The 144179-nt window shown below is 36.2% G+C and overlaps 1 long non-coding RNA gene across 2 annotated transcripts; it reads right to left on the bottom strand.

Annotated features, from left to right (window-relative positions):
* Positions 1-70868: 70868 nt before the first annotated feature.
* LOC147915263 (uncharacterized) lies at positions 70869-139001 on the bottom strand. 2 transcript variants are annotated; one of them, XR_015554268.1, is made up of 4 exons: positions 138915-139001; positions 75291-75360; positions 74558-74804; positions 70869-70947 (listed from the first exon to the last, which is right to left on the bottom strand). It is a non-coding gene; the product is annotated as an uncharacterized LOC147915263 (long non-coding RNA). The 2 variants fall into 2 exon arrangements; XR_015554267.1 differs by lacking the exon at positions 138915-139001 and adding an exon at positions 128706-129850.
* Between the last annotated feature and the right edge of the window lie 5178 nt (positions 139002-144179).

Genomic DNA, 144179 nt, shown 5'->3' with positions numbered 1-144179 from the left:
ACAATGGCAGATACAATGAGATGAACTAGAAGGAACTATTGTGATTAGAAAGAGCTATACAATAAATCATGGATGATAGGTACTATAACTGAGTTTTAAACAAATTCTGTGATAGTCTCAAAGAATGAAGATTAATGAATTAGTTCAATTATTAATCTAGAAAAAATAATTAAAAATCAAGACTGAGCAGAATATCTTCCCTAACAAACGCTCTTGCTTCTGCTGTCTCATACACTGCTGTTCTCATTATCCACCCAGTTACGCAGATCTGAACCTGGGAGTTGCTTTGTGCAATGTCCAAGTCCAGGGCTTACAAGAGAAGACTTGGGCTCAAACTATGCCTTCCCAAATTACTAGCTGTGTGACTTCAGGGAAGTTGTTTAATCTGTCTAGATATCAATTTCTTCATAAAAATGGGGAACAATTGTTCCTACTTCTCTCACTGGCTTCTGTTGAAGATCGTATAAGATAACATGAATGGATGTTTATGTACTCACATAACTCTTAACAAATGTGAGGTGTTCCTTTTTATCTTTCATTATTTCCTCAACATGTATACTTAGAGCATACAATCATTATTATTTTAATTCAGCAAATTTTTATAATTGAATACCACAAAGAATAGAGACGAATAAGGAGCAGAGTTAGAATTAGTCCCTGAATCATCCATGGACAAAGAAGCCAGAGAACTAGATTTTTCTGTCAAAATAGGAACAGAATGTGGGGAGAAGAGACAAGAGATCTTAGTCGCTATTAAGACAGCGTTACTTAGCGGATGGTAATGAGCATTGGTACTTAGGAAAGAGGGAGTATGTGGCTTCTCTGCTGATTTTTCAAGAATTCAGACAGGATTCTGTTTGATAAAACCTCTGAAAAGTTAGATTATTAACGTAACTCTTACTTGAGAACTCAGTTATGTCAAATGTCTCAATAATATTTTTATACAAGACTTGTCCCCTTAGTAAAGGATTCAGTCCAAGATCACTCAACGCCTCTAGTTGTCTTGTCTCTTGAATCTCCTTTAATTTAGAATCATTTCTCAGCTTTTATCTTTTATGACATTAAAATTTTTAAGGAGTATAAGCTTGTTGCTTATAAAATGCTCCTTATTTAGAGTTTGTCTGATATTTCTGTTGAAGTTAGGTCACGTTGTGTCATAAACGCCACAATTCCCAACTCCACAGCTGGGTTGAATGAAGGATTTAAGAGAAGAAAGAATCAAGGAGAAATTCTCAAACTTTGCCTAGTGAGCTTTTTCCTTAATAGTCTCAAACTGGAAACAACAAAAATGCCTATTGATAGGAGCAAGGATAAATAAATTGGGGCATTTCCATATAATGGAATACTACACAGAAATAAAAAAAACAATGAACTATGATGCAAGCTACAAATATAAAAATATAACTTTGAGTGAAAGAAGCCAAAAATAAAAGAGTACATAGTGTATTTCTCTATTCAAGAACAGGTCAAACTAATCTACGGTGACAACGAAAATAGTGGCTAACTGTTGACCAGAAAAAAAGGGCAAGGGAACTTTCTAGGGAGCTGGAAATGTTCTCTATCTTTATCTGTGGGGTATGGTCACACTATAAAATTATAAAAAGTCATCAAACTGTCCACTTACACTTTGTGCATTTTTCTGTCTTAATTATAACTCAATCACACACATACTCACAGTGTATATATGTATATATAACATTTTTACACATATAATTTACTTAATAACTTCTCTTGCAATTGCCCTCAATAACATCGAGAAATTGTGGGAGGGCACAGGGAGAAAAAATTCACAAATCAATATAATCTACTGTGCTCGTTTTTTTAAACTCTTGTCCTCTTCTACCCAGTAGTGTACACAATGGATATTTAAAAAAATGTAATACACACACACATATATACACATACACACAGGTTTATTATGTTTGATATAAAAAATGAGTAGCACATAATTTACAAATAATAATAAAATATACAATATTGTGTATTGCAAATTCCATATAGCCGCTTGATTTTCCCAGAATGTTTTCAATGATTTTTGTTGAAATATCATATCTGTAGCTAACCTATAGTTGCAAGTGATGAATTAACATTGTTGCAACGTGAATATCAGTTGAGAATTTTGTTTACATTAAAGAGTAAGATAAACGTGAAACAACAAAGATGTATGTCAAAACTCCTTCCAAATATTGAAAGAATATTTCCTTAATTTCTGTGCCATGTCAGGGTAACAGCTATAGATACAATATATTTTTAAAGTTTAATCTGTTTTAGTAACATTTCTCCATCATTTTATTAAGCTTAGACAATAAAATTGACAAATAATAAAATAACAAAATAAAGAAGTATAGACAATAGAAATAAAATAAAAAATATATGTCAAGCACTCGTTTGTAGTGTCTGCCAGTTTTCAATGTTCAAATTCTCCTAACAAGGCCAAATTCAGGCTACCACCGTGACATCACTGAACAAGCAGCTGAGAAGAGATGAGTGGCAGCAACACTATCATGTAGTGTAGTATTTCCACTGCACAGGTACAGTGGATATGTACAGGTACTTATGATATTGTGTACCAGCACTTTTTGCGGCAGGATATATATTAATACACTATTTCCTGCACTAGTCTGCAAGCTCCTTGAAGACAGCTACTCTGTCTCAGGAACTTGTATACCCTCAGAACATAGAATAGCTGTGGGCACAAGTAGACATTCAATAAGTATAGAAATACGTTTCCTCTAAACACATGAATGTTGCACTCTTAACTGATCTGTTTGACCAATACCAAAATTATTAGTCTTGATTACAGTCATTGTAAAGAATAGAAATCCAATTCAAAAAGCTAAAGCAAAAATGATCATTTTTGGCACACATAATTGGGAAGGACACTGGGTGGCTGAACTCAAAATCAAAGACAGAAAAGTAGGAAAACCATGAACTCATGACCAATGTTTCCCAAATTTTCCTGGTCCTTCTATGATTTCTGGTTGTCTCATTATTACCAATGCATCTTTAGAAAAAGATGATCTCTGGCATTGTACATAGCAGATTTATTGAATCATTCAACAAATATTTGTTGAATATCTGCTATATGTCTGGTATTGTGCTTAATGTTGTGAATAGCATTAAAGAAGACAGACACAGTTCCTATTCTAATAGTTCACTCTTAAGTAATAAAGAGACCCATAAATAATTACAATACAGTGGGAAACGCTTTATCCCAAGGGAAGTCTCAAGATCTGAGGAGGACATAGGAAAAGCATCAAAATTAGGCTTAGGAAGTCAGAAAAGGATTCCAGGAGAAATATTGTCCAACCTGAGATCAGAAATATGATTAAGAGTTAGCCAGATCAATTTAGTTAAAGACTAATTTCTTTATTGAATCCGATTTTTATCTTCTTCATTCTGGAAATATATTGCCCATATTTGTAATGTATCCTGTGAAACTTCAAACAGGAGAGATTTAAGCTATAAATGTGACTAAATCTAAAAATTTTTAGACTCATATTAACAGAAGGTCAAAGAACTGAATTCACCATTCTTGTCTAAGAAAAGGAAAAAATCTTTCAACTTATTTACCATGATTAGTAGACATAATAACAAGCATAGTGAAAAGGTCCGATCAAGCACTGGATATTTCTCCTCCTCCTGAACATAAAATCAATTTAAAAGAGATTAAGTTGGTAATGATGAAACATAAATTAATTTAACAGGCTCATCCCATAAACCATGCTGTTGGGGAAAGCCTGATCAGCATTAAACTACTTCCCCCAAAATAAAATATCTTATATTTTTATTGAAAAACACAATTGAAGGAAAGAACATTTCTGAGAATCTTAACCTGTGGGAAAACATCTTTTATTTCCTTAAGAACTATATCCATAGATTTTTTTACTCTACTAAGTTAAGTAATTCTTTATTCTCTTTTCACAGCGTTCCCATCTTTTAGGTCAGAAAGAGGTTGAAATGTGAGAGAAGACAATTCTCAGAGAGAGCCTTGGAATTTAATAAACACCAGCTTATTCACTCCAGCTAAGGGAAGATTAGACATTTGACAGAGTTCGTTCATGACGAGAATGAAAACCCCATTCAGAGGATTAACTTGATATACCCGCAGTTTCATCAAACCAAGTGTATGATACTTGTATGAAAAAAGCAAAAACCCAACTACAATTTAACAATCTGAGCAAAGGAGATGGCTGTTGTATATTGACGATCTGAAAACCAGCCATATTTCCTCCTAATTAATGACATTGGATCAACCCCAAGTGCATTCATTGCATGATACAGTTTGCTAGATTTGTGAACTGATAACAGAAATTGGCTACTATATGTCAGGTATGGTGCTAGCTTAGTCATTAAAATAACTATGTGAGAAATATTATCACATTTTTACAATTAAGGTAATAGTGATACAGAAATAAGTTGCTCTGTTTTAAAAGAGTTAGTGTCTCTGATAGGATTCAATCCTATTTCTAAATCCAAAGCTTTTTTCATTTTCCCTGCCATCTGCCATATATGCAATAAAAGAATGGAAGAGATTAATGAATACATAATAATGTTTTAAATAATAATATTTGCAATGAACCACCTCTTCCTAAAAGTGTTTTTTGAGAATTACCTAAAGTAACACATATCATGGTATTTTGGAAGGTGAATGAGAGCTTTTTTGCTAACACTCCTAGGAATGGCTAAATTATATGACTCACCATCACATTAGGTACATATAATTGATATAAATCACTATATGACATATATACATATTACTAGCTAGTTCTATTGTATAAAATGATAATTCCTGAGTCATCTCACTTTGAATGAGCTGCTCACCCTATCACACTTATTAGCTAATGTCCTATCCATATAAGGAAGTGTCACTCTTCAGACATTTATAGATTCCCAACTGGCCTGAAATTCTACTAGTTGCACTAGTGTCCTTCCTCCCTCTACAAACCCACAAATGATGCACATTCATCAGGCTGTCACAAACCCCTTTCTCAGAGACACAGCCTTTGCTCTAGAAAAACTCACATGTAATTTTGGACCTTGGCAGAAAACTCCCTTCAACCGACCCCTAAAGGACTTTTACATCTCTGACAACTTCCAAGAACCACAGAAGATTCACTTGTTGCTGGCTGCCCAGCCTTATATCTCAACCTAGAAACCACATCACCAAAATGTTGGTGACAGGAGAAAGCAGCTCCTTTTATTTCCCTAAAGCACTGTCTCCACATTTTATATTTGCTTCTACTCCTCCCAGATGTGTCCACTCTCACGCATTTCTTCTCCCCCATAGTGTCATTTTAATTTCTTTGGAGGCTCATTTCATTTCTCAACCAGCCCTTCAGTGTCTTTCTTCTTGCTCCTCTTCAGGTTGATATATTTTTTGAAAAGAAAGGAGGAACCAAAGCAGTCTTTTCACACAGACACATCTATGCACACAATACACACAAAATTTGATAGATGAACTTAACAGCAGAATAGAGATGCCAAGAAAGATGCTGTGAACTTGAAGATAGAATACTAGAAATTATTCCATCTGAAGGACACAAAATAAAAAAAATTTTTTCAATAAAAAGAGCTTTGGGAATGTGTGTGACAATATCAAGCTGTTTAATGTATGTGCTATTTAAGTCCCTGAAGGATATGAGAGAGAGAATGGTGCAGAAAAAATACTTAAAATAGAGTGGTGAAAATATTTTCCCCAAGTATGAGGAAAAATATTAATTTTTAGAATGAAGAAACTCAGTGAATTACAAGAAAATAAATATGGGAAACAATTATGCATAGGCACATGGTAGTAAAACTACTGGAAAACAAAGATGAATAGAAAAGCTTGAAAGCAACCAGAGAAAAACAGCGTGTTATTATTGGGAAAGAATGATTCAAATGTACAATTCTAATCAGAGACTGTGAAGTCCAGACGACAATGGAAAAATATCCATAAAGTACAAAAAGGATAAAACAAAAAACACTTTAAATCCCAAACTGTATATAGTGTAAAAATATTATTTAAGAATGAAATCAAAATAAAGACGTTTTCAAATGGAAATTTGTACCAGGAGATCTGGATTAGTTCTTCAAGTTGAAGGAAAATTTCTTACGAAATTTATAGGAAATGCTAAATTTCTTCAAAATACATAGGTCTGTTTAAAGCAAATATTATAAAGTTGCCTCATGAGACTTATAATATGTATAAATGTAACTCACATGATAACAATAATATAGTGGATAGGGCCAGTAAATGGACCAATATATTGCAAGGTTACCTCATTTTATGTGAAGACGTACAATAATAAGCATAACTAGACTGTGAAAAGTTGTGGCATATATTTTATATCCCCATTGAAACCACTAAATATCATGCACAGGGATATAGTTAAAAATCCAATAGATAAATTAAAATGTACATCTTTAAATAGTTCAAATCATCCACAAGATGTTAGAAAAGAAGATTCAGAGGAGCAAAAAACAGGGAAAAACAGAAAGCAAAAAATAAAACGGTAGACCTAAATCCCAGCATTTCAATAGGTATATTGAGTGGTAATGTACTAAACAGTCAAAATAAAAGGCAGAGACTTTTCGCAATGAAAAAAAAAGGGACAAACTCTATGCTGCCTGCCAGAGACACAGTTTATTTAGATATTTATTTATTTATATAATTTTGGAGATACATTTCACACAGTTTGAAAGTAAATGGGTTAAATAAAAGATACAGCATGTGAACAGTAAAATAAGTAGCATTGACTATATTAATATCAAATAAAGTGGACTTCGAAACAAAAAGTATTAGAGACAAATGAGGACGTTTCGTAATGAAAAATGGTCAATTTATCAGTAAAATAAAAAATCATAAATGTATGTTCAAGAAAGGAACTATGAAGGTATAAGATTTTATTCTATTTGAAAACTAGTAGATTAACCTGTCACAGTTTCATAGACAATAGCAGAAAGCACAAGATTTTTGGTTCAGAGATAAATGACAGTTTATTACAATAGTAACAGTAGCCAGAGTAACATCTTGTGCCATTTTCCCGATCTCCAATTCCCACAAAGTGATGTGGTAAGAGCCAAGTGTTGCCCATGCAATGGGATGAATTACAGAGAGAAACCCCCAGATTAGGCAGCCCAGATATCTCATGCCCCTTCTCTTCTCCAGAGAATGACCTTATCTTTATTTCCATATAATGTAAGTAAATCTGGTCCAGGGAAGAGAGAGAGACAACCTTATCTTTACTATTCTTTAATGTAAATAAACCTGCTCTAGGAAGAGAGACATATATATCTTTATTCCCTGGAATGTAAGAGACATCACTATTTTTCCAATGCTGTCTGCTTACATAAGCATTCTTGTAAAGACAGTCGGGAGCAAATTGGCTGTTAATGCCTAAATGTGCAGGAATGAGAGAGACCCAGGAAGAATTCTCTCCCAACAATTCCATTCTTGGCTTCTACACTCTTGGCTTCTAGCAAATATTCCCTGTGCATAGTTCTCTGTTGGCCACTCTGATTAATCTGACTGACAAAGGCTGAGATTATATCCATTCGATTTGTTTCATGCAGCATTTAATTAAATCTTCTGTCAATAGGATTCCTGGCAGCAGGATGTGGCCAACCTGCAGTACTGACTACAGCCAGGGACCCCAGGGTCCCAGTTCTAGACAGCTGAAGAGATCCAGTAAACAATCAGGGTGTATCTTAGAAAGCAAGTGGCTTTCTCCTTACATTTCTCTAAAGATCCTTTCATTAGGCCAACAGCATTGACCCAGTTATAGTAGGATATATTACCAACCGCACAGACTCCGCATTGGCCTGCAAAGAGGAAGTGTGGGGCAATTCTGTCATCAATAACAACTCTAGCCAGGGAGTTGAGGCTGACCTGAATGCCTTCCAGGGACAAGATGCTGTCATTGGTCACTTCAGTTAAAGTCAGGGACAAATTCTATACCACCTTTTCTAATTAAATGACTCTCTTTGTAGGTAAAACCAACCACAGGGTGCCACGAACAACCAATCTATTATCTCTCTGGAAATCACCCAAGTGACCCAGGATTACCTCATTTGTAGAGATCTCTGCAGTCATCTGAGGGCTACGTGACTTCCTGGTGATGTTTCCCTAAACATTTGAAAGTCTCTTATGACCATCCCTAAGGTACAAGTCATCATGTTTTCAGAATAATGATGAGTTAATGCATGGCTTCCACACAAGAAAAAAAAACCCCAGGGGTACACATGCTGCCCTTAGAAATAAAGTGTACTGTACAATATTTGGGGCTCCCAAGGGAGGTTTCCATTCATTGAGAGCCACAGGTTGACCGTGCCTCCCACATAGCCCTCAACATAGCCTTCCACATGTTCATTCAAGCACAAAGAGGTAAATCCAAAGCAAAACTTAAATTCAAGCATGGTGATGTTAGAGAAGAAATGCCTGGAGATAAGTATCAAGTACTACTTTGAAAAAATGTGAGAGAAGTAAATAGAATGATATATTCCAAAGAGTAAAAAAACAATGTGATGCCTATAAGCCAAAACAATTACTTTAAATATTTTCAAAATTGAAGGTAAAATGAAAGGGCAAAAAAGCACCTTAGGTTTAATATTAGTATTGGAATTACTGACCTTAAATACTGTTAAATTTGTGGAAATCTAGAGAGTGAGAGAAAAGAAAGCTGGGAATAGGAAGAACTATATTAATTTTTTACATAAGTTAACATTAAAAGTTAATATTTTAATTTTTATGTAACATATGACTATTGACTTAAAATATAACAAAAAAATCCCACTGAAATTAGAGAGTTGGACATGGATTAATTTTGGAACATTCTAAGCATGACAAAAAAATTAAAATATTTAACGGTGGAATAAAAAAGAAAAACAATCTGCATATCCTCCAAATCATGCAGAAGATAAAACCTAATCTATACTACAGAAGAAAAAATAGAGAGAACTGAGATGAATATAAATGGAAAAAAGAAAAAACCCACAAACACACTGTCAGAAGCCATAATAAGCACAATGCTTTGAAAAATAAACACAATATTTTTTAAATTTAAAGAGTTTTAGCTTGAATTCAAATATAATAAACAAAATAGCAAAGAGAGTAAAATAAAATTAGGAAAAAATAAAGAAAAACAAAATAAAAACTGTATTGGCAACGTTAAGACCAGAGCATAGAATTTAAGAAAAAAAAATCAGTAGAACAAGAATAGCTATATTAACATTAAAAATGTAAAAATTTGAAAACATAAGTTAATGGTGTAGAGTAAGTAGGTTTGTGTTGAATTTTGAATATTTTCTTCTTAAATGTCCTGAGAATATTTACTAAAATTGATAATATAATACAGCACAAAACATATTTTAATAACACTCAAGAAATTGTTTATTGCTCAAGCTACATTTTCCTAAAAAAAAAGAGATTTAAAAATTCATAGTTTTAAATCCCTATTATATTTAATGTTAAATAGTTTCTTTTTAATTTTTTAGGTCAAGGAAGATTTTAAGAATTCATTAAAAGACCAATTATATCAGATCAAATTTCGGGATTAAGGAATTCACATCTGAAATTCTAGAAGGAAACCAAAAGGAAGATTTTAGATAATATCAAAATGAGAAAAGCATCTCTCTCTCTCTTTTTTTTTTTTCTTTTGGTGTGGAAAATTAGCCCTAACATCCATTGCTAATCCTCTTTTTGCTGAGGAAGATTGGCCCTGAGCTAACATCTGTGCCCATCTTCCTCTATTTCATATGTGGGACACCTGCTACAGACGGCTTGAAAAGCGGTGCCTAGGTCCACGCCCAGGATCCGAACGTGCAAACCCCGGACTGCTAAAGCAGAGCCCGTGAACTTGACTACGCCACCTGGCTGGCCTCAAAGCATCTCTTTTTCTAACGCCCTTTAAAAAATCTATCTTAAGTGCAGAGTACACAAAAGTGCACAAATCAAAAACGTACAAGTCAATGATTTTTCACAAAGCGAACACAACTCAGCATCTACCAAACCAGATGATGAAATACAGCGTTACCAGTAGCTCAGACGCCCACATCACACTCCACTGTCACTACTTATAAAAGGTAACAACTACCTCAAATATCCATTGCTACCCACCTTTTTCACTCAGCATTATGTTTGCATGATTTCAGGTAACATCTATGATGTAACATGTAACAGTAACCTATTCATTTTCATTGCTATCGAGTATCCCATTGTATGGATATATCAAAAATCATTTTTCTATTCTCTGTTGGTGGTTTGATTTCAGATTTGGCTAACACAAAGAAAAGTACTATGAAAAGTTATAAATGTACACATACACACACATTCTTTACTTCATATATATATTTATTTTGAGGGAGCATACCCCTAGGAGTAGAATGGTTGGTTCATAGGATGTGTGACTATTGAGCTTTACTAGTAACTACCAAGAGCTCTCCAAAGTACTTGTACCAATTGTAATTCCCATCCACAGTGTATGAGAATTCTAGTTGTTCTACATTCTTGCCCACAATGAGTTTTGTCAGATTTCTTAATTTTAGCTACCTAAGAGGATAGCATTATCTAACATTTTAATTTGCAATATTGATGACTAATGAGATTGAGCACGTTTTCATATATTAATTGGCCAAATGGATAACCTCTTTTGTAAAGTGCCTATTCAAATCCTTTTCACATTTTTCTACATGGTTGCCTGCCTTTTTCTTATTAATTTGAAGGAATTCTTTTTATTTTATTTATATATTTATTGAGTAAATGTGTTGAAAATAACTTCTCTTGGTCTAGGGGTTGCTTTTTCACTCTCAATTTTAAATTAAACGAAGTTCCTAATTTTAAAATACTATAACTTCTCAATCCTTTCTTTCATGGTTAACGCTCTTTGTTTAACAGTCTTAGCCTATTTAATAAATTTATGCCTTCTACAAGATTATAAAGATATTTACCTATGTAATAATCCTGGAAAATTTATTATTTTATTTTATATATTTAGATCTATAATCTGCTTTTTTTCCCTTCTTTTTTCCTGGTGTCTGGTATCATGAAGTGGTCAAGACTCCTTTTACTTTTCCTTGTGAATAATTGTCCCTCTCCTTTACCACTGCTCCACAGAGCTAACTTTGTCATAAATCAAGTGTTCATGGCTGTGTAAGTTTCTTGACTTTCTATTTTGTCTCATTGGCCTTTTCTTCTGTAGTTGGATTGATAGCATACTGTCTTAATTATTGTTGCTCTATAATATACGTTGATATTTGGTAGTCTAAGCTGATTTTGTTGTTGTTCTTCAAGGTGATCTGCACTTGTAATTTTGCATTTTCCATATATTTTAGAATTATGTTGACATTTTCCACTAAAATATCCCCTGGAATTATAATTTATAATCATATAATAATTAACAGCTTTAAAATATTGTATCTTCCAAATCAGAAATATGATAGAGTCATTCATTTATTTAGGTCTTTATTAATTTCTCTCAATAGTGCTTTATAGCTTTCTGTGTAGGGATCTTTCATGCCTTTAACTTGGTTAAAGTGCTAGGTATTCAGTGTGTATTATACTATTGTTTCATGTTATTGTAAATGGTATCCTTTCTAAATTTCACTTTCTTGTTAATTGTTGCTGTAATACAGGAGTACAGTAAATTTGTGTATGTTAATGCATCCAGTAATTTTGCTACATTCAAATAGTTTGTACTTTCTTTTGGATTTACTACTTTCAAAATCATGTCATTGGAAAATACTTCCTATTCTTAGACCTTTTATGTGTGTCCCTCTCATTATTCTGGCTGGGGTCTCTGATACAATACAATATTGAATACAAGTGGCACTAGTGAGCATTTTTGTCTTTTTGATGAAGTCAAAGCTTTCAAAATTTCTTTATAAAACAGGTTTGATGTAAGTTTTTGTTAATATTTTTTAACAATTAAAGAAATACTCCTATTCCATTCTGAGTTAGCTAAGAATTAATGAAGGTTGAATTTTAATGAATATTTTTTCTGTAACAATTAATATGGTCAAATAATTTCTTTCCTTTATCATTTAATGAATTGAACTCCGTTGACTTACACTGAATTACACTGATTGTAGCAAGTCAGAAAATATTCTCTTCTTTCCCATTCTCTGCAAGAGTTTATGTAAGATTGCCAACATTTCTTTCTAAAATTTTTGCAAGAACTCACCAGCAAAGTCATTTGTGCCTTTGTGGGAATGATTCTAATTTCAGATTCAATTACTTTAGTAGATAAAAGAATATTTATAGCTTCTGCTTCTTCCTGGGTTAGCTGTGGTAAATTGCTTTTTTCTAGGCAGTTTTCCAGTTTCATTCCAATTGTCAAGTCTATTGGCCTAAAATTAACAATATTTTGTTATTTTAACATCTGTACAATCTATAATTACTTACCTTTTTTCAATCCTGAAATTAGTTTCTTACAATTTCTTTTTTTCTTGATCAAGTGTTGTAGAGATTTATCAATATTGTTAACCTTTTCAAAGAAATACTTCTTCCTGTATTAATCTGTATTTTAAATTTTTATTTTATATCTTTCATTTCTACCTTTGATTATTTCTTCTACTTCTTTTGGGTCAATTTTGCTATCTTTTTCTACCTTCTTGGAATGGATACTTGGATGATTGATCTTCAGTCTTTCTTCTTTTTTCATGTTTATAAATTTCTTTCTAAGCATTACCATATCTATTCCACAACAATTTATTTATTGTATTTTCATTATTAATCTATTCAAAATGTGTCTAATTTATTTTAATGGTATTTTATTGGACTGAGGTAATTTTACATACTGTTTAATTTCAACATTTGAGAGTATTTTTAGTTATCTTTTTGATATTGGATTTCTAGCTTTACTCGCCTGAGGCCAAAGAACGTATCTTGTATAATTTTAATTCTTTGAACTTTGTTGAAAATTGGCCCATTGTATGGCTAATTTTGGTAAATGCTCTGTATGTGTTTGAAATGAATGTGTATTCTGCGCTCATTGGGCCCAGTATTCTATACATGGCAATTAGGTCTATTTTGTTAATCACATTCTGCAAATATTTTCTATCTTTACTTATTTTTTTCTACTTGTTCTATCAGTTTTTGTGAGAAGTGTGTTTAAATCTCCCATTAAGATTATGACTTCCCTATGAATAATTCTGTTGCCAACTTTTTAGGTAACATTTTCACTCTTGTGCTTCAGTTTGCTAATTGAAAGTTTTCACATGTGTCTGTTTAATTTTCTATGAACCCTTTATGACTAGAACTATTTCTTTTCATCTTTCTATACGTAATGCCTATTACTGTACCTCACAAAGAACTGGCATCAATTAAATGATAATTTATGGCAAATGAATAAGATGATGGCCAGATTCTCCACTCCTGCCCCCGTTTTTCCCAGGCAGCTTGCCACACAGTTGCTTTTTGAACAAAGGGCATCTCAGCGGGAAATTTTAAAACTTTCTAGAAGGTTTACAAGAAGAGGTATCTATCTTTTGCAACTCTGTAGAAATTTAATCTACATATAGTCACACAGGCTTCAAGAGTAATTCATATACTGGGGGACTTTGTTTATATTTAAGTTTGGGAAATTGGTATCTCATTTTTTCCTTCACGTCTGATAACGATGATGTTCCACCCATTTCACAGATAGAAACTAAAACTTGAATGTTCCCAGAGCTCACACTCGCTAGTGCATATGAGAGAGCAAAAGCAAGCTTCCTGATTTTGGATAGAGTCCCTAGAAATTATTTTTAATTGATGTTTTAGGGGACTGAAGTGACATTACCTTGCTGTTGGGTTCCTACAGTTAAGAAGAGGATGAGAAAATAAAACAGTCTTCATGCCCAAACATGGTAAGGCTCTGGTATATGCAGGTTTCTGTGATCTTTAGACTACACAGAAATCTCTCTCAGTAACTGTGCTCCTGGAACACAGAAGCCTGGAAAATGTAAGCTTTCATGGTGAGTACTCTGGGGCATGCTTGTTCCATCTTTGCCTTCTTTCCTATAGACTTAGCATTAGTGGGCGATTTAAACTGTTGTTTCAACTGCAAAGCAGTACCCAAATTTTAGTATCTCAGGAGGAGGTTGATTTGGGAGAGGCTAGATTTGGTAGACTTATAAACTCTTTTAAAGCATTAAGCTCTCCCATGGGCTGTACATGATATAAGGACAAAAATGAAATAATTCCTGTTATCACTGGAAATTTGAGTAATAACAATATCAGCTTCAAAAGACAAATCAGGTACTTGAAACTGGAGCCTGGTGTGGCGGATAACCCCTCTAAGACAATCTTGAGTGTGAGGAGAGGTAGGAATCATCTTGGTGTTAATTGCATGAGAACCAGAGAATAAAAGGTAGACGGAGCCAGAGGATGCAAACACAAATAGAGGGGGGAGGGCAAATCCAAGAAGCAAGTATGAGAATTAGAAATGGGAAGCTTTATGTATATTAAGTAAATACAATTCTTAAGAACCAAAGAGAAAATGATGAAAACAACAGAAAGAAGAAGAAAAAATTGTCTTTTAAGGAATTAAGAATACAATGGAGAGTAATTGGGGAGACATACTGGGAAGGGCATGGAACAGCTTTTCCGTGTAAAGGTAGCTGATTGCCTCATTCAGAATAAATATACAAACCTGACCCGTTGCTTGTATGGGACAGCTGAAAGCTTCCTTTCATCTCATGTTTATCAAATTTCTATCTGTAAAACAGTGAGCTAAGATCATTGAGCTGGTGAATTATGCAAAAACTATCATAATACATGGATCTCACGATCAAGGAGGTGAAGTTAATGGTAAAATGGATTGAACAAAAGGTTTATTTTAACAATAGCTTCAAAGACTAGTCTCTGATAAAAATGTCTCTCAAATGTTGTTGACAACTCATTTTTCTAAAACTCATAATTGATTATATCGTTTGTTTTAAAAGTTACCTCTGTGGATCACATTCCTACTAGTTAACCTTTTCTCTTTGCAGAGAGTCTATTGTGCATCACTACGGGCAGCCTTTTTGCCAGCTTCACTAAAATTCAAATACAATTGTGGAAGAATTTATTATCATAAATGATATATGAGATATACAGCTAAAATTCATTGGTAGAAAACAGGAAGAAGAGATTCTTTCCCAGTAAAGGAAGCATAAAAGTCTTCATGGTGACTTAACTCATGCCTTTCAGATTGAGTATGTTCAGGGCAAGCAAAGATGGAGAAGAGGTATTAAGAGCACAGAGATGAGGACTTCGCCCAAGAAATGACACACACGAAGGTCCTGTGGTGGGAGGAGGCATGGCCAGCATGAGGAGCTGATGGAGGCCCATGTGGCTGGAATACAGTCACAGAGCTTAGTCCATGATGAGGCTGAAGGGGTAGACCTGGACTCACAAGATGAAAAATAGCTCCATGTGGCCTAAGACCAACGGAAGACACTCATGTGTTTTAAGGAAGAGTTGGGGGCCTATTCATACTTATGTTTTGATAATATCATGTAATGTAGAAATGTCTTTATAATGTGGAAAACAGGAAGGGATTGAGAGTGAACTACTAGGAAGAGCAAAGCAAATTTTATACACAATTTAATTATTCAAGAATTATTTGAACGTGTACCATGGACAAGTCATATGCCAAATGCTATCAGTTTATAAAAGTTACAAAAGAAAGGATAAAGTGTTATGAAAGGATAAAAGTTATGAGAGGATATACAACCATACTTATATACATATACACACACATATATGTATATTTATATTTGTGTACATACACATATATTACACACTAACACAAAGGAAATAACTTACACAAAGGAAATCTTTAAAATGATATTTTTGAAGAATTAAAATATCTATTTTAAATGTTAATATCAATACTATAAATACTTAAAGATATTAAAATATACATCTTTAAATATTTATATCAGATGTCTATTTGTGATTAAATAACATAAAGAGTAGTTTAGATCATAAAAGCTATAGAATACAGTAAAAGGGAACATCAGAGTGTGCTGAAATATGTGGGCAATGCTTTATCAGAGAGATGGAATTTAAGAGTGAATCTCAAAAGATTTGCAAATGTTCCATTTATCTATTGCTGGATTGCAAGCCACCCCAGAACAACATCAATAATTTCTTTTGCTCACGATTCTGCAATTTGAGCATGGCTCAAGGAAGCTGGTTTATCTCTGCAGCATCAGCGGGGAAGGGTCCACTGGGGCTGGGAAATCAACTTCCGTAATAGCTTAATCACGGGCTGGTACTCACTGTCAGCCGGGAATCTCAGCTGGAATGTTTACCAGTGTCCTTATTTCCTCTCCTTATGGACCTCTACACAAAGTTGCTTGGGCTTCCACACAGTATGTTGGCTTCAGAGTATATGGTTTTCTTACATGGTGGCTCAGGCATTCAAGAGCAAGTGTCCCAAGTATCCTGGTCCCTTACGGCTGACTCAGAAATTGGTGTAGAATCATTTGCGCCATATTCTATTGGTTCAGCAGTCACAGAACCCATCTCTAACAGAAGGGCAAAAACAAATCCCCATCTTTCAATGGTAGGAGTAGCAAAGAGTTTGTAGCCAGCTCTTATCTACCACAGGAAAATACAGATAGATAAGATGGAGCGCAAAATCTATTCAAGGTGAGGGGCACAGCAGTTGATTGCCCTAACTAATAATAATAATAATTGAGATACACTGAGCAATTAATATATGCCAGCCACTGTAAAATTTGCTTTGTAGGAATTATACAATTTATTCCTCACAGCAATCCTATGAGGAGGGAATTATTATCATACTCATTTTACAGATGGAGAAACTCAGCCTAGAGAGAAGAATGGACTTGTCCAATGTCACAGACCCAGTAAGGAGCACAGCCATGGCATGAAATGAGAGTTTGATTCAGAGTTTTGCTGAGTTAACCACTATGACACTCCCAATTGGTTAAAATAGAACAAAAATTTGACATTTCTTGTGAGACAGGCAAAAATTTTTATCTATCAATTACAAAGTTATATTGAAATGATCACATTTGTCAGCATTTTTGGAAATAATAAGACTCTTTTCTAAATGTAGAAATCGTCTCTGACAAATTCCTTTTTTGATATTAAGTAGCTTACTGATTTGAATATACAAGTTCATCAAATTGTAAATATACATATATAACCAGCATTGCCATATGAATAATTTCATTATAAATCTGTAGTTTAATTTTATATTTGAATCAAAACAATGAGTTGTTAAGCTTAACTAGAGTTAGATTTCATATTAATTTTTCATGTAACTCTAGCTCTATTCAAACACAAATTACACATGACATAGAAGAAAAGACTGTCTTCCAACTCTTCCTAACTGATTATTTGAATAACAAATCTGGTAACTTCCTCAGAAATAGTACATTTTTGAAGAGTTTGTCAAATTAATTACAAGTATAAAAATGTAAACAAAAAGAGGAATAATAAAGTATTAGTAAAATACATTTTATAGTGTTTGAATTGTATATTCTTAATATAATGAGCATTATTTAATTGTTGGCCTAGTGTGAGATGGGAGCTAAAAATATTTCTAATGATGACCACAACTCAGTTTTTGTCATCTTTGCCATTTTGACTTATCTGAGGAACTCTAAGAAATTTAATCCACAATAGATTTATATAATTTTAGACTAAGATTTGTATTCTATTAAATTATTAATACTAAAGCATCTTCTGCTTCTGTTCAGAGGATAGTAATATTTTTATGGGAAATTCATACAACATGGTTCTTAGCCTCGCTGTGTACTTGATCTGCCTTGTGATGTTAATATTTTGTAATAAAGCGGCATTTCTAGCACTGAAAGAAATCATATTACCTAGCTAATCCTCAGAACACTCATCAGAGCCAGCTCGCTGAGCAGTATGAGCTTCCAATTTCTAAAAAAAAAAAGAACAGAGAATTGAGCTATTTAACAAAGATGGTGACTCATATGTGTTCTGTTCTTAGGGCACCAAATAAACTATTCTAAGAGTTAGGAAAAGGAAGCTTCAGGATGGTTTAGGGACCACGTTTTGTAAGGCAAATTTGAGGGTCTATTTGAGCCGCTGTTGAGCCTCCTTCAGGCTGCCTGAAATTGAAACGTTCATACAAACTCCATTTTGAGAAGAATTCACTGCCAGATGAGAACCTGGAAGCTTCTAGAGGTAAAGGAAGAATATTCTTGACTAGGAGTGATTCATCTTATGAATATATTTTTCACTGAAAGCCCTTGGCCAAAATGAGGTTGTTTCCATGTACCTACTTCCTCTTTTTAAAGACCCGACATTCAAACTGAAAAAAAAATAACAAAAGAAATTCTCCCCATGTGAAAGCCAGAGAACTTCAATACAGCGAACTCCACGATGGGCTTCCTGTGGGCAGCCATCACTGCAGTGGCCTTGCTGAGACTGAAAGGAGCCACAGACAGATCACAACACAAAGTAATAACTCAGGTGAGAACAGGGACTTAGCCCTGCACCAAGCTAGCAAGTCTTTAGAAGGATTATCAGTGATAATGTCTATACAAATATGAATACAAACACAGCATTGCTGCAACTTAATACATCTTGGGACACAGCAGATCCTCTGGCACCTGTCATGTGAGTTAACTCAATATGAGAGAAAAGCAATGTAGACAGCGGTAGAAACCTCTATATTGTTGTCGGGTATCCCCCTATCTCCCCAAATCACAAAGAATTTGGAGTCACCTTTCACTACCTAGATTCTGTAAAATTCTTCTAGAACCCATTTACTGCTAAAGGCAGCTAATCTAACTGCAAATCAGATGACTTAGAAAGAGAAACAAGAGCCAGGCTACAGCCAGGAGCTGGTGAACAAGAAGATCACAAAAGAGAAACCAAATGATAAGAAAATATATGTATGTTCATGCAAAGCAATGCATAAGAAGAATAAATCAGCCAGCCTTTTATGGTGCCCTAGAAGGTATACAGGCTTTGGATTTAAATTGTATTTATTTATTTATTTATTTTCATGCAAAAACTATGTGGTGCTCTGGATTATACACGCATGACCTTTAGTTTTAGTAGGAGGAAAAACAAGTGAAGGTGCTCCTTTCCCAGGAGAAGCTTGTGTTGTTGTTGTTGGCCTGTTTGTTTTTTTTTTTTTTTGCGAGGAAGATCAGCCCTGAGCTAACATCTATTGCCAATCCTCCTCCTTTTTTTCCCCCAAAGCCCCAGTAGATAGTTGTATGTCATAGTTGCACATTCTTCTAGTTGCTGTACGTGGGACGCGGCCTCAGCATGGCCGGAGAAGCGGTGCATTGGTGCGCGCCTGGGATCCGAACCCGGGCTGCCAGCAGCGGAGCGCACGCACTTAACCACTAAGCCACAGGGCCGGCCCTTGGCCTATGTTTATGTTCATCTCAGAGGCTCCAGGGGGAGAGAGCAGAGCAAGGGAAGAAGGAGGAAGAACATGTGAGGAGGTCTTTGCACTTGGGGAAGATGAGAGTCCAAAGAAACCTGAGCCAAGAGGAGTGACTTTGACCCAAAAATCTCTTTCTTACAAACAACAAAACATCATAGAAGTGGCCTTTCCTGTGTTTTCTTCCTTGTTTTTTTCCCAAGTGGTAGACTTAACTTTCCGTCTATCTCACTGGTTTACCTTCTTTGATCCCCACAGAGCCTAGCACAGTGCCACAGCCCTGCAGGTGGAGGACCTGCAATACACACTGAGAGATGAGTAGGGTGCTCATTTTGTAGATTTCAACTAAAGAATAATAATAACTTTATGTCTCTTATAGTCATCATCATCCAATCATGTCTTATACTTTCCTTTTACGGAGGAAAGTTCTTTTCCCTAATGCTTCCTGGTGTTATGACTTAATGCAACCCATTCCCTTTGCTAAACATAGTAAGTCGAAAACACATCTCTAATGGCATATAATGTATACTCCCGAAGCCCTTGAAATAGGAAAGAGGAGGAAAAAAACAATCCCTCTGCCATGCTATTGAGGAAACTGTATATTTTTTATAAGTCTAGAGGAAAATACAGCATTTATTTGGTGACCTTTGGAAAGTCCCCATTATCGGCTCTATTTTAAGATGGAAAGAATGCATTAATAGCTCAACCTACACCTCTGTTATGATTAGAATTGGCCCGTCCTGAAGCACTGACGGTTCTCTGGACTCAGTGTCCTCACATGTCAAATGGAGACGGACTGCAGGGTTGATTACAAACAAGGTATCTGAAGGACCAGAGGCAATGTAACATGGTGAGCATTCAATAGATGACTGTGGTGTCTTTATTTTCCCTTATACTATTCATCACAATTTTATCAGGGAAATAGAAGAAAGACAAGTCTTCCTAACTGCAGCTCTATGTTTCTTATACTCAATGATTTTGCGTGTATGTGTTTGCGCGTATGTGACAGGTCACTCCACCCTGACCCACCTGCACCCCATACACACCTCTTCAAAAATTAGTATTCAGAGGCAAGTGGACAGACTCATTTAGCGAGAACAACAGTTCACACTTCAAGTAAAAGAAGAGTAAAAGCCATGAGGAGGAAAGGAGAGGGGATTACAATCTATTGACCATGAGCAATAAAACTTCATATATTAAAAAAACCGAAATACTACATCTACTTCACCATGTTGTCAGGAAGATCTAGCTATATTATTTTTCTAAATACATATGTATCTTATCTTTACATTTTTATATAAAATATATCTATACTTTTATGTAAAATAAAAATATCTACATTTTTATATAAAATTTTGTCACTAAAACATACTAAATACGCTGCTATTGGTATTAGTCAAGATCCTTGACCCATTTTTCAGCTACTGGAAAAATTTTTTCAAGTAATATCTAACTACTTTCCAAGATGTCTGCCAAAATGTGTTGTATTGAATTCTCCCAACAAAGAAAATTAGATCCTTATCTTATCCTTGCTGCTTTGTTCTAACTGTATAGGCTGTAAATCTGACTAAACTTATAGTATCAAATAGAATCATTTATTTGATTTTGGAAAAGGCAAATGTAAAATTCACATTTTTTTAAATGCTTCCTCTTATTAATTTACTATATATTTGCTTTCCATGTGTTTGTAGAAAATATTTTTCATTATGTATATTGTTCTCTGGCAAAATTCATTATCATTTTTCTTTCAATTTGGATAGGTTGTATGATTTTTATTCCTCCTTTAGATGGACTGAAGTCCTCTCACTCAGATATTCCATGATTTATTACTGACTGAAGCAGCTTAGTCTGGTAAGTTCACAAGCTGGTTCTCTTTAATACCCTATTGTGCATGCCATCTGGGCCTGCTGTTTTCAGTACATTCCAGTTTTTCAAATATTCCCTCACCTGTTTTGGTTTTTTTTTTTAAAGATATGCTGCTATCTTTATTAACCTCAGATTATTATTTTTCTAGTTTCCTTTTAATAAGATATAGAGTATAAAAATAACAAATGAGTGTAAATCAATATCCTGTACATTTTCAAGAGTTATCATTAATTTCATTGACTCATATGTAGGGAACTAGTTTATTCCTCTCCATGGAACTATATCCTGACAAATACTTTGATAGCGTATACAGAAGTTACCTTCCTACTCTCTTGCTCTAACACAATTAGGAACAACAAATAGATGGTAATTTCTATTCTCTATGTCTAATACAAACTACTTTTTGCTTATAGACCATGAAGCACAGTGCTCAGCTTTGATGAATCAAAAGATAATATTCCATTTCATCTCACGTTTTCTTCATTTGTAACAATGGCTAGTCTATGTTCCTCACAAGAAGGCTGAATGATATTCACACAATGCCCCACAGCTAAGGTAAATTTCCAGGGCAGCAGAATATTTGTATTCCTTCACTGATACTTTACGGTATAATATGAGTATGAAGCCCTGACCCATATGATGTAGTCTGAGGACAGTATCAAATTCAAAGAATCATAGCCTGCAAAATAGAACTCTACCCTTTATTTGCATCTCACTGGGTAGATGTTCCATAGCAACTCATATTAAAAATTGCCTGATTTTTTAAATTATCTAATACCATACAGTCTATAGAAGCATCCCATTCTGCTTTCTTGAGAAGAATTGATTTCCTTAGCCAGACTATTCTGTCCCACCGTCTTGCATTCTTGATCCCCTTTCTCTTCTGGGCTGTACCTTCTTACCTGGTAACACCACCAAAACATCACACTCTCTCACCCTCTGCATCGTAGATCTAGTTCATCTTCAATTCTGATCAGTTACTTCATGAAAATAAAACTGTTCCTTCTACTTTTTGTATCATCAGAGGTAAAGAGAAAGAAGCTAAACAGGCAATTCCAGAACATTCCATGTCAGGATGGCAAATGAAAGAGCTATTAAGGTCCATGCATAAATAATGTGTGTTCTCTTACGTACATAAAATAACTTACGTGTCCTCAAAGGTCTCTGGAAGTATACTCAATTTCCCTCAAGAACAGTCAGAATTGGCTATGATATTTTTTAACACCACAAATGTATTCTTTTCATGCATACATGAAGAGGAAAATCAAAGGGAAACATAATGTTTGATGAGCTATACTACATCCAGAGTTATAATATAATATGACATAATATCTGCTTATATAATAATGTATGTATGTTGTTTTAATTTTATGAAGAAAAATATTGAGGAAAGGGGATTAGAAAGTACCGTGTTGAGAGTGTGGTTTGGAAGACCTCACTGAGAAGGTGACATTTGATCAAAGCAGTGACATAGGTGAAGGAGAAGCCTATGTGGCTTTCTGGGAGAAACGTTTCCAGGTTGCTTCAGCCCATGCAAAGCCACTGAGGCAGGAATGCATCTTGACATATTCACAGAAAGCAAGGAGCCAGTGTGACTGGAGCAGAGTGAAGGAAGGAGAAGGAGGGAGGACGCCTGTTCCTGATGCCCTGGGGCTGGTGAGAGACAACTACGAGGCTGTAGCTTAGATATCAGTGCAGAGTTAGCACAGGCAGGAAGTCTGCTTCAAGGGAGTGCTTACTCAAAGGATAGAAACATTCTCTGCTAATGAGCTTAATGAAGTGAGAGCTATAACTCATTGGGCCCCCATTTAAACTTTATTTTAGAAATTATTCAAAACAAATTAACAGGTTACAAACCAAAACAATGTCAGAGTTTTAGTCTTTCCCACCACCTGTCCTAGAACCCACTGTGTACTAGAAAGTGTCATTGTTAGTTTTTAACTTAGGAAATTTTAAATTAACCAGGAAATTTAAATGACACTATTTAGAGTTCTGCAAGATGGGCCAAGTAGAAGTACTCTACTTCTAAAGTTGAATAATGACAGTATTTTTTTATTTTGTTGAAAAAGAAATTTAAGGAATATAAGTTTTTCAGTTAATCCCATTGATCTTTTATCTCATAAATCTTATTTGAAAAACTTTACCTACAAATGAATATCTGCTCACAAGATCTAGCAGATAAAATATGAATAAATAAGTAACAAATTAATGTTAATATAAATACAGAGGGGCCAGCCTCTGGCATAGCGGTTAAGGTTGTGCACTCCGCTTCGGCGGCCCGGGGTTCGCAGGTTCAGAACCCCGAGCATGGACCTACGCACTGCTTATCAAGCCATGCTTTGGTAGGCGTCCCACGTATAAAGTAAAAGAAGGTGGGGATAGATCTCAGCCCAGGGCCAATCTTCCTCAGCAAAAAGAGGAGGATTGGCAACAGATGTTAGCTCATGGCTAATCTTCCTCACACACGCAAAATATATATATATAAATATAGAAGTAGTTTATCAGACTAAGCTGCTCATTCTTTTTCTAGACATATGTACTTATGAATATGATTTAATGTAATATGCATATAGTACAAATATAGTTATGCCATCAAGTTCACTCTGGTTCATTTGTCAAAATTAAATATATCAATAATGAAAATGAACTTGCAAAAATTCTAACTCCGCAGTTTATCCCTGAGTTTCAGCTCTCCATAGGGTCAAATTTTCACTGAATTAACTTAATCACACATACCTAAGACAGAAAGTAGCACTTACCAGGATAAATAGGAAGAGGCTATCAAAAATCAGAGGTAAGATCCCGAACTGGACTTGGACCCATGGCTGTGTGGAAACCACTCCATATCACAAAAGTAAGAGCAAAACCAGCTCAATGCGACACACTGGGCATTGATGATAATCGGTGAGGACAGTGTGTTGATGCCCAATGGGGCACATGGGGTTAGGTAAGATTTGGTGCTGTAGGAGATCATTTCCCAAAGGGTGCAATAGGTGATCCAGAGGATCTTGATGCAAAAATTAAAGGCTAAATAATAGCCCTTTGAAATTTGCCAGATGAGTTGTTTTGACTTCAGCTTATTCATCAATAAGTTGGGATAATTATATCTTCTGTGCCAACACCAAGAGATTGCCATAAGGATGAAAAGAGCCAATGAACTTGAAAAATTTTATATTAGTTTTTATCAAATTAATAATAATAATAAATATGACTACTTAATACAGAAGGCTAATTAAACTAGAGAAGTGAGGAGGGAATTCTGTGTAATACCATGGCTAACTCATCTTGTATTGACTATTCGTGTTTGTGTCCCTACCCTGAAAGTTTATTCTAGGAATAGCTGTCTCTGGCCTCCTGGGGCATAGCCCAATGAGCAAGAGTATTTAGAAGTAGGAGCATGACATGTTACCTTTACATATAACCTGTAGTATTTGAAGGAAATATGTTAAAGGATTTTGTTTCCCTCTAATAAAAAGTAAAAGGTATTTGATTTTGAAATAAGTCTGTGGGAGTATAAAAGGAGAAATAAAAATCTTTAAGATGAGCAATATTAAAAACCAAAAAAGAAAATAGTACCTAGTGCTGTGTAGGAAGAGAAAAAGAGATGTTAATAGTCAATTTACTTAATTTTGTTTGGTTTAATAACAAAAATATCAAAACATCAAATCAAAGTAGTATTTCTAAAATCCAACTTCACTTTAAGCACTGAAAATAATTAATAGCCCAAAGGAGGGATATTTATGAATTGCATGGATTATTAAAAAAGCACAATATTTCCTATTTGCTCTCCAATTCAAAAACAAGGGCATTTTTCATCTTTGGTAAAGAGGAAAGGGAAAGAGTGGTAGATAATATTATAAAGGAACAAATTAGAAAACAAAACCAAAAGCAAAACGGATTAAACTCAGTTATTAAATGAAATTTATACCAACGAAAGCTCTTAAAGTAATCTAACTTCCCCTTTTGCTATCATAAAAATTATGTAGCCTACCTTTGTCTGACAGCCCATCAAATGAATAAAAATATGTCTTTTGCAAGTACCATTAGTTTTAGCAGGAGAAAATCCTAAAGAAGTGCATAATAGCGTGTCACTGTATACATTCAATAGGATTATAGGGCCTTATACTTTAGGAAAAGCCCTAGAACACATGGAATTTCTTCAATAAACAGAAAAAGTAATTCCAGAGTATATGCATGAAATAGTCTTACTAATCTCAGCTGGCCCTTTCTCAGTGTGCCTACACCTAAAATATTCAAATTTGCCTTTTTTTGCAATTAAGTTTTCGGCTCTGCATCTTCTGGGTCATTTACTCTCAGCTTAGCTGCTATTGTTGTCTTAACCAAATAATACTATTTGTAAAATTTTTAAAAGGAAAACAAGACAACAATTTGTCAGTTTTAGTTGATTTTCTATCTGCCAGGGAGGTTGTATGCTGTAAAGGAAAGAATCCGAATTAAGTTATTGTTATACTCTTTATTATTCACATGAACTTGGGAATTTTCTTAAATTCTCTGAACTTCATTTCCAAGTCTGTAAAGTTGCTATAAGAATTAGAAATAGTATATTCAAATTGCTTTAAGCAATGCCTGGCACATATTATAAGACAAAACACATTATAAAACAAATAGCACCATTATATTTTATTGCATTTCTATAATTAAGTTAAAAACTCATAGTGATTTGGAACTATTAAGTAAGTCTAGGTAAAACTGTGAAATCTTAAAACTTTCTAATGTAACACATTAAAAATTTTTCACATTTCTTATCTCAGTTATTCCTCACAAAAAAACCTACAAGGTCAACAGGACAGACGTTATTTCATCTTAGGGATGAGGAAACGGGTTCAATGAGTTGTTCAAATTGTTGCATATAGTGGATGAAGGAGGCAAACCCATGTCGTGCGGCAGTGAACACACTGCATCCTGTTATTGGGAATAGTAAACAACTGTAGGGTTTTATCATCTTCTCTCCTAAAATCTTCCTCATTTCAGTTGATGGCAATTTTATCCTTCATGTAGCTGATACCAAAAACCTTGGCGTCATTCTTTACTCCCCTCTATCAACTATCACATCTCACATTTACTCAATCAAGAGTTTTCTTTTTATTTACCTTCAAAACATATCTAGATTTCTACTAATTCTCACCACCACCACTGGTCATCTTTCTTCTGAATTTCTCCCAAATTTCTGCTGATACCACCTGGCACCGCCAGACATCGTCAATTCTCAACACAGCAGCCAAAAAGTGACTCTAATAATCTAAGGAAGATGATGTGGCTTTTCTCTCAAAACCTTCCAATGCCTCTTAATTTGCCTCAGAGGAAACACCAAGGTCTTTATGATGGTCTACAAGGCTTTACATTACCTGACCATAGTTAATTCTTTGCTCTCCTTCCAATTTTCTTTACTCCAGTTTCAACCAATTAAACTCCTCCCTGAGGGCCCATGTGAGGCCCTCCTGGAATGCTTTTTCTTCAGATACTCTCATGGTCCATTTCCTCATCTTCTCCCAATCTGCTGAATTGTCATCTTCTCCATGATGCTTATCCCTGACCTCCCAATTTAAAATTAGAACTTATCTCTCAGGCAGTTCTGGTCCCCTTATTTTTCTTTCCTTCTAACATACTATATAATTTATTTATTAAGAGTATTAACTGCAGTCTGACTCCCTCTCCCATTAAAATTTAGGATCCAAGAGGGTAAGGAATTCTTGCCTAACAGGTCCAAAGGCTTAGACAAGAGCCCAGCGTGTAGACATGTATTGCCTAAATGAATACTGCCTTCTGACTGCCATCTCACTTTTAGAAGAAAAACTAGACCAGCTGCTTCCCAGTCATACACACAGACACACTACACATACCCCCCACAAACACACACTTGATCACTTCTGACAGATTTGTTCTTCCTGGGCGTTACATCATAGCTAAATGTTTTTCAAAATATTGTACACATATCAAAATTTTATCAGAATCAAAATTACAAAGGATTGTTGATTAAAAGAATAAATTCCTAGCTCCCCCTCCAGAAATGCTAAATCAGGATTTCCGGGGGTGAGTATACGTGTAGGATATGTGTAGGATCCATTTGCACACTGGAGTTTGAGCACATTGGCTAGCCTTTTCTCTCTTCCCCTTTTGCTTTCCTCCATCTCTGCCATAGGCTTTCTTGCAAAACTCTGTAAAGCAAGCATACCCTACAGTGACAATAATTGAAACATCCACCAGGGAAATTTGCTCCCACCTTCTGTATTCTAGTCTGGAAAATGAAAAGCACTGATATGGGTGAGGGTCAAGGTGCTAAAGTCTAAAAATTTTTAGTTCCTGACAGAAGTAAAAAATGTGGCTTCCCTTTTGAAGTAATCTTTTTGTATTTGTTTTCTATCCTACTTGTTTAGGGCAATTTTTTCTCATGCAACTAATGTAGTAGTATGCCTCCTCCATCCCTCCCTATCCCACAACCACCTTAGGAAAACCTACAAGGGATGCTCAGACCTTGGAAAGAAGCTGCTCTTTCCTCGGCTCTAATTCTCTTTGCCTCACCTCATTAATGTACTGGTGAGATATGATGAAATGAGTAGGAGCTTGACCTAGATGAAAGGAGCTAAGAATTATTTCAGTTCTTAGGCCAGAAGCATATGCATGGCCCAATCCAGCTTCCCAGTACAAGGGGTGCCTCATAGAAAAAGGGGTCTTTAGCTTGGATCAAGGGAAGAGTTTTGGGAGAGACCGAGAACTCCTAAAGTTAATTTGCAAAATGTATTTTTGATCTTTCATACTTTTTATGGAAACAGGGTATACAGCTTTCCTCAAATTCTCAAAACATTCTGAGATCAAAAAGGATTAAAAGCCACTTCCCTTAGGACTCAAGCTTTCATTATAACTAACACCCTCATTGAAAATCTTCTTTGTATAAACAAAGTATATTCTTTGTTCATATTTGCCTTGTAAAAGTATGATAATATCCTTGTCAAGTATCTTTAATTCTGCTCATTGTTAACATCCATCACCACTCCTAGATAACATGCTTGCATTTTAACTTCTCCTTCCTGAGTGTCAATCCTACTGAGTGAACCAGCAGAGAATTCCAGTGTCTTTGGACAGCCCATCTTGAGCAGCGCTTTGGTTTCAAGCCCAGAATCTATCACCAAACTCTCAAACCATATCTATCCTAGAACTTGTCTTTCAAAAATTATTTGGTAATGAGAAAACAGGAAATATTCTTTTTCAAAATTAAAATTTAACTTAAAAATATAAATTTCTTCTTCAATTTTTAAAGTAAATTAATCTGAATATTTTACTTTCTGCTTCCTATTAGCACGTTAAATTTTAAATTAATCTGAGGTTTACATTAGAAGTAAAATATTTTCATTTGAGCAGGAATTTGCATTTAACTTCATTTTGCTCTTTTTTTAATTTAAAATTAAATATGACTTTTTATCATATATAAACATTTAGAATAAATCCAATAATAAATTATCATTTCTCTCTCTTGTATTTATTGATAACTGTTTTCTAAGCTTCTCTGTTGATCAAGATATGATCTGGGTTATTAAGGAAAGTTACAAATTGTAAAGATGGGTATAATCTCAGTCTTGCCTTCCAGAGGCTTGTAATCTTAAAAGATAAATGAGATGCTCATACCAATAGTTACAAAGCAAAGCTTAATGGGTGTGATATATGTTATAGACAGTCAGCCCTATGGGAGTTCACTGAGGGACAGCTCTCATTGTGTTGAGATGTGTTAATGGAATGCACCACCAATTATCTACATGAAGGAGAAAAGTTACCTGATTATAATCACAGTGTTCAACATCCAATTTTATCATTCAGTGTTCATCAGAATCATTTAAAAAATATGGGTAAATTTGATAATATACTTTCAGAATGCAATATGTATAGCATGGCAAACAGATGTGAAAAGTTTTCGTTAAAGATTTAGTCCATTAATCCACTCATAGTGTTGAAACACTTCCCAGCCCTATGCTTATCCAGGAGATAAAGGAGGGAAGAGGGCCAGGTATTTGACAAAAATCAAGTTCAAATGGCTCAATATCCACCTAGAAAAAGAAGCAACTCCAGAAAAAAAGAACATTTTAAAGTGAGTTTCAAACTTCGCACAAAGGAAAGTGGTTATAGCTTATATTCCTAACAAGAACCGGCCGAGATGATAGGAATTGCAAAGTCCTTCGAGTTCCTTGCAAAATTCTGATCATGAACTTTGGGCAAGAGATAACAGTGAATAGCTTCTTCTTCACCATAAATGTTGAATATTAGAAAATTCATATATATATATTCAAAATAATATATACATATATATATATTCTCAATTTCTCCAAAAAAGTAAAACACTGTAACATTCTTGACTGGAAGTTGATTTAATAATATTCAGGGTTTACCCTAAAGCTCCAAAAGGACTATCCCTACTAAGCTCATTGGGCCTGAGAGATAAGCAGTGCCAGTATCATTTTGCTTCATATATATTCAGGGATCTGAATTTCTTCCAGGTGTTTATCGGACACAATATTATCCACTAACTTTTTGAGAGTGGAAATCATAACAAAATACTTCATATTTCCATGAACAATTAAGTAATTATTTTTGTTTTCAGTGATGCTGAAGACTTTGAGAGAGTCAGATCACCTGAGGTATCCCTTCCTTAGCATGATTAAGTTTTGCATTGAGGTATAGATAAAGAATAGGACTCTTGTGCCAATTCTTTTTGCAGAATTTTTAAGTCCCCAAATCTCAAGGGAACATTGTACTTTCAAGCTCAGAGTACAGTAGGTATGAATACTATTAGTCAGAAACACTAGGAACAACATTATTATGCAAATTACTAAATTTTATTCAATTCCATAAAGGTTAATCTCTTGGTTCAGAAATTTAAATTGCATGAGAAATCTACTGATGGACATTGAATAAAAGTATATCTTATTTTTTCTGAGAAATTATTTTTGTTTTCTAGGTCTCCTATTTTGAAGGAAGGAAAGAAATATGTTTTGTTTATTTGGAAATTATGCAACAATATTATGAAAGTTTATTCAACCTTCACATAAAAGTAAGCAAAACTTTAAACCCTAAACAAGTAGAAATGATTCATTTATTCCAGTCCAAAAATGTCTTCACCCAAAAATAGTTATAGAAATTAGTAATTCTGTATAGCAACATTCCATAAGATAACTCATAATCAGCAAAATTCACATTTGAATCTTCAGAAATAATTACAAATCTTTAAGCTATCAATTAAATAAGATAAATTAACAATATTTACATAGATATTTCAAAAATCTAGTAAGTTTTATTGTCTGCTCTATATCTACACTCAGCAATTGTTTTATAACAAGTGAGAAAAGATCATTAAAATCTATAGAACAAAACGAGTACTCCTATAATGATGTAGCTAGTGGTACTTGTCACATTTTGGCTCACTGTAAAATGCTCTTCGGGAGCATTCCATCAATATAAGAGTATTGGTCATCAGGTGACTATCATGTTGTCCTTTTAAATTTCCAGCATTCTGGTGGTGAAGAATAATCAACTATTATTCCATCATAACTCTATCTGTACTACTTGGACTTTACTGAATGTTTTAAGAGAAGTTTTAAAAGACTCAATTTTGCTAGCTCTCCAAACTATAATGGAAATATAATGCTCCCCTGGGTCAGTCTTTCTGGCAGCCTAGTGCCATCTCTTGCTTTGTTCATTCTGATTTCTTCAATATCCTTGATTAATTCCTCTCATGACCCTTACCTACCGTCATACATTAGACTCTTGATGTTCAAGCACATGGAGTAAAATCTTCTATTTTGTGAACTGATGACACAAAACCCCAGAACATTGTTTCTTCAGCATTCCTCAGAAACCCATTGTCCCACAAGATTTTAGCTGAGTTTTATTAAGAGCTTATAACTTGCCAGGAAGTGAATATATGATTTATGTGCACTTAATCCTCCCAAGAAATCCATCATATAAGAGACATTTTTGAGGCAACTGAAGATTAAGAACGCTAAGAACTCTGCCCAAGGTCACTGGTTAATCAGGGGTGAAATTTGAACCCAAGCAGTCAGACATCAGAGTCCACGCATTTAATTACCTACACTTTATTGCCCTCTCATTAACAGAAGGAAAGGTTCTGCGTGTATTGTAATGAATTGGTTAATACTGTGTACCATAGACTTGGCAGGAGATTAACAGTGTTCATTGCTATTTATAATGCATTTTAGTGCTTTCTAGGCTCTGTGAATCCCTATGGTTTGCTTTTCGTGGTGGACTGTATAACATCTACCTCTCTGTAGGAGCATTCATCTTCCCTTCCCTGTTCAAGTCAGGCTGGGCCGTGGACTTGATTTGACTAATAAAATGTGAGCGGAAGTGATATATGTCACTCCTAGACAGAGGCATTAAGAGCCATGAGTGCTGTCCGTGCTCTCTTCCAACTCTGTTGTTCCATACAGTGGCTTCTCTGTCCAATTGGCTCCCAGATTGGGGACAATAACAGGGACACAGACCAGAGGCTGCAGCTGACTCACAATAGATACTTGTGAATGAGAAATAAACCTTAGTGGGTTTTGTGTGTGTGTGTGTGTGAGGAAGATTGGCCCTGGGCTAATAGCCTCTACTGGTCCCTACCCGTCTTCCTCTACTTTATATGGGATGCCTCCACAGCATGGTTTGACAAGTGGTGCGTCGGTGTGCCAGTGCGCACCCAGGATCTGAACCTGTGAACCCCAAGCCGCCGAAGCAGAGCGTGTGCACTTAACCGCTACGCCACTGGGCCTGCCCCTAACTTTAGTTGTTTTAAGCTATCCAGATTTACTGGTTCTTACCTGGCTTATCCTGGTTGGTTTTTACCAAATTTGCTTTACCTTGGAACCTGTTTTTCGCAGAATACCTATTAACATCTAATGAGATACGGTCAGACACAGAAAGTCGCTGGAGAAACTCTTCCCTCATGCAATATGATTAAAAGATAAAAAGGGAAATGTTTTGGAGACAGTGTGAAAGCCTTTTCTTGTCACAGCATGACTGAAGCATGAGGAAAACAATGCTTAAACCTGACAATTCTTTTATTATGTTCTCTCCAGCAACAACTTCACAAAATCACCTATACACAATACAGCTGTCCCCAAGGGGCTGTTTCACTCAAATATATTAATTAGTTCATTCAATAGTCATTTTCTGAATGTTCACTAAATGCTACCAGTATCATGTACCCACTCCCATCCACCATGTGTTTGTGTCCCTAAATTGCCCAGTAATAATGTAGAAACCTCTGGCTTCCCAATCTGACTCATAGAAGCTTTAAGAATTTTATTAATCTCATCGTGATGAATTTTTGAGATGTCAACTTGTCTAGGATATAGTTCCCAGTTCAGTGGAACGCTTGTCTGGGTGTGCCGTGAGCAGATTTTGCAGATGTAATTGGAGTCACTAATCAGTTGATTCTAAGCGAAGGAGATTATCCTGGATAACTGGGTGGGCCTGGCTTGATCAGCTGGAAAGCTTTAAAGGCAGGGCTGAAGTTTCCCAAGAGAAAGAAGAAATTGTGCTTTGGCGTTTGTCCATGGTTCAAATGCCACACGTTGTTCTGCAACTTATTTTACTCAACGTAATATTTTGAAAATTTAGCCATATTAACATAGATAACTCTAGTTTAATTTTCTCCCTTTGATAATCTTCCACTATATGAACATGCCAAAAATAATTTATCAATTTTCCTGTTTATGGACATTTATGTTTTTCAATATTATTGCCTTTACATAAAAAGCTGCAGTAAGCATTCTTATACACATCTCCATATGAACGTGCATAAGAGTTGCTGTAAAGTACATGTCTAGAGGGGGAAAATTTCTTCAGCTTTACCAAATATTGCCAAGTCACTCTACAAAGTTGTTCAGTAAGTTTGTAGATCCACCAGCAGTGTATAAGCAGTGCCCTTATTCCAAACCCTCACCATCACTTAGTATTTTCAGGGTTTATAATCTTGATCGAGTTGATGGATATGAACCAAAATCTCCTTTTAAATTTATTTTCTTTATTTCCAGTGGAGTTGAGCAGCTAATTTTTGTTAGACAGTTGGATGTCTTCCTCTGTGCATTACCTGCTCATTTCTATATACTTTTCTATTGAGAGTTTTGCGCTTTTCATACTGATTTTTAAAGTTCTTAATATAATCTAAATAATTAGTTGTCAGTTATAATCGTTGTCTATATTTGTTTCTGTCTCTGAGTTGTTTTTTTCCTACTCTGTTAAAAGTAACATTTTTATGCAGAAGTTTCTAATTTTAATGTACTCAACATGCTCACTTTCTTTCAAAGTTTGCTTCTTGATGCCTACTCAGCCTTGTCCTCTGGTCTTCTACCAATTCTGTGATCATTAGGTATCTTTTCAATAAATCTCCTTTGCTTAAAATTGGCCAAAGGCAGTCTCTGTTGCCTGCAAAGTAATACAACTCTAAAACCACACTATGACTTTATCTGAATAAGAATTAAATTTTAGGAAGAAAAATCTTTGCATAATAACACAAAAAGCCTGCTTATTTCTTGAACAAATTTCTCATCGCTCTTAAAAATTCAAGATCGGATAGCAGATATAACACGTGGGTGAGGCTCACAGCATGTTTATGTTTCTGTATTATGTAAACTCACATACAATAAAAAAAGACAGCCATATGGTAGATGAGTACTGATGAGTACTGATAAATATTGATTACTGAATATAGTGTGAAGTGGAGACATTTTCACATTACTTCTCATTAACATGGAGCTTTCTGCAGGTTTCTGTGAGTCCTTGCCTTTTGTGAAGCGGACTCTGAGTGAGGAAGATAAGTACGATTAAAAAAGAATAAGAATATAAAGCAAAAGTTCCAGAGTTATAATTCTCAAGTCACTTCTCAAAATTAGACAAACTAAAACTATTTGCAAAACGATGAGAATAACCGCAAAAACATCAGAGGCTTATGAGGACCAGGCTGCTTCATCTACTAGGATTTGCCCTTAGTTATCCAGCCTTAAGGATAATGGTGTTCTTGGAATCGCTCAAGGGTAAAAGATGAAACCGAAATAGTTTTTTTCTTTCTTTCTGAGATGGCTAAAAAACATTAAGGAGACATAACCCACTAATTTAAAGTTCCATCTTACTGTAAAGTTCATCTGGCAAACTAGAGAAAAATTAGGCAAGGTTTTTAAATAGTTGTGCTCACAGTCTTGATATCTAAGTGATACTGAAGATTGTTGTCTTCTTTCCTGTCACAACAAAATCAGTGCTATGACAACTGATTCTTTGAAACTGATCCCTGTGATCTCAACTCTAAGACATGTATATAGCATCTATACACCTAATGATGAATATATTATTCATATGTGTGTGTGCACAAAAGCATATATTTAGCATGACCATAATTCAGGATTTAATATAATATAGAATATAGCAAGTATACAATTCCTTTTTGGCCCTTTCACTGAGTCCCTTTCCAGATTTGTTTCTTCTGATCCATGTGCCAAAAAGTCCTGATAAACATGATCAAGAAGAAATTTTAGAAATCGAGGAGTGGAAGCCAACCACACCTTGGTTTAGGTTTACTTTGTCAAGAATTCCAGGGATTAAGGGTAAACACAAACTTTCTCATTGAAAATTCACCAGCCTTCCTCAGACTCCAATGCACTTTGCTGCAACACCTCTCCTAAGTGGCTCCTAATCTAATTTGGATAAAACACCGCTGGTGTGTTTAATGCTTTAATTGGTTGTCCGAGTGGGGTTTTTTTGTGTATGTTTTGGGCTAATTAATCCATAAGGAAGAACCTTTCTCTTGTTGCTTTCATTTGGTTTTCATTTTCTTGATAGAAGTTCTTTTGCATGAAGAAGGCTCACCTCACAGCAAATGTCACCTTACTCTCACAAATGGTAAGAATTTGTAGCAATACTCAAGAATAGATAAAACTTAATGGATAGTATCTAATATTATTCTTTTGTAGCCAGTGCATTTGCTGTGTATAAATAGCAGAAAAGAAAGAACAATATTGACAAAGATGAAAAATACTCCTCTTGTTAATCCCCCAAATCATTTTATCTGTAATTAATCTGTAGTCAAAACAGGCAGTTAAAGTAAAAAAGATTGTCCTAACAGGACCTCTTAGTTGGGCAAGAGTCGTTTAATTAAAATGAGGAATTTCTGAGTATATGTTGTCTCTAAGTGGTGCGAAATGGTGTTAACACCATTAACTATTGGAGTTCAAAGCCAAACTGGAAAGAAATGGAGAAACTGGCAAATGTGACATCCTTGGTTGCACTCACTCTCATTGGAAATGTTCTATCTTTCCACAATATATACTACAGCAAATTTCGAATCTCCATTGGGGAAAGTAAAGCTATTAAAAAAAATTTTAAAACAATTTAATATCAGGTTTTGGTGCCCATATTTTAGGGTCTTCAAAAGTAATACACAGATTGTTGGTCTAGATATATTAAACAGATTTTTCATTTTTACTTTACAGTCCACATTTCAGAATAGTTTTACAACCTCCCAGTGGTACTTCAGGGCTGAGCACTTGGCAAAGTAGATACTGCTGCCTCATTATAGCAAACAGACTGACATATGTGTAAGTCATTTCTAACAGAGTTAGGGGCACATATATTTAAGAAGAGAAGGATCTGTTCATTATTTGCTTCCTCAGGGTGGAGCATATCAGGCTCTGCAATCAAATAAAACTGTACTGGGACAGCATAAAGTGAAATATTTTTACAATAACTAGGAGAGTAAACATTTGCTTCTTTTTAAAGAAAAGAAACCACCCATCTTCACTGGCAATGTGGAGCTGTGATAGTGACATGCACTATTTGTGCTGTTACTCTCAGCAAGTCTTTCTGCCCATCCTTATGAGCAGGGTAGGCAGTGATGACTGAATCTCTTTGTGATGGCATAATTGCATGCCCCAGGGAGCTCACATAGTCCAAATACTGCTTTGGAATAACTCCAGAACAAATTGGACTTTTGAGAGAAATCTGTCAAAAGAGAAGTGCCGCTTCCCACAACTCCGAAATCTATGACCCTTTAATTTTGCCAAAAAACATATGCCTTGGCCAGAATGTTGTTGTTGGAGAGTGAGTAGCCAGTTCCTTACATTGCCTTCATGGGAAGGGAACTCCTGTTTCACTCTTGCGAGGAAGCAAAGGAGGGCCACTCTCCTCGCCAGCGCCATGCTTGTCCAACTGGTAAATTTAGGTAAAGATTCCTGCTTTTGTGAGTCTTAGGGTGTTGCATCTTGCTCTCTATCATATTGTCAACTTAGATGTCTGAAGGCCAGGGCTTATCTGTGCTTGCAATACCCCATTCACTGTTGATGGAAGTGTAAACTAATTCAAACTTGTTGGAGAATTAAAAATATGCATCTCAGTATTCATGAAGACATTATTTGTAGTGACAAAATTTATATATAACCCCAATGTATATCCGTAGAAAATTGGTTGAGTAAACTAAGGTATTTTCATATGTTGGAATTCTCTGCAGCCATGAAAAAGAACGACAAAGGTCTCTACAAGCTGATTAGAGTTATTACCAGAATATATCATTAAGTGAAAAGGTGAAAACAAGTGTGTATAGTAAATGACTTCGGTCCCCAAAAAACAGAAAAAGGAAGGAAAAGAAAAGCCATAAACTAAAGAAAATGATACTAGGGGTAGACAGGAGTAGAGCAGAGAGGATAGAAATGGTAAGAAGTATACCATCTTTTTATATAGTTTAAATTTTGAACCATAGAAATTTTTATCACATTTTACATATTCAGAAATAAAATTAAATCAAAAGTGTAAAAAAATAAACCCTAAATTATATATACAGAGAAATAAATGAACCTAACTCCATAGCAAATTGATAACATTGACTATGAATAGAAAATAATTAACTAACAAGAGAACTTTTGAATACAATACTTAATGTACCATCCTAAGGAAAGAAATAAATCAAAGGGGTCTTAAACTTGTCTTAGTAAGTTTGTTATTAGTGGAAATATTAGTGTAATTCTAAAACTATTGTCTATGTGTATAGGTATATAAAGTGGAATAAAGCTAATATGCAAATCTAATAATGTCATTAGAGTCAAATATTTTCACTGTAAGTAAGAGGAGAGTCAAATATAAAACTTTAAAAACAATGGTAAGGAAACACTATAATATTACATTTGACTTGGAAATAACTATATGAATTCATGATATTTTGCAAAATGTATATTTCCAAAAGCTCTATCCATCGAAAGGGCCTAAATGAAATGCCACTTCAGTAACAATGATCACATCACGCCCAGAAATTATTTTCTAAATATCATTCTTCACTGAAAGGTCCAAGGCTCTTTGGAAAAATAGCTGATTCCAGGTGTGGTCTAGAAAAAGTAGAAGGAGAGCCTGGGACAGCTTGTAGTTCCAGAAAGCAAGGGATTGCTCAATGATTAATGAGGTCATGCTAAAAGGACACAGGAGCCAGCTTGCAAGAGCTGCCAGGAGCCAAAAAAGCATAACAAATGTAAGGGGCATAACAAATATAACAATAGAAATAATTTGTATGTCCATAGTGATACTTTTTCAAAAAGAGAGAAAAGAGGAAGAAGGATGCTAGTTAAATAAATTTAGGAAGACAGGCAGAATTAGAATATTACCATTTCTCAATGTAATATCTGGTTTTGGCAATGATCATCAACGGATGCTAAACCCCTGGGTAATAGAATATTGGGAAATGGGTTATCATAGCAAACTATCACATCATAGATTGATTATTAATTACCAAGGGAAAAAATAAATGTTTGCAATTGAAAGGTCTGAGAGTCATCATTTTAACCCAAGTGAGCACAAATGTAAGGTAACAAATAGTGGAATAACCTAACATTTATGCACCTCCCATTATAGGACATTAAGAAGTATATATCACATACGTAGCCTTATTATAAGAAATGTTTATCCAGTATTTAATCATGAGGAAACTATCAGACAATGCCAGAATATACGCATTCTACGCGCCCACTGGCCTGGGCTCTTTAAATATTCAAAGTCATCTAAAAAAAACAGACAAAATAGACATAAAAATTAAATTCAGTTGTGAAGTTTAGTTGGCTCTTGGATGGAAAAGAAATAGCTTTTAAAAATAATTCGGCAAAAAACATGGGAAGTTTGAATATGAACTCTACGCAGTCCTTGATCCAGCAATTCCACTTTGAGAAATTTATCCTAGAGACCTAGTCACATGAATAGACAAAGATATATCAAGTCGTTTGTAATAGCAAAAAAAAAGGAAGAACCGCAGAGTCTATCAAAATGGGTTATTCAATCTAGGCATTATACTGTAATCATTGAAAAACAAAACAAATTTATTTGTACTAAAATGGCAAACTGTCCAAGATAAATATATTGTCAAGCAGGGATAAAAGCAAGCTCTAGGGGAGTGTTTTGTTTTGATACTATTTTTGTTTTAAACAGTCTTCACAAATATTGAAAAAGTTAAATGGCTATTTATATTATAAACAGTAATATTTCTACATGGGAGGATTTGAGGGTGATTTCACTCACTGTAAAATATAATATATACAGAATTCAATCTTTTTACAAAGCATGTATTACTTTATAATAACTTCAACTTAAATTCCCCCTTCCTCTACTACTTTTGCTAAGAAAATATGTGTAATACAAATGCAAAACCTAAAACTATAAAATTTCTGGAAGAAAGCATAGGAGAAAATCTCTGTAACTTTAGCTAAGGTAAATATTTCTTCAAGATGACATCAAAAGCATGATCCATTAAAGAAAAATTGATAAATAAACTTCATCAAAATTAAGAAATCTGTTGTACACAAGACACTGTTAATAAAATGAAAAAGGAGATCACACACTGGGAGAAAATATTTGAAATCACATATCTGACAAAGGACTTGTATCCCAAATATATTAACAAAAAACTCTCAAAATTTAATGATAAGAAAACAAACAGCCATAAAAAATGGACAAAATTTGAACAGATGTTTCAGTAAATAAGCCCATGATAATATGTTCAACATCACCAATCACTAAGAAAATGTAAATTAAATCCATAATTAGATACCATTACACATCTATTAGAATGGCTTAAAAAAAATACTACAATATCAGGGGCCAGCCTGGTGGCCTGGTGCACGCGCTCCGCTTTGGCTGCCTGGGGTTCGCAGGCTCAGATCCCAGGCGCACACCGACTCACTGCTTGTCAAGCCACGCTGTAGTGGCGTCCTATATAAAGTAGAGGAAGATGGGCACGGATGTTAGCCCAGGGCCAATCTTCCTCAGCAAAAAAGAGGAGGATTGGCAACAGATGTTAGGTCACGGCTGATCTTCCTCACAAAAAAAAAAAAAAAAAAAACCCTACAATATCAAGTGTTGTTGAGGACGGTAAGCAACTGAGACTCTCACGTGATACAATCCCTTTGGAAAAAATTTGTCAATTTCCTATAAAGTAAATCTATACTTACCCTGTGACCCAGAAACTCTACTCCCAGGTATTTGCCCAAGTATAATAAAAATATAAAACTCCATTCATGAACACTTAGAATAGCCAAAAACAGAGGAAAACCTCAAATGTTCCTCAACTAGAGAGTGGATAAACTGTGGTTCATCCGTATAACGTCATACTGCTCAGCAGTAAAAAAGAATGAACAACTGATCCACACAACAACACAGGTGAATCTAAAATGCATTCTGGTAAGTGAAAGAAGACAGATTCAAAAGGATGCGTATTGTACGATTCCATTTGTTTGACATTCTTGCGGGGGTACAACTCTAAGATCAGCTCCTGAGAGGGGGTGCAGATGTTAGGATGATCAGTATAATAAAGAGCATGGGGAGTTTTTTTGAATGAAAGAAGTACTATATTTTAAATCTCTTTTTTTTGTGGTGATTACACAACTTTCTGTATTTGTCAAATGTCGCAAAGCTCTTCACCAAATAAGAGTAAATTTTACTGAACGTAAATTGAGTGAAAATAAGCATACAAGATACCAAAATTTGTTAGTTCTAGCTAAAGTGTTGCTTAGAGGGAATTTTATAGTATTAATGCTCGTATTTAAAAAAAACAATTTTCTCTATTCAATGATCTATGCTCCCACCTAAAGAAATTAGAAAAGATACGCAAATTTAATATAAAAGAAGGAAAAAAATAAAAGTAAGCACAAAAGTCAGTGAAATAGGAAAAAGAAAAGTGACATAGAAAATGAGCTAAGACCATCTTTCTTTCATATCAGACAGAAAGCAAGTTACCAGAGTTTACTAAGGTCATGTCAAAAGGACTTAGGAGACAACTTAAAGAAGTTCTGACAAAATAATTGAGATAGTCTAAGCTCCAATAAGGACATTAATTGGAGCAGATTGAAGCAGAAAACATTTAACTCTATGAGTTTGCAACCAAGTTTAAAGAAAAGCTCATTAACTTTGGAAAATGATAGGGATCCAATTATCTTGAAAGAATGAAACATATATCTTAGCATTTTTATAATAACTACACTACTTTATAACAAATAGTAGATGAAGGGAACATCTTTTTATAAAAGCATTTCAACTAATAAATGAAGCCAAAGTAATAGAATTAAAATGTCATTTCCAATCCCCAATGAATTAATTGACCCAGGAATCAGACACCAATGGTTAAAAGAGAAGTAACTTCCCGATAATAAAACACATCACCATCTATAAATTTAACTTACTAAAAAAAAAATTAAAAGAAAAAGAGTCTAATCAAGTCTTCAGATTTTACTACCAAGTTACAGGGAATACAGAGGATGTGTGAAATATGCCATGGGTATCAAATCAGCAACACTCAGACTATGGGAAACTCTACAACTGAAACCATCTGATTTTCCAAAATAATAGATTTTAAGAGAGGAAAAAAACACGTGATGAAGGAAAACTGAGACCTAACACATATGTGTGGAGGAAAAGTAAAATATAATGTTTTAGGAATGCATACTTGGATGATAAAACCATTTTTAAAGAAGCAAGAAAGTGATTCCCATAAAAGTCAGGAGAGTGGTTTCCCTTAACGCAGAGAGCGGAAGTAGCCATTAGGGAGAGACACAGTGAGGGTCTGTGGGTGGGGTTCTTGACCGGGGTAGTTCCCAGCGTTTTTGTTTTACAAAAATTTGTTAAATTATAAATTTGCTTAATGTACTTTTCTGTATCTGTTATAAAAAACCTTTTTTTTCCAAAAAACACTTTAGATGTGAAAAAGATGCCCAAGCTCTTCTCCCAGAGTGCTTAAACTGTGCTGTTAAAACTCTAGAAAAAAACATAATAAATCCAGTGGATTGGTGTAAGGGATCCATGAATCCCTCAAAATTGTTTCCAAATCTACATGTGCCCCCAAGACTGAGAACCAGGAATCAAGGAGAGTAATTTCCCCCTACTTATGTTTTTATTGTTTCTAACTTCTTAAACTTTGCTAACACAAGAAACCACCAGCATCAGAGAAAAGCTGTTGAGGAAAAGAGTTATTTCTACGAGGAGAGGAGAGTCAGGGCATGGGAACTGGAGGGGGCAGAAAAACATTAAAAACACAATGATGAAAAAAGATAACTGCTGGGGCCAGCCTAGTGGTTAAGTTCACACGCTCTGCTCTGGCAGCCTTGGGGTTAGCAGATTCAGATCCCGGGTGTGGACCTACACACTGCTCATCAAGCCATGCTGTGGCGGCGTCCCACGTACAAAGTGGAGGAAGTTGGCACAGGTATTAGCTCAGGGACAATCTTTCTCAAGCAAAAAGAGGAAGATTGGCAACAGATGTTAGCTCAGGGCCAATCTTCCTCATCAAAAAAAAAAAAAGATAACTGCTAATACAAAATTTAAAAGAAAAACTAAAATACGATAAAATTAAGGTTGTTTACTACTTCCCTTCTCAACATTCTCTTACACTTGTTCATTTTGCTTCTGGTCTATGCAGGTTTGATAGACCGGTTCTTTCCGATTGTTAACTAATTCTGGGATAGTCCGTCTATTTTTACATCCTTTCCCTTGGTTCTCTTACCAAGGGAATTTTTCCTTTCATTTACTATACCAAGCCCCTCACTGGAGACTGTTCTCTTCCCATCCAGCTTCTCTCTCTCTTCCATCAGCTTTTACCTTTATCTATGAAACAAAGGTCTGGATTAGGACCGTGCTTGTTGGAATCACCTGAGCTGCTAGTTAGAAATGCCGATTCCTAAGGCCCAAGTCCTCTATTGCCAATCACTAGGGCAAGGACCCTTTGGAATCTACCATTTGAAAGAGTCCCTTGCCCGTGACACTTAGGCACTAAAACGCCATTGCTTAAGTGTCAGCATGAAGACTCTCCTCTTTTTCCTTAGAGGGAAATTTTTTTTTAATTCTTCTCATTCTTTTTCTTTTTAGCAAATATAACCAAATATAACCAATGCACATTAACTAATTTCAACTGCCTATCTTACAGTTCTTAATACACAAATGATGTACAGCTCTTAAAATTTAGCCCACTGCATTATAGAATACCTATTTCATAAGAACTCCGTGTATATTACAGAATTTACAAATACTCTCTTGTCTCTGAAGCACTGGTGCTATTGCATCTATTTAACGCACTGAGAAGAAAACAAAGAAAGCTAAACACGAGGTAACAAAATGTAGAACCAGAGGCTTTCACAGGGCTCTTATTTTCTTTTATTACATTTGTTGACTTTATATGAGCAAATTTTTTTAAAGGCTATCGTTTTTACCATGAAACAAGAATGAAAATAAACCAATAGCACAATATTGAACATTATATCAACATCTTTATTTTCTAATTCTATAATGTCAGACAAAAGTTCCAGACAGTCCACATGATTAATATTTTTTTGGCCTAGAATAAATTCTAGGTTTTGAAAGACAATAAATTATGAAAATTAAATTATGCCTAGAGACAGTTTTATCCACAATGTCACAAACTCCAGAAATTAGCTGCACAGGAAGTAACAATGGAACCATCACACAGTTTACTGGATGTGAAATCATTCAAAAGTATCTTGGAGGGCCGGCCTGGTGGCACAAGCAGTTAAGTGCATGCGCTCCGCTGCGGCAGCCTGGGGTTCGCCGGTTCGGATCCCAGGCGTGCACCGATGCACTGCTTGGCAAGCCATGCTGTGGCGGCATCCCATATAAAGTGGAGGAAGATGGGCACGGATGTTAGCCCAGGGCCAGTCTTCCTCAGCAAAAAGAGGAGGATTGGCAGATGTTAGCACAGGGCTGGTCTCCTCACCAAAAAGAAAAGAAAGTATCTTGGTTTTTAGAAATGCAATTATTGCCATAAGAAGCTTGAAAACTAACTTGGAATTTATTTTTGCTTTTTTCTATTACTGTCATGGAAGGGAGGGGTGACGAGGAGTGGAAGGGCATGAGAGGAGGTTCTTGAAAATAATTCTCAAATTTCACTTCCCAAATTAATGTCTTCCCGTTGTCTGCCTCCTGTTGAAGTAGTTTTAACTCTGAAGCTAGAGGACCACAAGGAATGACTTTTTACCAAGTGCATGTCAAAAGAAAGCAACATCCCATGGTGATGTTTTGTTTTTCTCTCAAAGTCTAAATGCTGGTGGATTCTGGAATAAGCAACTTGTCACATACATTAGCCATGAGCAGCAGATGGGCCTTCAGGTGAGAATGGAGCCTGCGGTAGTATTACTTTTTAAGATGCTTGTCAATTTGTGTTAAAGTAGTTTTGGGATTTGAAAGACTGACACTGTTTTGGCATAACTGCAAGCAGAAATAAGTTTGTTGCCTTTCTATGTATTAATGAAAGCTGCTTTGGGTGGTACAAATTTTCATTTTATCAGGCCAGATTACAACTTGAATTATGTCTTTTTTACAGTAACTATCATATAGTTATGAAAAGTACTTTGTAAATATTATGAATGCCTTTACCTCATGCTGGTCTGTGGGTGTTGCTCTGAATAAACAGAAATGGATTCACTGGAATGCTACACTATTAGGAATTATCAACGTTGAGAAATGACCTCTTCAATTTTGATTTGGAGGTTTCTACTAAGACTTTACCTTATTTTTTATTATAATGTGCTTTCATTGTATACAGCATTCTAAATTATTTATTAATTGAAGTTGAGCCTAACCACAGCATCATTAATAATTAATTCTTCTTTTGGATCTGTGTGCGTTCATGTGATTAAATGTCTGTGCCTTTGCTTATGTAACCCACAATCTGCTATTTTGCATTGATTAGAAGGAATGTGCAAAGACCAAGCACCCATTACAGAATTCCCAAAGGATGTTCTCCGTAAGCTTTCATGAGTGTATCTAACCTCTGATGCACCCTTATGTGGAAGGGAAAAACAAACTCTTCTGCCCACATTTTGCTGCATTTGAAACACAGTATTCATAGTTCAGTAGAGCTCTCTCTCTGTCTGCCTCTTCACTGTTATTCTTATGACACTTATTTTTCCCCCAGGAGCAGAGAGATGGGTGAATAGGAGGGATAAGCTACATAAAGTGTTCTCATAAATATGAAGGGAAAATAAAACAACTTTTTTTAAAAAAGATCTGCTTTGTACAGAATTTTTAGCTGTACCCAACATGAGTTGATAAGCTAGATTATGCTTTAGGAACAAACTACTCCCAAGGCTTGGGCACTTAACATAAGAAAGGTTTATTTTTTGCTCAGGGCTCATTCCTCATGTGGGTTGGCAAGAGGCTCTGTTCCACACTGCCTCTCAGAGGTGGATCTGACAGAGAGTTTTCCTCTTGTAACTGTACTATTTGGAACAAGAGGCATGCTCAGTCTCCGTACCAAGGAAAGAGAGGCTGCAGATCACGTGCGGGCTTCCCATTACCTCAGCCTTGAAGGGATGCTTTGCTTTCACTCCGAGTTCTTTGGCCATCACAGTCACATGGGTGGAAATAGAGTGGAAAGTGGAATATTTGGTGAGAGTTACTGTCTATGCCCTGGTTTACCCTTCTAGTCACCAAATAGCATTTGTTCTCTTCTTCCAACAGATGGGCCACTTTTAACAGCCTCCCGAGGGAGATTCCAGCCAGTTGCGGACTCAGCTTCAAGTCCAAGGTCTCTGGCTGATGTGCAGTCACCTCTGTGGTAGCCCATATAAGGCTCCTCTAGGTCCAGAGACTTATGGAGTAAAAAGACTTGCTATTGCCCTCTCTAATGAAAAGCAATAGTAGAAAACTTCCATCTGGAGAGAAAAATAGGAAAAGCACAGTAATGACTCCTTAGTACCAATTCCAAAATCCCACTGACCACATATTGTTGAGGGCTCTCTCAGCTGGATGGGAAAGGATCCTCAATTATTTTGTCTTGACTCTCCTTGTCACATCTGAATTGAGCACTGGGGAGGATAATTTTCATTGTGGATGTGCAGCTTTCTGAGCCCAATTCCTGCCCATAGAACATTAGTAACCTGTAATCATCTTCATTACTTTTCACCAATATTCTCTGCCCCCGCCACGCAAGGGGATCATATGGCCCACTCTGTTAATCTCTGAGTTTTGCATCGTTTTAGCCAAAATCAATGAGAAGCAGCATGCGTGACATCTAGGTTGGGACCTGCTCCTGTGCTCTCTTTGCCCTCTACTGCTTTGATTTGCAATGTACCAGACAGTGGTTGTTTCAGATGGGACCCAGAGTAAAGAGAGCAGGGAGCAGAGCCACAGCCAGCTGTGGTGGTCGTGTGGTGCAAAGGAGAGAGAAACTTTGCCTCTTGTAAGCCACAATCATTTTGCAGTTGTTTGCAGTTTGCTACAGCATAACTTAACCTATCCTAAAACTGATATAAGCCCTAGGGTCATTTTAAGGCCCCATCTATTTTAGCCCAGTGGTTTCTTTGGCAAATTAATTGTTTCAAAAACTTAATAGAGTTTCTTATCTAGTCCACTCTGCTTAGCCCAGTGTGCCAGTAAACGCATCTGTGTTCTCTTCGAGACATAATTCTCATACATGAAATGTTTATTTGCTTTCTCACCCCTATAACTCTCATTTTCTCTAAACTTAATGGTGGTCTCTTGAGTCCCTTGGACTTCAGTGAAAAAGCAAAAGTTTTTTTTCTGAGTTCTGATCCTTAGTTTAATTTTGCCCTTAAGCATTTTAATTAGCTGAAAGGTTATACCAAGTAGGTTTCTCAAAAAGGCTTTCTCAAGCTGATTACTGCTGGGTGTCAAAGCAATTGACTCTTTTAACAGTGAGAGGCCCAAATGTCCTCATTCCCTTTCATTAAGCTGCATATTGACAATTTCTTTGCTGAAATCATCTCTTTCTTGTAATACCTTATGATATTTACAACCAAAAAGCAACCAGCACACACTGTTGATGCCAGATCTTCCGACCTCTTCCCAGAGAGCCACATCAGGTATGCTGTGAGATCAGCTTCCCAACTCATCACAGGTTCCAGTTTTAAAGAATATTTCACCTCTGCAAAACCAGATTGCTACTGTAAGTCTGAGACAGTTCTAAAAAAAAAAAAAAGCTTATTTAAAAAATTGATTGCTACCTTCCTAGCTCAATAGCGTTTCCTCAGTGGCCACCAAACTAAAGGCCATGTGCTTGGGACTTTGGCTTGTTTGTTATTACAGCACATTTCTCCTGGTACCAGTGTCTGTATTAGTCAGGTCAGGCTAGGTGATCCTGGTGTATCCAATAACCTCCAAATCTCTGTGGCTTCACACACCAAAGAGTGTCTCCCAGTCACAGCACATATCCCCTGCAGATGGGCGAGGGCTCTTCTCTAGACAGCCCCACAGGGGAGCCACTCTCTGGGATTTGCACATATTGGAATGGCAGTGACCGTTTACAAAGCCTCAGCCTGGAAGTGACACAGAGCATTCCTCCCACAATTTTTGGCCAGAACTGGTCTCCATGACCCCACCTAATTGTAAAGGAGCTGAAAACATGTAGAGGAGCAAATGGAATCTTGGTTATTACTATCTCTACAAAAATAATGTAATACACCAATCAAATTAAAAGGAAGCAAGTGACTGTAAATATGAACACAATGACAGGAAAGAGGAAAAAAACCTTATTGTAATAAAACCAGGCACAGGAATTATGGAATAAGTAATCAGATTTCTGACATTCCTGTTTGCATGACAGCAAAATAACACGATCATTTCTGAAGTATCCAGATGATTACTGTCTAATTTGCATGTTTTATCTCTTCCTTGCTCATCCTTACCCTCCCGGTAGTCACCACTTAATACAAGGTATGAAACTCAAACTAGGCCATTTTATATCTTACAGTTGCTCTGGCAAAGGATACTAACAAGTATCACTAGCGTGTATTATTTGTACAACTTGCAATCTTTATCAGTTGTGTGGCTACATAATTTATTGCCCAAACCAGAATATTTTGAGAGTTAAAAGGAATGATATTAGGTACATGAAGGCAACTCACTGTTTTATTTTTCTAACTTTAAAGTTGTGTAAAGACAAGTTGAGGGAGGCTAAGGAACTTACTGAGGTCCCAACATGAAGAAGAAGCGTGTTTAAACCCAGGCTGCCTGACCCCCCCCCCGAGCTCCTCCCCACGGTGCTGTCTGCAAGAGCTCCTCTCTTCCCACTAGAGGGTCTTTAATAATAAATTTTCTAAACTGAGACAAACATATAAGGAAATTCAGAGAATGTAAGAAAGCTTTGGGTCATATTTAGTTGATGATTTCATGTTAATCAGGAAAGAGCAAGAGTACCAGTGGGAAATATTGAAGAATAAAAAGAGCCTGGTTGGGTCACAATCTTTGCTTGAGGATGAAAGAAGGTTAAATAGGATGAGAGGTCAGGCCAAGATTTTTAGAGATTCCAGAAGATTGGCTCAGTTCTTCGTTTTAAAGAATAATGTACACTAAAAGAATCCAGAAAAAATATAAAAGGGGTAATATCCAATTTAGCATAAATGGCTAGTGTATACTCTAATATACAACACAAACATTTCCATTTATTTCTCTGTGTTCTTCAAAAATCATAACAATACAGATATGTAAATAGATGTGTTGTGTTAAAATAGGCCATGGGATTTGCTAGATAGCATAGTCTGATGGAAGAAACAGAAAATGCAAAAGAAGTGAAATCAGCAGAAAAGTTTTAACAGAACTCAGAAGCAATGATGCATTTCGTTTTCACAGTATGGCCTGTGAGTTTTCATTTGTTTTTACCATTGCAGCCTTTCAAGACCATTTGTTAATTTCCATGCCCATTGACATGTTCACAGATAACATTTTGCGGAAATCTCTTGACCTGTCAATCACAGGGTAAGCGTTGATAAAAGGGGCAGATAAAGAGACATAAGGTACAAGAGAATGAATGAAAGCAGAGTGAATCTAGAATTTAAAATCCCCAGTTCTGTCCCTCCACAGCCACTATTCCTCAAACGTACGTACTGAAAACCAGATGGGCAGTGCTCTCTTTTCGTCTTTGTGAGTATGTGACTTTGATCCCAAACACTAATGCAGTCCCATAGTGGGCAAGATGGCTGCACTACAAATAAAGTGGTTCTCGGGCATTTTTTATGGCTCCTCAAAACATTTTCAAAAATAACATTTTCCCTATAAAATTGGCAGTCTCCTCTCACATTTACTAATGCTTTCCTTAGAGAGTCCTTTATTGATTAGGTATAGATTAGGTTAAGCTTACTTGATAATTAACATGGTCATTTGTAGGTTTCCCACAGTCCAGATTAAATTTAAATTTAATTTTGGATTGATACTGGACGTTTGATGTCCCTTAAGAGATAGTACTACTTTTATTAACTAATTTATATACTTTTTGCTGTGGATAATTGTTTTAAATGACCCATTAACTGTCAGAAATCAATTTAGATTTTGCTATAATGTTTCAACCAGATAATGGTCACAATCAAATTAATCCTTAATGGCAAGTTAAGAACTCTGAATATATCTTAGGTATTTTTCATCACGTGTATGCGAGATGATTGCTCATGATTGCATGTAGCACTACCAACAGAAAGAACATTAATAATATTCAGAAATAAACTGCAAGTAACCGTGTAGTTATACTTGGCATCAATGTAAGCATAATGAATGCATAATGAAAGCTATAGTCAGAAAGCCTTGTTGTCTAATTCAAAGATCTCGATAATAAACTGTGGACGTGTTAGTCATTAACCACAAATGAGCTAATGACATTGATTTATGGTTGGAATATCAGTACCATATGACTCAAAATTGCTAATGGAGTTAGTATATATATTTATTTGATAAAAAGAGATACTTTGGATCCTAGAAAATGATTAGGCTGTGTTATCTCTATGCTTTGGAAATAATTTAGAGACCTTTCTTCCTATTCTCCAGACTCATTTTCTCCGTTACGGCAGTCCCCACAACATACAAATTGTTTCTTTTTTTTCAAAATTATTTCACTGAGGTCATATTGGCTTATAACATTGTGTAAACTTCAGGTGTATGTGGCTGTAATTAACAAGACAAGAAATAAGTGTTGGAGAGGACATGGAGAAAAGGGAACCCTCTCACACTGCTGGTGTATGAATGCAAACTGGTGCAGTTACTACGGAAAACAGTATGGATATTTCTCAAAAAATTAAAAATAGAGCCAGCCCTGATGGCCTAGTGGTTAAAGTTGGGCGCGCTCAGCTTCAGTGGCCCAGATTTGGTTCCTGGGTGCAGAAACACATCACTTGTGTTAGTAGCTGTGCTGTGGCGGCGGCTCACATAGAAGAACTAGAAGGACTTACAACTAAAATATGCAGCTATGTACTGGGGCTCTGGGGAGAACAAAAAAGAGGAGATTGGCAACAGATGTTAGCTCAGAGGGAATCTTTCCTAGCTAAAAAAAAAAAAAGAAAAAGAGCACACAGCCAACTGAATACAGCTCCATCCAGGCAGGCAGCCTAACTGACTACTAGAACCAGAAGAATTCTAACAAGCAACAGAGAAACACATTGTGACGGTCAACTAAAAGAAGTAAATTAATTAAAAATAGAAATATCATATGATCCAGCTATCCCACTACTGGGTATTTATCCAAAGAACATGAAATCAACAATTCAAAGAGATTTATGCATTCCTATGTTCATCGTAGCATAATTCACAATAGCCAAGACGTGGAAGCAACCCAAGTGCTCATCAATGGATGAATGGATAAAGAAGATGTGATTTATATATACAATGGAATAGTATTCAGCCATAAAAAAAGACAAAATCGTGACACTTGCAACAACATGGATGGACCTTGAGAGTACTGTGCTAAGTGAAAAAGGCCAGACAGAGAAAGACAAACACCATATGATTTCACTCATGCGTGAAAGGTAAACAAACACATGGATAAGGAGAACAGATTAGAGTTAGCAGAGGGGAAGCGGTTGGGGGGAGGGCAAAAGGGATAAAGGGGCAGACTGTTTCTTTCTCTTCTTGAAAGCTGTTATTACCAACACTTTCTCTTAGGATTTTGTGTTCCTCACAAGCCTAGTTATAGAAATAGAGTTTTTTCAGCTTACCTATCTCTTGCTCTTTCAAAAAATTAAATTAAATTAAAAAATAAAATCATATAAAATGTATAGACCTACTTACTTTAAGGATTTTGCTGCTGACTGTTAGAAAATGAGAGGTCTGGCATACAAAAACAACTAATACGGGAACAATAAAAAGATTGCCAAATCTTACATATTTTTAACAGTAATTCCTAATCTTAAAAATAATCTATAGTTCTCATTTTCTTCTAGGCTTATCAATGGGCATTCTGATGGATTTCATTCCTTCATTTTTGTTCCTGAGCATGGCACTTAGTAACTCGCAGTGTGCTTTCTGATTTTCCTTAAGGACAGGCCTATTTCTCCATGAGCACTCCTCATCCCAGTTTGTGGAATCCAAACTAGCCATAGATTTCTTCTCTCTGTGTTTCAAGGAAATAATTGACATTCTTAAGGTAATTTGGACTTAGTAAGCCCCATTCCCCCAAATTCTACTCTTCGTAAGAACGTCATTTCCTCACAAGGACATATTAAAATAAACTAGAGTTTGCTTAAAAGTTCTCTGGATTATTGTTAGAGTAGATTCTACTATGTGTAAAACACCACCTCAGCTACAGTAGCATTATATTTCATGATATTTTTATAGCAGAATTGCAATTCTTATTTTGAATTTGTATGACTACTATTTTAACCAGAAAATGCAATATATCCTTTTGTATTTTTGCAACTTGATCACAAATACATTTTGAAAAGAACATATATTCTTTGTAATATGTCTGAATTGTTTTACTTTATCACAATTGAAACATAAATTAGGGAACAAATATGATTTGCCCTCTAGATGGCATCTAACTATTATTGAAATCAAAAGTTTCCTACGATGTTTGGAACTTTGAGAGCCAGCTCCTATCTTCACTGCCACTGCCTGAGCACATCTTGCAGTTGCCACATCTTTACGGAGGTTCACAGACATGACGGTCACACAACCTCCTAGTACTCGTGCTATCGTCTGAGTGTTTGTGTGCCCCACCAAATCCATATGCTGAAACCTAATGCCCAATGTGATGGTATTAGGAGATGAAGCTTTGGCGATGTGATTAGATCATGAAAGTGGAGCCCTCGTGAATGGGATTCATGTCCTTATAAAAGAGACTGCACAAAGCTCCCTAGCCCCTCCCTTCCCCCAAGTGAGGTTATAGCTAGAAGGTGCCAGCTATGAGCAAGCGGGCTTTCATCACACACTGAATCTACACCAAAATCTTGGATTTCCCAGCCTCCATAACCATGAGAAACAAATATTTGTTGTTTATAAGCCACTCAGTCTATGATATTTTGTTATGGCAGCCCAAACAGACTAAGACAACTGGTATGCCTTGTGGTGAAAGTCAGTGGCAAACTACAACAATCCAATTCCAGCAGGGCTACTAATGGCCCAGATCCTTCACGAACAAAGCGGAGTCACTCCACCAGGTAAAGAACTACGACCAGCTGAGGTGCTTACTGAGAGCAAAGGGACTATGGAACGAGTAGTAAAAGAATGTAGTTACAAATACTGGCTATGACCACATGACCAGTTGCAGAAATGAGGACTATAATTATTATGAGAATTTTTTCCTTATTTTGTTATTAATATGTTTGTATACACACACACATATATAGCAAATATATTTGTTTTCTTCTGTCCCATTCCTTTTTCGTATAAGATGTACTAACTTTACATCACAGTATTTAAGTATTGTTAAGTTTATGTCACTGTAATTAAGTTCAGGACATCAAGATGAAAAGGAAACATCACTCAGGGATTTCTTATCCTTTTTTGGAAAAACAGTAAGTGCACTTTCAGTTGTATGCAAGAGAATTGTATCATGTTTGGCAGAAGTATTATTGTCTTTATTTGGTTTATGGAGATGTGTATGGGTGCCAAGTTGACAACCAGTCAACAGTGATTACTAACTTTTGTGTGTTAACTGGGCTAGGCTGTAATGCCCAGTTGTTTGGTCAAACTCCAGCCTAGATATTGCTGTGAAGATACTTTTTAGATGTGATTAAAATTTATAATCAGTTGACTTTAAGTAGAGCAGATTACTCTCCACAATATGGGTGAACCTTATCAAATCAGTTGAAAGACTCAAGAGCAAAGACTGAGATTCCTCAAAGAAAAGGGAATTCTGCCTCAAGACTCTAACATAGAAATTCTTCCTAAGTTTCCAGCCTACTGGCCTGCCCTGCAAATATCAACTCAAGGTTGCAGTATAAGTTCTCATCTGAATTTCCAGCCTGGTCAGCCTGCCACATAGATTTCGGATTTGCCAGCCCCTGCAATCATCACGTGAGCCAATTCTTTCAGTCAATATCCCTCTCTCTGTTTATGTATCTAAGATCTACCTATCTATATATCTCTCTTTATATATCTGAAGAGAGAGAGAGAGAGGGTTATTTATTTAATTATATGTATATATTTATATATATTGCATATATATAATATTCTATCATAGAATAAATATCCTATTTATACTACTGGTTCTGTGTCTCGGGAGAACTCTGACTAATACATATACCTTTGTTCCTCTTCATTTTTGTTCTAAGCCTGAAGCTGAAGTAACCATTTAAGCTGAAGGAAACAAATGAAGAAAGTCTTGATTTGAAGCTTTTGCTCCTGATTTACAATCCACTATAGAAAAAAATTTAATAAATCGTATTGAAACAGTTCTAACTCACAAATTCAAAGGGTGCTCAAAGTATAATGAATTCAGCAGTGACTTTTTGAAGTAACCTAGAAAAGCTTAATCCAGCCTTTTTCCCTCCATAGACTAGACTCAGCCTGGTTTCCAAACTGTTCTGGATGAAATAGTGCATTAACCCTCTACATTAAAAAAAAAAATGTGTTGGTTACATAACTCAGTTCAAACCTTTATAAAATGCCCACTATGTCCTTGCTCTGGAAGAATTTATAAACACAATCCTTTGCACCTGAGTTTTTCTGTGTTACTGTGAATTGATATTTTCTGCAATTGGGTTCCTTACGCCTAAATCTCATAGGCAGTTACTTGTTACCTGGGGCTTTCATGGAGCCCGAGACAAAGAACACAAAGGCAGCTCTGTGACTTATGGGAGTAACAGACATGGTCCCTCTTCATTCCCACCCTTGAGTCCTATCTTCAACTTCCCCTAATAACAGTGTCAGCGTTAGGTTAAGCTGGGATACCAAGTTCCTTTTGTGCTTTGTAAGATACTACATCTTTTAGAGTGTAAATTCAAATCCTTTGACGGCAAGAGCTACCTATATGACCTCTGTAAGTGCTTTTCACAGAAGAAATTCAGGCAATATCTATTAATGATGGTCCAGTTTTTTATAAAGTCACTCCCATTCTGGGAAGTTATAACAATGACTTTAATTTATTCTTGTAAACACTATGTGTATATATATGTATATATATTACTTTAACATAATTTGTACTCTGTGAAAATATTTGCTTGGTAAAACTTTACAAAGCACTAAATATTCTAGAAAATGATATTATTTTTTAAAAAAGGAAGAACTCTTAATACAAAGTTCAAAGCCAGATTGTTTCCCCCATTCACTAACTTCTATAAACCGAACAATAAAAGAGAGAGACATAACTACCCTCTCACCCATACCATATTTTAAAGAAAATAAAAGGGAAGGGGACGTCGCTTCTGCAACACAATTGATAGACAAAATGAAAGCTGTCTTGCTTTTGCATTTTTCTAAATTTTGTGGGTTCAAGTTCTTTGGTCCATGGTTGAAACTACTTTTTTTGACTCAAGCTCCAGCACTCAGCCTGCTCAAACTTTTCTTAAGCTTTTAGTTTTCTGCTTCTGTCCCTTTCTCAATCTTACCTACAACCTTTCTTCAAGCAAGCGATTCTTGCTGAATAACTAATATATAGTGAAATATAAGAGGAAAAACAGATGTGGGAAGAGTCCCCAGCAGGCTGGGAAACTACTAAATTGCGCAGCGTGTGCAGGGACAAGCACTAGCGAAAGAAGAGGCTGAGTGATTGAGAAGGTGAACCGCACCGGGAAGCTTTACCATCAGCTTTACCACTGAAATCTCAATTTTGCCTATTCGGGAACTCGGTGGCATCAGTTCACCCAGGAATGGTCAAATTTCAGTGACTGTCTTCCCAACTCACAAAAGAGAATTAGCTGGGAGGCAGACACTGGATAAGATGCCAAAATGATGGCACGTTGTTATATTTGTTATCCTAATCTTAAGAGAAAATTAAGATAAGGCCAAGTTAGGTAACTTGCCAGAGGTCACCTAGCTAACAAATAGTAGAGCCAGTGGTTGAAGCCAGGTAGTCTGTTTCCAGAGACTATGCTCTTAATCACCAGCCTATATCCTAAGTGAGATACTTTTTCTGTAATTTATGGAAAATCTCCAGCAGTCTGGAACCGTGGGCTAGAACAGCATTAACAATGAGTTGTCAGCATTGATAACTAATTCTGAGTTACTGGGAACTTCACACACACAAAGGATCTTGTGGTCAAATACTTTTGGAAAATGCCACACTAAATAAATACTTTTTTCAGTGATGAACAGAACACAACTTGAGAAACTGATATATGGCCTCATACAGTTGTTCCCTAAATTGACTATTATTCATTTTCTAAGAAATTATTAAAGTACACACACACACACACACACACACGCACACACACACATGTCAGTCCCAGCCAAGAACTACTACTGCATTCTATCCCTGGTTGGCTGCTCAATTGATAGATTCAATCATAGCATAGATTTCAGAGTCATAGCTAGTAGAATTCTAAAACTTAGGTATATTCACCTAACTGTAAGTTCATCTATATTTTACATTCTATAAGCAGCTCTTATAGTAAAAGAGATAACTAATGCAATTTTCCCATTGTTATCCCATTAATTCCAGTTATTTCACAATTCAATTATTCTTTACATTTATTATTAGTTCATTATAGTATGGAGAGCTCTAGTCAGGGGCTTACAATACTAAATACAACTGAAACCATTTAGAAGGAAACTTAGCAAGAGTCAGTGTTAACTAAAATAAAACTAGTACTTTAATCTATGTAGCCCATTTATTAATTATCAGTGTTTTACATTTGCTATATATCTAATCCCTATAAGAACATTTATAATGCCATTTTCAGCCACTCTTTCTTTAAGATTTAGAAATAGTAAGCGTGAGAGAAAGTGGGGCATGGCACAATACCTATATTTCAGGAATTTTTTCTTCTAAAAGCACATAATACTTTGTAAGCATCAGAAATGCAACATTAAAGTAAAGCAACAATCCTTTTGTTTTAAGGAAATGGAAAAGTTTATTAGCAAAACAATTAAAATACTATTATTGCCCTACGTGTGTGTCCATTTTGCTCATACACATGTGGTTGAATCTCATTTCTCCAGGCAGTGAATACATTTTTTCCAGTGTTTTTCCATTGTTTCTCAAGCTATTTATGAGAATATTTTATCGATAGTATTGGCAGACCCATATACATATTGATCAGACTCTAACCTGGATTGGTAAAACATTGATTTTAGTTAGAAGGCTAGAGATTTTAAAACTTACAAGAAAAAAAATAATAAACCAATTTATGGAAGAGGGCTAAAGGTACTTCATTAAATACAGCCTTTATAAAACTTATGTTTAAAAGTATATTTTGCATGAGTAAATTTCACAACTTTTAGACACATTTCCTAATTCTTATTGCCTATGGATTTTGTTTTCTTTAACTGGAAGTTTATTCAAAGAAAGAAGTAACACACATTTTTTTTATCTTTCAACATCATCAATTGAGCATCATCTTCTGCTCCCTCGCAGGTGTGTGCATATATTTGTGTGTGTGTGTGTTTGTGTGTGTGTGTGTGTGAGCGCACGCACACACACAAATAGAAGCAGCTTTGATCTTTTTGTGATTCTTACAAGAAGAGGGGCAAGAAACTTCAAAAGATCCACTGGCATTCAGTGGCTGGAAAAACTGCGGTAATTCAGGGTTTATTGTTAAAACAAGAATTTGCTTTAGGCTTGAGGGCAGCTTTTGTGTTACAGAGCTCACTTGTCTAAAGAAAAAGTGTAAAGAAGTCTTCGAGTCAATCATGAAACAGGCAATAAAGCAGTTGAAAAGAACTGCTGGAAATTATGTATAAAGCCCACCATCTGACAGATGCTCTGTGAAAACTGAGGCATTGTCTCAAAAGTGTGTCCCATGTCAAGAAGACTATAATAGAGAAAGTCAGTTACTGAGCATGACAAATGCAGACCGCTTGATCTTTCACCACTTCCTTTCTCCCTCCCAGCCTTAGTTGGGCCAATGAATGTTTATTGAGCACCTATTACGTGTCAAATAGTAATAGTGAACAAGACGCAGACTTCGGCCTCAGGCTTTTCACATACTGCCTTATGCTACAGCTGGGCATCCCTCCCACTAGACGGTAAGCTACTTCAGGACAGAAAGCATGCCTTGTTTATTTTAAACACCCCACCTGTGTCACACAGTCCCCCACATAGTATGTGATCAACACGTCTGTATAATTTGGTGGCATCTCCAACCACCCAGTCACTCAACCTAGAAACTTCAATTAACTAAATTTCCCATATCCCTTCACATTTAATCAATAAACTGGTCCCATCAGTTTTATTTCCTAATTAGCTCTAAACCGTCCGGCTCAATGTGTGTTTGCTCTGTTGCTTTCTTTCTTCACATCAAATCATTTACTTATGGACTAATTAGCATCTGCGCTTCAAGTCTTGCTTATCTCCAATCCACCTCCTTCACCATCGAATGAGTTCTTCATCTAAAGTACAGAAACAGCTATTTTAAGTCCTGCTTTAAACTTTTAATAGGCCCCACAGGCTATACAATAAAATCTCAAATCTTTTCAAACTAGACAGGTCCTCCTTTGCCTGTCCCTTTATTCTTTTGGTTGAAATGTTTTAGTTTCAGTTGGTTCTAGAAATATGATCAGGAATAAACTAGAGATCAAAGATTATAAAATATTATGAACAGGACTATGTCCTTAGAAACCAGTTCTCCTCTAGAAAAGTCTTTATTTCCTTCTCCTTCATAAAGACCAATAAATGCATATGTAGGTAAAACTATCAAAAATATGCAGAATTTTTATTTCTTTATTTCCATTCATTTATTTATTAATTTGTATCCATTTCCTTTGGCCTGACAGTTGTATTAACATGATTCACAACAATACATAACAGTGAACTTATTCAATGTCATTATGATTCAAAAACATAAGAACATATTATTATAAAGCAAAGAAAGCAAATTCCATGACTAGTTGTACAGATGAAGAAGGATAATTTCTCTACATTGGATTATTATTTAAGAGAGTTTGGTTTTTATTAAATAGTTTGATACAAGTAGATATTTTTAAATGAACAGAGTTCCTTACACTGCAGATAACAGCCTTCTTTCTCAGAAGTGTTCAAAGCATATGCCAGGGAGAGTGAGCAATGTAATATTTTCAGCTGGAAACTGGGTACATGGAGGGGTGTGTTGGAGGTAAGAAGAGTCTGGAGGAACAGGACTATGGAAGACCTTGAATATCCAGCTGAGGAGCTTGAAATACATAGTCTAGGAACCATCGAGGGCTTTTAAGGGATGTGATTAGAGTGTCTTAAACAGGTTACCAAATCTTGTATATGGGGAAGAATTGTTTGAAGTGGGTGGAACTGGTGACAGAAAAACTCAAAATTAGAAGGATACTGAAATATAATAATAAAGATTATTTTTGACAGCAGTTAAAATGGAATTGACTCAGCCACTGCCTTTCGGGCAGGGTAGCTTAATGGAAATACGGACAGGGCAAACAACGAGCAGGCCTGGAGCCCAGGAAAAATGGAGAGAAGACAGCCATGTAGGCCACTTATAGTGGTCTTTGCAGTCCAATTGTTATCATTAAGTAGAACTGCGAAGTTAGCTGGTTCCCTCCTCCCAGAGCTGTGTGCATTAGTGTGACCTGAAGTCTGATATCCTCCATCTTTTAGGCTCCATAGACTCATATCTTCTCAAAGAAACATTTACTTTTTATTTGTAGTATAGTAGCTGTCACATCAATTTTTAATTCAAAGAATTATCCTGTGGGAAGTAGCTTTTATTCACTTTTAATGCACTTAGATAAAGTCATTGCTGGTGGTTGAGTGACTTGAATGTGGAGGTCACCAGTAAATTTCTGCCATCTTAACAATCATTCAAAAAGGAACTAATTGGACTCACTGACTCAGATTCTGTAAATCTTTTTGTCACAATAACTACATTACCAGAGATAGCTTAATATAGCTTAATACTACAACATGATTTATTTATTAGCTTTTTCACTATAAAACCAAGCCAAAACAAAAGACATTATGGTTTGAGCTTCAAATTTACATAAAATTTGGTATATAGTATATAAGGAAAAATAAAGTCACAGTTTATTTGACAAAAATTATTTATATTGCCTTCGTAAAATATGTAAAAAAAAATGAAACAAATTGAGGTTAACAAAGTAGTGAAAAACTCTATAGAAAACCAAGTCATTAACATTTGTTTTAAAGAATTGTTGTTCTAAAACTTAAGTATAGATAACCAACTTCTGGTCATGTTTAGGTTTCAAACAGACTCTCTTTAAAATAACTTCCGATAAATATTAATAGAAAATAGGATATGGTGTTTTAATATTAAAGAATTATAAACTAAAGACAAGGATATACAAGATTTAAAAAGTGATTTCTCTAGTCACTGAAAAAATCAGTTAGATGGCTGAGAAGTAACCAGAAACAACTAACTCAATATAAAGCTGTTATTCAAGTCTTCCAAAAATGGCTGTATACTAAATATGGTATGATAAATATACAACTCAAAATCATATTGTGGATGGCATATAGTAGGGATAAAATAAATCTATGTGAATTGAATGGAGGAATGTGTGGCTATAGCAACAAAACAGATCTCCAATTTGACCACTGACTCAGCAACTACATAATATGTATCTACCATACAAATCTCTGCTATCAGGCTCTGCAAACATATAAAATAATGATACTAAATATTTTCATAACATTTTAATGTGTCTAAAGTCTTCCTCATATGTGCACATTTTCATCTTCACAATAATAAATCTCTAAAGAAATTATTATGAATTACATTTTCTAGCAATATGGTGGGAAAAAATGTGCAGAGAACCACCTGTTGATATAGAACACACAGGGAAAATACATTTACGATATATTTTAAAACCTATAGCTGTTGAGAAAAACTATGAAAGGCTACAATCAAATAAAAGAATCTTCAGAGGGGATTACTGAGCTCGAGAGTAAATGATACCATTTTCCCTGAAGACATCTGCTAATCCCTGTTGATGTGGAGCTTTGGTTTTTTATATTTGGCAAAATAAGAAGCCTGGGTCCAAGCAGATTAGGTGATAGGTCAGATGGTGTGACGGGTAATTTTATGTGTTAACTTGACTGGGATAAAGGACACACAGTTAGCTGGAAAAACATTATTTCTGGGTGCGTCTGTGAGGGTGTTTCTGGAAGAGATTAGTACTTGAATTGTTGAACTGAATAGTGTCATGTGTTGCCTAAGGAGGGGGATACTATTCTGAGAAATGTGGTGTTAGGTGATTTCATTATTGTGTAAACCTCATAGAGTGTACATACACAAACCTAGAAGGTGTAGCTTACTACATATCCAGGCTACATGGCACTAATCTTATGGGACCTCCATCCTATATGTGGTCCATTGTTGACCAAAATGTTCTTATACAGCATATGATTGTAAAGCAGATGGACCTCCCCAATGTGGATGGGCATCATCCAGTCTGTTGAGGGCCCAAATAGAACAAAAAAGTAGAGAAAGAGTGAATTCACTCTCTCTGCTTGAGCTGAGACAGTAAATTTCTCCTGCTTTCAAATATTCAAGCTCCTGGTTCTTGGGCTTTCAGATTCAGACAGAACTTACACCATCAGCGCCCTGCTCTCAGGTCTTTGGGTGCAGACTGAATTGTACCATTGGCTTTCCTGGTTCTCTATCTTGCTGATGGTAGATCGTGGTACTTCTCGACCTCCATAACTGTGTGAGCCAATTCCTATAGTATATATATCTATATATCTATGTCTGTCTATCTATCTATCTACCTATCTATCTATCTATCTATCTATCTATCTATCTATCTATCATCTATCCATCCTACGGGTTCTGTTTCTCTGGAAAACCCTGACTAATACAGATTGGAAATATCCACATAAAGAAGTCAGGACAACCTTGGGAAATGAACTATAAAAATCACACCCTGCAGAGAAAGGGTGTGATTCGCTTTGGCTTTGTGTGGAATTAATTAGAAAAAAACATTACTCAGAATTCCCAAACACAAACTCTCATTCATGTAACTCTAGACCTTTGTGTCTCCCAAGCCATTCCCACCTACAGCAAATAATTTTGCTTAAAGTTGTTCCAGGTAGTTGTATTTCTAGGAGCCTAGCAAAAGCAAGTGTAATGTCTAGAACTACCACAGAGAAAGTTCCAAAACATAGGAGTTCAAATTTTGGGACAAAATTGCTAAATACGTGAGTAAACAGGTCAACATGAGCAAGTATAAGCATGAAGAGCAAATGGCAAAATGAGACTCATAACATCTGTAGACAATGAAATTAATAGAAACACAAAATAAAATAACTTTTAAAATATATTTAAAAGGTTTAATGTTCAAGATATTAAAATAAATAGAAGTAGAGAAGTAATTTTATTGAAAGAATAAAAAACTATAAAATTTCACAAGTCAGATTTGAAAAATAGCTAAACAAAGTTGTTAGAGAAAATAACAACATAATTGAATTGACTCAAAAGATGACTTCAATAGATCAAACACAGATAAAGAAAAAATTAGTGAACTGGAGTGCTCAGCAACATTAGATATCAGGGAAACACCACTTAAAATCCCAGTAAGATACCACTGGTAACTCACTATAATGCTAAAACTAAAATAACTGAGAACATCAAGTGTTATGAAGCAATTGGAACACCCATATGCTGCTGGTGGGAATGTAAAATTGTACAATTCAGACATTCTATTCCTAGGTATTTATCCAAGAGAAATGAAAACATGTCCACATAGAGATCCACCTGAATTTTAATAGCAGCTTTATTTGTAAAATTCAAATACTAGAAACAAGCCATATGTCCATCAACATTAAGCAAATAGTAAACAGAATGTGCAATATCTGTAAAGTGGATTACTCATCTATAAAATGAAAAATATTTTTTAAAATTCCTTTAAAATCTCTAACAAGTCAAGATACCAACATTCCTATTTAATATTCTACTGGAAGTACTGATCACAATAATAAGAGAAGAAAAATGAATAAAAAGTATAATGATTAGAAAGGAAGAAACAAAACTCTATTTTTTAATAAATAATATAATTGTCTGTGTAGAGATCCCAAAATAATCTTCAGATATACTGATAGATTTAAAAAGAGTTTAGCATTTTAGTTTGATACAAAATCTATATTCAAAATTAATCACATTTATACATACCAGGAAAAGCAATACATGTTTTGTTAAAAGACACCATTTACAATAAGCAAAAAACTTTGTCACCTAAAAGAATAGTCTTCAAACTGTGCACAAGATTTTTATGGAAGTAAAGACAAAACTTATTGAAAATCATTAAAGAAGACGTAAGGAATACAGAGACACATTATGTCCATGGACAGAAAGATTCAAAGTCATGTAGAGATCAATTATTTTCAAAATTTTCTACTTATTTAATATAGTTCTAATCAAAATCTCAATTGGAGTCATAAACATGAGAATATGATCCCAAAATTTCTTTGAAGATATCTATGCAATACATATGACTTATAAAAAAGTACCCAGAATATATGAAGACTTCATGTGAAGCAATAAGGCAAATACTAATGAAACAATAAAAAAAAAAGATGGACAAAGGACATGAATAGACACTTTAAAATAATGGAAACCTGAGTGGCCCTTAAACATGTGAAAAGCTGTTATTAACTCACACCTATCAGATTAGTAAATATTTAAAATCTAAAAACAGCAAATATTGGTAAGGATCTGAAGCAATGTGAACAAGATTACACTGCTAAAGGGGATATAAATTGCTACATATAATATTTTGGGAAAAGGGTTTAGCAACACATAATAAATTTAACTTGTGCAGACCCACAACACTATAATTCTACTCTATCTATCCACTCTAGAAAAACTATTTTGCATATGTATTACCAGAAGACAAAAATGAAAATGTTCATAGGAACCTTTTCCAAAATGCTTGAAAATGGAAATAACTGATATGTCCATCAGTAGTAGAACAAATAAATTTTAATATAAAATGAGGCACAAGACCACAATAAAAATTAATGAATTACAGGGCCAGCCCTGATGGTCTAGTGGTTAAAGTTCTGTGCTCTCTGCTTCAGCGGCCCGGGGTTCATTTCCCAGTTGTGGAACCACACCACCTGTCTGTCAGTGGCCATGCTGTGGTGGAAGCCCACATAGAAGAACTAGAAGGACTTACAACTAGGGTATACAACCATGCACTGGGGCTTCGTGGAGAAGAAAAAAAGAAAAAAGAGAAAGAGGAAGATTGGCAACAGATATTGGCTCAGGGTGAATCCTTCCTTGAAAAAAAAAATTAATGAATTACAGCTAAAGGTATAAATAGGGATGAATGTCAAAACTAATATTGAATGAAAGAAATAAGCATCTGAATAATGTATATCATAGTTCTATTATATAAAGTTCAGAAAACAGGTAAACCTAAACAACATGTTGTAGTTATAACAACTTATGTATGTAGTTAAAGCTATTAGGTCTAACTGGGAAATGATTACCACAAATGTAATTTTGTATTTTTAGATAATCCATGGGTGGAAGAAAGAGAGAAACTGATAGAAACTGAAGGAACCAAATATTGATATTACATTAAAATTAGAAGAGAAACTTGGAGGACCCTCCAGTAATTCATTCCACAGATGTTTTGGAGGAGTGGCTTTGTGTCAGGCATTGTGCATGACATTGGGGATAATGTGAGAAAAACAACCAACCAAAGAAAGCTAGCTCACAGCACTTGCTTAGATCTTTGACACATGCTCAATGAAATACCTAAGAAACACTGTTGCGATGTAAAATGCTGATGGTAATGGGAGTAAAAACAGTAATGAATGATCTGCCTGACCCCAGGAGGAATTTTCATTAAGTAAAGAGCAGAATGAGAGAAGTCACGATGGCTGCGTAAGCAGACTCTGAACTCACCTCCTCCCGCGGACACAGCCAATTTACAACTACTCGTGGAAAAATTACCCCTAAGAGAGAACCAAAAACTGGATAAGAGGAACTCCTGCAAAAAACGACAATCCTAATCAAGATGGAAGAGGCAGAAACTCCCTTCTGGAGAGAAAAAACACCACCTTCACAAGCCGCAGCACCTCACGGCCACCCGGGAGCAGCCCACAGTTTCACAGCCCTCCCTGGAGGAGTGGGGCCCTGAGCCGGGGAGAGGCCCAACTGTGGGCATTTTGTGGACCCAGCACAATCGAGACGAGTGGCATAATATCTGACTTTGCCTGGTAGTAAAGCATTGGGGAGTACCCCCAGAAAAGCTGGTTCACAAAGAAATTAAAACCGGCTCTTAAAGGGCCCATGCGCAAACTCACCAGTTTCAGAAAGCAACTTAAAATCACCAGAAAGAAAGATGCACAGCCCTTTGGGGAAAAGAGACTCATCTGATAGTCTCTGAGTGCATTGCAGTGAGAGGTGAGACATCTCCGGGGACTGGGACATTGGCAGCAGCCATTGTTGTGGCCTGGTGTGGGCGTGCTGACATGGACACCATTGGAATTCTCCCTGAGGTCTGCTAGTCAGGGTCTCCTCCATCCACTAGAGCACCGATTTAATCCAGCTCAGCCAGGGCAGGCAGCCCACCCTGGAAACTGGCCCCACCCAACAACAAGCCCTCAGGCAACTTGTGGGCCTGCATAGATTGGTGACTGGATTCTCTGTAGCCTGGTGACTGAGCCCACTTCAGTGGGGCAGGGCATGCACAAGGAGTGGGTGGAGAGTGTGGGGCGGTGGTGGAGTGTGTGGGGCTCCCGCCATGGAGAGACTGGGTCCACTTCAGGAGGTCGGGGCTTGTGCACAAGGCAGGACTGTGTCGACTGTGTGTGTGGACCTGTGGGCAGCAGGGCTTGTCAGCTGCAGAAGACTTGTGCTTCTCAAAGACCCACATAGGGGGTTTGCCCCACCTTCCAAAGCCTGAAACAATTGGGTACTCCCATGCCTGAGTCCAGCCCCACCCAGCTGCAATCCTCAGACAGCTACAAGAGACCTAAAGGCTGGAGGCTTATAGCAATTGTAAGCCCCTGAGCCTAACAACCTGCCAGGCTGGGAGCCTACTCACTTAAAAGAAATACTGCAACACAAATGTGGTATTAGAACTTGCAGCCAACTGTGCTGGGGCTTCCCACACCCGATAAAAAGACTGAAGGGCCCACAACAACTACAAACAGCTGAGCATTACAGCAGCTGGCCAGGAGCATAACTCAGCCTCCCTGGCCGCCTACAGGGAGAGCAAACAGGCCACAACAGAAGGACACATGTAGCCCACATAGGGTTCACTCCTGGAACATTGAGAACTGAGGGAAACACACTGCAGGCCTCCTAAGGCATCACTTATATAAGGTCACCTATCCAAGAGCAGGAGACGTAGCTGACCTACCTAATACACAGACATAAGCACAGGGAAAAAGGCAAAATGAGAAGGCAAAGGAATACATTCCAAGTAAGGGAACAGGACAAAACCCCAGAAAAATAACTAAGTGAAACAGAAATGAGCAACCTACCTGACACAGAGTTCAAACAAAGAGTGTTAAGGATGCTCACTGAACTGGGGAGAAGAATAGATGACCTCAGTGAGAATGTCAACAAAGAAATGGAAGATATAAAAAAGAACCAATCGGAAATGAATAGTACCATACTGGAAATGAAAAATTCACTAAAGGGACTCAAAAGCAGAGTAAAGGATACAGAAGAATGGATCTGCGAGCTGGACGAAAGACTAGAAGAAATTACCCAAGCTGAACAGGTAAAAGAAAAAAGAATTAAAAAGAGTGAGGACAGTCTAAGGGACTTCTGGGACAACATCAAGTGCACTAACATCCGTGTTATAGGTGTCCTGGAAGGAGAAGAGCGAGACAAAGGGGCAGAGAATCTATTTGATAAAATAATAGGTGATAACTTCCCTAACCTAAGGAAGGAAACAGACATCCAGGTACAGGAAGCACAGAGAGCCCCAAACAAGATAAACCCAAGAGGCCCACACCAAGACACATCATAATCAAAATGTCCAGAATTAAAGATAAAGAGAGAATCCTAAAAGCTGCAAGAGAAAGACAAGTTACATACAAAGGAAACCGCATAAGGCTATCAGCTGACTTCTCAGCAGAAACCTTACAGGCTAGCAGAGAGTGGCAAGATATATTTAAAGTGCTAAAAGGAAAAAAATTACAGCCAAGAATACTCTACCCTGCAAAGTAATCATTCAAAATGGAAGGAGAGATAAAAAGTTTCCCAGACAAGCAAAAATTAAAGGAGTTTGTCACCAAGAAACCAGTGTTACAAGAAATGTTAAAGGGACTGATTTAAGGGGAAATGAGAAGACCACAAACAGGAAAAATTATCTATTTCCACCATAAGAGGGTAATGATTACAATTGCACAAAAAAGAGGTTAGATATGATATCAAAAACATAAAATGAGGGAGGAAGGGAGTTAAAGAGTAGAGCTTTCAGACAGAGGCCAAACTAAAGAGACCATCAATTTTGTATAGAAGACTACTAAAACACTGAGAAAACAAAAGTTAAAAAATGGCAGTAAGTACATACTTATCAATAGCTACTTTAAACATCAATGGACTAAATGCTCCAATTAAAAGGCATAGAGTGGCTGACTGGATAAAAAAACAAGACCCTTATATAGCTGTGTACAACACACACACTTCAGACCTAAAGAGACTCACAAACTGAAAGTGAAGGGATGGAAAAAGATACTCCATGCAACTGGCAATGAAAAGAAAGCTGGGGTAGCAATACTCATATCACACAAAATAGACTTTAAAACAAAAATTGTAAAAAGAGACAAAGAAGGGCATTACATAATGATCAAGGGGAACAATCCAACAAGAGAGTATAACACTTGTAAATATCTATGCACCCAACATAGGAGCACCTAAATATGTAAAGCAATTATTAACAGACATAGAAATAGACAGTAACACGATAATAGGAGGAGACTTTAACACTCCACCTCACCAATGGATAGATCATCCAAACAGAAGACCAATAAGGAAACATTGGCCTTAAAAGACACACTAGAACAGATTGACCTAGTAGATATATACAAAGCATTCCATCCAAAAACCAAAGAATACACGTTCTTTTCAAATGCACATGGAACACTCTCCAGGTTTGATCACATATTAGGCCACAAAACAAGTCTCCATAAATTTAAGAACATTGAAATAATACCAAGCATCTTTTCTGACCACAATGGTATGAAACTAGAAATCAACTATAGGAAGAAAATCAGTAAAACCACAAATATGTGGAGATTAAACAAAATGCTACCGAACAACGATTGGGCCAATGAAGAAATCAAAGGAGAAATCCAAAAATACCTGGAGACAAACGAAAATGAAAATGAAAATATGACATGCAAGAATTTATGGGACACAGTAAAAGCGGTTCTAAGAGGGAACTTTATAGCAATACAGGCCTATCTCAACAAACAAGAAAAATCTCAAATAAACAATCTAAAGGAACTGAAAAAAGAAGAACAAAGCAAGCCCAAAATCAGTAGAAGAAGGGAAATAATAAAAATCAGAGCAGAAATAAATGAAATAGAGACTAAAAAAACAGTAGAATGAATTAATAAAACCAAGAGCTGGTTCTTTGAAAAGATCAACAAAATTGACAAAACTTTAGCTAGACTCACCAAGAAAAAACGAGAGAAGGCTGAAATAAGTAAAATCAGAAATGAAAGAGGAGAAATTACAACAGACAACTCAGAAATATAAAAGATTATAAGAGAATACTATGAAAAGCTATATGCCAACCAATTCAACAATCTGGAAGAAATGGATAAATTCTTAGAATCATACAACCTTCCAAAACTAGATCAAGAAGAAATAGAGAATTTGAATAGACCAATCACCAGTAAGGAGATCGAAACAGTAATCAAAAACCTCCCCAAAAATAAAAGTCCAGGACCAGACGGCTTCCCTGGTGAATTCTACCAAACATTCAAAGACTTAATACCTACCCTTCTCAAACTCTTCCAAAAAATTGAGGAGAGGGGGAAGCTTCCTAACTCATTCTACGAAGCCAACATTACCCTGATACCAAAACCAGACAAGGACAACACAAAAAAAGAAAATTACAGGCCAATATCACTGATGAACATCGATGCAAAAATCCTCAACAAAATACTAGCAAATCGCATACAACAATACGTTAAAAAGATTATACATCATGATCAAATGGGATTTATCCCAGGTATGCAGGGATGGTTAAACATTGGCAAATCAATCAACGTAATACGCCACATTAATAAAATGAAGAATAAAAATCACATGATCATCTCAATAGATGCAGAGAAAGCATTTGACAAGATACAGCATCCATTTATGATAAAAATTCTGAATAAAATGGGTATAGAAGGAAAGTACCTCAACATAATAAAGGCCATATTTGACAAACCCAGAGCTAATATCATCCTCAACGGTGAAAAACTGAAAGCTATCCTTCTAGAACAGGAACCAGACAAGGACGCCCAGTCTCACCACTCCTATTTAGCATAGTACTGGAAGTCATAGCCAGAGCATCAGGCAAGAAAAAGAAATAAAAGAGATCCAAACTGGAAAGGAAGAAGGCAAACTCTCACTATTTGCAGATGACATGATTTTATGTATAGAAAACCCTAAAGAATCCACCAGAAAACTTTTAGAAGTAATAAACGAATACTGTAAAGTTGCAGGATACAAAGTAAACATACAAAAATCAGTGGCATTTCTATACACTATCAACGAAGTAGCAGAAAGAGACATTAAGAATACAATCCCATTTACAATTGCACCAAAAAGAATAAAATACCTAGGAATAAACTTAACCAAAGAGGTGAAAGATCTGTACACGGAAAACTATAAAACATTTCTGAAAGAAATTGAAGAAGACACAAAGAAATGGAAAGATATTCCGTGCTCTTGGATTGGAAGAATTAACATAGTTAAGATGTCCATACTTCCTAAAGCAATCTATAGATTCAATGCAATCCCTATCAAAGTTCCAACAACATTTTTCACTGAAAGAGAACAACGATTTCTAAAATTTATATGGAACAACAAAAGACCCCTAATACCTAAAGGAATCCTGAGAAGAAAGAACAAAGCTGGAGGTATCACACTCCCTGATTTCAATATATACTACAAAGCTCTAGTAACCAAAACAGCATGGTACTGGCACAAAAACAGACACACAGATCAATGGAATAAAATCGAAAGCCCAGAAATAAACCCACACATCTATGGACAGCTAATCTTCGACAAAGGAGTCAAGAACATACAATGGAGAAAGGAAAGTCTCTTCAACAAATGGTGTTGGGAAAACTGGACAGCCACATGCAAAAAAATGAAAGTAGACCCTTACCTTACACCATACACAAAAATTAACTCCAAATGGATTAAAGACTTGAATGTAAGACCTGAAACTGTGAAACTTCTAGAAGAAAACATAGGCAGTACGCTCTTCGACATTGGTATTAGCAACATATTTTGAAGCACCATGTCTGACTGGGCAAGAGAAACAATAGAAAAAATAAACAAATGGGACTACATCAAACTAAAAAGCTTCTGCACAGCATTGGAAACCATCAACAAAACGAAAAGACAACCTAACAATTGGGAGAAGATATTTGCAAACATCTGATGGGGGTTAATCTCCAAAATATATAAAGAACTCATGCATCTCAACAACAGAAAAACTAACAACCCAATTAAAAAATGGGCAAAAGACCTGAACAGACATTTCTCCAAAGAAAATATACAGATGGCCCACAGGCACATGAAAAGTTGTTCAAAATCATTAACTATCAGGGAAAGGCAAATCACAACTGCAATGAGATATCACCTCACGCCCGTCAGAACGGCTATAATTAACAAGACAGGAAACAACAAGTGTTGGAGAGGATGTGGAGAGAAGGGAACTCTCATACACTGCTGGTAGGAGTGCAAACTGGTGCAGCCACTATGGAAAACAGTGTGGAGATTCCTCAAAAAATCAAGGATAGAACTACTATATGATCCAGCTATTCCACTGCTGGGTATTTATCCAAAGAACTTGAAAACACCAATGCATAAAGATACATGCACCCCTGTGTTCATTGCAGCGTTATTCACAATAGCCAAGACTTGGAAGCAACCTAAATGCCCATTAAGGGACAAATGGATATGGAAGATGTGGTATATATACACGATGGAATACTACTCAGCCATAAGAAACGATGAAATCCAGCCATTTGTGACAACATGGATGGACATTGAGGGTATTATGCAAAGTGAAATAAGTCAGAGGGAGAAGGTCAAATACTGTATGATCTCACTCATTTAGTAGTAGATAATAACAACAACAAACAAACACATAGAGACAGAGATTGGATTGGTGGTTACCAGAGGGGACGGGGGGAGGGAGGAGGGCAAAAGGGGGCAAAAGGGATAATTCGGCACATGCGTGTGGTGATGGGTTGTAGTTAGTATTTGGGTGGTGAACATGATGTAATCTATGCAGAAATAGAAGTATAATGATGTATACCTGAAATTTATACAATGTTATAAACCAATGTTACTGCAATAAACTAACAAACAAAAAAAAAGTAAAGAGCAGAACAACTCTGAGAGGAATAGCTGGACTCCGGAAGGAAAAAGTGAAATGATCTACTTAATCATGGTGTGAATTTGAATAATATATTATATATAGTTGAATATTATACACTCAAATGTGTGATATATTATACATAATAATTTTGATAGTATATTAAATCATAATATATGTTATTTCACAATATTATGTTACTGTTATATAATCATGATTTATCTCTACACAAATAGGGAAAACAGATTTTATTCAAAAGTCCATGGAATGATTTCAAATTTTGATCATGAAATCTCTCAACACTTCATTAGACTCCCCAAAATTGAAAATTTCCATTAAGAATCTGCAATAAAAATCAGAAAATAAAAAAGAACAAAATTTCCATCAAGAAAGCTACAACCAATTGTTATTTTAAACTGATGTAACAATTATTGGATGAAGTACGTAGTCAAAATCTCAATTATATGCTGTTTAGAAGAAGCTAACAATGTGATATACGGCAAAACTGTACTCAGAATCACATTCATTATTGTAATATCTTATATTATTTGAAAAATAAAAATCAAGGCAAATAACTTTTACATGCCTAAGAGAACTGTACACTTCTAATCAGTTAATTAGAAAACATTTTTTAAAAAAAGAGTAGAACTGATATATAAGAACTACTTCCTGGGGAAAAATAAAACACAAGTCTAATAAAGAAATGAGAAACAAATCCAATTGACAAAATTACAAATGAAAACAAGAGTTTAACAGATTTTATATTTTAATTATAATCAAATATTATTTATAATGTTATGCTAATGAACTTGAAAATTCCAAATGGATAAGTTTCTGTGGTTGATTCAATAGGGAATAGAAAACCTGAATAATTTTTTTTTTTTTTTGTGAGAAAGATCAGCCCTGAGCTAACATCCATGCCAATCCTTCTCTTTTTGCTGAGGAAGACCAGCCCTGAGCTAACATCTATTGCCAGTCTTCCTCCTTTTTTTCCCTTTTTCTCCAAAGCCCCAGCAGATAGTTGTATGTCATAGTTGCACATCCTTCTCATTGCTGTATGTGGGACGCGGCCTCAGCATGGCTGGACAAGCGGTGTGTCGGTGCGCACCCAGGATCCAAACCCCGGCCGCCAGTAGCAGAGCGCGCGCACTTAACCGCTAAGCCACAGGGCCAGCCCAAACCTGAACAATTTAATAATAATGTAGGGAGAAACCAAAAAATTCTCCACGTCTTAAACAATTTTCTCTAAAATAAGCTCCGAGGCCAAATGACTTATGTATTACTTCTTTCAAACTTTGAGGAAGCTTGTAATTCTCATAGCATATAAATTCTTGCGTAGCATATAAAAAGATAGATCACTTCACAATTTATTTTACAGGGGTGTATAACTGAGACAATAAATCCTGACAAAGATAGCACAAAATTGAACCTGCAGAACAATCTGTTTTTTGAATATTTATATAAAAATTAAATGCTAACAAAATAACAGTGGGATTTGAGGAAACAGTTTTGTTGGAAGAGGGACATGGCAAAGTGACAGTAAGACTAACGTGAAGGACTAAATGGGAAAATAGCTATAAACAGTCATATTTATAAAGAAGAGAAATAAGAGGCTTTCTTTCATGAAGGTGCACATATCCCAGCAAAAGAAGTTAACCTCGATTTGAATCTAGGTTCCACCACCAACTAGTTGTTCATCATTGAGCAAATTGCTTGATGTCACTTTCTCTTTCCTGATCTTTCAAATGAGAGGAATAGTAAACACCTCAAAGGTATCTTGCATGCATTGAATCAGATAAAATATATAATGCTTTTTATATAATCTCTGGTATATAGTAAGTGCTCATAAATGTAAGCAATTTATATAATTAATATAACTAGCATAGTCTCAAAAATCAACACTGGCACAAGAATCAAAAGACCAATTGATGAATCAAAATGCTAAGAAATAGGAACAAGTACTTGACATTATTCAGTTTATTATAAACATGCAGCAGCTATTACTGAGGAAAAAATGAGGATTATTTTTAAATGATTTTGTGATAATATCTAGATTATTGTCCCATCACCAATTATCAAATAGTTTGTCTCCATAGGATGTAACAGAGTCTACATTGCAGACCTGACTCAGAGCAAGCTAAACATTTCTAATTTCCTTATCCAAGGTCTTAACATAGCATCTGGACTATTTCGAGGAGTTTGCACAGGTTCTTACATAAAATTGACTCTTGATTGACAGATGATAATGGATAAATAAAAATTTTATGGATAACTCAAAACTCAGTTAAAAGAAAACTAATCACAGGGCCCAGATCACCAGCACAAATGAAACTCAGACTTATCTAATCACTCATGCTCTCCTGTAAGAAGTTTGGATAGCAGGAACTATTTTATCTTTCTTCCCAATTGAGAAAATAATCTATACCTGTCCATGAAATTTACTGAAAAGTTCCTGAAATCCAGGAACACAGTAGGAAGTCTAGCTTATCTACAATACAGAGCTGTAGTTTCCTGGGCTCTCCTCTCCTCCCTTTCTCTACCTCCAGCTCCTCTACTAGTTGACTCAGAGTTAATAAGCGGTGGAGCCAGGAATGGAATCCAGGCTCTGTCTCCAGAATCTGTACTCTGAACTGCTATGATATACATCTTCAAACGCAAGTCCAATTTAGGATACCTGTGTTTTCAACATTAGATAGCTTACCATTGTTAAAATCCAAACAACTCCATATGGCTCACAAAGCCTGCATGACATGTAATTACTCACCTCTCCACTCAACCCCACTTTTCTTCCCATGTCAGTGTGCTACACTGCTTTATTTTACCAAAACCCTCATTGCCTTCCTTTGCCTCTGGGCCTCACATATGCTATTCCCTCTACCAGGCATACTGTCTCCTCTCTTCATTACCTGGCTAACTCCTTGAGATAATTTGGAGCACAAATTAGATGTCACTTCTCCAAGAAGTCTCTCCTGGCTCCTCTAAGACGGGGCTGGCGCCAGGCTAGGTCAAGTGTGGCCACATCGCAGCATGTGCAGAACTATAGCAATGTAGCTTATTCACTCCTCTTTATTTCTGCTCCAGAGACATGGACCACGTCTGTCTGTCTGCAGAAGTATCCTGGGATTATTAGCACAGCTCTTAATACATAGTAAGTGCTTTAAGATATTGGCTGAATTAATATTAATAAATGAGAGGATAAAAAATAAACATTCACATTACAATTATGGGCCTCTATCTTTGTGTCTATGAGTCCTAGCTTAAATGAGAAAAATCTCATATTGAGTACCATAGAGCATATGCATTCTTGAGTTTTACTTTCATCACTGGAAATGAAATGAAATGAAAAGCATATCCTTTTTGTGCTGCAAAGCCCTTCCGAGGAAGCGAGAAAAAAACAAATCTGAAGGAACTCTTTACATCTGTCAGTCCTAAAAATGCAATGGAAAGTATGAATTGTTCTCATGAGAAGAGTATATGAATTGAAAAGGCTAAGAACTTACTAAAACTTAGACTTTTCTCCAATACAAAAGTCCTGTCTTTAAGCACCATTGTTCTCATAACCCTGCCATTAACCAAAAAAGATGTCTATGAATGATTAGAGATAACTTGCAGAAACTACTTATTCTTGAAAGGATTGTTTAGGAAAGAAAAGTTTGAAGAAGTGCCTCATCAAATAATGCCTGAGTCTTAAAAACGTTTTTCTAATACTTTGATGCAGGTCGTGAAGCTACACTGTTTCTTTTCACCGTGCTACTGAAAGCAACTACTTCTGCCTCTGGTGCTGCCATCTCTGGGCTACATTTCTTAAATGCATATTGATACCAAAGAAGAATCCCTATTTAGTAGCCACAATGAGAAGACACCAAAACGTTAAGCAAAACCTTGTCCACAAGAAGAGTGTTGTTATTCTTGATATACACAGGTGAAGCATTTTTCCATACTTGGCAACATACCTTGCCTTGATACTCATATGAGTAAATTCCACAGCTGTTCACCTCTGCTCTCTTAACCGGAACATTATAGCTCTCTGCCAACAGTCATTAAAGTCCTCTCATCCATGACATGAATGGCATCACCCCGAAAACAGGGCCTTTCAAGAGGTTTGGACAAGAAGACAGAATGTAAAGTCCTAAGCTCACATCCACTGGATCACTGGGGCGTTCCTCACATTCATAACTAGCCTCCTGAAGGACGTTTCTCCTGTGTTGAAAAAAGAAAAAAAAGTAAATTCTAGTCACAGAAACATTTGACAAGAAAGAGCTCTTTCACAGCTTAACTTTTTTAGTATATATTTTTGGTGTTCTTCATGAAGTAAATCTTTCCACTGAAGTCTGTAGAGCTTGATTACAGATGTTTTGAAAAAGTACAAGATTTCTTTCCTCCAAGCTTCTCCCTCTGCAGAACTAAGTTGGAGGAGGAAATCTCTTAACTTTCCAGTGCTAGAGCAGTGTGTCTGCAAACTGGAGTCAAATCTAGCAAAGGCTTCTCAATTTCTCTGCAGGCAATAGTCTACAGATGCTTAGAAACACTGCTTGAACTCTGGTAGGCAAACTGCTCAGAGCTTAAAACTGAATGTGCAGACCTTGATGAAGAGGGTCTTGTTGACTTGAGTAAAGGAAAAGATTGCCCATGAATTCAACACAAAAAGTCTTGCAAAATTCTGTTTTTCTCTTGACCCAAGCTTACCTGTGTTTGCAGAGCTAGGTTAAGAGGAAGGCCAAAGTGACAGCTGCCACGTATGTCTCTATTTCAATTTCTAAGGGAAACAAAAACAACACTGAAATAAGGTAGGAAGCCGCTACCAATTATTCAGGTTTCCCGTGTAATTCCTCGAGTCATTGGTGAGATACAAAAGGCCCCCATTTCTGCTGATGTTAAATTTTTTTTTAAAAAAGGACTCCTTTAGGATATCTCTGTTGATGTTTCTGCAACACATAAATTCAAGATGGTACGTGGCACATCCACCTTGCCTCTAATACTGAGACTAGTCCCATGAGATGGATCTTCAGAGTCAGCAGAAATTCTCAATTGTCATAATGCCTGGCACAACAGTGACTACTGGAAACAAGTGACTTACATTATCCAAATTTTAAGGGGTTTAATGTTTCTCAAGAACTTGCCCAGTTGGAAAAACTATCTGTAACTCATGTTCTATTTGAAGAAGAAGAGTTAGACAACTTTTACTAAAAGAAAAATCAATCTCTCTCTGTGCACACAGATCAGATCTTGAATAAATATTTAAATAATATTGCTTTGAAGATGCAACAATTTATTTGCTTCTCATGGTGCCCTCTATCTCATCTGGGCCAGCTTCTCTGCCAAGATAACCATTAGAATCTGATTCTGTTTGCTACTATGCATCTTAGAGAGTCAGAGAGTGTAATTATCAAAAACATCGCAAATTAACCATAATTTTTTGTTCCTCAAAGTTAAACTTTGGGTTACATGGTTCATCACTTCTCAAAAATTTTGTAAAGTATTCTAACACTTCATCTTCATTATCATAATGTCCAAAAGATATGCATGACAATTTATATCAAAAACTCTAGCTAATTCACCTTAAACTTTACTGACATACTCCTCAGTTTTATATTTCTTCTAGTAGTGCTATTTAAATGCAGTATTTTATTAAAATCAAATCCAATTTTTGGCAGTGAACTTACTTAAATCCTTTGTAAATTGGTCCTAAGCATCTCTTCAACATCAATGAAATTTAAAAATGCTTTTTATCAAAATAGACTTTGGTATATTCTGAAGGTATCTTATATGAATTACATGACCAGTTGTCTTAATATTAAGTTGAGGAGACATTGGTAACAATCACCAAATTCTGCAACATTTAGATTCTTATTATTCCAATGATGGACTTCTGAATTTTCATACATTTATAGGAATAAATTGTGAACTCATAAATTAAAATGTGTCCTTTCACTTAGCTTAATCTCTGATTTTCAACAACATAGGAAACTTGTAGATGCATAATCACAGAGGTAATAAATTTATCATGCCCTCTACACTGTGAATATATATATTCAATGATGAATTTCATATATAGTTTAGATCCTTCAACTTGTTTTTAGTAAGCTAACCATTTTTATTTACAATTTTATTATAAATTCAATATTATCTCCAAAATTTCCATGACTTCAATTCATATCACATTTTCTTAACTTTCCATGCCCAGAAGTCCCTTTTCTATGATACAATTTTTATTTATTGTATAATTTTTCTGTTGGCAGAAAAATTAGCGTTACTAATAGAATTTCACCTTCCCTATAATGTTAGACCCAACTTTTGTAAGTCTATACATTAAGACCTATCACAATTTAACTTTTTGTACCTTAGAGCTAAATTTTGAGTTAACATAGTTTACCACTCCTTAGAAATTGCATAACATGGAAAGAGTCCTGGATCAAAGCTCTCCTGCATGTACCATCCTGTATGTCTCTATTGGCACTTGATGATAAATTCAGTTGTGCAACATTGAACCTCAATTAATACCATGAGTTGACTGAATTGCCAAAGTTGTAAATATTTGTAAATAATCTTAATACTTGTTTTAATGTTATTTTCAAATTATTACAAGACTAAGAAATAAATCACAATAAAACATAGCATAACTACTCAACTATTAAAGAATGGTATGAAATATGTGTATCACATGTACAGACCCACAGGTATGGACATTTGAAAGAATATCAGTCAGGTAGAAGTGGCACTGTTAAAGTAGCACAATCAACTGCACATGCCAAATGCCATCACTTACTTTTTTTGATATTTTGTTGATATTTTCAACATTGAATTTCAATTCAAACTTTGTTGATAATGTTCAATGAAAATTTACAATTTCTAAACTATAGCTGAACAAACAGAACAATAATTTATGTCCTGCCATTTGCATATACTTTTGAAAGCTCTTTTAGTTTTAAGACAACATCAAATAAAAGATTTTACATTCTGGGAAGTTGGGAAGAATTATAAACCACACCACCATCCTCATTATCTCTAATTATTATGCTTTGTCTTTGGCCCCCAGGGCTAAATAAGGTTATACTCTGCTCTCTTGAAAATGTCATGAATAGCTAGGAATATAGACAAAATAAAATCTCCTAATATTTTCACTAATTGAATTTCTATATGGTGGTCAATATATTAATTCTATAGCTAATTGAAATATAGCCTCATGATAAAGCACTTTTGCTTTTAGTTTCATATCCTACGCTTATTATCTCTACTCAAATCTCAAAAGAAAAAGGTACATGCCAAATATTTTAGAATGACTTATGTCTGAGGAAAGATTCTAGAATAGACTGAGTGCCTGCCATGTCCAGGTTACTCTAATGAGCACAAAGAAGCATGACTTCATGGAGCCTGTAATCCAGTTTCTCTCCTGATCTGGATAAATTATGTTCCAAAGTTATCAGAGAATGGATGCATATATTAAATCCTTATGAGAAATATCTGAATTAATGGAAAATAGGGGAGGCCCAGGAAAGAAATTAGACAAAGGTTATCTAGATGGTTGAACAGGGGAAAGTATAGGTGCCAAATAAATTAAAATGATGAGATTAGCAGTATCTCCAGAGAAATTTCTAAAACAGGTTTTTTAAAAGATGCAGAGTGTGTGATTTTTGACCATTTAGGAAAAGTATCCCTAAGCATATCATTTGTTAAATAACTTTTCAATTTATAATATACTATTTCTATCACACTTTTCCTAAGGGGTTAGGAACCTAGGTTGAACCTCTAGGTTGAACTTTGTGGAACTTTGAAGTTACTACTGCTTACCCCAGAGCACTTTGCCAGGTGGTCATTACAGAGTATTTAGCTGAATCTATTTTTTTTTTTTAATTTAATCTAACTAAGGACTAAGTCTCCAGGGATGTTCTTGTTTTACCATTTGAGAGACAGCTACCTGCAACACCGTTTTTCCAACATCAATGCGTTATTCCAATTGTATGAGTTAATCTTTTTCCTTCAGTGTGTTCTTATATTCTAGATTAACCCAACGAGAATGGTTCTTTCTCTCATTGTTTTTAAGCTTGATTCGAGAATAAAGAAAATTTTTCTTATGTGTATCCTCAACATGTAGGTTGAAAGGGACTCTAAAAGTTTCAAAGGAAGTGAAACTTGGTTCCCTTCAAAGGAAGAGAAGCTGAGGAGATAACAGAATATGATGAGGAGCAAGAAATAGAAAGAAAATCTACCAAAAGGGGAAGTTTTGGAGAGTTTGAATAAGAAAAACTACCACAATTTTCCCCCAACCACTGTTGTAACCATTTGATCAAGTAGACAAAGAAACCAAAGGGGCTTGCTTTATAGCCCAAAGTGCAGTAACCCGTAGTTAGGTTGTGTTGGGAAACTTGGCTTGGACTTGGAGCCAAAATTGAGCTTCTTTCTCCTTTACCGGAGAAATGAATGTATTCACATTAATTGCAGGCAGAAGAGTTTTGAAGAGAACAGGTCTAGATGCTACTTCTTCTGTTTACACATGGAGAATACAAGCTACATGAAGTCCTCAAATGTTACACATGCCCACAGCATGCAATCCAAAGAGAGAACACCAGGGTTTCTTAAGAAGGCAGGCAGAAGTAAGAGGGCTGGATGCCTTCTGCCAAATCTGTCCTGCTAGTGACTCCTCTTCCCAGTATTGAAGTCTTGGAATAATCCTGGAATAATCACCCTCTCTCAGAAAGTCACCTGAGGAAGATTGAAAAATAACTCTAACAAATGTTTTAACAAAATGGGGGAAGGAGAACAAAGAGAAAGAAGGGATTTACAATATTTCACTCAAAACTAAAAACAAAAGTTGCTACCTGGAAATTTTTAGTAAACTGTTTTTGTCTTTTAACTCAGAGTTAGCAAACGAATTGCAATTACTTTGGATTTATCAGATGAGTCAAGCCATACAAAATAGCGACCTCCCCTTACCCGTTCATTCTAGCATTCACAAAAGTGAAATCTTCTTAAGGTTTTAATAAATGCAAGAAAGGCAATCTTTCTAGGGAGATACTATAAAATTTCTGAGACAAAACTACTTAATTCCTTTACTCCATTGGTGATTTGGAAAATGTTTGGTTGATAATTTAATTTTATTGTGCCTTGTTACTCAAAATGTGGTCCACAGATCAGCAACATCAGCAGCCTTTAGGAGTTCGACAGAAATGCAGGTTCTCAGGCCCCTACCCAGACATACTGAATCAAAATTGTCACTTTAACAAGATAAGATCCCTGAGTGAGTCATATGTACATTCAAGTCAAGAAGTACTGCTCTAAGTTTTCAAAAATGATTTATGAATGGTCCAAAAGTGTCCTTTGTCCTTCATGAAAACATGTTAAAAAGAGTTCCCAGTGTTAAAAATAAAATATTCAGCTTAATAAACCCACAGTACACTTTATATATGTATATTATTCTCAAGTGAAGGGGTTCAGAATGTAAATCAACATAGCAAATAATGCAAATGGTTTTATTTTATATCTTCTGTTATTCAGACTCTTAAGAATTGAGTCACTATAACTGAAGATTTGAGAACTGGCCAGCGAGGAGTGCTCTCAGAGTGAAAGAGAACCTGGACGGCTCTACAAGTTTCTGACAGCTTGTACGTTTGGATATGGCTAACTCCTCCCAAGCTGCTCTGCACTTTGGTATTTCCACTCTGAAGAGCAATAGCATAGTAGTATCACAGGCACCTCACCAGCTGTGTGAAATAGACCTGCACTGCAGATGTATCTAGGACAGGGGAGAGGGAGGAAGAGGAAGAGACCAAAACTTCAGGATAAATTTTCTGAAGAAAACATTGAAGTTGCATGATACTGCAATGAGATATGAAGTAAGGAAATATAGATCCTTTTCTGAGATAAGATCACTGCTTAATCTACATCAATATTTTAAGTTCTTCCTTTAGTTTTATATCACTCACCCTCCTCTGAGTTGTACTTAGGGTATATTTGCATATTTACAATTTACCGGTCATAAAAGACAGTTGCCTCCAAGTAGACTGTGATTTTGTCTCAATGACAGTATCTAAATGTTTAAAAAAATGATACTACAACCAATTCGATGTTTAGCTGACATAAAGTTGGTCAAAGAGTACAAACTTCCTGTTTTAAAATAGATAAGTTCTGGAAATCTAATGTACAGCATGGTGATTATAATTAATAACACTCTGATGTATACTTGAAAGTGGCTAAGAGGTAGGTCTTAAATGCTCTGACCACAAAAAAGAAATGGTAGGGGGTGGGCCCGGTGGTGCAAGCAGTTAAGTGCGGGCGCTCCGCTGCGGCAGCCTGGGGTTCACTGGTTCAGATCCCGAGCGTGCACCGATGCACTGCTTGGCAGGCCATGCTGTGGTGGCATCCCATATAAAGTGAAGGAAGACGGGCATGGATGTTAGCCCAGGGCCGGTCTCCCTCAGCAAAAAAAGAGGAGGATTGGCAGATGTTAGCACAGGGCTGATCTTCCTCACAAAAAAAAAAAAAAAAAGAAATGTGACACGATAGAGGTGTTAACTAAAGCTATGGTGGTGATCATTTTGCAATATATAAGTGTATCAAGTCAACACCTTGCACACCTTAAACTTACACAATGTTATGTGTCAATTATATCTCAATGAAGCCGAGAAAAAATATTTTAAAACTGAAACACAGTTTCTAGTTATCTAACAACAATTGAAACTGCCCCCTAAGTCCCAGTGAGGCCCTTTAATCACTACCTTGTTAACCAGGAGCTAAAACTGGCCCGTGGTTTGGCAATGGCAGCTGCGGGGGAACTGACAGCAAATGACATAGCCCTGATTTTCCACGTGTTGGATTCTTCTCAGATCTTACTTGTAGCTCGCAGCCCATGGGTAATCGATTGTCATCTCTCCAATATAAAACAGTAAGCAAACCACTTATTTCATAATTAGACTTTCAATAAATGAGAGTGGTAATAAAGAAATCTATAATCTTACAAAAAATTATCTTGACATTCATAGTTTTTGTTGATATTGAACATTGTTATAGACTGAATGTTTGCATCCTCCAAAAATTCATATGTTGAAGCCCAAACCCTTAAAGTGACGGTGTTTGGAGATGAGACCTTTGGGAGGTAATTAAGGTTAGGTGTGGTCATGAGGCTGGGACTCTAATCTGATGGAATTGGTGTCCTTATAAAAGGGTGAAGAGATGTGAGAGAGCTTTTTCTCTCTCACTGAGTGTGCACAAAGAGGTCACATGAGCAAGATGGCAGCTACCTATAAGCCATAAGAAGAGACCTCAGAATGAAACCTACTTTGCCAGCATCTTGAGCTTGAACTTCCCAGCCTCCAGAACCGTGAGAAATAAATTTCTGTTGCTTAAGCAATCCAGTCTATGGTGTTTTGTCATGGCAGCCCAAGAAAACTAATACACAACTAATTTATTGGTCCAAATTATTTGATAGCAGGCAGAAATAAAGGAAAAGCTTATCTTGAGTACTATGTCAAAGGAACTCAAATATGATCATTAATTAAAAGTGAATATGAGGAAACAACTAGAAATTCAATTTACCAGCTGTCAGAGAAACGTGGACTTTTTTTTTGCTTTACTGAACCAAATAAACATAAAACAATAGTAATGATAGACCATGCCCTGACTTTTAAAAAAAGGCAATGTGGAGATAATATTGTGTAGAACTTAAACAACTTGGTATATCCAAAAGAAAGTAAAAGCCATTCACAATACATAACAATTATTTTGGCATAAAAATCTAATATTGGCCCCAAATTATTAGTAAGCATAAAAAAAGGTGCATAGATTAAGAACCAGAAGCATATAATGAAGATTATTACACATAATGAAGATATATAGCTGAGAATAAAATCTCAAATTGCTATTGATACCTGAATCTAATAACCCTTGAGGTAATGTACTGGGGAGATCTTCTTATCCTCTGTACATAACTGACAAGTCTATGTGTATCTTTGTGTGTGTGTTTTCCTCAAGTGATGAATAAAACAATCTATTCAGAAAATTACATTTTATATACATATATAAAGTTGTTTTTCTGATACAATTGCATCGTGTATTTTGCTGAGATTCCCGGAAGATATTTTCTAACATATATTTAGAATGCTATGCAAATCATCCAGAACAAAAAGGTTACACTCAATTAAAACCCATGTGGGCCAGAATTTTAGTTTGTTGTAGTTGTTGCTGTATTCCTTGTGCCTAGAACAGTGCCTGGCACATAGCAGGGACTCAATAAATATTGAATGAGCAAATGAATGAATGAATGAAACTTGTGTTAAATTGTAAATTTATTTTCATTAAAACTTCTCTTGTGGTAAATAAGCCCTAGAGATAATGCCCAGTATAGTGAATATAGACAACAATATTGTATTATAATCATCAAACTTACTAAGAGACAAGATCTTAATGATTCCAACCACGAAAAGGAAAGGATAATTATGTAATGTGATATTGATGCTAATTATTGCTACAATTACAATATGTAAATGTATCAAATTAACATTGTACACCTAAATTCGAACAATGTTATATGTCAAATATATTTCAATGGAAAAAACCTACTCTTGTGGTGATTAACAAAGTTAAATATGAGTAATTATAAAATAAAAGGAAACAGAAAAGAAGATTAAGTAAGCATCAAATATTATTGTTTAATATACTTGAAAGTTAATGAAGAATGAATGAGATTCCAGCATATATGTTTCAATAGCACCTATCACCATCTTAAACTTCCTTATTTACTTGTGTACTAGTTTATCATTTATCCCACTCAGTAGAATGAAAGCTCCATGAGTGCTATGGCTTTGTTTCATAAACCGCTGTATTAATGGTGCTGAAAAGAGTGCTTGTCACATAGTGGGTGCTCAATAAAAGTTTGCTAAATGAAAGGATGAATCTAAAGCACAGATCTCAAACCAGTTCAGATAGTGGGGCACCTAGAAATCATGCTTTGATGTACTTTGAAAAATTTTGTAACATCAAAATGAAGCTTACGTTTATTAAGCTTATAATTGAGTAAAAATCATATAATATAATGTGGAATTGTAAATTATAGAATAGATAATGTCTGTTAATTCTGTTTTTCTAAAAATTTGGGGGTCGACAATTATTCCATTTTAGTTGTAGCTTACAGTACAGCAGTGTTAAAAATATGTGAGTTCTACTTCCAGTTCTAACTCTTCTGTGCAAAATTTCAAATATGATAAAGTGTGGAGCGTCCACCAACTGCCACATACACAATATTTGTACTTTAAATATTAATGGTTTAGGGTATAATTGCAAGTCATTTAAAATTATAGGGCATCAGCATCTCATATGGAAAATGGATTTGCTATAGTCATGCACATTTCTTTTCCGTCTTATGCAATGTTAGGACCAGTAAAAACAGATTTTAAAGATACCAACAGATATTAAAGATTATATAGGTCTATTTATTAAATAATGCTATTATCACCATCTAAATGCTGTCATCAACGTTCAGAATCTAGAGGGCAAATCAGCAACACTTTCCATACTTTAATTCCAAGTATCAGGGCATCAGAGAATATTTCAGCAATAACATAAGTTTAGAAATGATTGCTAAGAAAAGGTAATGTTGTATTAGATAGCAAGATTGAAAAGTGTTTAATATGAAACAAGGATAAATACTTATTCAAGTTACCTGAGGATTCCATTTACACATATTAGCATAGGAAATAGAAAAATTGGCTGACCAAATCACTGGACAAGTAAACTAAAAAAAAAAAAAAAATCAACATAAACAGTACTTTGAGAGAGAAAGTAAGAACACAATTTAACAGTGCTCAAGGTTTGCCTTTAAATTCTGAAGTGAGAGGAATATGTACTCAACTGTACCAAAAACATTGTCTCTAGAATGCTTTACCTCTTCTGGTGACAGCACCTTCGTCTCTAAAAGTACACCTGTAGCTAGCTAAGGCCACTGGCCAGCTTGGAGGCGGGCATAGCATCTTGGTTATCATTGGCTCTGATGCAGTGCCTGGTAAATGTCTGCAGAGTAAATACGGCTGTGCTGAATGCACTGACCATATATCATTATTTGAAATACGCGTCACCATTGTTTGTCATAAGCCATTAAAATATCCCAGTAATTGCTGTGTGCATTCAAAGCCTGTTTTGAGGCTGCCTTTCACATCTAGGAGAGGCAGAAAGTCCACTGTCAGTTCGTATATTAGGAACACTGCTAGGAGTGTTCAACTCAATTCACTAAAGATTTGTTAGGCTCCTGCTATGTCTTTTCAGTATAAAAGATGCTGTAAGAAAATAAAAGCTGTAGCTGTCATGATTTTTGCCCTTAAAAGGGATTTGTCCATTTCTATCCCCACATCTACATGCCATTAAAATTATTTTCCTAGGAAATACATCCCTCAATCTTCCACAGTAAGGCACTGCAGCATTTTTATTAGGTAACTAACGTCATAAAAAGGACAGTCCTCATAAATGTTAGATCTGAACAAACAGGAGACTATAAATGATCTAGGGGAGTCATAATACTAGGTGGGCAACGGAAGAAAGAAAGCAAGAAGTTAAGTAGCCCTGTGGCTAAAATAATAAATAGCTAAGACTGAAACTACCTTATAGGAGAACACAACAATAAAAAGAAAAACACTGCCTGAGGAAAAATCATCTGAATCCAATGGGTAGTGGGCTGAATTTTTCTTTCCTTCTAGTCTTCTAATGTCGATTTAGAAGATACCAGATAAAAAGAGGAGACAGGAATTGTGAAGGAATGAGGTGCTGGCTGTGACTAATTAGCCAGAAGCTTACACCATAAACAAGGGTAAGAGGAAATATCTTGGTGAAGCCAAGACATCTGCTCCCAATCCTAATTTTGTTGAATAGTTTGGTATAAGGGAGAGGGGTTTTCATCTAAATTAATGCCTAGCATTTGCATTTTAATAGAACTTTTTGGAAGGTGTGGTAACCAAAATATTTCAGCTATTTCCTCAGGGAACGAGATAGGAGCTCAACTCATTTCAAAATTCTAAAGCAAATGAAAATAAGAACCCATTCTCTTAAGATGAATGAAGCAAGGCTATTGTACACATCAATTCAGTAGCACATCAATAAATATTTTTAAATGAGAGATTCTTGACATCCTAAATTATTTCACTCTCATCAAGAGAAAGAAATTGGACCCAGATTTACAAGCAAATCAGACAGTTTAAATGTCTTCAGCTGAAACTCAACTACATCCCAAGTGGTAACTGATTGGAGGGCTTTTGTCTCCATCCCCAAAATTGTACTCTAAAAGACAGGACAGCTGGGTCTGCTGCTGGATTTGCCTGCCTTGTACTAAGCTATTGGTGATCTACAGTTGCCAGTCTGCCACTTTACTTTTTTATTTTTAGGAATGCCCATGACAAAGAGCATTTTTTTCTTGTTGATACAACTTCAGGTTTACTTAATTGAAGAAATACAAAAGATTTTAAGAAGTGTGTTATTCTGAGAGTTAAGCTATTTCTCTTGCATGTTGATAAATGGTTGTTTAACAGTGATTGGCGTATTAACTAGCAATTTTCATAGGATGAGATAATAATAATAATATAGTAATAATTATAAGTTTCTATAGGAAAACCAAGTATTTTAAAAACTGGTGTTGTGTGTCCTCCTTGTGTTTTTTACACAGAAGGTAAGAAGCAAAAGGAAGGAATATAGTTATTTTTTTCCCACTAATAGTACAAACAATTCATGCAGAAGTCAAATAATCCTTCCCAGTTTTTTCAGTGAATCAGGTGCAGACTCATGGAGACTGAGGTAAACAGAAAAGAGAACTACATATAAAATAGCTTATTAGATCAAGGTGAATATGCTTGCAATATTGATAATAAAAGAATATCTGCATTTCTGTAGGTAGTTTCCACCTGGCCAATATCTTCCTCCTTTTGAAATTTTAGTGCCAATTCAAATATATGCCAGAGAGATAAAAAAAGAGTGTACTTGGATTGATGTGGAACCCTGAGGTCATAGATTTATTATTTATGAAGGCATAAATCCTGGAAAGCAAGTTAATATTTGCCGCTTTTTTTGCAGGTGAGAGAACTGAAATGCAGATGATTCTTTAGCAATGGGAACTACAAAGTCTGGAAGGGAGCAAATTGAAACCCTTAGGCTGGACAATTTATTAGGTGCTCCAGGTGGTGCTCTTAGTCTCCTGTGCTGCTTGAACATCCTTTTTGTCATCTTTTCCTGAAGGTTTGAAGCCAATAGAGCCCAGTCTCAAATGATTCTCAATTTTTTGGCCTGAAACTCAACCTGGAAGAGAGGAAGGAAAGGGGCTCTTCTAATGAGCATAAAGGCAAGTGAGTCACAAAAGAACAGAAAGTAGAATGGGAGCAAAAAGTTTCCATTTCTCTTGTGACTGTTTTTCTTTCTTTCTTTTTGAAGAGAGTTCATTGCTTGTTCTCTAATAGGTTGAGGAACTCAGTACACTCTCAAAGGAAAGTATTACATTGGCATGTCTAAGCTGGGCACCTGTATCTCCAGATGAGGTCAACAGTTATCATTGGACAATTCACAGAGAGTAGGAGGTGACAAATACAGGACACTAAGAATAATGTAGAATATAAAGCTTCGTTAATGAGCATTCTGCAAAGTTCCATTGGAAAGATAGTGAACATAATGCTCTCTAACCAAGATATGAGAAAATAGTGTGTGTAATTGGAAAAGACTAAAAATGTCATCTTCTGCTTACAAACGTAGAGTCAAGTTATTGGTGAAGCTATTATAGACATTTTCTGAACACCGATGCAATTCAAGTGAAATCTCTAATTTCTAGGAGTCTCAAACAGGGAGAATAGTCAGGCTAATCTGATGAGGTGACAGAGGATCTGTCCCTAATCCAATGGTTGTGTTTATGCATACTTTCCTGCCGTGTGCTTGCAAAGGAAGCACTGTTGGCTCTGTAATAACTCAGGAGGAACAAATTGTGCCTATACTTAACTCAAGGCAGTTAATGTCTCAGCTAGAAACATAACAAGATGGTTGATATTCCATCGATTATTTTTATAGCACTCAACACTGTAGCACATATGCTCGTTAGCCTAACGACCACCACAAATGCTCTGAGGACATGTGGGTGGCTAACAGTATATCCAGGCAATATACACCCTGCTATGAAGCCAAAGAGAAAATGGAGGCAAGGAAAGGATAAAGGTAACATGCAAAATAAATCTGGCAAAGGAAAGAAAACAAGAAGCTTCTAGTGTGATCTGGAGTAGAAGGGATTACAAAGGGCAGGGACTCACTGGAAACCTATTATGATGGGTCATTGGGAAATCAAAGACATCCCCTGAAAGATTACGCTTCATATTCAGACAGAAGTAGTTCTTTTGAAGTAACGTTATGAAATGGTTGCAGTTTTTGCCTGATTTTCCCCATGCTGGCTTCAGAATGTTCACATGATTATGGAGATTCCACCCAGCCCAGACATCAGCACGCAGAAGAGAGAATAGCTTCCAGATTCCATGAAGACAACCAAAGGACTAGTGGAAAATTTCTGAATTCAAATTGTGGAATGAGAGGTATATAATCAGTTTTCTACATAATTACCTTAGGTTCTACTACAAACTTCAGAAATTGTAGAGTGAGGTTCATATATTAATTTTCATTTCCCATTCTCATCAGGAAACTCATAAAAAACTTATAAATGTCAAACTATTTTATGCCTCAAAATATACCATGCTTATTTACTACTCAGTAATAATGTTTCCCAAAGCATTTTACATGGAATACTTGTCCCTTTTGATACTCAAGATAAAAGGATTTCATTTTAAAATAACTTCAGAAATGCTTGAACCCATATAAAGACTCACAATGACCATCAGCATATTAAAAGTTCTTAGAAGTCCTGCAGTTAAAATAAAAGTTTTCACCATACGAAAAAAGTACAAGAAAAGGCAACTGCAGGCCATTGTCTCTTGTGAATATAGATGCCAAAATCCTCAAGAAAATCTATCACCATAGAAAAAAAATTATACCCCATGATGATGTGGGATTTATCCCAGGAATGAAAGTAGGCTTAACTTCTGAAAACTAATTAACATAGTCATACAATCCATTTACATGAAATGTCCAAAATAGGCAAATCTATAGAGACAGAATGTAGATTAGTGACTGCGCAGGGAAGAAGTAGGATGGGGAGAACAGCAGGTGTGAGGGGGTGACTGCTGCAGGGTGTGAGATTCCTTTGTTGGGTGATGAAAATGTTCTAAAATTGATCGTGGTGATAGTTGCACAACTCTGGTGAATATACTAAAAACCACTGACTTGTACACTTTAAATGAGTGAACTGTCTTGTATGTGAATTGTGTCTCAGTAAAGGTGTCACCAAAAAACTGTTTTCACAGAAAATCTTACTAACATCCCTAGAGTAACAATTTTGGCAAGTAATGTTTTTTCTTTGCAAATGGTATCTCTTTTGGCCTAGTCCCTACCCTTTTTTTGTCTTAAAAACTTCTACTCCTTTATTAATAATCAGCCAAAATGTCACCACTACTGTAATGCCTTCCATGATTTCCTATCATAAAAGGCAAGTATGTCTGAAACATTTTTCACCACGACCCTGAATGGATAGATGAATAGATAGATAAATAGATAGATGATAGATAGATAGATAGATAGATAGATAGATAGATAGATAGATAGATGAAACAACTTTTTACAAAGCAATACTTATCCTTACCACATGCAGCTCATGCTAATTCTTCCACTGTATTTTATTCTAGTCTAGTCTATTTCATTTTTAAAATTTTTTCATGACCCTTTAAACTAATTTCATAATCCCCTTATTAGTGGCAACTCATAATTCGAAAACTACTGTCTGAGATAAATGGATTCCATATTGTACATTTTTTACATAAGTACCCCTTTATGCATCAGTTTGCAATAGTGAATATTCTTATCTTGGGTTACTGTAAGAGGATGGTGTAGTCATTGTCTATATCCTTCATTCATCTCCTTTTTGAATGTTGAAGTTCTGCATTTCTTTTCTGAGTATTCTAATCCTGTGCTACACAGGGAAGAATTTTTTTTTTAACGCCAGGAAGATACTACTATTTGCAGAAAAGACTCAATCTCTTACTTAAAAATGGTGCTTGGTTCCAAGCGCCCTCTATGTTACCAAGAAAATTGTTCTTCCCTCCCACATGCTCTACAACATGACGGTTGACTGTTTTATTTACTATTCTTGTGGTAACTTCTGAGCTGTAGCTCTGTCTTTCCTTCTCTATTCTGAGTTTTATATGATCTAAAGAAGCCTCTTTGTGTCCTGCTCCATGTTTTCCTTTTTTTTCTTTTTTGGTGAGGAAGATTGTCCCTGAGCTAACATCTGTGCCCATCTTCCTCTATTTTGTACGTGGGACGCTGCCACAGTATGGCTTGATGAGCGGTGCATAGGTCCATGCCCGGGATCCAAACCCACAGACCCCAGGCCACCAAAGCACAGCATGTGAACTTAACCACTACACCACTAGGCTGGCCCCATCCGTGTTTTCCTTTTAATATGAGCAGGTTGGAAACATAGTGAAAGTGATTTCATCCTATGCAGAGATATGGGTACAATGGCACTTACTGTATAATGCCATTTATTGTGTCCTATGAGTGTGTACCACAAGTAATTTTATAATTGAATAAGTCATGCCCAGCAAGAAGTAGGCTACCAAACAACGTGGTCTCGGATTTTCATTTATCCTATTTGTATTTCTGCTTAAGATTATTATTATTTCAACTTCTGTGTCCAATGTGAAACAATACATCCACACTTGAGAAAGATAATTTGTGTGAGGAGGGAGTAATAAGAAGCAGGTATAGACTGCCAATCGCTTCTTTCTTTGATATAGGGCTAGAATGATGTTGGACATAGGTACTTCTGAGTTTATTTCACATATGGCAATTGAATTTATTTCTTTTGGAAACTTCAGTTTGGGAAACTGCTATGTGTGTGTGTGTGTGTGAAAGAGAGAGAGAGAGAAAGGTACATAGACAGAGAGACAAAAAGAGAATTTCAAAAGGATGAGAGTACCTTTATGCATGATAAGTCACATAGCCTGTGTATCAAAATTCTCACCTTCAGGAATAATTCCAAAGAAGTTGTCCATAAAGAGACACTTTGCAAAAATCATACTAGGCATAGGGGTTTACAAAGAGTGGCCTTTGTTTAAATTCCAGTTTTGGTCTTAGTAGTCATTCTCTCTCTGTAAATACTAACCCCATTCTTATATCTCTGTGTATCTTGTGTCTCTTATATCTAGATATAGCCTTGCAATATTTTATTCAAACTAAAACATGTCTTAGAGCTTTATATACTTGTTTTTTAAGCATGCTTTGCCTCCTTCAGTTATTCACATACCTTGGCAAAATTCTGCAAACATCCTATCTTCTTTCTATATCCTTGGAATAGTCCTGAAAACCGTAAATTTGAAGAGTGCTTTATTGACTCTTATATGTGCTGCAGATTCTTCATAAGGTCACTAACCTCAAGGGATTTGAAATCCTGCTGTGGAGGCAATATAATGAATATCAACTGATAAAGAAACAAGAACAAGAATTTGTGATGCATACCGTTAAGTGTGACAGGGATTTAGAGAAGGAAAAGAGTACTTAAGACTTCAGATAGTTAAAGAAGGTCTCATGTGACAGGGAAGGATTGTCTTGGATGGATGCATTGTATGTGAATAGGTAGAAAAAGAAGTATACTCCAAACAAGGAATTATGAGGCTGTGGGATACAGTGAAATGAGTCTGAAGGGTTTGGCTTCAAGTCTTGAATCTATCCTTACTCCCTACGTTGTCTTAAATGAGTTAATTAATATATCTGAGCCAATAGTGTTTCTTAACTCTATAATTGAGATGAAGTACCTACAGTGCTTGGCAATTAGTAGGCAATCAATACATGTTTATTGCCTTCCTTTTCCAAAGAAGGTTAATAAAAGAATCATTATAGATAAGAAACAATTGTTATTTTATGAATTTGGGGAAAGAAATGTAAGAGGGTAAGAGTTCAGGGCAACCACGAGTCCCATACATATAACAGATGACACAGTAAAAAGAACAAGAGCATTTTAAAATTCCAAGTACCATAGACATTTATATTCAAATGAAACGACATATGGCAGGATAGCATCTCTTGCCCCTGTGCTCCTTTTTACTCACGGCATCCTCATTACTTGTGGGGAGGAAACAAGTTGGCATAATAAAGTTATCATAATAAAGTTATTGCTGTGAAAGGCAAATGGTCTTAAAAAGTAGATCCTCCACTCTGTAGAATGTGACAATCCTTAATATACAAGAATTAACTAAAAGGTCAGACCAAGCTGCAGGGAGGAGAGGGAAAAAATAAAGGAGGGAGAAAATTCAAGGTGAAAAGATCACTGAACTGACGAGAAGGTCATCTGAAAGAAGGATAAAGAAAGTCTGCACCATCCTGGGGACGGGGAATATATATTCCTGGTTGCTGGAAGTAATATAAGGGCCCAAGGGGTGGAGGATTAAATCTGTGATCCTTTCCAACTGATACTCAAATTAAGGGCAGGTTTTCCTAAAAATACAACCAAAGGATAATGGGAATGGTATGGATTACTTAGTTCGGGATTCCCATGCTACTGCTGATCCTTCCCTCCCTCCCATCTCCTGCCACAGCATCAATATGTTGACGATTTCTGTTTTTTAAAGGAAAAAGAAACTTCTCTGTCAAAAGATCTATGTTTAAACAAACTCTGTGTTGACATTGAATACTAAGATTCAGCTGGATGGGCAATGTGGCTCTCACAGGATTCGGAGTGTGGCTTCTCTATCATAGTCTGTCTTCCTTTGTTGCCTGAACACAGCAATGCTGTCATGATTTTGTGAAGGAACCTTTCAATGAACTTGCATCTGAGAGTTTCCACTAATGTCACACACATTTGCTGAGTACTCACTATCTGCCAAGTAGACGCCATAAGCAATGTAGAGAAAAATACAAGTCCTCCTATGTTCTCAAAGCATTTGCAACACAGAAACACATATATCTAACACAAAGGCAAAGACTGACAGAATGGAATAAATCAAATGCTGTGAAAGCTGAGAGGAATAAGTAACAAAATCTAAATGCTTAAAAACGTTTGCATGCATTTATTCAGTAGTACATATTAAGCAGTAAGAGGAAAGACAAAAGACCAAAATAAGAATAAACACAGAAAACAGAAAATGAGCTATCCTAAAGAATGTGTGGTTAGCTTGTTCATCGTGTCCAAGAACTGTTAATGATTGGCATGCCAAGTTCAGCTGTTATTCATAAAATCCCTTCAGTGCTAACCTCAGCTTAAAGTGTAAATTGCTTCTCACCAAGATGCTGGTGAGTATGACCTTGAAAAATAAAATCAGCCCTATTTTTCATTCACGCCCAGGTGAAACACTGTATGAAGACTATAAATGTACAAACAGAATCTGGTGTAGCCGTGTAAGTGAAATGGCACATGAACAAACAGACCGTGCCTACAAATGGAGACTACATGGGAGGTTGCTCCAGTTCCACAACAGCCTTGATATGAACTGCTCTAAATACTTGTGATGGCTCCCAGGACCATAATAAACTGAGCCCCCTCACTCTGCGGCTTGCAACCCACACTCGGCAGTATCTGCTATGTGTCAGTCAGAACTTTTGATTCTTCTCTCTCATCTCAGCACATCACCTCTCATCTCTACCTCATGTGCTCACCTGCTGCACGTGTGTGTTTGTTTGTTTGTTTTAATTACAGGATACGTAGAAGCATCTCTTAAAGTGTTTCCACAAGCTAATCTAGAAGTTAAGCTTATAAAAATTGAAATATGTAGATTTTATGACAAAAGATTTTAGGGAATTGAAAACAAAATGAGAAAAATAAAGATATCAATGAAAGCTTAAATTAATATAAATCTATTGAAATAATGTCTCATGGTTATTGATAAGGACTTTCCATGTAAAATCCTTCAACTGATTCAAAAAGAACATCTACAAGTCCAAGTGGGCTTGTGGCAATGTCCAACTGATTATAACCCTAAATATCACCCAGAGCCAATGACGTTAGATTCCATCAGTAATACAGCAGGTTACTGTCAGTGATCACCTATAAAATATTGAGAATGAAATGAAAAAATTCTAAAAATCTTCCTCAGCTTTCACATGATTTTGCCTTTGCTTTCAGAGCCTTCAGTGAGTCTTGCTTGTCCCACCCTAGTGCATTCACACTGGTCAAGAATGCTCTTTTCTTACAGTCTCTCGTCCTTTGTCTACACAGCTTCCACTCATCCTTGAAGGATTATCTCAAATATCACCATTTCCAGGAAACATTTCCTAAACTCTCAGACTAAATTAGATCCTCTTGTCATATGGTCTTATAGGTCCCCCTTCTTTACATTCCTAGTACTACCTACATAGCAACTAAATAATTTCTTGTACAATTGCTTATAAATTATGTCTTCTCTACTAATATGTAAGTTCCATGAGCTAAGGGATATTATTTGCCTTATTCACTACTGGATATCTAGCATCAGGAATTGTAACTGATCCATACTAAGTGCTCAAAAATATTTGTTGAATGAGTGAATGTTGGAATTAAATTTCATTTATCAAATTAAGAAAAATAAAGCATCATGATAGGCTGATGGGAGATGTTAGAACCTTTAAGAAACTACAATATGCTCATCACCTCAAAAATCAGTCATTCTTTCTCAGCCGCATAGGCAGATGATTCCAGCATGGTGAAGAGAGTATGATTAAAAAAACAGTCAAGGACAGTTCAGGTGTCAAAATTAAAATGATGCAGGCAGGACATTAGAACCCCATTCCCTGTGACAGAAAAGGAAGCAGAATCATGCTAGGTACTCATGCTGTGTGTTGATTATTATCCAACCATCCATGTCCATTCTCCTCCTTTCCCTACCGTGCTCTGTGCCCTGAGAAAATGCCCTCAGTGGACTACATCATCTCATCCTTTTGTTGTCTGGATTCCTGTTGAGTTCAGCCAATAGGAGATGCCAGCAGGAGGTCAGAGGTCAGAAGAAGAGAGAGATTGGTGGATTTGTTTCCCTCATTCACTCCCTGACTGGTTACAGGTTGGCAGTGTGTGTGTGTGTGTGTGTGTGTGTGTGTATGATGGGGATGTTGGGAAATTGTGCGAAAAAGCAAGCAGTGTGCATACGGCCCATTCTATTTATGACAGAAGGTATAAAATAAGAATAAGATGTTGTCTTTGTCCTCAAGAAGTTCACATTCTAGCAACTATACCTACAATAAACCCATATCAATGACAGCCAGGATAAACTCATGGAAACTTCTCCAAGGGTACTTTGAAAAGTTAATTAACTCCTTCAGGCAACTAGAATTTTTAACAAATTATTATACCATACTTTTTAAGTGTGTATTGTTGTAGCAAGGTGAAGAACTACTTAAAAGACTTTAAAGAGGAGTCAGGTTCCATCTCAGTCATATGACTAGTCTGACATTGGAGGAAAAATAAAAAACCAGACATGGAGGAGAGCTCAGTTACCATACTAAGGAGATCAGGAGTATAATCAAGGTCAGATACTATGAAATACATTATATGACCCTGCATTTGAAGCAGCCGCACATATTACAGCCAAAGTCTAGATCATTCTCTGATTTCTTTCATCATCATCAAAGGCACATACACCTAATAAAAATATCTGGCCTACCATGTAACATGTTAAAATTTCTTGTTATCTTAACACTAAGGAATTTGGTAAAATGTGAAAATGAACATTTAAAAAAATATACAAAAACAAGTTGTAGGGAATTAATTATTTTATGACTATTACTTAGTGTCAGAAAACTCCCTTAATATTTGATCATGATGATGATATAATAATAATAATATCTAATATACATGTCACTTTCTAAATGCCAGAAAATTTGATATTATTTCAATTAATACTCAAAATCACACTATATAAGGTGAGAACTCAATTATCCTCATGCTGCAAATTTAGAGCAATTAAGTGACTCACCCACGATTATAGAGCTAAACTCAAGAACTTGGATTTGGACCCATATTTGTCTCATCCAGAACCTTGTGCTCTAATCCTAAATAAATAGTTTAACCATTCTATGCTATATTTGCATTGTGCGTAGGAAAGAGTTGATATTCTATAATAGCAATCTATCTCATAAGTCCACAAGGAGAATTTCTGGAATTATGTCAGCAAAAAGTCTTAGAAAGAAGGTGCTATGCACGATATATTCTTGTGTTCTATTTCTGCCCTTGGCCCATCACCAATTATTCACTTTTACCTTTGCATAATAAATCATTTCAATTGCAATTTACAAAAATGAAACCCAGTGCCAGTAAAAACAAGATTTATATTCATATTGCTTTCTTATAGGAAAACTCCTTTAAAAAAAAGCAACGGAAACTAACATACCATACAACAACACCAGACATCTCCATGACATTTTTAATATTACTGAGTCACAGAAAATAAAGTTTCAGCACTGACCAAAAAAAAAAGTAAAAATAAACTAAACTAGACTCTAAATAATTTTACAGTGACCAATTTATATGACTTATAGCTATTTACCACAATGTGTCATTTTTGCATGAAAAATTAAAATTATTAGTAATAACATAGTCATCAAATTGCATACACAAATTTTAAAACTATTGATTTTCAGAAAAGTGAAAATTAAGTTAAAATATTCTAAGCCATAGAACAATGCCTCCAATATGCTTTCTGTTCATTTAGTGGACAGAAGGATCTATATCTTTTTACATATTACATATAAAAGTAAATTAAAAAGTATATATGTTGGGGCCAGCCCAGTGGCACAGCGGTTAATTGCTCAAGCTCTGCTTCGGCGGCCCGGGGTTCGCAGGTTCAGATCCCAGGCGTGCACATATGCATCGCTTATCAAGCCATGCTGTGGCGGCGTCCCATATAAAATAAGAGGAAGGTGGGCACGGATGTTAGCCCAGGGCTAATCTTCCTCACAAAAAAATTTAAAAAAATTTTTTTATAGTATATATGTATATGTAAATAAAAGAAAATTTTGGTTTGGTTTGGTTTTGTGCTTACAGTGCATGAATTACTGGTAACTGTGAAATTCATTTCTTTAGTAAGCTATCCAAAAGAGTACTTGAGAACTTCTGTAATGTCCTACCTGGGATTTCTGGTCTACTTCTCAGTTCTTACTCCTACCCAACTGCCAACAACAATAAAATCTACAGTTTCTATTTCATCCAGTGTCTGTGCTAATGAGAGACAAACCAAATGGTATACAGAATAGTACCTCTCCATAAACCAATAACGTTCTGGAATTAGTAATCTGCACCTACACTTAATGTAGAAGGGGTGCATTTAACCCCTGGAATACTCATGCTGATATGAAGTCATTGCAGCTCTCTCTCTTCCTCAATCTTCTGGCCAATCTAACTTACCTGCTTTCTGCTTGGACTCCTGTTACTCAGCAGCCCCTCAAGTTTCTGCTAAAAGAAGAGTCTACCTCCATGTCTTTCTTACATTACAGCTTCCTCTCTGTCTCCACTTCTTCAGATCTTGATCTACTTTCCATATGCCTCAAAACAGTTCAGATGGACTAATGTAATTTATTAGTTTGATACCCACTCACTGTTCTATCCCAGACAACATGTTCACTCTTAGCCTCAACTGCTATGCTCCAACAGTTCCTTAGTTCTGACTGGCTCAATTTTTAGGGAGAAGGGCTACTCCTATTATCCATTAATTGCTGTCAACCTTCACTTTGTGCTGTCCTTAGCTAACCTTCCAAATACCTGTAAGTAGCTGCCAACACACTACAAGTCAGGGCCATGAACCTTATGATACTATGTTAGCAGACACATACAGTTCTCTCTGACTCTCTTCCTTCTGATGTTCATCTTCCCTATTTGCCTAATTATCCTTAAAGAGTTCTAGAAATTCTCTAGTTCTTTTTTATGCCGTCTTAAACTCTAGTGCCTAAACATTTGGTGATTTGCCATTTCTATTAAATAAAGTTTCCATTGTACTAGCATCTCAGCAAAGGATCTCCATCTTCAATGAAGCCATTTTGCCCTATTACACATTACCTGAGTTCCTAACATCTTTTTTTTTAATATGTTTGTGAAGGGTTGAAATATTTTAAATTAAAATGACTAGTAATTCATAGAGCATAGAAGATATTAAAAGACCTTCATTCCTTCAGACCTTCAAAACAACAAGATATTACCAGTGAAACAAAGATAATAATAATAAATACTGTTTTTAAAGCCAATGAAGAGATATGGACACAGAGAAATCTAAAAGAAATGAACTTCAGAGTGATGAGCCTTTCCAAGTGAGCAAAAACAAAAGATGTCTGCCCACCTGGAGCCAATTATTGAAGCCTTGCAAAAAAGGGTAGCTTTTGCTCAGAGGAGGAGAAACAAGCTAAACTTTTGACAAATTTATGAGCTCACCTGTCAGATTAGAATCTAGAGGAAGCTTAATGCAAAGATATCTTGAAATCTTAGGGAAATGCACTCACACAGTCGTACAGTCTTGAATATTTATAGTCTCACAGTCTCAGTGTGTCACAGGCAGGGAGTCTCCAAATCTCATAGTATCCAAGTCTTCAGCCTCATAGAATTTCATTCTTAAAGCCTTGAGGTCTAATGGTCTAATAGTGATAAGATCTGTTGACCTGAAGTCACCCAGGTTATTTGTATTTGGTCCCAAAGCCCTTCCGGAAGAAGAGGTCTGAACCTCTACGTCTTTGCCAATTTAATTTTGAAAAGGTGAAAGATATTAGTACACTTTTATACTGTTGGTGGGTATGTAAATTGGCACAGCCATTAGGGAAAATAGTATAGAGGTTTCTCAGAAAATTAAAATAGACTACCATATGATCCAGGAATCCCACTTCTGTATATATCCAAAGGAAATAAAATCACTACCTCAAAGAGATATGTGCACTCCCATGTTCATTGCAGCATTATTCACAATTGCCAAGATACGGAAAGAACCTAAGTGTCTGTCAGCAGAGGAAGGGACAAAGCAAATGTGATATAGATATACAATGGAATATTATTCAGCCATGAGACAGAAGGAAATCTTGCCATTTGTGACATCATGGATGAACCTGGAAGACATGCTAAATGAAATAAGCAGACAGAGAAAGATAAATACTGTATGATCTCACTTATATGTGGAATCTAAGAAAGCCAAACTCATAGATCCAGAGTAGAATGGTGGTTGCCAGGTGCTGAGGGGTGGAGAAAATGAGGGGATGTTGATCAAAAGTTACGAACTTTCAGTTGTAAGATAAGTTCTGGGGGTCTAACGTACACCATGGTGATTACAGTTAATAATACTGCATTGTATACTTGAAATTTGCTAAGAGAATAAATCTTAAGTGTTCTCATCGCAAAAGATGGTAACTATTTGAGGTGATGGATATGTTAACTAGCTTGACTGTGTTAATCATTCCACAATGTATACATATATTAAATCATCACATTGTACACTTAAAAAAATCATATTGCACAACCTAAATATATATAATTTTTATTTGTGAATCATACCTCAATAAAGCTGAGGGAAAAAAATATATTGGCCCCACAGTGGCACAGACATTTCAGAACTGGATTGAGGGGCAATGAGAAATCTTCTTAGCTATCTGTAGTTCAATTTCAAGGTCATAGTAGGGGGACTAAAGCCACAAAGTTTACACCAAACAAACTCAAATACTAATTGAATCAAAGGGATCATTCCTCACCTGCACTGTCTAAGACTAAACAGTTCGTTCTGACAAACAATAAAAATGAGTGAGAAAAGCAAAGAAGCAAGAAAATGTGACCAATAGTCAAGAGAAAAAAATAATTCAATACAAATAGACCCACAGATTACCCAGATATTGGAAAAATTAGAACAAGTTTTTAAATCAAAGAATCTGTTCTAACAGATTAACTTAATAAACTATGGGATTAAAAATCCAAGAGACATTTGGAATTAATTCTAAAACACATGGAAATCATAGACATAACAAATAGAATATTTTGAGTAAAAAATTCACTGAATGGGATTACTGTCCAATTCAACACATCATAAGAAAGGATTGGTGAATGTGAAGACAGGTCAGTAGAAATCTTCAAAACTTAAGCACATAAAGAAAAAAAATTAAAGGAATGATGGATGGGATAGTATCAAGATGTCTAACATACAAGTAATTGGAGTTCTAGAAGGAAAAGAGATAAAGAAAGAAGCAAAAAAGTTTTGCAAAAGTATTTGCCATTTTTTCCCTGTATTTGATCAAGAAAAAGCAGCCCACTGACTCAGGAAACTCAATAGACACTAGGAAAAATAAGTATAAAGCATATCATCTAGGTACATCATAGTCAAAATGCCAAAAACTAAGAAAAAAGTAAATCTTTTTAAAAAATTAGAGAAAAAGATATAGCACATGCAGAGAAATCAAATATATATGCATATATATGAATGAGACTTGAATTCTCTACAGGAACGTTGGAGACCAGAAGAAAAGAGAATGACTTTTTTAAAATGATGAAACTAAATACAAAAAACTGTCAACAGAGAATGCTATATCCAGTGAAAATATATCACAAAATGAAGGTGAAATGTGTTCCTTTTGTGATAAATAAAAGCTGAGAGAATATATTGCCAGCAAACCTGCAATACAAGAAATATTAAAGGAAGGTCTTCAGCTGAGGTAGAATGATACCAGTTAGCAACTTTGATATACAAAAAATAATGAAGGTCACAGGAATGGACAAATATGAAAGTAAATATAAAATATATCTTTAATATGATGTACATATATTTTTTAAAAAAGACTATTGATTCCATAAAGCAAAACTAATAACAATGCATTAAAGAATCTATCATATATGTAAAAGTAAAATACAGAAAAACAAGATCAAAAAGGTGGGAGATTAAAATAAACTTATTTTTTTAATTAAATTTTTATTTTCAGATACAGTCGTGTGCCGTATAACAACATTTGGGTCAATGACAGATCGAATATACGACGGTGGTGCCATAAAATTATTATTTGGTGACATTGTAGCTATCATAACATCATAACATAATGCATTAGTCATGCATTTGTGGTGATGCTGGTTAAACAAACCTACTGCACTGCCAGACATATAAAAGTATAGCACATACAATCATGTACAATATTTGACAATGATAATAAATGACTATGTTACTAGTTTATGTATTTACTATACTGTACTTTTTATTGTTATTTTAGAGTGTACTCTTTCTACTTATAAAAAAATTTGCTGTAAAATAGCATGCCATGTCACACGGCAGCAGCCTCATGTATCTTGTGTTTACTATGTCTCTTCATTGAATCATTTTCTCGTGTGCTTGTTTTAATCTTATGTTGTTTTGTCCATCACGGCCCCTAAGCATACAAAATCCAATGCTAATGTTGCCAATAAGAGGCCACGTTGAGTGGTTAACCTGGAAACAAAATTAGAAGTGATTAAGTGCTACGAAGGTGGAAAATCAGTGATGGTTATTGCTCACCAGTCAGGCATGTCCCATTCTGCCATATCTATGATTGAGAAGAACAAGAACAAAGTGGCAAAAGCTGTTAAAGAATCCGCTTCACTGAAGACAGCAAGATTAACAAAAATTCAAGAAGGGCCTATATCAAACATGGAGAAACTTCTAATGACCTGGGTTGAAGACTAGACGCAAAAGCATATCTCTCTTAGCACCAAGACAGTCATGGCAAAAGCAAGAATTTTGTTTGCAACCTTGAAAGAAAAGGCTAGGCCCAACTAAGATGTTGAATTTACTCTAGCTCTGGGTGGTTTAAATGATTCAGGAATTGTTATCCATTACATATTGAGAAAGTGAGTAGTGAGTCTGCGAGTGCTGATGTGAAGGCAGCTGAAGAATTTTTGGAAACACTAGATAAGCTGATTGTAGAGGAAAATCACTTGCCAGAGAAAATATTCAGTATAGATGAAACCTCCCTATTCTAGAAATGGATGTCTAACAGGACTTTCATCCATAAGGAGGCAAACTCAATGGCAGGTTTCAAGACTTTTAAGGACAGGATAACAGTCTTGCTTGGGGGCAATGTTGCAGGCTACAAATTGAAACCCTTTGTGATCTGGCACAGTGAGAACCCCAGGGCCTTCAAGCATATCAGTGAGCACTCACTGCCAGTATACTACAGGAGCAATAAGAAGTCATGGATGACCCAGCTCCTCTTCCCAGATGCCCTCCTGAATTGCCATGCCAGTGAAATGGAGAAGTACTGTTTTTAGAATAAGATACCCTTCAAGATTTTGCTTATTGTTGATAATGCTCCTAGACCTCCTCCTTTTATTGGCTATCTTCATCCCAATATCAAAGCAATGTTTTTCCCTCCAAATACCACCTGTTTGATCCATTCAATGGATTAAGGAGTTATAGCAACTTTTAAGACCTATTACCTGAGGAAAAGCTTTGCCCAGGATTTTGCTGCAACTGAGGAAGACACTGACGCAATTCTGGAAGGATTATAACATCTATGACTGCATCAAGAACCTTGCTTGGGCCTGGGGTTATATCACCAAGGAATGTATGAATGGCATCTGGAAAAAGACACTCAAGACACTCGCCCATGACTTCAAAGTATTTGCCAAGGATGAGGAGGTTGCAAAAATCAACAAGGCTGTGGTTGAGATGGCAAACAACTTTAAGCTGGGTGTGGACGAGGATAACTGAGAAGCTCCTAGAGGTGGTTCCTGAGAAATTGACTCATGAGGAGTTGTTGGAACTGGAGCAGGAACACACAGCAGAAGAAGAGGCAAGAGAAAAGGAACCTGCAGAAGAAGAACCCCCAAGAAAATTCACAGTGCAGCATTTAGCAGAAGCTTTTGCAGACCTCAACAAGCTCCTTAAAAAGTTTGAAAACATGGACTCCAACACCAAAAGGTTTTCATTAATAGAGAGGAATGTTCACGGTGCATTTTCTGCTTACAAGCAAATCTATGATGAAAAAAAGAAAGAAACCAAGCAAATCACCATGGACATGTTTCTGAAAAGAGTAACATCTCCTCAAGAAGAGCCTCAGGCAGATCCTTCAGGAGGCATTCCAGAAGAAGGGATCATAGGAGATGACAACTCCATGCGTGTTATTGCCCCTAAACACCTTCCAGTGGGACAAGATGTGGAGGTGGAAGCCGGTGATACTGATGATCCTGACCCCGCGTGGGCCTAGGCTAATCTGTGTGCTTCTCTCTTGGTTTTTAACAAGAAATTTTGAAAAGTAAAAAATGAAAATAAAAGATTTTGAATATAGAAAAATGCTTATAGAAAAAGGATATAAAGAAAGAAAATATTTTTGTACAGCTGTACAGTGTGTTTGTGTCTCAAGCTAGTGTTGTTACAAAAGAGTCAAAAGTTGAAACAGTTAAAAACTTAATTTTATAAAGTAAAAAATTTACAGTAAGCTAAGGTTAATTTATTATTGAAGAAAGAAAAAATTTTTTGTAAATTTAGTGTAGCATAAATGTACAGTGTTTATAAAGTCTATGGCAGTGTACAGCAATGTCCTAGGCCTTCACATTCACTCTGCACTCACTCAGAGCAACTTCCAGTCCTGCAAGCTCCATGCGTGGTAAGTGCCTTATACAGGTGTACCATTTTTTCTTCTACGCCATATTTTTACTGTATATTTTCTATGTTTAGATACACAAATACTTGCCATTGTGTTATAACTGCCTACAGAAGTCAGTACAGTAACATGCTATATAGATTTGTAGCCTAGAAGCAATAGGCTATACCATGTAGCCGAGGTGTGTAGTAGGCTATACCATCTATGTTTGTGTAAGTACACTCTATGATGTTTGCACAATGATGAAATCGTCTAACACGTTTCTTAGAACGTATCCCCGTCATTAAGTGACACATGACTGTAATTGTAGATTTACATGCTTTTGTAAGAAATAATGCATAGAGATCCCATGTACCCTTTACCCAGTTTCCACCAATGGTAACATCTTGGAAAACTGTAGCGTGTGATCACAAGCAGAATGTCGGCATTAATACAGTAAAATTACAGAACACTTCCGTCACCACAAAGATCCCTCATGTTGTGCTTTCATAGCCACATCCACTTCCCTCCTTCTCATCCCCCTTCCTTAAGCTCTGATGACTACTAATCTGTTCTCCATTTCTATTATTTTGTCATTTCAAAATGTTATATAAATAAAATTATACAGTATTTAACCTTTTGTGTTTTTCACTCAGCATACTTTTCTAGAGAGTCATTCAGGTTGCTCTGTGTATCAACAGTTCACTTCCTTTTTACTACTGAGTAGTAGTATATGCTATGGATGTACCGCACTTTGTTTAAATCTGTCTTTACGCACATATGACAGAGTGGTTTACATAAAAATCCTAAATGTTGTATTTTTTAAATTACTGGAATTTCTAAGTAAATTCACCAATGTTATAGGATACTAACTTCATATAAAAAATTAGTTTCCTGAAGTTGTTGCAATAATTACCACAAACCTCGTGGCTGAAAACAACAGAAATGTATTTTCCCACAGTTCTAAAAGTGAAAATCCAAAGTCTAGGTGTCAGCAGAGCCACACTCTCCCTGAAAACTCTAGAAGAGAATCCTTGCTGGCCTCTTCCATATTCTGGTGGCTCCTGGCATTCTTTGGCTTGTGACAGCACAAGCCCAACCTCTGTTTCCTTCTTCATATGGCTTCTTCCCTCTGTGTCTTCTTCCCTGTCATCTTTTATAAGGACATATGTCATTGGATTTAGGGTCCATCCTAAATCCAGGATGATCTTGTCTCAAGATCCTTAATTACATCTGCAAAGGGCCTTTTACCAAATAAGTTCACTTTCACAGGTTCCAGGGATTAGGACTTGGGCATATTTTGGGGGGGGCTCTACTCAACCTACAATAATTGGTAAATAAAATTTTTAAAATACCACAAAACCCTAAAATATTTGCAATAAATTTAACCAAAAAATTACAAATCTTTGCACTGAAAACTAACATAATATTGTTGAGAGAAATTTTCAGGAGACCAAAATAAATAGAGATATATATACCATATTCATGAACTAGAATACTTGACATTATTAAAATAACTATTTTCTATAAATTAGATTCAACATAACAATCAAAATCTCAATAGTATTTTCTCTGGAATTTGCAAGATGAATCTACCACAATTCATTTTTCTTGTCTACTATTGACTTGCAAGTTTGGGTATTACAAAAAAACTGGAATAAACATTTTTTAAATATTATACATATGTGCCAGAGTATCTCTAAAATTTATGTGATCATAGATGAGCCAAAAACAATCTTGAAAGAGATCAAGAAACTTGGGAGAACTACATTATCTGATTTCAAGATTGATTATGACTGTTATAATCATAATAATGCATCGGCATAAGGAAGGACAAACAGGTTAATGAAAGGGAATAAAGAGTCCAGACCGACAGATATGCAGCCAAAAGTATACAGAGAATAACCTAATGGCAATCTATGCATCCATCATTCAACTTTAGAATTTTGCCAATACTAGCCTCAGATTTTTTTGCGATAAAACATACAGATATTGCTAAAGGGCCCTGTCTAACCCTCACTGATTCTATTTCCCTCTCTCTTCTCTTTCATTGTCCTGAATTTGGTGCTTATCATATGATCAAACTATAGATAACTTATGTATGCGTAAAAAGGAACACAAATAACTAGTATTATAGATTTTTTTTTAATTTATGTAAATTATAACATACTGTATATATTGTTGGATAGCTTGTGGTTTTGCACTTGACATTATGTTTTTGTATTTGTTCACGTTGATAGATGTAGCTCCACTTTTACTGATATGTTATCCCACTGAATGAATATACCACAATTCACTTTCCTTGTCTCCTATTGACTTGCAAGTTGTGGTATTACAAAAAAAAATGTTGGAATAAACATTTTTTACATATTATACATATGTACAAGAGTATCACCACAGCAAAAGCTCTCAAATCGTGGTCTGGGGACACTTGGGTCCCGAGGGCTCAGCAGGGACAAAACTATTTTCATAATAATAGTAAGATATGATTTGCCTTTTGCATTTTCATTCTTCCTGAGTGTAGAGGGGAGTTTTCCAGACACTAAATGCTGAGTGGTGGCGTCATTACACTGACAGCTAATAGAATGATTGCTTGTATATTCTTATGTTTTATGTTTTTCACAGCTTAAGTTTCTAATACAGTAAATATCAATCAATTATAACCCACATAAAAATGGTTTGCTGGAGTCCTCACTAATTATTTTGAGTGCAAAGGGATCTTGATACCAAAATATTTGAGAATCACTGTACTAAGCTATGCAACCAGGAGTGCATCTTAAGCTTTCCTAGATATTGTCAAATTTTCTCCCAAGTGGCTGTAATGATATAAACAAACATTAATATTGGGGTAACAAAATTTGGCCTCCACTCGTATCTGACTTCTACATCTCATGTGAAGCTATCTGATTAACTGAACCGAATTACCTCCAAAATTCCAGTTGAAAAGGAAGCTGTGATTTGTAATTGTTATCTTTCCAGGTTTTGCAAATCCAGAAAGCACACTAGAAGATCTACATGTGAAAATAGTTCCATATTCACTACAACCATCCTTCAATATATGCCCCTAAGCTTTAAATCTAATTCTAAAAAATGTGTTGGCTGCATATCATGACTTTTCACATAAAGGGGTGTTATTGCCATTCAGTTCTAAATGTCAATACTACCCATCGTAATTTTTGTCCTTTACTCATGAATAATTTGCTATTGCATTTTTAAGTCTTTAAGCATGTTATTAAATCTTCTGTTGATTTTCAAGTATGGTCAGAGATTTCAGTCTGTATAACCTTGATTTTTTTAAAATGTGTTCAAGAGAGTAGATGTTAAAAGTTCTCATTACAAGAAAACAAATTTTTAACTATGTGTGGTGATTGATGTTAACTAGACTCATTGTGGTGATCATTTCACAATATATACAAATATTGAATCATTATGTTGTATTACTATAATATTATGTGTCAATTATATTTCAATAAAAAAGAAAACTATCAAAATTGAGCATAGAAGTTGAAATCCTGAATAGGCCAATAAACAGAAGAGATTTAGAAAGAAATTAAAACTCTACCATTAAAATATCACAAGACTATATGATCCAGCAATCCCACTTCTAGGCATACACCCAAAAGAATTGAAAGCAAGGTCTTAAAGAGATATTTGTGTACCTATGTTCATAGCAGCATTATTCACAGTAGCTGAAAGGTGGAAGCAACTCAGATGTCCACCAATGGATAAATGAATAAACAAAATGTGATATATACATACATACAATGGAATATTATTCAGCCTTAAAAGGAAGGAAATTGTAACACATGCTACAACATGGATGAAACTTGAGAACATTATGCTAAGTGGAATAACCAGTCACAAAAGGACAAATATTGTATAATTCCACTTATATAAGATACCTAGAATAGCCAAATGCATAGAGGCAGAAAGTAGAATGGTGGTTGCCAGGAGCTAGGGGGAGAGGGAAATAGGGAGTTTTTGTTTAATGGGTATAGAGTTTTAGTTCTGCAAAATGACAAGAGCTCTGGAGACCGACTGCACAGTAATATGAATGTACTGAACACCACTGAACTGTACACTTAAAATGGTTGAGATGGTAAATTTTGCATTATGAGTATTTTACTATAATTAAAAGTAAAATTGAAAAAATATCTCAAGATAAAATGTGTTGAAACTTCCTGTGATGTCTTTTGTAGGGTCATATGGTCAATCGTTATTTAGAAGCCATGTGAGGGTTCTATTTCATATATATATATATATATATATATGGTGTGTACCATACATATATAATATGTAGACTATAGAGAGAAATAATATATAATACAAATAATAATATAGAATAATATAGAATATATATATATGTATAAATACACGTATATATATTTTTCTAATTTTGGTCTATTTGATCTCATTTCTAAATAAAGATAGTTTAAAAATCAATTTATGCCAGTTGTTGCTTCTTATAATTCTAGATTATGTCATTCATACAAGATCATGATTATTAAATCTTTTTGGTGGATTGTTCTTTGTAATATTGAGCTGTGTCTTTACCCACATTAACAAGTTTTGCCTTTAATTCTGTGTTGTCTGATCTTAATATTGCTGCCATTGCTTTTGTTTCCATTCCCTAGCTAATCTTTTCTCATCTTTTAATTTTCCTCTAGTGCATGTGTATATGTCAACCATGTGTGGTGTCAGATATATCTTTCTTAAGGAGTAATAATCTCTTTATTCATCTTTCATTTTCTTGGCTTCTCTCATCTATACCCTCAATAGCACTTACTATATTTTTAGTAATAAACATTGTCCCCTGTGCATTTTCTAACAAAATCTTCGTTTCTAATATGTTTGTCTTTTTGCTCACTTTTCTTCCCGAATTTTGTCAGTCCCTGGTCTTTTTCCTTCTCTTCTCTGAGGTTTTGCATTTCTGTTCCCTTGTGTTATTTCATATCTACAAACACTTTTTAAATTACTTATAATTCTTTTTAAATTATTTATAATTCACACTGGAATCCTGTGTTACAGGTTTCCTCCACTTTCTGGTGTGATTTTTCTGGTCTGTTTCCTCTACTAGAAAGTTTTGTTTCTTGTTTTCTGTTCTGTGCCGTTTTATAATTTCCCCCTCCACACTGAATCTTTGTTCCTGTCTTGCTTTATTAAGGCCTTTATCATTTGAGGTGTATTCATTTCCTTCACCATCAGCTGATTTTGCTGAGTGACACTGTCAGCTTTCTGTGTGCCCCTCTCTTTTTTTTTTTCAGGAACAGTGGCTTCCCAAGACTGCCCTCTCTGATCCCACAAACATCACAAGCCCTTTCTTCCATCTTTCTTACCAGTGTCTGACTGACCAGGTTTCAGATCTGTTCTCCGGAGTTCTCATGCACAATGACACCTTCTCCTCCTGTTTTTTTGTTTTTTCCTACTCTTGCTATCTGCCCCGCTCTGTCTTCTGTGCATGCTCATCACATCTCCTGCATTCCCATGGACTCTGGGTCCACCTCTGCTAAACTCCAGTCTTTATTTCTCACTTCCTGTTAAATTGGAGTCTGTAGGCTTCTTTGCCTCCTGAGAATGCTGTAGATATAAGATGTGCAATTGTGTATTTGCTCTCTTTTTCACTCATACGGTTTTTAGAATGAGATGATGGGATTTCCAGATCTACACGGCCACCATCATCCCGCCTTCTATCATGCCCTGGGCTGACAGTTTAAAGTCTTCATCAGAATTTCCAAAAATAACAATGATTTCATACAGAGTGAGTCTGACTATTGGTTTTATTGATTGTCTATATTAACTTTCACTTTATTTACATATTTTGGGATTTTAGTTGTAGATTCAGCTCATGTGAAGGGTTTTTACGTTGTTATATGCTTGTTTCTCCTTTCCCTCTCCCATAAACTTCCACCTCTACGGGTCTAGTGGTTTTGAGTTTGAAGGTTTGAGACCTTCCTCCAACTCCAGAACCAAATCTTTTAGTGGAATTTTGAGTTTCTTCTCTGTAGCGATTTTTGGAGAATCACAGAGCCAACAGACAGCTTGATTCATTTCCTCCTTACAAGGCTGAGCCTGTGTTTTCCTACCTCTCAAGTCTACAGCTTGTTTAAAGCTCTATCCCAGACAGTGGCCAGCACATTTTTGGTATTAGTCTCCTTTCATTTTTGAGAAAATCTCGTCCCACCCTCAAACCTGGCCTGTTATGTGCCTAGCTTTGGACTTGTAAGAAGCATTTTCATTCTCCTTTCCCACAGAAATAATCCAATTCTGGCTGCACTTGTTGACTTACAGACCCAGTACCCCAAATAGCTGAGGCTTCAGCCCTGTTCATTTCATGTGTTTCTGCTCCTCAGAGAGTTTTTCTTGCTTTCAAGTCCAGCTGCATATCTTTTCAGTTTTATTTTTTATGTTTAATCCATTAGCGGTACGTGTCTGGAACAGATGGAAGCATCAAACTATGATTTTATGGAGGCATCTTGGCCATAAATTTTCAGGTTGAGTTAACATAGGAGAAATAGCAGGTCTTTAGATTTTAAAGTCATAAAATCCCCCCTATAGAGAATAGAATGATAGGACATCAGCGCGTATCAGTATTGGATTTGCTATGTGCCCAGCACTGTAGTTGGTGTTTTATATACATTATTATTATCAGTATTTTTATAAGTGGAGAAATAGAATAGGTAAGAAAATTACCCATTATCTCTCAGCCAGGATGTGACAAAAGTAGAATTAAAATCCAGTTCACTTGAAATTTATATAATTTTATAAACCAGTGTGACCTCAATAAAAAAAAAAAAAACCCGGTTCAGTCTCCACCCCAGGTGAACACTCTATCCAACATATAAAGCTTTTGATGTTTACTTCTTAATATGTAGGAAAGAATTCTAAGAGAAAGGAAAATAGCCCTGTTATTCATGGTTAAAGTTTGTGAACTTGCATCAAAAATCCATGGAGAATCTTTTTTAAATGTCTGTGAAATACTTCAAGATCTTCTGATGAAATTACTCTCAGCACAAATCATTTTCCCCACACCAATAGAGCCAATGGTGCCATCAGACAGTAGTTTCCAGGCAGTCTCAATGAAGTGCAGTTCCACATTATTTGCTATTTTAACAGTATCTTCTGAGCCTTTTGATTTTCTTGATTTACAGCATGAATAATGCTTATCCTCACTCAATATCAGCTTCCCACTATCCACTGGACCAATCCTCTCAGAGCTCTCACATACCCAGCTCCCTCTGAAGGGAATGGGAGGAATGAGGCAGCACTGGTCCTCTGTCCCCACTAATCTCAGTTTCTCTCGGTGAAACCAAGACTGGCAAATCAGGAAGGAAAAGTGGCCCCTTTAGGAATTTTCTCCTTTCTGATATCGACAGTTTACTTGTTTCATCAAGGAGCATTTTACCTTATGAGCATCAGTCTCTTGCCTTCCATGGGCTCTTCCTCTTTCATACAAATGTGCAGAGTTCTTGGATGATTAAAAAAATGATCCCCTTGCAGTTTTCATTCCTACAAATGCCTAAATTCCTTAGCCTTTAACCTTCAGTTACTTGCAATTGACTCTACTGAAATCATAGCGCTGGAACACTCTGAAAACTGCCTTCTTTTTAAGTTCAATATCTTTCAGTGGTCATTCTCTTTAACCAGAATCTGTCGCCCTGATTCTCTTCCCCTCCTCTGGCTTCTCCATTTCTTTACTGTTTAAACATGTCACCTTTTCTGTAACGTTGAGCAGCCCCCAGGCTCTCTTTTGACTGTCTGCTCTTCTTGCTTCACAGTCTCTCCCTTGTAGACTTCACTCACCTCTGTGGATTCAGGTCTCTGACCACTGGTTTATCTTCTTGGAGTTTCCAACATTATTTCAAATCTACCTTGCCTAAAATGAAATATTGCATCTTCCCCTCGAAAAAATCCCAGCTTTTCCTTCATGCCTATTGTTTCCCAATCACACAAAATTGACTTTATTTTTTAATAGTAATCAGACTTCAAGTCCTACCTGTTCTTTTTTTTTTCATCTGGTGCTTCTTTTTTCCTACTAACATCATTCTACTTCAGATCTTATCACCACACAATATCACTTCCATAGGCTTTGACTTGCTTCTGGTTCTTGTCTCTCCAGAGCAACACAAGTGAAGCTCTAACACAGATTTGGCCTCATATAGCACTGCTTCTTCATGTGATGCCTCTCAGACTCTCAGTGTGATGCCACTGCCTTTCTAATTAAGCTTCCTCTCTTCAATATGGCACTGAGGCCCTCCACAACTGGTGTCGACTTGATTCCAATTTTATAAGCATTCATCCTTCAACAAATATATATGCCAGACACTATGCTAGGCGCTTGAGATAGGTCAGAGAAAAAAATAAGCAGAAAAACCTGTTTCCTTGGTTGAGTTTTCATTCTAGTGAGAAGTGACAGACAATAAACAAAGTAAAGAAAAAAATGATAAATTACACCGAATGTTACAAGGTAAGGGTTAGGAACAACAACAACAAAAAGAGCAGATCAGAATGCTGGGTGGCATGCGGTGAACACGTTTTTGTATAGCATGCTCAGAGGAGCGTTTATTGAGAAGGTTACAATTTAAGCCAAGGTTTGAAGGACACGGACTTTTTCAATGAAAAGGATGCCAGTGTGGAGGGAGAAAAGTGAAGGAAGGAGAGAATGGTAGGAGAGGAAGTGAGAGGTAGCAGATCTCAGATCATTTAGGACCTTTTAGGCCAATGTGAGAGCTTTGGCAGTTTTTACTCTAAGGGAAATGTGTGGATGGTTGGGGGTGAGTTTGAAAAATCATTTAGACATCCAAGTGGAAATATCTAGTGGGCAGTTGGATACATACATCTAAAGTTCAGGAGAGAGGTCTGCACCAGAGATAGATTTGGGGAATTGCTAGCGTTAGGAAACACTATTACTATACTGATTGTCTTAATTTTACCACAACTTCCCTACTCTCTCTTCCCAAATCTTTGTATTCCTTTATGTATATATTTTCTGCTCTATTTTCAATTTATAGTACTTACTTTCAGCAGGAGTCCTCTATTTATTGTTCTGTGAATGATTCTTGTTTAATCATCTTCAGATTTATTCACCAAATATTTACTGACCTCTTGATATGTGCCAAGCACTGTGCCGGAAATCAGGGATCTGATAACTAGTAAGAGAGACAAGACCTTTGCCCTCTTTTAACTTACAGTCTAATGAGGGAAAAAGACAATAAAACAGACATATTCGACACACATAACCACTTTGTTCTCCTCCATACAATTTTTTCACATTGTTACCAGCTTTAAGTTTTCGTCTTATCTCAGTGGTCTCTCTTTTTCAGTCTCCTTCGCTAGTTCCAGCTCTTCCCCCCATCCCCTTAATCTTAGAAAGCCTCAAGGCTTGCTCTTTCTTCCTTTTCTTTCTCCATGTACCATCACTCTCTTTGTGATTTCATTAGGTCTTTTAGCTTTAAATGCCACTTATAGGCCAATGACCCCCATATTTATATCTCCAGCCCAGATCACTCTTCCAAATTCCAGACTCATTTCCAGCTGTCGATTTATCTCTCCACTTAGATAATCAAGGAATATCTCAAACTTATTATGTCCAAAACTAATACCTGATCCTCCCCTTCAAACCTGCCCTCTCAAACCATCTTCTCCATTTCTCTTAATGGCAAAAACCCCTTGGCTCAGGTCAAAAACACTGGAGTCATTTTATACTTGTTTCTTTGTCTTATACATCACCTCCAATCCATTGGCAAATTCTGCAGCCTATACCTTCAACATGTATCCAGAATCCATCTAATTCTCACTACCTCCGTTACTAACTGCCTGTTCCAAGTCCCCATCAAATCAAACTTCAATTACTCCAACAGCCTCCTAACTGATTTCTCTACTTCTCCCTGGAGTTCCTACAATCTTTTCTCAACAAGTCACCAGTGTGATCTCCTGACACTGTAAGTCAGATCAGGTCACCTCTGTACTCCATACCCTGCAATGGTTCCCCATTTGCCTCAGAGTAAGAGCCAAAGTCCAAACAAGAACTGCAATCCTCTTGTTACCTCAATCTCGCTTACTACTCTCCCCATCACTCATTTCGGTCCAGAAACCCTTACTTCTGGGCTCATCCTCAGACCCACAGGCACTCTCCTACATGAGAATCACTGACTGGCCATCTCTTCTGCCTGGGATGCTCCTTCTCCAGGTAGTGGCAAAGTCAACCTCTTACCTCCTTTAAGACTTTCTTCAAATATCACTTGGAACTCTCAAGTTCTTTTACCCTGCTCCTCTTTCCCTTTTTTAAATTAAATCAAAGTTTATAACATTCTAATATATTATATAACTTATTCAGTTGGGATTTTTTTAATCATCTATCTCCCTTTAATAGAATGTAAGCTTCATGAGAAATTTTATCTGATATTTTCACTCTTAGAACAGTGCCTAGAGCAGTGCCAGGCACATAATAGGTACTTACTACATATTTGTTGAATGAATGAACAAAAGAAGTACAAATAAATACATTTCAAATTGCATATTTTACTAAGAGCTATGAAGGAAATAAACTGTAGTGATGGAACATAACCATGGGCCTAATTTAAGTAAATATTTTAGGGAGACCCAGCTATAGAGATGACACTTAAACCAAGATGAGAAGGATGACATGCCAGAAATTGGGAGTGTAGGGAATTGTAAGGTGGAGAAGGGAACTGTATGTAAAAGCAGAGGGAACAGTAAGTGCTGGCTGAAAAGAGTGAGTACTTTGTGTGGGGGAAAAAGGCATCAAGGCTAGAACATAGCATGTGAGAGGGAGGGCAACGTGAGATGAAACCATGGAGCAGGTAAGGGACAAGAAAAGAAGTTACATCTTATTATAAGTTAAGGGAGAGTCACTACAGTAGTTTAAAAAGAGAAACGACCTAATTTGATTTGTATTGGTAAAGGTCACTGGCTAATGCATGGAGAATAGGCTACGGGGAGCAAGAATGGAGGAAGAAAGATCAACTAGGGGACACTACATTGGTCTCAGTGAGAGATGATGGTAGCTTAGACTGGCTGGTAGTAGTGAAGTTGGAGAGAAATGAATGGATTAGAGGGATGTTTTGGAGGAGGAAAATGAATGGATTAGAGGGATGTTTTGGAGGTTGGATTGAGTGCCTAAAGGGTCAGTGCCATTCATTCAAATGCTAAATGTCAAAATGACTCATTGGAAAAGTCTGAGATTGAATCTAAAATAGCAGATAGGCCTTGTATTCTGTTTAGAATCGACTTAGTGGTTTTGGCTGCTAGTCTGAAAAATTAGTCTTACCTCTGCATTGCATTACTATATATAACTAGTTAAGTATTATGATTTGATTGTGGTTTCCATATTCCAGCTCAACATGATGATGAATGGCTTAGAAAAAGTCCAAGATACTATTTGCATTCAATCTAATTTCTTAAAAATTTCTCCCTTACAAAAATATAGTTCTCCTTGGACTAGAATGAACAAAGGTCAGAGTCTATAATTCTATATGCTCTGATCCTTCAGTTCAAATAATAATGTAAAATTCTTTTGAAAACTACGTTATATAAAATAATTTTGTCTTGCTGCCATAGACTAAATGTTTTTGTCTCCCCCAAAGTCATATGTGGAACCTAATCCCCAATGTGATGATATTTGGAGGTGGGGGCTTTGGGAAGTGATTGGGTTATGAGGGCAGAGCCATCGCAAATGGGATTCATTTCTTTATAAAAAGAGACTCCAGAGAGCTCCCTTGCCCTTTTGGCCATGTGAGGACACAGTAACAAGATGGCCATCTATGAACCAGAAGAGAACTCTCACCAGGTACTGAATCTGCCTTGATCCTGGGCTTCCCAGCCTCCCAAACTGTGAATAAATTTCTGTTGTTTATAAGCCACTCAATCTACGGCAGTTTGTTATAGCAACCTGAGCTGACTAAGACACTTGTTAGCCATGAAACCTTCTCAGCAACTTATGTTCTGAGGACTCAAATTCCTTTGTTCTATATATACAATTTTTGAGCATATCTGAGGTCTGGGATGACAAAAATAGTAACTTGAAGGATGCAATAGCACATCTGTACTTATTCCACTCCATTAAATTTTAGTTAGTAACAGTTAACTACACTTTTATTCACAGACAACATATATCTGACATATTCTTTGATGTTAATATTATTTTATATTGTGTGACCTTTTCTCTGCAGGCCTACATTTTTCTCAAAATACTTGGGTAACTAACATATTGGTACCATGCATTCAGATAGGGTATAACATATAATAAGAGTGTTTAGGGTAAGAGAGAATATAATAACTTTAATTTGAAAAGATAAATTGAATTTTAGGTACCTTTACTTAGTTAATATTTTACCTTATCTTCGTTCTTTCTTTCGTCAATTGAGTTTACTGAAGAAGAATTTACATATAATAAAAGCAGCCATGCTAAGTATTCATTTCCTTGAGTTTTGACAAATGTGTTCACCTGTATAACCACCACCAGAATCAAATTATAGAATATTTCCATCTCATCCAAAAGTTTCCTTTGCCCTTCCCATTTAGTACCCCTCATTCTGGGCCAAGGCAACCACTGATCTGCTTTCTTTCAATATAGAATGGATTTCTCCTTTCTAGTTTTATTTAAGATGGAACCATACAGTATGTACTCTTGTCTGGCTTCTTTGGCTCAAAATAATATTTTTGAGATTCATCCATACCATTGCGTTTATCAGAGGACTATTGCTTTTTACTGTTGAGTAGTATTCCATTGTATGGATACATCTCAATTTATTTATCAATCTGACTGTTGTTGGATATTTGAGTCATTTCCAGTTTTGGACCATGATGAATAAAGTTTCTATAAAAAAAGCTTTGTGGGGTCGTAGGTTATCATTTCTCTTTGGTAAATAACTCTGAGTTGAATTGTTATGTCATATGGCAAATGTACATTTAACTTTTTAAGAAACCCTCCAACTGTTTTCCAAAATAGTTGTACCGTTTTACCTAATCCACAGAAATGTATGAAAATTCCAGTCAGTCAGTTACTGTAAACTTACAGTAATCAAAACAATGTGATTGTGGTGTAAAGATAGACATATAGATCGATGGAACAGAATACAGAGTCTGAAAATAGAGTCACATATATAGGGTTAAATAATTTTTAAAGAAGATGCCAAGGTAAGTAAATGGGAAATAGTCTTTACAACAAATGTTAATGGAATAGAAAAATAAATAAATCTTTACTCTTATATCATATATAAAATTAACTCCAAATAGATCATGAGCTAAATGTAAAAGCCAAGACTGTAAAAATCCTAAAAGAATACATGGGAGAAAATGTTTGCAACCTTCGGGGTAGCAAAGATTTGTAGATAGAACACAAGAAGCATGAACCATAAAAGAAAAAGGTGATAAATTGGACTTTAAAATTAAAATTTCTGCCTAAGATATCAAAAAATATCTTAAGAAAATGAAAAGGAAAGCTACTTATTGGGAGAAAATATTTATTACATATCTGACAAAGGACTTGTATTCAGAATATATAAAGACCTTTCACAACTCAAAAGTAGGAGAAAAATAACCTAATAATAATTGGCCCAAAGACTTGAACAGACACTTAACAAAACAAGTTAAAAAATGGCCAATATACACATGAAAAAAATACTCAACATCTTTAAGCATCAGAGAAATGCAAATTAAAACCACATTGAGATACCATTACACATCCACTTGAACTGCTAAAAATAATTTAAAAACAAACTTGATAATATGAAGTTTTTCTCTTTTCTAATCCAACCTGATTATAAAACTGCCACTTATTTTTATTTAAAAAAATCTTTCTTCAATGGATCCTCATCATTTATAGAAAAAAAATACAAATTCCATTCATATGAGGGCTTGCCACATGATTACACCTCCTTTTTCCTCCATGTCCCTGCCATGAATCCTTCCATTTAGCTCCAGCTAACCATTCATCCTTACCCAATCTCACCACACACTTCATGTCTACATGTTTTTGAGCATGTATTTCATATATCCATAATCCATCCATTCCCAGTCTTGCCCAACAATTGAACCATTTTATTCTGGGAATCAAGTATTTTGCTTTTTCTCACCTCCATTTGATCAATCATTATTTTCTTTAAGAAAAAAATTTTTTGTTTCACAGTCACGTTGGCCTTTCTGTTTCTTAAACACACTGGTTACAGTCCCATCTTAGGGCCCTTTCAATGGGCTTCTGGAATGTTCTCCTAGCCCCAACCTCCATATCTTCACATCTCCATGACCAACTCTCTCATCTCCTTCAGGTTTTGACACAAAAGTCATTTTCTCAATGAGACCTACCCTCATCATCCTATTTATAACTGCAATATAACCCTGTTCCCACCCCTGCACATCCAGTCATTTTGATCCTATTCTACTCTTCCTTTATTTCCAAAGTACTTGACACCTTCTAACATACTCTATAATTTATCTATTTGTTATTGTCAATCCATGTAGGCACATGGTTGGTGTCTTGACACGAGTACAGCCATGTTTAGCCATTCCCATTAACCTACAGCCACCAGCACACAAAGAAATATAAAACTGCTTTCTGTGTGGTGGCAACTGGCCCTTCTCCCACGGAGATAGTTGCAATGTGTAAAAATTTCAAGGTCCTTTGGGCATCGTGGCTTGGGGAAGACTGGCCATCTGTGCCAGGCTGGGATGATAACCAGAGAAAACAATGCATGTACACCACTGCCGGGCTGGGACGACAGCCAGGAGGCTCAATGCACCTACACCACTGATAACCATTTGTGCATGGAAACACTGAATGCTTGCTCTGTAAACTCTGTAACTGCTTATATAAACTGCTGGAAACTGAGGCCTGGTGAAAGTCTCACCTGTGGAAGGGATGCCTTGCCCAGGACATGTGGTTCCTGCTCAGCCGTGTCAATTGAAGGGACTCTCCCGGCAGTGGAGTGTGGATATTGTGAGTAACCGATCTGATGTGTTCTCTTTTCAGTCAACCTGGTGTTTCTCTTTCCAGTTGATTTGTGTCATTTCCCTTCAGTCGATGTGGATGTTTTCCCTTTCCAGTCGATCTGATGTTTTTCCCTCTCATTATATGACGTATTCGAATCTGCTGCTATCTCAGTCAATGTGGTTGTTTTCCATTTCCAGTCGAGCTGATGTTTTTCCCTCTTAATATTTGACCTATTCGGATCTGTTTGCAGACTATTACCTTTACCATCCTCTATATAATAAAATATACCTTCAGTCCCTTTGTTTGGAGTGGAAAGATTCTTTTACGTCTCTAATCGAATCCTCCAAACCTCTCATAACAGTTGGCAACCACAAAACATTTGTTAAATTAATTACTTAACAAGCACATCTGCCTTCAGATATCTTATGCTTCCTCCTGCTGGACAGCTTCATTTAAGTCTCTTCATTTTTCTCTTAGATGTTGTGCTGTACATATACATTGAATGGGCTTGCTACCCTTTTCAAACACTCTGTATGTCTTTTCTTTCATATTCCTTTGTTATAAACAAAGAAAAATCAGTCAATGAGATACTAATTTACGTTACAAGACATCATATCTTCATTGGGCCCAATTACCAATGAATATGCCACTATCTCACCTAGAACTTCAGCTTCAATATGAATAGATAATTGATATTAAGGACTCATGACAATAAAATTATTAGAAACTTCTTTCTTATATAATTATCTTTGGTCCTTTTTGCCCAGACCTTCTAACTAAATGCCATATTAGTCTTCTACAATTACTTTTCAAGTAGTTTTGAAATGCATTTCTCTACATATTCTAGTAAGAATAATGTCCTGTCCTCTCCTGTCAGTTATTTAGGTCTTCATCTTTTTGGAGCATACCATGTTTTATTCTTTGACTTACAGTGAATGCCAACCTAGCCCATTATTATTGTCTATACACATATTGATGTCAATCTGAACTTTATTTGAAATGCTTTATATGCATTAGGCTCATTGAAGAGTTTTAACAAGAAAACATTTTTTGGCATTTATTGTCAACTTTAAACTGTCAAGACTCCATCAGAAACGCAATGTTACTGCTGAACTTTCATAGATAAATTTCCACCAAAATGACCTTAATAAAATGAAATTGTCTAATAAGTAAAATGAAAGACTTGACTACAGGGTGTCAGTGACACTTGAGTTCTTGGCATACCGGTGTCCTGGAAGAATGGTGGAGAATCTTCCAGAATATGATTCAAAATAGCCCTAAGATGCTGGTGTCATTTACATGGATCCAGCGTTAACAGGTCAGGTATTGGGCATGGGGACAGAAAGTCCAAAATCCCTTTTCTTTTCTTGATCGTCTGCTGGAAAAGCATTCTGGCATGTGCACAGTGCTGCTGTGGAAGGATGAGGGAGTGCTCACCTATCTCCACCACTTCCCAGGGATCTAGTCCATCCACCTTCAGATGTAAGCTGCATGGGTCTCTCAGGCATCCTGTTGTGCTGTGTGGGTATCCTCCGTTGGTCAATGAATGTCCATTTAGTTGTAGTTCAAAGAGGAGAGATAAAGGGAACAGCTCATTCTGCCATGTTGCTGACATCACTCTCACATTTTTAGTTATAGTAGTTTATTTGACCTTCAACAACTTTTTGAGTAACTTTTAGCATTTCCTTTATAATCAATTTTCTTGTGATTCTTTGAAATTTTATTTTAGAGATGTTGAAACATTACTTTACTCATGATATAAGCCTTGATTAGCCTTACAGTAGGCAGACAATCTCATTACACTTGAAATATTTGAAGAAAAATTCACATTAACATGTGTGTTTAAAGAATTCCAGCTATGTGATAAACTTGAAAAGAAAACATGTAACTACAGGAAAATGCTGAATTAGTCAACAACTTGTATCATCACCTTTTGTTTTCAATGATAAAATATCTTTGAGTGATGCTAAAGATGAGCTGAATGTGACACACATTCTGTGTGCTTATTAATGTTTGCACAGGGTGCTCGCTGCCAGAACTGCCCATAGAATTTGCAAGGCTTCTTGTTCAAAAACTAAAAATAATCAAGAAAGGGACTACAGATGATTAAACCAACGCAGGACACTTCTAAGTGCTAGGCACCTTATAATTGCAACGTCACACACCTGTGAAGCTGGTCCTGCTTGCAGCCCTTTATCCTTAACTTTCATAACAGCTTGTAATATGCCTACCTGACTGTTGTTCAACATCACACAGAAGAAACTCTGGGCAACGTAAATATATCCCACTAAAATGCAACTAAATATTTCCCCAAGTCAATAAACCCGGAGCCAGATTCCTCAAATACCCATATTCACAACAATGTCCCCTGACATGGAGCAAAGTATGAGGCGGGGGAAGTTAGGATGGAAAGAGAAAGGAGTCTTAAACAATTTGAGTTTAAATTTTAATTTAAATATCTTATATTTGCAAATTTACCAGTGCATGTGACCATATAAACACATTTCTAGAGCCTCTTCCAGAAGCTTAGCTTGGGTTTCTACAAGTGAAGAACATTGAGACAAAATCTTGTAGCTTTATGGTAAATCCACATCTGAGCATGGGCCTGGATCACAGCCACATGCCAGGATTTCAACCATCATAGGTGTTTCCACAAGAGAATGGATTATCTTACTGCCCGCTTTGGGGCCACTACTCTTTCCATGTTGCTGCCTGAGGAACCCAGTAAGTTAAGTCTCCATTCATTGATCTTTAGGAGCCGGAAGAAAAAAGAGAGACATCAAGTTAACATGCTGGGGCAAGCTTGCTCATCCCAATATTTCAAGATTCTCTCTGGAGATCTTCTATTAGCATCCAAAATCTGCTATTAGATCAAGGGAGTTTGCTGAATCCTAATGTCGTGATCAGTTGATCATGTGTAACTGTATGTTCTGTTATAGTTGTTCAAGTACCTTGCAGCCTGAAATATTTCCAGTGACCCTTAGAATTAGAGTTAGTATAAATTTTTCTTACCACTTACTAGTTGTTTGTCATAGGATTTTCAACATCTGACATTGAACTTCAGAGGTGGCAGTAAGCATGGATCTGCAAAACTGATAGCTTACCTCAGAAATCATCAATCATCAATTTCACTCACATCAAGTCTCAGCTAAGTTTTGCGTCTCTGATATCACAGGGACTCAGGAGGGTGGACTGCTTGTAGAAGTCCTGATGAATCCTATCTCCCTAAACTTTGCCCCCAATACCCATACATCCCTTTATGACGTTCTAACTAAAAGATTGACTCACAGGTGAAGGTTGTACAATTTGCTCTTTCCCATAAGGGCTCAAGGGTGAAGAATCGTATTTAGTTTGTATTTCTCAAATCAGATCTGTAATACACATCTGACATAAGCATCAACAAGAACACCTCATTCAACAGCACAACACTGGCAATAAGCAATTGATTTGTTTTTTAATCTGGTGAAAATAAAACCTATTCCTGGAAGTGTTCCAATTACCCGGCTCAATCTCCTAAATGCCCTTGGCAAATGGCTTGCTTTATAATTTTCATTTGAATGAGATCCTGATTTTTCATCCAGGCAAAATACTCAATAAGAAACCCTCCTTTTAACTTCACAGGAGAAAACAATAAAATCCTTGGCTACCACTTTTAAATCATATAATTAACTATCTAATATGTCTCATCAAGTTGCTGTGTTGTGCTAACTGCAATGACTTCATTGGTTCCTAAATTGCAGGTTTCTCTCTCATTCTGCCATTCACCATTACCCTTTGTCACCTTATTTGTTCAAGCCAATTTAACTCATTGATTTTCATTGTAAAGGCTACAATACTGTCAGCAATTTGAGACTTGCACAAGTTAGGCTAATACATGTTAACTGGTGTCACTGTCAGCGTTAGAGTTAAGAATGTAAGCTACAACCTTTTCACTCTGGGTCTGCCTGTTAAGGAAGGGGCTAGTTGAATGAACAGAAAAAGTTTGAGATCCATACTTTTTAAATAAGCTGGCACTTCGGAAATGTGCTATTTTGTTTAAAGGACTTGGAAACATGGATTTAATTTCAATATTAACCCAGCATTTAACTAACAATTTTTGAGTACCTGCTAAGAGCCAGGTCTCTTGCTCAGAAATAGTTTACAATTCAGGGGTGCTAATTACTAAATATGATTTAAAAAAAAATAAGTGCTCAAGTAGAGGTACATATACAAACCATACTACCAGTTAAATCACAAACCATCCTGGAATTGAGATTCTTACATTATATTCTTGAGTACTGGTCATTAGTGCTCACACAGCCTGAGAAATCAAGACTAAGATGCTGCAACATCGAATGGTTCTCTGAAATCCTAAATTCACCACTGCTATAACGGAGTCCAAATATCTACTCCATGTAACAGAATTCACAATAAATAAAGTTTATAGATCAAAAAAGAAAGTACTATCCTTTCTCTTAAACCTAGTCCTCTTATGAAAAATTACTGGGTTTTCTTAACAATTCTTAATAATATCTTCTTCACCATAGCTTTTATTTAACACCAAACATTTTATTCTGTTTTCCTGATTTATGGAAATAATGTTTAAGATAAAATGCCTTGAAGCTAACAACGGCACCTTGCTCATACTTTTTGGAAATTACAGCAGAGGATTGTTATAAACAGAGACCAAAGAAAAACATTGATTTATGGATTATTTATTTAAATAATTTGTTTTAGATATATTAACAGGGCACTATGATAATTGTTGAAATGAAATTGTTATGAATTCACAAATGACAGAAGTTGTGGGCCATATGTTGTCACTTTGTAATTGTCCCCTCTTCCTTTGTGTTGGCTAATTATTACTCTGCCACATAAATAACCCCTGAGGAGGACTACAGTTTAATCAATAAAGTTTGGAAGGAATCTGGCAAAGGTAAATATTAGCATGATACCAGAAAACTATTTATTTCAGTTGTCAGTGTATCTCAGAAAAATAACTATACTGACACTACCAATTATCATCTATTAAAATGTAAGCTCGTGAGGGCTTATTCATCTTTTTATTTCCACTTCTTAGCAGTACTGGGCACATCTTTGATGCTCAAAAGTTTTAATGAACAAACTGACATAAATGGATGAAATGGACTTTGGAGAATATATTCTCCTCTATACAAGACACTAAGAATTAGTAATATGGTGAAATAAATTTATTCAATACACAATTATTGAATGATTTTTATGACTCTGGCACAGTTGTAGGTGCAGGGGACATAGCAGTGAACAAATCACATAAAAACCCTTGTCATTATGAAGCTCATGTTCTAGTGGGAAGGAGACAAAAGGTAAATGTTTGCTCGTATTAATGTTCAGCAGAACTGTTAGAATCCTGTGAAGGACTGTGATTGCTTTTCTTTAGTCAACATTTATCATGCAGTTATGTGTTTGTCCAGCCAAGTATTTATGGTACCTGCTTTGTGTCAGACATCCTGCAGTACTGTAGACATTCTCAGCTGAAAAGAGACAGACCCTACCCTTAGAAAGGTCACAGGCTATTGGGAAGGCAGTTATGGCACAGGAAACACACAAAAAAAATGATTGCAATAAAGCATTTTATCTGTCATAATGAAGATGTGCACAAGGTACTGTAGAAACATGGGGAAATCATGGAAGATTTAAAGAGGAGGTTTTTTTTAAAGGAAGGTTTGCAGAGCAAGAAGGAGTGAGTGGGGGAGCCTGAAAACAAAGGGAGTGGCAGATACTAAAAGCTAGAGTCATCTGAGAATCTGATAGGCTCTGTGAATGCAAATGGAATATAAAAGAGAATCTGAGGAGAAAACAGTCAGCCATACTTAGGCTCCAATCCAGGCACTGCCACTTGCAAGTTGGGCAAGTTACTTTACCTCTCTAACACTCAGTTTCCTCACCTGTGAAACTAGGATAATTACGCCCATTCACAGGATTGTTGTGAAGATTAATTAACACAATATTTCCAATTTCAAGCATAGCACCTACAATATGGTAAGTGCTCAATAAACGTTAATTCACTTATCTTTCCCTCATAACACCAAGGAAATCATTGAAGAATTTTTATCATAAAGATGATACCCTACTATCAGGTAGCATTCTTGAGTGTGGTCTTGAAGAAAGCAATATTTAGGAGAAGAATGAAAGAAAATGAGTATTCAAACTCAAAGTGAAGATGGAGAAGAAGGGGTGGAGACCGCAGGTACTTGAGAGGTGGAATGGCCAGCACATAGTGATCAACTAAAGTGGGAAAATCAGAGAACAGTGGGGTCTGGAAAGACCTCACAGTTAGCTGCTTAGAAAATTGGATTGACAGTAGAAACATAGGTAGCTGATTTAGAAAATCGACATCATGAGATCAGTCTTGGAAGAGTTGATTTTTGAGGTGCCCATAGGATATATATATAGATTCAGTACAAACATGACCAATAGATATTTGGAGTGTAAAAAAATATACTTAGATTTTGCAATCCTTAGATGAAAGTAAAAGTCTAAGGCACAAATAGTATCCTTTAGGGAAATGGATTCTGAATGTTTTAATTATCTCCAACCGCCACAGGTGAGAAAGTGTTCTCCTTATGCCAATTATGTTGAGCTTAATCTGTGATCCCAGTTGAGTGCATTGTAAACTAAACGCACATATTTAATAAGATGGGTTAAATTTATTGGCTAAAAGGAAGTTCACAGCTTCCTTCATCTCTTTCCTTCCCACACCCATGTCACCCATAGTCTATCCTCAAGGAGCAACGTTACCGTGTATTAGTTGAGTTAAGAACATTTTATTAACACATGCTTTGAAGGCAGAGGTCAACAAGCATGTTGTTGGATGGCCGTCCTCCCCTTCAGAGCACAGAGCACTGTCAGTGCTGGACACCAGGGCAGCTCTTGTTCTCTACAGCTCCTTTATCTTTGGGTGATGCGCTCTTCTCCCATCCAGCTGCTTGAGCTGAAGGAAGCAACTGGAGAAAAGTGTGCCAAGTAAGGAAGATCTGGGCTGGTAGCCAAAGCGACTCCCTTACTCAGTTCTGAGCTCCCTTCTCCTTTCCACTGATGAGTGTACCCTGGATTAGGAATCCACTGCATAAATTGTATAAGAACAAAGATTTCAGTTTGAGCTCAGACTGAAATTAGGCAACATAGATATTCAACTGACTTTCACTCTGGTACTGAGGCCTACAGAGCCTAAGCAAAGGAATAATCCATAAGTGCACCAAACTCTCTCTGGGGTAGGCAAGGCCCAGTAAATAATAACATGTACTTTGACTTGCTTTTTCCTCTATGGGAAATAGTTGAAGGAGGAATTCAGATAGTCCTGAGGTTGTGGCCCAATTCCATCCTATTATAACCCCAATGCCTCCTTCCCTAATTGAATTGTGGATTATCTGAACATGAAAGCCATCCAAATTGTCTATTCAGACCTTTACACGTAAAATTTCAGTGGATACTGCTTTTAATTTGTATACATGGAAGATGTATATGGTGAGACACAATGACATCATTCCCCAAGTCAAGATAGAATTAGTTTAAAAAAAAAAGCTGCAATAGAGAGTACTATAATCAGATTGCTACTTTGGACTATGTCAATTATAGAAGCTTCTTCAGGTTCATGTCACAGATCATTATCCTCAGCAAACTGGACCTGAATTACAAACAGAAAGTCACTTGTCTGTATTGCTGTTTTTAACACTAATCCTAGGACTGTAAATTGGAGTAAAAGTGAATGTTCTGAATTTGGAAGCACATTTTGGCCTTAAAAACAACTCCAAATAATTGAACGTGGCATATGGTAAGCACCTGAGTCTCTACTCCTTTTTATAAAGTTACAATAAACAGTCCAATCAGTGAATAGCCTAAAGTTGTAGATCAGATTCTTATGTCCATATTCTAATGACTGTCAAATCTTTATTATTGCTACCTCTTCTCTTTTGAATGTTGCCCCCACTCCATGCTGTGACATCCCCAACTAACCCAACTAAAGAACTGGAGAACAATTACAAGGCCCAAAGTTTCATTCTAACCACTTAATGAATGAAAAATATTCCTTAAATTTGTATGTAAGAAAAATATACAAAAATAAAATTAAACTTCCTCTGGAGTTTTCATTGTTATTTCCAAAATGACATTTTTAAAATATTTGGAATCACAGAAGAAATGTTGACCCCAATCCTAAATTTAAGCTCTCATTCAATATGAGCCAATTGGGTAGAAATAATGGTCATGGCTAATTGTTAGTATTTGTTGAGTGCTACCATATGCTCTAAGAAGTGCTCTAAGTGCCTTAAATGTGATGTCTCATGGTGACTACAGTTAACAATACTGTGTTGTATATTTGAAGGTTGCTAAGAGAGTAGATTTTAAAAGTTCTTATCACAAGAAAAAAATTATAACTGTGTGTGATGATGGATATTAACTAAAATTATTGTGGTAATTATTTTCCAGTCTCTCTCTCTATATATATCGAATCATTATGTTGTATACCTAAAACTAATACAATGTTATATGTCAAGTAAGTTTCAATTAAAAAATAAAAGTTTTTAAAAATGTGCTATTTTGCCTATCTTTAACAATCATTTGACATAGCTGGAGTTATCATCTCCATTGTACAGATGAGGAAATTAAGGCACAAAGAGGTTAAGTAAGATGCTGGCAGTTTCTAAATATGGTTATTGTTGAACAGTCTGACATTTGAAGCTACATTCTAATTGTTTTAAATTATATATAAGTTTAAAAAATACCATAGAATTCATCTAATTTCATTTCATTGAGAATTCTTATTGTTTCCTTGAAGGAAAAATTTCTCAACAACAAAGCAGATTTTCCTTGGTTTAAATAATGATCAAAATCTTGAGAAAGGAGACATTGAGAAATAATTCATCTTTTAGATTCTGACGATGCAAGTAGCAAGTCATGAATTTTAATAACCCAGACCAGAAACTCTCATTTTTTAGTCTTAGGATTCCTTTATATTCTTAAAAATAATTGAGGATCCCAAAGTGCTTTTATTTCTATAGGTTATATCTATAGCTATTTAGATTATTAGAAATTAAAGCTCAGAAAAGTTTAAAACCCAAGAAGACACAAGCACATGTTCCATTAGCTGCACAGCAAAGGTCTCATCACATAGTGCAGCCTCCAGAAAACTCTGAGTATACACTCTTGAGAGACTGAGAGGAAGAAAATAACATTTTAGGATTATTATGAAAATAGGTTTGATTTCATGGATCCCCTGAAAGGACAATACTTTGAGAACTGCTTATTGAAAAGTGATCGTTCTTATCCTGGCTATTCTCCTCAATAGACGCTTTTAACTTAATGATTGAAAAAAGGAAGAGATTCCACAAGATTATTATGTGGGTGATGGGGTTAGGGCTGATCTTCTGAATACCTTTTGGTCATTCTTTTAAGATACAAATGTTTAACCATAGTGGCTAGTTCAGGATGAAATTATATTAGTTCACTGCCAAACTTTGGTGGCTGCACTGACACCTGAAGCTATACTCACAAAGGGGGTTAATTAATCATATTTAAGTGCTGAGGGGACAGAATAAATAATGATCTCTCTGAACATGCCCTCTGCAGGCCCCAGGGCAAAATTTGAGTCAGGGTTGGATTCAGAGGCCCCGAAAACAGGGTGTGTTCATGCTTGGTCCTACCCAACCGAGTCAGGGATGGCAAGAGCTGAGAATCAAGCCACAATCAACCAAACAGAGTTGAGAACCAGATGCTATGCAGGTAGAAAGTTAAAACTTAGATCCAAGAATATGTCACCACCAATAAAAAAGAAAAACCCTTAAATCTAAGGGATGATCTGGAGGCAACATTAAATCTGGGGACAGAAAGCAAGGGTTTGAATTATTCAGAAATACGATCAGAAAAGGCAGGTCCAGAAAAAGTGAGGAAGATCTAGGATGATGGCTGCAAATAACTGTAGCGCATCCTCGGATGAATTCTATCAGTCCGTGTATGCATACCAGTGACAGACTGGCTTATAGGGTAGGGTTGGTTCTGTGACGTTGAAACTGGCTTGGATGAATGCTAAGGTCTCATCCTCCTATTAAACAACAAAAGACAAAACAAAAACCCTGATTCAATGAGTACTTCCTACTTTGATCAAATCACTTTGCTACTTTCAACAATTAAAAATAATATCAAAATATTATTTTCACTTCTAAACCATGTACATGAAGAGTTATCGCAGAACAAAAAAGCTTTCATTTTAAAACTGTGTTGTCCTTTTGCTTTTGATCACTTCAGACACACATACATGTACACACACATAACGCACATAAAAAAGGAATAATGGCTAACATCCCAAAAGCTTGCAATTTTTACATCAAGGTAAATTCAATAATCAACTTTAAAAATCCATCATTTCTAAATTAGATCACTTAATTGTATTTATTTGTTTTATATTTCTATAAGTTCTGTTTATGAAACAGGGCAGAACGAAAGAAAAATTAAAGGAATGGAATTGATGCTTTCCGGGTTTCATTCTCAACTCCCCATCGAATGCATGCATATAATCACATCTGCCTGAAACTGTCCTGTTACCCTGTTCTTCCTCAAGCACTCACCTTTGGGTGAATGATCCTCAGCAGACAAGATTTATGTGACAGCATGACCTTTATGAAACAGCAGAGGCGCCATTGTATTAACAATCAGCAGATCCTAAACCAGCAGCAAACATGCTGATTAGATGTCTGTCATTCCCAAATGTCCCTGTTTGACGGTTTCCTGAGACCAAAAAAAAAATCAAGCATACACCACAATTTTACTGCAGCCACCTAGAGGAAGCAATTCACTAGGTAGAAAGTTTTGCCTTCTTCTCTTGGACTTCCCTGTAAATAAAATTAGACAAACATATTTTGAAGAGGCCAAACAGGAACAAGTAGGCACTTCCCAGCTAGGGTCAGGTAGCAATCTTTATGTTACTGCCGCCCGGGAATATCTCTGACTGAGGAGTCAAAGCTTCAGAGCATCAGCAGGGAAAGCTCCCTCTTATCTGTCGGCATGTAGCTGAGTTGGTTCCTGCTCTTGATCTCCTTGTCAAGATAAGGAACTTCATCCTCATCTATCAAAACGAGTCTGATTATGTGTCATCTGAAAACTCTTCCAGCCAAATATCTCAAGGGTTAGATAACACTGGGTCCACAAAAGGACCCTCTGCACCAGACAGTTCTTTGCAGTTTGCGCTCTGATAAGTACCTTTTTTCCTCATGTTAAATCCTTCCAGTCCAAGTAGAAGCTTTCAATATACTAATGATTAAAGAGAAAAAAGGCAAATTCACCCCAAAAGTTCTGAGTTCAGAGACAGTTTCAAAAGGCAAGAAATGTTTTCAAAAAGTTCTACCACAAAACTCTGTGTTGCTATCTCTTGGTAAAGGCAATATAATATGCAGAATATCAGAACAACAGATGCTCTGGATGTCTTTTCCTCTTCAGAAGGGCCCAGCAGTGCCAGTGGCATCTCTGTGCTGAGGCTGCCACAGAAAGCACACGTGGTGGTGGTGCCCTTGGCCAGGATGGCTTAGAAAGGATGCGTTGGGACCACGGGCAGCTCAGGCTGCCTCTGAACACTCCTTTTCTCTCCTGCCACTCTTGCTATGATGCTGAAATGTTTGAGAACTGCAGAGCTCTATTTGTTATCGAGGTCGAAGCTGATTTTCTATTCAAGTTTGCCTTTGCTTAACAAGACAATTCTAGAATGAGTGGAAAAGGCACAGGCAACAATGATATTAGGATTCCAGAAGCATCACTATAAACACCAGCAAGGGGCCGGCCCCGTGGCTTAGCGGTTAAGGGCGTGCACTCCGCTGCTGGCGGCCTGGGGTTCGGATCCCGGGTGTGCACCGTCGCACCACTTCTCCAGCCATGCTGAGGCCGCATCCCACATACAGCAACTAGAAGGATGTGCAACTATGACATACAACTATCTACTGGGGCTTTGGGGAGAAAAAATAAATAAAAATTATTAAACACCAGCAAAAGAGAAAGACGAGGTGGAATTAATGCGGCAAAAATATTCTATTTCTTTCGCAGCTAGAGTCATTGAATGTCATTATACTCTTTTTTAAAAAGTTGCTATTTACCAAGGTCACCTTCAGACAAAGAATATGTTACTGTTTGCCATGATTGTTCCAGACACTTGTAACTGTAAAACAAGAAAGCTGTTTCAAGCTAGCGGTTTGGTGGCTCACTATTTTCAGTAATATACGTTTATAATCAGGTATGGAAGTGATAAGGAAAGATAGGTGATGGCCTGTATTAATAAAAATGCTTGACTACTACTTAAATAAGAGTTAAATTCCAGATATTTCTTAGAATTCTCTGTTCCGATGAAATATTCCACAAGGTGTGAACTGCCTCATATTTCTAAAATATCAGAATGGTTTTCATTAACCACAAATGAACCTATGTTGGCCCCCACATTCCAGATCAGCTTCCATTTCCCTACTCTCCTTCACAAAGAAAAAAATTTCAGAAGAATTATCCATGTACTCTGTCTCTTCTTCTTCACCTTACATTCAGCTTTCAGCACATACTTACCTGGTTGCGTCCCCATAACTCCACTGAAATGGTTCTTGTCAAGGTTATCAATGGCCCAGCTTGCTAAATTGGAGCTCACATTTGTCCTCACACTAGTTGATTTCAGCATATTTGGCAAAGATGGCCATTTATTCCTCCTTGGAGCATTCTCTGCTCTAGGCTCCAGTGTCGCTACACTTCCTGGCTTTCCTCCTACCCCTCTGACCACTCCTTCTCAGGTTCCTTGGCTGACTTCTCCTTTAGCAAAATTCCACAGATAGGGGTGTCTCAGCACTCATTCCCAAGCCCTCTCACTTTTCTCTATCTGTGCTGTCTGATTCGGGTGACTTCCAGTACCACCTATACACTGACTCCCAGACTTGTAGCTCCCATCTAGACTCATCCCTTTTGAGGCTCAGACTCAGACATAAACAGATAGGCAGGTAGATGACAAATCAATAGATAGATAGATAGATAGATAGATAGATAAATAGATAGATAGATAGATTCGCCTCTCCACTTAGATGTCTAATAGACATCTCAAATGTAGAAAGTCCAAAGAAGCAAGTCCAAAATGGAACATACACCATCCAAATCTCCAAATCTGTTTCTCTCTCAGTAAATAGCACTGCCAATCACATAGTCATTCAATCCAGAACTGTCGTTGTTACTTACTTCCCTTCTCTTAACTCCTAGACCTCACCAACAATGAATCCTATCAGATCACCTTCAAAACTCTCTCTGCTTCATGGACTTCTCTATTTTCCATTGCTACCACCCTAAAGAAGCCAACAACATGTCCGGCCTGAACTTGAAAGAAAAAAAAATGCTTAAGAGTTATCCCTGCTTCTACCTTTTACTCCCACCAATTCATTTTTTTCTACACAGAAATACAAAACCCTAAAACCATAGTAGGTCCCTGGTGCCTGGCACAGCATAGGCAATCAATAAATATTCACTTAATTCTTTAATAATTTAATTCATGTAGCATAACATAAAGCCTTAAGATTTTATACTAAGTTGAATGTACTTCTCTCATTACTCTTTTTCCTTCTCATATCATTGTTTTAATATCTCATATGCTGAAAGGTATATCAATTCAGCTTTGCTAGGTTATGTGACCCAACCATATGATAAACAGATACAATACCATCACAGACTCCTCCATTTAACTTTCATGTGGCTTTAGGAAAATAGAAGAACTGAGGATAAATTGGCATAATATCATACAGATAATCAATAATGAATCAACAATCGTTAAGAACAGTTGCAATACATATGGAATACTTATCACGTACTTATCATGTGAGTCATCTGACATACCCGATATCATATTAGACTCTCCAAAAGTCAGACTAAATAAATAGAGTCTGTCCCCTGAGGTGTTTGAAATAAAACTATACATATAGTTATATATATAAATATATATTTATATACATATAGTTATATATATAAATATATATTTATATATATATGCAGAGTATAAAACAAATAATAGAATCAAAGCTATTTAAAAATATTTAACGAAATAGCGAATGAGGAGACTATGAGGGGGTGTTAATTCCCTTCTAATTTCATTCTTAAGAAAGATAAAGAATTCCAGATGCTGGATAATAATGAAAGAGAAAAGTGTTATTGAGGAAAAAAAACATTTTAGGAACAGAATGTAACCAGTCAAAAGGCTTGAGCCGAGGAATGATTAGACTCTGTAATTGGATAACTACTACCAAAACAATAACAAGGAGGGCCATACTGAAGAGTAAATAATTCCGTGAGGCCAAATAAAAAGCATGGGTCCAGAGGGTCCAAATTTTCCTCTGATTTATATGGCACAATAATCTATTGTACAATTAACAGTTTGAAAGATGTTTCCATCAGCCTGGGGCTTTCTCTCTCTGGTATGAAGACATAGTGATATTTCCTATGTCAGGACCATGGCTCCAAACCACCAGATTAATGCCAGACATAATACACAGGTCCTGTATACACAGGACCTACAAATCTAATGAGTGTTGTCAGACCGTAATTCTACACAGCTTTGAGACCACTGCCCACTAATCTACTCAGAGCCCCTCTCCATACTTGTTTTGATGTGATCTTATTCACCTCAAGTTAAAACATATAACAAAATAGGCAAAAAACCTTAAGGTGTCAAAAGGAAAACACAGAGAGAATTGGGATAATTAGTCCTGGATTACTACAAACCCTAAATTATTATTAACCTCTAATTACCATTACATTGCCTATTGTCACCTCATGCTCCTGTTTTGCCAAACCACATGTTCAATACCATGACGATAATTGCATGGTATTTCTAGTAGCTTCAAAACAACACAGCAACAAAAACTCCACTGGAAAATATTATATGCTTGTTTCCACTGGAGTGATAGAAATTTCGACAAATCTATGACTGCATTGAAAGTACCAGAAAAAAAATGATACAGGTTTAATGAGTATTGTTCCTTATTATCTCTCATAAAACAGTCATGTTTAAAAAAAAAAAAGCTGGCTAGTCTCTTATGGGACAGCTGTAATAGCTACTCAATGGTTCTGCATTTTTCTTTCAGCTTAGAAAAATATAAATAGAATGTATCCATTCTCAATGAGACTCCACTGGTGACTAAAATCATTTCATAAAAGAAAACAGGCTATTTTTAGGAAAATGTACCATTTGGGTGAATTGAAACAGATTTTAATTTTCTAACATTCAAATGAGAATTCTTGTGTACAATGTAATCTAAAATCTTTAGATACCTTTTTCTTTACTGTTATTAACTCAACAAAGATTGAGCTTTGACTAATGGGACTCTACTAGGTGATAAGAATACAAAAATAAATGGTACCTACTCTTAAGAAGCTCACAGTTCAGTTTCTTTCATTATTCCTTCAAAGGAGCAATTATTTATTCAAATTAATGTCATCTAACATAGAAAATATAACTAATGTTTCATCAAAAGTTCCATACTTTGAAAGTTATTAATGAGTTTTAGAAATCATTCTATATTACCTCCTGGAAGAAAATTTTAGTTCAGAGATTCCTAATAAATGTCCTATGGGACACCAACTCTTCAGCATGTCAATAGATATGGCAAGTGGAAACATGCTGTATTTAACAAAGTTAAACATAGTCAAAAGAGTTTTTTGATTATGTGACATCCCAGAGGCTCTGTCATGCAAATATGCATCAGGAATTTCGCAGGAAAATATATTATTTGGCATTCCCTGTGTTTATTTCTTATTTCATGAGAAAAATCTACAGAAATCAAGTCTAATAGAACATATTTTTGGAACTCTAGATAAGGTACAATTTAATCAGTTCAGAGATGGATCAACAACTAGTCATATCTAACTTACCCTTTTGACCAATCCATATTTATCAATTTATCTTACAATTTTCCCTAGAAATTTTTAGCTCAACTTACACTAAAATCCAGAGGCCCAGGAAAGGCAGTGTGCATTTTTTCCCTAGAATCTCAGGTCAGTCACTTCGTTTTCCTGTGCCTACATCTCTGCACTCATGTAGAAGTTGAATAGATAAGAGAAAGTAAAAGTATTTGAAGCTCTAGGTTTTGTCTTATTATTCCCATAGAAAATTTTACTAAAAACCGATTGAAAATGTGAAAACCTGCTCTTGATAAGTGGAAAATTTGACCCTTCGAGAAATCTCAATAGATATAAACCAAATGTATTTTTCTAAAAAGTTAACTTTTATCCCTAAGCACTAACACAAAATTAGTTTAGGATTTTAGTGTGAATTTAGATATAGTTTACCTACACATATTCTGGAAAGACAATCCAAATGAATTTTATTCCTAACTAATATAGTAAATTCTCGGTGTTTAACTAGGCAAAGTATTACAATGACATCACACAACTCCATTCTGCTTTTATTCAAACCCTTGGCAATACCCCTATCACACTGAGTTTCGAAAGCAAGCTGAGGGGAAAAGATGGTTGCTGTTCAAACATAACCAGACAAAAAACAGATGGAAAGGAGACATAATGCAGAGCATGACAGCACATTCTTTTTAACAGCACAATTATGGAGGCATCTGTTCTGAAAGCACAGGTTTCCACTGCATCTTTGTTTTACCTGATTGTTGAAAGAACAGAAGCATTTTAAATTGTGAGAATGACAAAGCTAGAATATGTTACTTATGTGCAGGAGCTGTTAATTTAATGATGTCATGGACAGGCTTGATTAACAGCATCCTGTTCTGAAGGGTATATCTATAGCCAGAAAAGTCGTCCTGCAACTAAATGACTTACTGCCCCATCTCCAAAGCAAAGGGCAAATCTGAACAGCATCATGATATCCCAGTCCTCTGGAAGGAGGGGGGGCACAGAGCACAATTTTTCTTAGGCCCTGGCATATTTCTGCTAGTGGCAGAGTGATTTTACTGGCCTGAGTCAGGAAGCATGTGAGTCATCTGTACAATAAATGAGACAACTTTATTTCATTCAGCTTCTGCTCACTTCATTATAGCAAGAGAAAGTAAGGAAAATTTCTGGTTTCTGTCAGGTTTTCCCAAAATGATCAGTCACTGATGGCTCACGTGTCCCCGTCAGAACTGTGTGAGACTATGAAGCCACAGCTTGTATTGCCAGCAACCCAGGCAGGAATGTGGTTGCCAAGCACACAGGCTCCTGCAATGATTTACCACTTCCAAATGTTACATTTGACAACAAATCTAAGAAACTCAGCCTTCTCAGCTAGAAGCTTCCCAAGTTAGATCTTGTGTCACGGCTACTTGGCTTTGCTGTCTCCATGAAGGGCCAGTCAGTTTTAGGCTTCTCTCTTTGCCGAAGTTGAATCCCACAATTTGGACGCTGCATTCCAGGTCTCCTTCATCTCTCCTGTTCAGCTAAAAGACCCAGTCAAACTCAAAATCTGATTGAATTAACTGGTTGGGTTAACTAGCAGCACAATTCATTCAGGAGGGAGTTGGGGAAGGGCAAACTCAACAATGTATTTGTTGAATATGGATAAGACTAATGTGAAAACCACTTCTTTGAGGACAGGGAATGCAACACAAGCAGACAGGAGAATTTCTAACACAGGAGAATTTCTGCAGCTTAATATCTGCTGTATAGGAGGAGAATGGGAAAGAACGTCACATAGCCCAGTTGGAACCAAATCATAACTTTCAAATTGAGAGGTAAGATAAAAATGTATAATATTTGAGAGTTTTAAACAAGTTTAGCAACTGTCTAATCCCTTCATCCATGCAATGCAGGAATAGCCTCTACAATAGCTTCACAGGCACTCATGAAGTCTCTGAATCATTTCAGCCACCGGGACCTCACTAACTCACAGGCAGCCCACCTTTTTGACAAACAGTTCTGATGACTTAAAGGTATTCCTCGGAGTGAGCAGAAATCTGCCCCTCTCGCTGAAGTTTCCACACACTAACTCTCATTCAGGCCGTTTAACAGAGCTGGCTAAGAGTTTTTCTAAGAAATTTGCTTCATAGTTTACATCCTAGCCCACTCTGATTCTTGTACTTTAAATTACTCCAATTTGTTTGTGACTCTGACCAGCATCCATATGGCCCAAATATTGCTGTTCTTGGCTGTGCTCCTGACTCTGCTTTGCTCAACCACAGGACTCTGTCTAGTAAGTTCAGACGGCTGGCCCCTCAACCTGACCATGGTCTCTGTTCAGATAATGAACCCTGTGCAGAGATTTAACACTTTGCACCAATGCCCATCTTCTCTTCCTAGACACTACTCTGCCCAGCTCTTAGTCTTCACTCCAGAACCCTCCAATCAACTGTGTCAATTGTGCATTTCAATTTGGTTCTTTCTAACTGCTCTGTCTTGAAAGCTCTCTCCTACTTCCTTCTAACTCTCAGTGTGAATAAAGAGCTGAAGGAAGGCTATACTCAATTCTGGGAGAGCAACTAGTAAGCAAAGATTTAAAAACCAGGCAAAAAACTGATGACAGCCTGAATTCAGGCAGTGGATAATAGATGATGGATACAAAAGATATTAAAATCTGGGAATCATAGAATGTGGTAACTGAATTGATGATATTCACCGAGGAGTGTGTATGTGAGAATAAAGAATATGAAATTACAAGACAAAAAGTAGTATTATTCACCAAGATAGATGATACAGAAGGAGTTTGGTGGGGAGTAACGATTAATTTTTCAATGTGATTGATTTGACATGCCTGTGGGCCTTCCAAATCAAAATATTTATTAGGCTGTAGGAAATATGGGTCTGGAATTTAACAGAGTTCCTGATTGGATTTAAGAATCATCAAAATGTAAAGAAAACATTGGGACAAACATTTTCTTTAAGATATTGTAGGAATCATATTTAGAGTGAAAAGCTCAAAGAGATGACAATGGAAGTCTTTTGAATTATGACTTTGACTTTTAAAGACTGAGCAGAGAAAGAACAGTCCTCAAAAGGAATCTAGAATGAATGGCTAATAAGAGTAGAAGAGAAAAAAAACGAACACTTATATTATGGAAATCAAGGGAGGAGACAGTTTCAAGAAGAAAGTGGTTAATAACAAATTTTCATCAGAGTGTTCAATGCTGTAACAAAATTAAAATTCAGTCTCTTTGGTAATATACAGGCCAGTAATCCCAAGAGCAAAAACTGGTTAGCTACTTAGCAAACCTCCTACCTCTTCCTCCTGGGCACACAAGCAGACCAGTTTTCAGCATCGCTTGCAATTAGGTATTGCCATCTTAAGTGAACTCTGGCCAATAGAGTGTAGGCAGAACTGATGAATGCCACATCCTGAGTGACCCACAAAAAGTATTATATGTGAGCCTCACTCAGCAAGAACGTAATTGTCAGGTCCTGAGTCCCTGCAGATGTAAAGGCTCTGGGTGCCAGAGAGTGGAGGTGGGTGGGGTGGGGCTGGGGGGGATGAGAGTGCACCTGGAGTACTTGATTATAAATGGCAGGACATGAATATTCCTGTTTTACAGAATGCAATGGAACAGAACACTGAAATTTTAATCCATAATTACAATTTTCAAATTACTGAGAAAGATTAGATGATTATTTGGAACGTCACTCTAGTCCTAGAAAACATACAAATCTAGTTCTGGTTTTGTGTCAAAAGAGTCCTATTATTTTACTGGTTGCTCACTTATTGCATCACATCTACATCTATCTATTTATCTACATATCATATATCTCAACATTGTAAAAATTTTCAATTTCCTTACAAATAATTTTCTCATTTTTTCTTATTCTAAGATTTCTTTCAGTAACTCATTGAAATGTTAACAAATTATGTTACAGAAACCTTTGTTATTTGTTCTGTAGGCCGTTTATGGGTGAAAGGGTATTACGAATGTTAAAAAAATGATTAAAGAGGACAATTTAGGTGACACAAACAAACTTAACACTTCACGAAGAGGACAGTCTCCATTTGGAGAATTACAAAATGGGGCGGAAGGCAAGAAGCTTCTATAGGATAAAGAAAGGAACAAGGAAGAGACAAGTAGAAAATATTTGAATGGCTGGGGCCATGTAGTCAACTCTGTTTGGGATGCGACAGCCCGGAGTTGGCTTGGCGCTTGGGGATTGGCTGACTGGATAGACTGCATTTCTGGTCAAGTGGAGGATTTACAAGGACATGAAAGTTATCCAAGTTTCAGTTTGCTGCCATGGCACCCCAGGCAGGAGCAGCTCCGTCTTAGGCCTAGAAATTTATTTCAACACAAGTTTTCTTGGGCTGTGTTTCAACGGCATCAACTCTTTGTTCCTGTAAAACTTCTTACATCTTCAAGTGAAAAACAATAGGAAATGATTTGATTTCCTTTCTCTTAGAGGCCAATAGAAAATGGCTACGAAACTAGAGATAATGCTAATCTACCTACGTTAGTTTCTGGGTTTCCTAAGACACAGCTGGAGAAATGCTTCCACTGAGAAGAGAAAGGAATTGGCTCAGTCTTATTTTGGCCCAACTCTTACCAACAACTTTCCCTCTCCAATCTCTACTCACCCATCTGCTACCTTGTTTTGGCAGTGGGGCAGGAGCAGGAGTTACAGAGGGATAGTGATACACCAGCTCAGAAACCATGAGCAGTTAACCCTAGTGCACTGGTACTATGATTTTCTCAGCCTCTTTCTAACTGCTGTGCCCAGGCAGACGGCGAATGGTGAGAGAAGGGGCCTTGCCAAAACCTTGCCAGATCCACAGGCTAGAACAGGGAGGGGTGGCTTACCATTGAAAGGAGCGCTGGGCAGATATGTACCAAGGTCACCATTCCTGCTGATTCTCTCACCTGCTACTTTCTGCCTCTCCCGTTACAGTCCTCATGTGCTCCTTCCTGTTCAATTGACATCTCTGGACATGATTACTTGATCTTCTAGACCTAGGGTATCCATCATAAAAAACAAAAGTATTGTATGTGAGCTTCACTGCCCCTGTCTGCCAGTAACGTTTACAGGATCTAGCAGAGGATTCTAAGATCCTAGAGAAAGAATAGGATATAAAGAGCCCAACTCTCTAAATCACTTTTGGAGCAGTTTACCACCCCTTCAATCCTCTATTTTCCCCCACAGTCTCCAATTCAATTTTATGAGAACAAAAACAAATTTCTATAAAATCCTTGAGATTTGGGTGCCATAAATTACAACCACTAGATTACCTTTACTAAAATAGATCTTTGAAATCCATTTTCAGTGCACTGGTAGTCAGTCAGGAAAGGTAGAGCAGAGGTGAGCATGCACAATGGAGATTTCTTGACGAATATTGTTATTATTTTGATGCCCATGAAAAAAGGAAAAGAGCCACAGTGATGTTTCCGGTTCGAGTAGTACACTTGGTTTTTAAATGCTTACTGGATCAAAATTAACCTGACTGGCCATAAAAATTGGATTGCCAAATCTTGTCTCCCCAGCAATATTAAGAAGCCAAACTGATGAAAGGAGGCTGCTCACAGTGCAGCTTCTGATGTCATAATCTTGGGGGAAAGGAACAGTCAGAGAGTTAGAACTACTTCATGGAAAGGAGTGGAGTATAAACACTATTTATTCACTCAACAATTTTTGAGTGCCTACTATGTGCTGTTCTAAACAATAAGCATTTGGTGGTAAAGAGATAAAAGTTCCTATTTTCATGTATCTTACACTTTGGTGTACTCTACATTCTTAAGTCTTCACAATAAGAGAACTGCGCGAACTCCAGTCACAGATGGATCTGCTGTGGTATACATCCTCTTTTCAAAATATGTTTTTTTTTTTTTTTTTTTTTTTTTTTTTTTGTGAGGAAGATCAGCCCTGAGCTAACATCCATGCTAATCCTCCTCTTTTTGTTGAGGAAGACCGGCTCTGAGCTAACATCTATTGCCAATCCTCCTCCTTTTTTTTTTCCCCCCCAAAGCCCCAGTAGATAGTTGTATGGCATAGTTGCACATCCTTCCAGTTGCTGTATGTGGGACGCGGCCTCAGCATGGCCGGACAAGTGGTGTGTCGGTGCGCGCCCAGGATCCGAACCCGGGCCGCCAGCAGCGGAGCGCGCACACTTAACCACTAAGCCACGGGGCCAGCCCCAAAATATGTTTTAATACCCAACTACATCCTACTCAAATACCCAGTGAGAATAAGGAAAGCAAACAAGTAAGAGCTGAATCATGGTTCAGAAACAATTAGTTGTTATCATCACATCTGTACCAACCATGCCCTTTTGAACAGAAATGCCCAGAATTAAGACAACCCTCCAACTGAGACAGCTGTGGATGATTGGGGAGAGGAGTGACAGGTATAACTCCAGCTTTTCTTTTATAGCTATCAGAGCCTCCAAAATAGATATCACTTGTATCACTGCCATTTATTTAGTACATGTGCGTGGGGGGGTGTGGGGGGGTGTCTGTTAGAAGGTTCTTATTTAAGCTGAAATGAGGATAGCTAAAAGGAATTTTAAAAGAGTTTCTATAAATTAACTAAGTCAATAAGCCATTCTGCAATAATGAAAAAAAAAATTTACTTATAATGTCCTGTACAGCATATTTTGAAAGAAAATATCTTGGGGCTATTGTAACAGTACATTCAGTTGTCTTAAAGAATTTTTTTTCTTTTTGAGGAAGATTGGCCCTGAGCTAACAACTGTTGCCAATCTTCCTCTTTTCTTCTTTTTTCTCCCCAAAGCCCCCAGTACATTGTTGTATATCCTAGTTGTAGGGCCTTCTAGTTCTTCTATGTGGGATGCCACCACAGCATGGCTTGATGAGCAGTGAGTAGGTCCACACCGAGAATCCGAACTGGCGAACCCTGGGCCACCGAAGCAGAATGCACGAACTCAACTGCTGCACCATCAGGCTGGCCCCTTAAAGAATTATTTTTAGGGGCTGGCCCTGTGGCACAGTGGTTAAGTGCGCACGCTCCGCTGCTGGCGACTCAGGTTCAGATCCCTGGCGCGCACCGACGCATCGCTTGTCAGGCCACGCTGTGGCGGCATTCCACATAAATTGGAGGAAGATGAGAATGGATGTTAGCTCAGGGCCAGTCTTCCTTGGTACAAAGAGGAGGATTGGCAGGGATGTTAGCTCAGGGCTGATCTTCCTCACACACACACAAAAAAGCATTATTTTTAATGCTTTTATGTTTCTGTCTTAAAATACAAGTCTATAATAGGAACACAAGTCATAACATTCAAAATTTCATAATACAAATAGTAGTAATTCTCTAATACAGATAGCTCGCTCTTTTTCATAAACAGATGATGGATGTAGGTCGGTAGATAGATGTATAAGTGGATGCATACATACCTATATATCTGTGTGTCTATTCATATATGCTTTGCTTATAGAGTTGCATGTGCACTTCCACCAAATCTTTCTAAACCATGCAGATTCAAATAGCTGTTTATTCTTTAATGACAAATTCACAAGGAAACTAAAAAAATAACAATTCCATTGTTTGATGCAACCAACTGGCCTCCAAATTGTGGGGTCACAATTTTATCAAAGGAGTGCCATCACTTCCACAGCTACCATCTCAGCTCCCATAAATGTATTGCTTGTTTGGTGATCTGGGAAAAACTATGCCCCTGGGCCAGGTTTCTTGTTTTAACGACTCTGAAGTTTCTTGTTTTAAGGACTTAAGCCTTTGTATTCCAGCACAAGGATGTTTTCTAATACAAATCCATCTGCCTATTTTCCTAATGAGAAAAAAATTTAAAACTATCCCATTAAATTGTGAAATGAATTGATTAATAAACAATGCACTTTCTCCAGTTGGGAATTAGGACTAAATATTGTCTAATGAGGTTTACTTCTAAATACTTACACAAAATGGTGGTGCCAAACCCAGCAGAGACACAATTTGGATAATAAACTAAAATTAAAGATCAGAAAAGTATATGGTATTACTGAATGCCTAGCAGATGCAGCAAAAGCTAAGATGAGCAGATAACGTAGAACATGCCATTATAATATAATGGTTTAGCAGTTTATGAAACCGTATCTGAAAAAAAAACCATATCATGTATTTCAAATTCTATAACATTCTATCACTTGTTCTAAAACATTCTAGGTATGATTCAATATTATTAGCTGGTTTTCTTTTTTTTTTTTTAATAATTTTATTTATTTATTTTCCCCCCCAAAGCCCCAGCAGATAGTTGTATGTCATAGCTGCACATCCTTCTAGTTGCTGTATGTGGGACGTGACCTCAGCAATGCTGTAAATCACAAAGCCTAACTCTTGGTTGTTTGTTTTGCAGCATGAGATACTTCGATCTAGCTGCCTTATTTGTGGAAGCTTGTCTCACGGAGAAGTGGTGCGTCGGTGCATGCCCGGGATCCGAACCCGGGCCACCAGCAGCGGAGCGCGAGCACCCAACTGCTAAGCCACAGGGCCGGCCCTATTAGCTGTTTTTCTTTCTCTTTTTCCCCCGGAACTCTAGCCTATGCCAGTAATAGAGCATTACCATCACCACAGAAGGCCTCATATCACAGTCCTCACAAAGAAAACCACTATTCTGACTTATAGCATTATAGTTTAATTTTACCTTTCATTGAACTTGATGTAAATAGAGTTACTATGTACTCTTTTGCTTTGGGCTTCTTTGATCCAGCATTATGTGTGTGAGTTTCATTCATGTTGCTGGATATAATTATAGTTTGTCTATTCTTATTTCTGAAAAGTATTCCATTATGTGAATATACAACATACTATTTATCCATTCTATTATTTTTGGATATTTGTGTTGTTATCAGATTGGGACTATTATGAATAAAGCTGTTATGTGCATTCTTATATCCATGTTTTGGTGATTATATGTAGGTATTTCTGTTGAGTAATTACCTGGGAGTGGGATTCTTTAATCTGTATCAATAAACAGTTTCCCAAAGTGATTATACAATTTCCGCTGCCATTTCGCATTGTAAAAGAATTTTGAATGTTCCATATCCTCTCCAACTCTTGATATTCTCTGTCTTTTTTGTCTTAGTCCTTCTGGTGTTTGTGTAGCCCATTGTGGTTTTAATTTGACTTTCCTTGTGTAGCCCATCGTGGTTTTAATTTGAATTTCCTTTTATATCTGTATCAACCATTTGGATATCTGCTTTGTGTGAAGTCCTTCTTCAAGTCTTTTTTATATTCTTTTCTGGTTGTCTACTATTACTGAGCTTCAGAGTTCTTTGCCTTTTTTGTGGTTTATAGTTTCACATTCTTAATGATGTTTTTGGTGGACAGAAGTTCTTAGTCTTCAAATAGTCTAAGTTCTCATTTTTCAATTACGGTGAGAATATTTAGTGTCCTGTTAAAGACTTACTTGTTGTCTAGTCCTAGGGCATAAAGATGTTTTCCAATGTCTTTTTCAAAAGCTATATTGTTAACCCTTTCCATTTATACCTGCAGTCTCCTTGATTGATTTGCGTGTGTGTGTGTGTGCGCGCATGTGTCTGTAGTGTCACGTAGGGACAATGTTCATTTTTTAAATAAAAATATTCAATTGACCTAGCACAATGTATTGAAAAGATTATTGTATCCATGTTACCTTGCACATCAACTTTGTTAGAAATGAGGTGATGCATATCCTTGCATCAATAACGCACTATCTTAAGTACCTCGACTTTATAAGAGGTCCCTTTATTTGTTAGTGTAGGTCTCCACCTTGGTTCCTTTTATTAAAGTTGCCTTGGATATTGTTGGCAATTTACATTTCTAAATAAAGTGTAGAATCCTCTTGTCAATTTCCACAAAAAATAACCACAAGATTTTTGCTGGGTTGCACTGAAGCTATAAACAAATTTGGAAAGAATTAACATCTGTTATAGAAAGGTAATTTTATATTTGGTAATTTTTAACACAACTGAATATTATTTTTAAAATTAATTTTCTAGTTATCTGTTTCTAGTTTAAATTATAAAATTGATTTTTGCTTATTGAGCTTGTATCCTATGACTATGCTAACACTACTTTATTAATTTTAATAAATTATCTGTAGAGTCTTTGGAATTTTTTATGTCACAATCTTATTTTCAGAGAATAATGACAGTTTAGCTCCTATCTTTTTGATCTTTATTCTTCTTTTGTCTTTTACT

This window comes from Ceratotherium simum, chromosome 14, assembly GCF_057802395.1.
Source record: "Ceratotherium simum simum isolate JZ-2026a chromosome 14, ASM5780239v1, whole genome shotgun sequence".
NCBI lineage: Eukaryota > Metazoa > Chordata > Mammalia > Perissodactyla > Rhinocerotidae > Ceratotherium > Ceratotherium simum.
The sequence above is the reverse complement of the archived record's forward strand: the minus strand, read 5'-3'. Positions and strand labels throughout refer to the sequence as shown.